This window comes from Microcaecilia unicolor, chromosome 11, assembly GCF_901765095.1.
Source record: "Microcaecilia unicolor chromosome 11, aMicUni1.1, whole genome shotgun sequence".
Taxonomy (NCBI): Eukaryota; Metazoa; Chordata; class Amphibia; order Gymnophiona; family Siphonopidae; genus Microcaecilia; species Microcaecilia unicolor.
In genome coordinates, this window is record NC_044041.1 from 119,163,781 (window position 1) to 119,285,676 (window position 121,896).

General features: G+C 46.0%; 1 protein-coding gene across 3 annotated transcripts; it reads left to right on the top strand.

The window, feature by feature from the left end:
• Window positions 1-7,297: 7,297 nt before the first annotated feature.
• On the top strand, window positions 7,298-120,623 carry LTBP3 (latent transforming growth factor beta binding protein 3). Of its 3 annotated transcripts, none has more exons than XM_030217621.1 (28): window positions 7,298-7,736; window positions 27,554-27,844; window positions 28,557-28,777; window positions 28,944-29,049; window positions 33,553-33,645; window positions 33,756-33,878; window positions 35,716-35,874; window positions 36,538-36,723; window positions 37,905-37,960; window positions 41,493-41,577; window positions 41,868-41,963; window positions 55,297-55,422; window positions 55,509-55,640; window positions 55,856-55,984; window positions 56,475-56,600; window positions 62,063-62,185; window positions 62,377-62,499; window positions 62,610-62,729; window positions 86,749-86,877; window positions 87,633-87,800; window positions 101,230-101,313; window positions 101,557-101,685; window positions 104,178-104,315; window positions 104,402-104,542; window positions 112,283-112,444; window positions 113,442-113,522; window positions 114,381-114,512; window positions 118,898-120,623. In XM_030217621.1, the coding sequence occupies exons 1-28, from the start codon at window positions 7,496-7,498 to the stop codon at window positions 119,047-119,049; spliced, it is 3,852 nt and encodes a 1,283-aa protein (XP_030073481.1). In that variant the 5' UTR covers window positions 7,298-7,495; the 3' UTR covers window positions 119,050-120,623. The 3 variants fall into 3 exon arrangements, with proteins under 3 accessions (XP_030073481.1, XP_030073483.1, XP_030073482.1); XM_030217623.1 differs by having other exon boundaries at window positions 37,905-37,921; XM_030217622.1 differs by having other exon boundaries at window positions 35,719-35,874.
• The last annotated feature ends 1,273 nt before the right edge of the window (window positions 120,624-121,896 follow it).

Here is a 121,896-nt window from a genome sequence, read left to right on the forward strand (position 1 = left end):
AGCTGGGCCTACCCTCAAGGGCTCTTTAATAGCTATCCCAGGTCCACCTGCCCCCCAAGAGCTCTTTTCAGAGCCACCCCCAGAGCCCTCTGGATAGAGTGTGACTCATCAGCCATCCATCAGGGCACTCCAGATCCCTTGGTTCAGAGCCCCACAGCAGTCCAAGGGCTCACCCCAAGTCATGACAGAACTTTCTTCCAGAGTTGACCAGTGTTACCTTCATTCACTGGCAATCTAAGGGCCTTCAATTTTTGCTTTAAGTGTTAACAGAGGAGGGCAGAGTTAAATCTTGGGAGGATCTTCAACACAAATTTAAAGTGCCTGCTTGTGATGTGTGCGGCTATATACAGTTGCGCCAGTACATGGCTAGACCTTCCCTGGCAAGATCTTACCGAAGACGTCCAAGATACTTTATCTACTACTTACGCTATGGCAGCTCAGCAGAAAATACTACTTCCTTTCATCATACCTTTCTCAAGGAGACTGCCGGGTACTATTTCGAGTGACTTGTTCCCGGACTTTGTTTTGGGCATCCGGAGACAATGGCCTCTGTTCTCCATTGGGAACTGCAATACAAATTTGCTTTGCAATTGTACAGGGCCCGCCTGGCTGGTTTTGCTTCTACCGATTGTTGCCCTAAATGCACAGCTGTGGGGGCTTCTTTGGGACATGTGTTCTGGAAGTGTTACTTTGAGGCTTATTTTCAAAGCACTTAGCCTCCCAAAGTTCCATAGAAACCTATGGAACTTAGCCTCCCAAAGTGCTTTGAAAATATGCCTCAGAGTCTCACTCTTTTGGAAGCGGCTCCTTGACCAGATTTCTGTTTGGTGGCTCTGTAGAATACATATGGATTCTTACTTACTTTTTGGCAAATACCATCTGGAGTTTCCTGTGCCTCGCGGTCTCAAAGGTTTCTTACATTGGGTGATACTTCTAGCTAAGAAAGTGATTATTTTGGTTTGGCTTTCTGTCAGATGATTCTGTGTTTAGAACATTTAGAGGAATTAGAAAAGGTACAGAGAAGGGTGATGAAAATGATAAAGGGGATGACTTCCCTATGAGGAAAGGCTAAAGTGGCTAGGGCTCTTCAACTTGGAGAATAGACAGCTAAGGGGAGATATGATAGAGGTATATAAAATAATGAGTGGAATGGAACAGGTAAACATGATTCGCTTGTTTACTCTTTCCAAAAATACTAGGACTAGGGGGCACGTAAAGACGCTACTAAGTAGCAAATTTAAAATGAATTAGAGAAAATTTTTCTTCACTCAATGAGTAATTAAACTCTGGAATTAATTGCCAAAGAATGTGGTAAAAGCAGTTAGCTAAGCAGGGTTTTTAAAAAGGTTTAGATAATTTCCTAAAAGTCCATAAGTCATTATTAAGATGGCCTTGGGAAAATCCACTGCATATTCTAGGCTAAGCAGCATAAAATCTTACTGTTCTGGGATCTTGCTAGGTACTTGTGACCTGGATTGGCCACTGTTGGAAACAGGATACTGGGCTTGATGGACCTTCGGTCTGTCCCAGTATGGCAATGCTTATGTTCTTTTGTAAGACATTGCTCCTGCTGAGGGCCAAATATTTCAGTACACATGGGAACCTTTTTGGTCTACACTTCCTATGCAAGCCCGCAGCAGGATTCTCAATTTCTAAACGACCTATGGACTGTTCATATAGGTGCTGATCTCCAGGGTGAGGGGGGGAGTTATTTTAATATCTGTGATTTTGGGATGGTTTATTTTGTGGCATGGAATCTGAAATATTGTTGTATTAGCTTTATTAACTTCTGCTGTGTTGCAGGCATTCATGGTTTGTAGTTTAATTTGTGCTCCACCTTAATAAAAAAAAAATTTTTTTAATCAATTCTCAAGGTAAAATTGTCTTGACCATGTACAAACTGTTGAACACAACTTTTTTCTCTATAGCTATGGGATCAGCCAAGGTTTGTAAGAAAGATCTGAAGGTACAAGAATAAGCTATTGATTGGAAATATTTCTGGTGTAAGGTCTCTAAACCTACCTACTCCACCAGTCTTATGCAATCTTTATGACCTAGATCCACAAAACCTGACGATCCAGCAATGTGCTTTTTATACTGGTTCTAGCCAGTTTAGCGAGCATGGAGTTCAGTGAGACATGAACAAAAGGGTTCTGAGGGCTCTTTTCCTCTCATGCTAGCAGCTAACGAAAATTGCATGCAAAGTTATTTTAATGAGCTATTTACTATTCAAATGTGCATTCTGAGTGATGCACAGCCGTTTTCCTAGCAATGCACAGAAAAGACCGCCTACCTTTACGAAGAAATTTTTACGGGTGCTCAGGAGCTGCTGGTACTGCTGTTTCCTTCCCATTACCGCTGAAATAGGAGCTGCTGGATGGCTTAGGAGAGCTATGGCATCTCAAGGGCCCCCCCCGGGCCCCCCCGCTCATGAAGTATGCATGGCAGCCCTTCACTCTCTCCTTTGCCTCACTCTCCTTTGCTTCCTTCCCTGCCTGTACTGCTGCAGAGGGTCTGGTGGCGATAAAATAAAAAAGGTTTGAAAACAACAACAACAAAAAAGCTACACGCTGCTTTTATACTTGCAGCTTGTATGCGTGTATGAAAGACATTTGTAGGATGCGCAGAGCAGCTATGCAAAGTGATTGGCTGTTCTGTGCATGCTTGGGTGAGTGACTGGCTTCCCCCCTGCAGAGCTGTTCACTGTTTTTATGAGCAGCTCATTTGCATGCCAATTCTTTTGAGCATCCCTCGCTATTTCCAACTCAGTAATTTTACCAAGGTAAAAATAGCAATCGGTGCTTTACTGGGACTTTGGTGCATCTGTCCATATATTTTATAGCACATAGGGTCATGTGGACCCTATTGAAAAAAAGGAAGAGATGGCTTAACTACTACTAATACTTCCTGGCGTTGTGATAAAGACCAAGGAACTCTTACTCATATGATATGTGAATGTCCACAGATTAGACTGTTTTGGAACAAAATGTGTCTACAATATAGAAAGTTCTAAATATTTATTTATTTGTTACATTTGTATCCCACATTTTCTCACCTATTTGCAGGCTCAATTTGGCTTACATAGTACCGTAAAGGCGATCGCCAAGTCCGGTAGGGAACAAATACAATTTGATGTTAGGGTCGAGTAAGGTAGGTAAGTTTCAGGCACATTAGGGGTCGAAGATTGGGAGGGTTATATAGTGTCAATACGATCTTTGGTTTAGCTGTGTTGCAGAATTGAGGCATTTAAGTTGGGTCGGTAGGGTAAGCCTTTCTGAAAAGGTAGGTTTTTAGTGATCTCCTGAAGTTTAGATGGTCGTAGATTGTTTTCACAGCTTTTGGCAGTGTGTTCCATAGTTGGATGCGTAGGTTGCTTTGTATTTGAGTCCTCTGCAGTTTGGGTAGTGGAGATTCAGGTAAGTATGTGATGATCCAGTTCTGTTTCTGGTTAGAAGATCTATCAGATCAATCATGTATCCTGGGACTTCACCATAGATAATCCTGTGGACCAAGGTGTAGATTTTGATTGAAACGTTGATTGTTCGATCTCCTTACCACTGGCCATTTTAAGATCAGTTTCACCATCCTTGCAATTAACTGATTCACAAAAGTCGCTTCTGGATATCCTACTATTTAGAGTCATACAGTGAATTCTAGGATCTTGGAAGAACCTGAACTTAAATGATACCTTCTGGTGGCATACAATTTGCCAAACACATAAGTTTGAGGTGAAAGTCTCTGAAAGGACGAATTCCTACCAGGAAAGCAAAACCATTTGATCTCTATTGGAACTAGATCTTACCAAATTCTGATTCCTTACCGGATGAGAAATGCTGTTTTGATCTACGATTAGCATAAATACTAACCAGATTTCGCTTATCACTGAAATATTCTTTTTCTTATCTGTTATTACCTTGTTATTGTATTGTGTTTTAAAAATTCAATAAAATATTTGAACTAAAAAATTTTTTCTGTTTATTAAAAAAAGTTGAATGCAGGTCAAAAATGTTTATTAGCACAAACATGTAAAAAGAACCTTAAAATAGTTCAAAAATCTGGACAACAAGCAAAAATCCAAAAATGAACAGACATGATTTTTCCTGTGCAGGACAGATCAGACTAGCAAACTCCTATGTCTTCACTGTAAGTCTGTACTTGCAGCCTGCCAGAGAGATCCTGCTGGTAGTATGCAAGTCAGGTGTCCAACAAAAAGACCCCCTAAACAGCAGTTGCAGCCTTAAGAGAAACACACTTACAGGCAAGTTTTTATTAAAGTGCGCCAAATCAGCAGGGACTAGCTGAGCTAGTCCTGGCTTTACCCCTCCCCCTAGTTTATTACATACATGGGGGGTGGGGTGGGGTGGGGTGGGAGGGGAGGGGAGGGGAGGTTGGTAGTTTCTGCTTTCCTTAGAACAGACTTCCCAAACCTATCCTGGGGACCCCACAGGCAGTGGGATTTCAGGCTATCCCCAAATGAATGTGCCTGCTATCAGATTGCATACACTGAATCTCCTAGGCTTACCTGATGCCACACATGTTCACCGGGAAAAGACTGATGGGCCGATGCTCTCAACCAGACGCAGGTGCTAAAGGCAATTAGTACCAAACTAGCGCCCACATGAGCACAGAATGCTCAGAGGCTCTAGCGCAGGAGACAACGATCGCGCCATAGACGATCGCAAATATCATGCTAATATAGTCAAACAGATGTTAATGAGGTCATTTCCTATTCCCTCCCAATGCTCAGAGAACAGCGCACAAAACAAAGCCGCCTTACTGATGAAAAAATAAAGCCTGCTCGAAGCAGGCATTAGTGTGTTTGAAGAGAAGATTTCTCATGATTCTTTTGTTCAAACCTGCCAGGTTTTAAATAATTTGGAAGCAGAAAGAAGCCCGTGCAAGCCCCTAAGGGCTGGTAGTGAGAGACGAATGTGTGAGAGTCAGAGCAAATCCAAAAGTGAAAGCACACATTGGCCCATTTCCTGCGTTTAAATGTAAGCATTACAAGTTTTTCAAAAATTGAAACGCTTATATGTAAAGACACGGAAATAGACGCCAATGTGTGCTTCACTTTCGGGTTTGCAGGACGTCAGACTCAGAAACAGAACGAAGGAAGAAGAGGACCTCGGCTGGCAGGGGTTGGGGTCCCCCGCCAGCAAAGGTAGCAGACGGCCACGGCGGGTTGGCGGCGGGAGGGGGTGTCGAGAGGGTCGGTGGCGGGGGGGTGTCAAAGTTAGTGGTGGTGGTGGTGGGGGGGGGGTCGGCAATGGCGGGGGGGGGGGGGGGGGGGGGTGGCGGTGCTGGGGGGGGCTAAAATGTGCCCCCTCACCTTGGGCTCTAGACCCCCCTCCCGCCGGTCTGGCTACACCCCTGGTGTGCACACAATACTGCACATCCTATTCAGGGCTGCCGAGGGGGGGGGGCAGGGGGCAAGATTCCCCTGGGCCCAGTGCTGGGGTCTGTCTCTCTCTTGACAGGACCCAGCTGATTCACGTCCTGACAGGAGCAGAGGAGAAACTCTGGCGCTGGGCCCCCCTTAGAGGCTGGGGACGAGCAGACATAGGGCTTTGGGGCCTCTGGTATGGCTGGTGGGGGTTCCCAAGCCCTGCCAGCAGAAGCTTTCCTCCTTCCTCCAGCACTGCCCTGTGGCTGCTTTTCCCCTCACGTCGCGAGGGGAAAAGCAGCCGCAGGGCAGGCAATGCGGCGGAGAATAGCACTGGAGGAACAAGGAAGACTTATGCTTGCAAGGCTTGGAACCCCCCCCCAGCCAAGATATGTGGAGTTGCGATGGGGGGGGGGGGCAGGGAGGTGGGGCAAAATGTACCCCTCCCACTTTGTGCTCTGATCTGCCCCCATTTTTGTAGTCTGGCTACGCAGTGGTCCGGGGGCAGCAGTGGCCCTGATCCTATTTTATACCCATGGGCCATGTGGCACTTAACTCCTGCTTAATGAAGTGTGCTAACCTTTAGTAAAAGGACGCCTAATTAAGCAACCACAATTCTCAAGAAAAAGGGAAAGGGGATAGGACTTGATATACCATCTTTCTGTGGTTACAATCCATGTTGGTTTACATATTATATACAGGTACTTATTTTGTACTGGGAGCAGTGGAGGGTTAAGTGACTTGCCCAGAGGCACAAGGAGGGAGCTGCAGTGGGACTTGAACGCAGATCGCCAGGTTTTTGGGTCGCTACACTAACCACTAAGCTACTTTACTGATGATTTCCCCACCTTTAGACTTGTAATTACTATTTCTTTTGTTAGTTTTTTTTTCCAAAAAGTTTTCTCAATACAACATTTGAAAAAAAAAAAAAAAAGAACACTGTCCCACCGACTGTGGGGGTCTCCAGGACTGGTCGGGGAAATCTTGTCCTTAGAGCCACACGGGCAGGGGGTACAGGTGGGGGTTCAGCCCCTCTCTGATGATCTGACTGCAATCCATCTGGTCTCCCTCCTCCAGGAAGCCCTGCAAAAAAAAAAAAAAACAAAAAAAAACCCTGAAATCAAGACATTTCCCTGGCACGTTGGCCGCGGGCCCAAATTCCAGCCTCCGGTCTGCAAAGCTGCTTAGGAAAACAAATGGGATCTCCCGCCCCTGCCCCAGCTCCTCCTCCGTCTGGCTCATCAGCCTTCCCGGGACGGGCGTGCAGCCACCTCCGGGGTGCCACAGGGCAGAGGCAGTGCTCGGCTGCTCGCTCTCGGGTCTCTGGTCCCGTCCAGCTCTCCCGGAGGACCCGAGAGTTTTTCTCTTTCCCACGGACTAGTTCAGGCTCTTCGGCTTCTTTATCGATTTCTTCTCTTCCTCCCGGTTCCGGTTCTTTTCTCGCCTGCGGGGTTGATTGAGCTCTTTTGGGGTTTCTTAGGCTTCTGGGATGACCGTCGGCGCCGGGACGGGGAAAACAAGACGGGAGAAGAGCGGGGCCGAGAGGACGCCAGAACCCAGAGGGGGCGGTAAGCCAGATGTGTCCAGTGGTTAGTGAGGGGTGGTCAGGGCTGCTTGCGGGACAGTAAACCAGAACTAACCAGGGGTCAGGGAGGGGACAGTAAACCAGAAGTGACCAGTGGTCAGTGAGAGGCAATAAACCAGAGAACACCAGGGGTAAGTAAGGGGGAGGGGCAGTAAGCCAGAGATGACCAGGGGTGAGTGAGGGGCAATAAATCAGAGATACCTAGGGGTGGGGGTGGGGGTACAATAAACCAAGGTGCCCAGGGCGAGTGGAGTGACTAAGTCAGAGGTAGGAGGGCAATCAATAAACCAGCAGAGAACAGTGGGGGGTGGAGTGGGTTGGGTTGGGTTGGGGTGGGGGGGACGAAATATACCAGGCATGCCTAGGGTTGAGTGAAAGACCATAATAGAGGGGTCCAGTTGTTACTGAGGAGGAGAGTGAGGGGCAAGAAGCCAGAAGTGTCCAGAACTGGGGCAATACCCCAGAGGTGCTCAAGGCTGGGGGCCAAGGAGCTGTCCAGGGATCTTGTCAGGCACAAGGATGTGAAGATGTTTTCAGGGGCACTCTGGCTGGTGGCACTGGCCCTTGCCATCCACTTGGTGGCCTCGGCCTCGCCGGAGAGGACTGGGGCCCGGGAGCGCTTCAAGGTTGTCTTTGCGCCCCTGATTTGCAAGCGGACCTGTCTGAAGGGCCAGTGCCGGGACACGTGTAAACAAGGCAGCAACATGACACTCATCGGGGAGAATGGTCACTCTGCAGACACTCTCACAGGCTCCGGCTTCAGAGTGGGTAAGTGTGGAGGAAGGATTGGGGGGGGGGGGGGGAGTTCCTGCTGGTATTATAGAATGGGGGTGGGGGGTTTTCCCTGGCCTCATTATACAGGATGGGGGGGGGGTAGGGGGACAGAAGTAGGTCACTGCTTTTATGAAGGGGAAGCTTGGTCCTTACCCTTGTTATGCAGGAGGGAGCTGGGTCCTTTTTCTTACTATGGGGCCTCTTGTATTCTGTACTATTCCAGACTCTTCTCTGCAAAGCTGCCAACATCCCATTCTAGAAAAAAGGTTTTAAAGCTAGTTCTGGTGCATTATCTGATTTCAGTGGGTAGAACCAGGAAGTAGAATTCTTGGGATGTGAGTTCAAAACTAGGACTGGCCATAGAGTCTCCTTCCTGGAACTAGGTAAATTGGCAGCTCTGCTGGCATTTTTCAGCCCTTGCGTTTTCTGGGTTCCATAAGGGTGTTGATACCTTGTATTCAACCAGCAGAAGATTCATTTAGAGATTTTTATCATATTTCTTTGGCTATTTATATAAGTTTCTGTCCTGGTATCCATACAGGTATAGTGGGTCCTTTCTGAAAGTGCTCACTTCTTAGTGGTACCGGAGGCACTGGGAGAAACATTCTTTCATTATTCGAGGTCCTGTAAGGGTTTAAATTCCTTTTGCTTCAAGTTCATGGAAAAGGGGACTGGGGCTGTTTAAGGAAGGATAATGTTTATTATTTTGAATGGATGCTGATAGTACATAAGTGTTGCCATACTGGGACAGACCAAAGGTCCATCAAGCCCAGCATCCTGTTTCCAACAGTGGCCAATCCAGGTCACAAGTACCTGGCAAGATCCCAAAACAGTACAATACATTTTATGTTGCTTATCCTAGAAATAAGCAGTGTGTTGTAGAGACTGGCATTTGGCAGATGTGATTGTTTTTGTATGGTGTGTGTTTAATTTGTAAACTGCTCAGAGTGTTTTTTTGTTTTTGCTTTGATGAGAATGAATTAAAATTAAGCTGGTAAATCCAAATAAATAAATGCCTTCCTCCCTTCCCCCCAAAGTCTCAGGTACATAGTGGCTGCAACAGAACTAGAGATGACAGTATGTTAGGGTCTGTCAGAGGGGTGTTTACAGATCTGGTGTCATAGGGTGACATAACATATCAGAATCACAGTGAGAAAATCCAGCCAGCTGACAGGTACTAGAGCCAGTAAAAGTTGAAAGGGCACCCGCCCTTCCCTGTCCTACCTCTTGCTCCCTCAGATCCTCCCTTTCTTTCCCCATCTTCCTATATGTGGTTCTTGTCCCTGGTACTAGCAGAAGGGATCTAACAGAAATAGGTATCAGTGGCACAGTATTTACACAGTTCAAATACTCTTTGTCAGACAGACAACAATCAGTTCTGTTCAAAAACAGCACATTTTTACCTGGGGCACTGAATTGTGGGGTGCCACATGGATCAATACTGTCTTCCATTTTATTTAATATCTACATCAAGGCACTGGCTGAGCTGCTTCGGTTGATGGACACAAAATTCTACAGCTATGCTGACGATATGCAACTACTCTTACCCATAGAACCAAATCTGTCCTCAGCTGTGAGTAAACTGACTCTAACTGCAACTCAGAAATGGGCAAACAACTGCCTGAACCCAAGCAAAACAGAGATTCTTTGGGTACCTAACACAATAGGAGTGGCCTAGTAGTTAGGGTGGTGGACTTTGGTCCTGGGGAACTAAGGAACTGAGTTTGATTCCCATTTCAGGCACAGGCAGCTCCTTGTGACTCTGGGCAAGTCACTTAACCCTCCATTGCCCCATGTAAGCCGCATTGAGCCTGCCATGAGTGGGAAAGTGCGGGGTACAAATGTAACAAAAAAAAAAACCTGACTTCAAAATACCTTTTGGGAAGTATGAACTCCCCCTAAAATAACACGTCAGGAATCTTGGGATACTGCTAGACTCATCATTGACTCTGATCCCACAAATTCAAACAACCTTTAAAAACTATCTCTATAAACCTATGGCAGCTATGAAATCTCTCTCCATATATTGAAAAGATGAGTCTCACCCAGTGGCGTAGCCACAGGTGGGCCTGGGTGGGCCAGGGCCCACCCACTTTCGACTCAGGCCCACCCAAAATTGTGACATTCTTGTTGTGGCTAGTGGGGATCCCCAAACCTTGCCAGCTGAAGATTTGTTCTCCTTTGGCAGTCCTCGCTCTTCCAAATGTCAGCTAACAGCACTTGCTTTGAGCTGACGCTGAGACCGGCCCCTCTGCACATGCTCAGTTTTTACACATACAAAAGCACTGAGCATGCACGGCCTGCTGGCAGCAGCATCAGTTTGAGGCAAGTGCTGCTGGCTGCCGTTTAGAAGACTCCGCCCCTTCTGCCTTGCATCACCTTATGCCTGGAACAGACTTCCCGAACCCATATGCCATGCGCCCTCCCTGCCCATTTTCAAGTCCTTACTCAAAGCCCATCTCTTCTCCCTTGCTTTTGGCGCCTAATCACCTTCCCCATTCATGATACCTACACTGACTACATAGTTTTACTACCTTTAGATTGTAAGCTCTCTTGAGTAGGGACTGTCCTTCCCCTTGTTTAAAATTGTACAGCGCTGCGTAACCCTAGCAGCGCTATAGAAATGCTAAGTAGTAGTAGTAGTCCTCAAGAAGGAGGAGGAAATCTTCAGCTGTCAGGGTTTGGGGATCCCCACCAGCTCAAGTATTTAATATTTGGGGTTTGTGGGCAGGGAGGGGTGGAGAGAGGAGCAAACCGGAGGGGGATGGGGTGAATTCTATGTCCACCCAACTTGGGCTCAGGCCCACCCAAAATTGGCCATCTGGCTATGCCCCTGGTCTGACCACAGTGGTCCATGCCATGATAACATCACGACTAGACTACTGTAATGCCCTGTACACTGGTCAACCCAAAAAGAATTTGCATCAGTTCCAACTAATTCAGAATGCTGCAGTATGGCTGATATAGAAAGCTGCAAGTGGTGTGACCACATCACACACTTCCTGCAAAAACTACTCTGGCTACTAGTTAGTACCTTACAAGGCTAAATTTAAAACTCTATGTTTGATTTTCAAGATCCTCAGACAAAATGGGTCAGAGTACTTAAAGAATAAGTTAGCCCTTTACATACCTTTGAGACCTCTAAGGTCTTCTCAAAGAGCATCACTGTCTGTACCCTCATCAAAAGAAATTGTATGATGTTATACCCACTAGTGAGCCTTCTCAGGAGCAGCCCCTATGCTCTGGAATTTTCTCCCAGAGGGGCTACATCTAACTCAAGACTACCTGTACTTCAGGAAGTAGGTGAAAGCCTGGCTCTTCTCCCAAGCCTTTAATACATAGGGCAGAGATTTTCAACCTTTTTCATCTCACGGCACACTTACATGGCGCTAAAATTGGCAAGGCAGACCCCTACACATGGCCACATTTTACCCTCTCCCCCCCCCCCACATCTCCCCATATGGCCCAGCATTTAACCTTTTTCCCCTTCCACTCAAAGGCCAGTATTTTACCTTCTCCCCCTCACAAAGTCCAGCATTTACCTTTTCTTCCCCTCAAAACCACAAAAATAGTCCAGCATCTCTCCATCCTGTCCTCTCTCCAGCTGGGGACCAGGCATCTCCCCTTGTCTCTATTAATCCCCCCCCCCCCCCCCATGTTCCTTTTAAAAGTTTCCTTGTCTATAGCAATTGACGGCATCGAGCAGCAATTTCAAACAGCATGCTTGCGCCAACCCCAGAACCTTCTCTCTGACGCTTCCTACTTTTGTGGAAACCTGAAGTTACGTCAGAGAGAAGGCTCCAGGGTTGACGCGAGCAGGCTGAATGAATCGCTGCTCCCTGCCACCGACTGCTAGAGACAAAAAATCTTAGTCCGTTCTGGCACAAATTAAGCTGGTCTAACTCCCATGCCACACTAATACCACTCTGCATACACACATTGCAACTTAGACCAGTTTCTTATCTCTTGTTTAACTGTACAAAGAACTTGCCTTGAGTTTATCCACCCATTTATTTATCCCAACTGATCTGTACCACCCATCATGTCCCCATTTATATATCTGCAGTTGGCTCCTTGGCTACATAATAAGCTGTATTGTATTAGCATCATATCTGTTATTTGAATGTTCTAATACATGCATATTAGGTGTTTCATTGGTATTATGCTGACATCGTATTATATCTCTGTTATTTGAATGTTCTTCCATGCTGTCTATTATGGTATTGTTTATATTGTACTGGACAGTTATTATGTTTCTGTTATATGGTTGTTCTGCAGTGCTGTTAAATGTGTATATTTTTGATACTCTTTTGTGGTAGTCCTGTTATTAGGTTTCAATTTGCTGTTTACCTCATTTACTGTATTTGTGTCTATGCTTGATCATTTTACTATTGTTATACTGTTAACAAAATTGTAAGTTTTTATGTTTAGCTGTACTGGCTGTACACCGCCTTGGGCGAATCTCTTCATAAAGGTAGTTAATAAATCCTAATAAATAAGGGCGAGAGGGGCATTAGCACTTCATATGTGCCCATCAGCGGAGCTGCCAAGTTACCCATTCTAGGAGGTAGACTTTTGGGCCAGTCTTGGTTTTAAATTTACATCCGAAAGAAGTGTCGTATTTGTAGTCCATGATTCTATCCATTAAAATCAGTGCTGCAGGTCCCTGGAATGGGTAACTTGGCAGCCGTGCATCAGCCTTCCACTTGTACAGGCCCAGATTACTGATGGAACTCCATAATGTCATGGGACCTGCCTTGCAGCTAATACCATAAGAAAACTGTCCGGAGTGGCCCCAGCCTTACGGAGCAAAAGATGCTTGAAGTGGGTGAAAATCTTAACACAAGAGCTGCCACATTACCAGGTTCCCCAAGAGGGAGACTTGGGGTCCAGTTCTGGTTTTGAATTTACATCTCAAAGCAGTGTGGGATTTGTAGTCCTTGATTCTGCCTGATGACATCAGTGCTGCAGGTTCCATAATACATCAGTTAACCAGTTTGAAGTGGGAGATTGTGATCTGGTCCTGGATTTCTGACCACCTCATCCTAGTTTATTTTGGGACTTGCATCAGTGACGGCAGTGGGTAGAATCAAGGATTACAAATTTTATACAGCTTTAGGATGTAAGTTCAAACCCAGGACTGGGCAAAAAAGTAACTTGACAGATCTATTCAAGAGTGGGGGAGGGGAAAGGACTAGTGATTGGGGGATAGGAAGAGGAGAAAGGATGAGAAGGTGGTGAGGAATCCTGGAATCAGGGTGTAAGAGAATATGAGGGAGGGGGGAGAAGAAGAAGAGGATTGGGGATTGTAGGGCTAAGTAGAAAAGGGATGGGGTTACTCTATAGTTTCTTTCCTGAGCCTGTGTATGTGTCAGAGTTGCCAACTAGCCTGGGAAAAAATGAAAAGACAGATCTATAAAAATATTTTCATAATGTCTGTGATGCCATGGGCTCAGTACTTGGAGGTGTGGATCTACATCTTGGTGCTCACAGGTGGTGAATCGGGGTGAATCTCAGCATAGTGAGGCCAACAGTGCATGGAATGAGGACAGTAAAAGGTTTAGCTGTAATGAAAGCAAATGAAAATCTCAGTAAACAGTGTTGTGGCTTCACTGTCTTGGGGGCTCATTCAAGGCTTGGCCAAGGTCCAGCTGTTGTTGGCTGTCACACAGCTGTGAGGGAGGGGGGCGATTTATCTCTGCACCTGAGCAAACCTTGTTGCAAGGTGGGGGTGGGGGATCTTACTAATTTTTGGTTCTTGCTCCTGTCTCTGATTATTTCCAGCAGTGCTTAAGGAATGCACTGGTTACATGGGGCAAAGTTGCTGGTGTGGATCCAAGTCTGGATCCAGAACTGCCCCCTCCCCTGCTCATTGTTTGAAAGAGATCCCCATGGGGCGGTGTTTTTTCACATTGAAAACTTTCAGACTGTTAGCACATTCCCCATGTAACATAGTAACACAGCAGATGCTGGCCCATTCAGTCTGCCTAGCTGTCTTTCTGTGCACTGTTGAGGATCTATTCCAGCTGCTATTTGCAGGGTACCCCTCCTTATCCAGTCTTCTTACTAACTTCTTACTTACTAACCAGCCTTGTGGTTAGTGCAGCAGACTTTGATTCTGGGAAACTGGGTTTGATTTCTATTGCAGCACCTTGTGACCCTCCATTTCCCCAGGTACAAAATAAGTACCTGTATATAGTATGTAAATCATTTTAATTGTAACCACAGAAAGGCGATATATCAAGTCCTATTCCCTTAGCATTCCACCATCTTGTGCAGACACATTTTTAGGTCGCTCTGTGTGGGACACTTTACAAGGAGGGTTGACCGAGTTCTACCAAGACTGGGACACAGATGGAGAAATCTTCCTCTCCAGGGACAGCACCTTTAATCCTTGATTTCTGCTGCTGGCCCACACTCCTGGCTGGGCAGCTGGAATTTCCAAGGTCACGTGGCACCAGGGGTTTTTGAAATATAATTTTCGCATGTGCCCCTCTCCTCCCCACAAGGTTCAAGTATCCTTATTCCACACTACAGACCAGACCTGTGAGGGGATTGTCACTGGGTTTTGAGGCCCAGCCAGATTCACTGTTTGTTTTTGTTTTGTGTCTTAGTGGGGGCGATAATTCTTTTTGTGGCTGTTCAAAGAGCTCTGTGGGTACACAAATGCAAACACACCCCTCATATCCCGGTTTCCCAAACCACTTTATGTTAGGGCTTGGCATCCATGTTGGGTGTATGCCAGTTTACTTGTATGTGTCAGTGCGTGTGCTTTTTTGTGTGCTTGTTTTTGTATGACTGTGTGAGTAAGCATATAGTTATATCAGAGTATAAAGGGAACTTCTGAGGCTTTTTACCCTTCACAAAATAAATCATGTGTGTCCTGCAAGGCGGGTCCAGGCCTGGCTGCAGGTTTCCAGCTATCTTCAAGGGGTAATTATGTTGATGTGTTAGCGCCTGAGTTTTACCAAAAGTGGTGGTTGAAGGGATGCGTCCCCTTCATTACAGGCTGAGGGAGGACACAGAAAGGACAGGAGAGCTCTGCAGACACATTGCCTGTTTTTTTCAGACTCCAGGCAGGGCTGCGCAGGCCAGGCTAGGCTATGGACAGAGGGTGTATTGAAACGACAGATTGCATGAGCAGCCATCAGTCCCTGCCCAGAGGCACTTACACTGGAAATTGACTCGCCTCATGGTCACACAAGCACTGACACAGCCAGGGCCAGTGCAAGGATATCAGATGCCCTAGGATAGTGGTCTCCAACACGCAGTCCCCGCACTCCATTTTTGCAACCCTCATATCCAGAAATCCCCGCCACTATTGCGGGTAGAGAAGAGGCCCCATGAAGTTCCGCTGGGTCACGTATGCCTGCATGGTCACATTGACGCGCATGCGTGCACATGCATGCTTGCAGATGCCAGTTGACTTGCCTCTCTCTGTGTGTGCACACACGACCCAGCGGAGCTTCACAGGGTCTTTTTTCACCGTCATTCTCTACTAGGGGCAAGATGCATCAACAAAACGTAAAACAACCAAAAACGTAAAAGTCATTACCGTTTTAGAAAAAACGAAGGATGCACTAAAAAAAAAAGATGCACATGTTCGGCGCGGTATTCAAACATTGGATGCATGAAAGTATCGTTAATCTGGTGTAATCTCCGCCAGCGGTATAGGAAACGCGTGCGCACAATCGCCAAACCTATGATATCACCTTGCCCGAAGACGCCGCACCGCTCACCCCCGTTTCTCAATCAGCTGATATCAGAGAGTGCAGTTGAAAGCGTGCATCACAAAAATAGCCTTCCATTTTGGCCATTATTTATTTATTTATTTATTGTATTTGTATCCCACATTTTCCCACCTTTTTGCAGGCTCAATGTGGCTTACAATACATCATGAATGGTGAAGATATATTAGAAAATAGACATTTAGTGTTACAGAAGAATCATGGGTTAATGAAAGAACATGATAATAATATAACAAGCAGATATTATAAGCTAAGAGATCTGGAAGTCTCTGAGTCAATCACAGCATGTTTAGCACAGCTAAACGCGCTGTGATTGGCTCAGAGACTTCCAGGTCTCTCAGCTGAGTGAAGCACGGCCAAAAAGGAAATTTTTATTATTTGGCTAAAATGGAAGGCTATTTTTGGCCAAAATGGAAGGCTATTTTTGTGATGCACGCTTTGAACTGCACTCTCCGATATCAGCTGATTGAAAAACGGGGAGGTGAGCGGCACGGCGTCTTCGGGCGGCGTATATGACATACGTTTTTGACAACTTTTCGATCTAGCGCAGCCCCAACGAGAGGTACAACGTCTCGTTAAATTTTCCGGCGATTTCCACCCTTAAGGCAGTCGGAAAAGGTTAGTGCATCTCATTACAATAGGGTTTCTGCACAATTTGCTCATTTGCATTCCGTTCTCGTTAGCTGCTACCGCTGTCCGAAAATGGCCTTTAGTGCATGCCAGGGTTTAAAGCTTGTTTGTTAAAGGCTCGTTAAAGGCTCCTTTAGTTTAGTGCATCTTGCCCTAGGTGCTTTGTATCCAGCTGTGGACTGGAAGGGATCATGGTTGAGATCCTTCTGCTTCTCACATCTAATGGGACAAAAGGAGAGTCTGAAAGGGGTGTGTGGGTGGGAGAGATAGAAAGAGAAAGGAGGCAAAGGGAGGAAGAGCACAGATAAGGAGTTTTCATGTCCTGGTGACCAACTTTCAGATAACATTTTACTCGCAGAATTCACTTTGAAATCAGGTGAGCAAGCATTGCTTTCTCATGCTCGACTATTATATTGGATTTTTCCACCCAAAATGCAAGGTATTATATTAAGAGCCCTCTAGTACATCCTTTTCCTTTTATTTCCAGAGGATTATTAAGGATAAAAATAATCTTTGTGCTCGTGTGTGGTTTAGGGAGGATTTTAACACAGAAACAAGAGTCTCATTTATGTTTTTTTTTATAACTGTTAACAAGCCAAAATAAAGTGATTTAAAAAATATCCTTGTAGAATCAAAATTAGTATTTAAAATGACAATTGTAAGCCTAAAATCTTTTGGTGGCTCCCCAGAGCCTTCTTATGTCCACTTTGGGGCTCATTTTCAAAGCACTTAGACATACAAAGCTCCATAGGTTACTATGGAACTATGTAAGTCTATGTGCTTTGAAAATACACCTCTTTGTGTCCCTTTGCCAGCAGACTGGCAACCAAACAAAAAGGAAGCACGGGTCCTCGCCTTGGCAGATGTTCATTCTGAACTTAGGCCTTCTGGGTCCTTGCTCACTCCTTAACAGGAAGTCTTTGTCATGGGCCGGCTTTCAGTGTGCCTGTGCTGAGGCCCTGTGCTTAGCTGCTGTTCTGCAGGCTGTTTCACCTGCCATAAATTGGGAGGGGAAAATTTTAAATATGCCCCTCTGCTGCCTTCCGACTTTTGCTGCCCCCCCCCCCCCCCCCCCCCCCCGAATCTAGGCAACTATTTTGTTCATGTAATGGAAACTCCAGCCCTGGACATGGCCAAGATTAGAAATGAGGCACAGGGAGAAAAAGGTTGATGGCAGGACTAGAACTCATGTCTCTGCCTTTGGGGGAAGGACTTAAAGCTTCAATATTTTATATGTAAAAGGAAAAAAATGAATTTTGGCTTGAGGTGACCTGTTTAATTAGAGAAACCTCTTTCAATGACTGACTTGTGTGTTAACGGTGGAGGGGAGTGCCTGTGTGTCAGTTGGGGGCATATTTGTGTGTGAGATGAAATGCATAAGGAAGAGAATTTTTATGGGCTGCAGGCACAAACATGCCATAGAGAGGACAGGAAGTGTGTATATGAAGGTCGTCCCCTTAGGCTTGGTGAGTAGGTCTTGGGCTTGCCCTAAGACAGCCCACATTCAGAAGTAGGAGGGTTGGTCTTGTCTCAACTATAGCCACATAAGGCTGATAAATGCATCGTTCCTTCTGTGGAGATATACAAGATGCAATAGCGCTCTACATCCAACAATATGATGTTAAAGGGCCCTGGGCATTACTTCATATTCAAGAAGACTCAAATGCCCAAAGTGTTTTACATTATTTATACCCCGCACCATGTACATTAGTGTCACAAAGACCAGCATTCATTCTCTGCTTTATAAATAAGATGTCTTGTGTCTAAATTTATCTGGGCGGTGGGGGGGGGGGGGGGGGGAGGTGTTAGATTTGGCTCAGAAATGAACTCTCTTTTAAAGCTTTCCTTAATATATACAGCGATTGTGATTTCCCATCTGATTTCATGGGACCTTGGACTTTTTATAACTCTGTTGATTACTTGCCCTCCCTCTGATGACCCATCATGCTGGCCAGACTCCCCACAGTAATTAGCCTAAGAAGGGAGACCTGTGTGCTCCAAAGGGCATGATCCTGTCTGCTGTATAGAGGAGACCCGCTGGCTGCTGCAGTGATGCCAAGTTACCCAGTTCCAGGCTGGAGATATTGAGCAAGTCCTGGAGTTCTAACCACCCCAACCTGGTGCATTATGGAACTTGCAACACTGGTTTCAATGGGCAGGATCAGGCACCACAAATTCCACACTGCTTTGGAATATGTATTTATTTAGATTTTGCTCACACCTTTTTCAGTAGCAGCTCAAGGTGAGTTACATTCAGGTACTCTGGATATTTCTCTGTCCAAGGAGGGCTCACAAACAATCTAGAAGTTTAAAACCAGTAGTGGCCCAAAATCTCCAGCCTGGAACTGGGTAACTTGGCATCTCTGCTGCTGTTTTTCTGGGTGTGGTCGTTTCTGCTCTTTAAACTCTGCTTTATAAAAGAGGCCTGCTGTTTGCTTAGGGCAGTGGTTCCCAAACCCAGTCCTGGAGGCACCCCGGCCAGTCACGTTTTCAGGATATCCACAATGAATATTCATGAGAAAGATTTGCATGCACTACCCCCCACTGCATGCAGATCTCTCTCATGATTATTCACTGTGGATATCCTGAAAACCTGACAGGGTGGAAATGCCTCCAGGACAGGATTTGGGAACCACTGGCTTAGGGTATGATTGTCTCTGCTGTATACAGATCTGCCCTTTGCTCAGGGTGGTATTGTCTCTTCTTTATAAAGGAGACCTGCCTTTTGCTCAGGATGTGATCATTTTTGCTGTATACAGGAGACCTGCCCTTTGCGTAAGGTGGGATCATCTCTGCTGTATCCAGGAAATCAGCCATTTGCTCAGGATGTGATCATCTCTGCTGTATACAGGAGACCTGCCTTTTGCTGAGGGTGTGATTGTGTGCACTAAGTGAGGAAAATAATATGTAATATTTCAATAAGTCTCACTGTAACACACAGACACAGTGTGGGCATGTGCTCATATATGTGTGTGTATAAGGAATAGGTTGGGGTGTAGGAGGGGCAGGGTGGATTCAGAGCTAGGTAAATTCCATGGTGCCTGTAATCTGGCATCTTGGGTTATTCAGTATCCAGAAAAAATGACTGTTGCTATCGCCCCAGCCACTCCCAGAACAAGGTGAGAGAAGATGCTGCACCAGTCTGATGCTGAGTTGGGCTGCTGTAGTCCAGGGCAGCCCCTATTGCTGGGTCATACAGAAGAGGATGGGCTACTGTGGCAGCCCCTTGCTATTGGTCCATAAAAAGAGGAAGCAATAGCCCCTGTTAGCCATGTGTTGCCCCCCACCCACAATGGAAGAAGTCACCGAAGCAGTCTGCAGCCACCAGGTTGCACAGAAGAGGGGCCATGGTCCTGTATGGAAGGAACCCCATTTTGGGGTCACCAGCCCCCTCTGTCATCTCAAGGGAAGGAGTCCCTTTTTGAGGCCACAACCCCCCCCCCCCATCCTGCTGTATTCTCCGAGGGTGCTAGGCCTTTCAGAGGATGACTTGCTGTATTGGCCCCCTGCAGCTGGGTCACACAGAGGAGGGGTCCCCATTGCAGCCTGAGGGAACATCCAGTTATCAGAAGTCATCAAGAAGGGAGAGGGAAATGAAAAACTGAGCAAAAAAAGTAAAAAAAAAAAAAAAAGCCAAGAGAAAACATTCCTCAAAGAAAAAGTGCATTTATAAGGGGTGGACAGAGAAAGAATTCTAACTTGGCTCCTAAAGCTTATGCCTGTTCCTAAGTTATCCAAATCTGTTTGAAGCCAGGGGGAGGGGGATAGAGAAGGGAGGGCATCTGCAGAGTGTATTATTCAGGGTCCGGTAATCATAGGTGTTTTTCTTGGCCAGGAGTGGAGGTCAGGCTTCTAAAGGGAGTGTGCTCATTTTCTTTGCATGATGTCACGCTGACAGGGTCACACAGAATCACAGGGCCATGCCAGGGCCCCCATTCCCAGCCTGTCCTAGAGTCTGACTAGTGAACAAAGGAGAAAAGAGGTGGCACACTCTCACCCTGGGGGAGGGAATCTGATCCCAGGGCTTACAGGCCCCCATATCTCAGTCCTGGGATGATGTCCCATTGCATTGTTTCCAGGCCTCCATTTGATAACCAGGCATTGAGTGCTGTTGGGATGGAATCCCTGTTTGAGGGCTCACAGGCCTTTTTTACCCTGTGGGAAGAAGATCTGTTTTGGAGCTGACAGGCCCTTTTCTTATCCCAGGGGAAAGAATCCTTTTAGGGGCTCACAGGCCCCCTGCTTATGCCAGGGAAGGTAGTCCTTTGGGGCTCAAAGGCCCTCTTCTTACCCCAGGGAAGATAATCCTGTTTGGGGCTCACTGGCCCCCTGTTTACCTCAGGAGAGGTAGTCCTGTTTTGGAGCTCACAGGCCCCCTGCTTACCTCAGGGGGAGGTAGTCTTGTTTTGGAGCTCACAGGCCTCCTCTCTCACCTCAGGAGAAAGATTTCCACTTTGTTTCTTTATTTTTTATTACTTTTTGGGCTCACAAGCCCCCTCCCTCTGCTGTGTCCTCCGACACTGAGACCCAGTGGTGATTTTCTGTCGCTCCACTCAGGGAGCCTTTATTTATTTATTTATTTATTCATTAATTTATTGACATGCTTTAATCATGTATCCAAAAGAACATTCCTTACAATTTACACCAAAAATATCAGCTACACTAAGATATGAGCAATAAATGAATCAGTCCATCAATAACACTGTCCCCATCACAGACTGGAGTGGGAGAGGGGAGATCATGATTTGGTACCAATTTTCCAAAAATGACCATTCCTCTGGCTCCTGGGCTGGGCAGTCCTGTCTCTTCTAGAATTGTATAAGTGCTTAATCACTTTGGGTTCTTTTTCTAAGCCGTTCTAAAAAGTGACCTTCGCTATTTTTAGTGTGTGGGTTTCCCACACGCTGAGGCCACTTTTAGCACGGCAGTAAAATGGCTGCAGTTTAAATTTTCCCCTTAATGGCCACACACTAATTTCCCAGTTAGCACGTGGCCATTAGCATGGGAGCCCTAACCACCACCAATTTACTCGCACACTAAACCCGCACTAATCGGCAGCGCGATTTGCTGATTAGCTTAGGACATGCTTACTCTCCACCCCCAAACATGCCGCCCATACGAAAAAATCTTAAAATCTTTTAGCATGGGATTGACGTGCATCGATTGCAGAACTACCTTGAGATGCCTTAGTGCTGTATTCCTGGCTCTGCCACTGACTCACTCTTGTGTGGCCTTGGGGAAAGTCTTATCTCTGTGCTTCAGTTCTAATCCCGGCTCTGTCTCGCAAACCTTGAAGGTGAGTCACTTTGTCCTTCTGTCTCTTGGTCCTAATTCCCATCTCTGTCACTGACTCACTGTCGCTGACTCATCAGTTCTAATCCCGGCTCTGTCACTGACTCTGTATGACTTTGGGACAAGTCACTTTTAATTCCCTGTGGCTCAGTTCTAAACACTCTTGTGTGCTGCTGGGATGAGTAAATTTGAGGCCGATGTTATAGATAAAGTTAGCAGGACAGTTTTGAGTAACTTTACAAGTCTATTTAGTCCAAATCAGCGCAGTCTGAATATCTGGTATAAGGTGAATCAGTTATGTGGTTAATCTTTGACCTGCTAAGTAAAGAATGACACAAGGACAGGAACCCGCAGTAACCACTGGGATGGGGGCAGAGCTTGTGGGGACGGGATGGGGACAGATCCCACGAGGAGGGGGCGGGAATGGGGACAAACTTGGTCCCCGTTTCACTTTCTAATTTGAAGCCTGTTAACGAACTGGATTGTTATTTATGTTTGAGTGATGCAGACAATGTTATTTTGATTTTTTGGAAAAACAAGCAAACATGCTGGCCACAACTAGCAAAATTTCCATGGGGGATCCTGTACATCCTGCTACCATCACATCTTCTAAGAAGATACTTTCTATTGCCTGAAGGACTGTAGAAGACAGGAGAGCTAGACTGAATCCTGAGATTGTTGATGACTTATTCATCCACAGATTAAAAAATCGTAACAGTGCTTCATAGGGCATATTTTTCCCATCTAGGGCATACAGAATGGGTTGTATTTTGTACCCCTGGACATTTAACAGGGTAAATTAGGATTCCTTGGGATACTAGATATCAGCTATTGTTGGGGTTGGAAGAGGTGGTGGTAGGAGGGTTATTATTGTTTTCTATTTGTAATTTATACAAAATAGTTGCACAGTATATTGTTCCTTTTTATACTTTAATAAAAAGATTTAAATATAAAATCATAATTGTTCAAGGCTTCTGCAGATGAGGACAGAGCCCATGGGGATGGGACGGGGACAGAACCTGCAGGGATGGAGACAGAAGCTGCGGGGCAGGGTCAGACTTTGTCCCCGTGTCATTCTCTACTGCTAAGTAACAACCTTGGCCATCCAGCACTGAACTCCAGAAATACCCCAGCACTGCCTTTATTTGATCTGATAAATTTTGTTCAAGCAACAATGTGTCAAGACAATTTTTTTCTGAGTTTTTTTTTTTGGGGGGGGGGGAGGGGGCATTGGGCTATCAGTGTTTATCTCACTGACTCAGACAAGTCCCCTACTTTGCTGCCTGCTTTAAGTGTGGAGTTGACTATGTTGCTTGGGAGAAGGGAGAGCTGCCAGTCTTACACTGATAAGAGGTATCTTAAAGGGATCTGCCCCTCACCCCACCTCCAGCTCCACAGAACACAACACTCTGGGGCCGATCCAGAAACTAGTTCAGACAGAAGCACACCTTTAGCATGACATTTGCTCACAATTTTCTGGGCACATGATGCAAGAAAGGGTTTTGCACCGAAGTTAAGCCTGTGTTAGAAATCCGTGCACAGCATATTAAAATCGGTGGTAAGGAGGCGATTAGTTGTTCCGCTCCGATGCAGAGAACTGCGCAAAAGGCTGTGAGCGCAATGCAGGGACCTGTGTGCCAGGTCTGAGGAGGTGTATAAAAGTTAGCTCATTCTTCTGCAGTATCGTCTGTGAAAATGTAATGCCTGTTTCATTTTCCTATGAGCCAAAGTTTATTCTATTTTACATTTCCATCATTTAAATCTATTCTATACACAAGAATTTACAAAAGGTCTTTTTTTTTTTTAATCAAGCAGTTAATGTGGGGTGGAGGAGTAGCCTAATGGTTAGTTTCAGTGGGCTTTGATCTTTGATCTTGGCGACCTGAGTTTGAATCCCACTTCAGCACCTTATGACCTTGGGTAAGTCACTTAGGGCCCCATTTACCCAAGCAGTGGCAAAAGGGGGCTGGCACTGGCATGTTTTACCCGTGCACTGAGTCCCCCTTTTACCACAGCTGGTAAAAGGGAAGTCTCGACTTCCTGCAGGAAATGGCCATGCGGCAAGTAAAGCACTTGCCGCGTGGCCATTTTGGGGGGTAATAGCCCTTACCGCCACCCACTGAGGTGGCGGTAAGGGCTCCCATGTTAACCCAGCGGTAACCGGGCAGTGATTACCGCCGGGTACACTCCGGCACTACCAAAATAAATAAATTTGTGTAACACCAGAAATGACGGCGCTCTAGGGGTGGGAAGTACCGCCAGGCTGCTGTGGTAGTCTGGCAGTACTTCCTATATAGCGAGCGGTAAGCCCGTGTTGGGCTTACCGCCGCTTAGTAAAAGGATTCCTTAACTCTCTATTGCTTCAGGTACAAAAATTGGGGGGCCGATGATTAAACTCCCGGGTTCTATTCTGAATAATGCCATGAAAATGCCACCATAAGTCCGCAGAAGAAAACAATATCCTAATTCTCAAAACTAATGAGATGCAAATATAAGTGTGCTCATAGCCTTCAGCATTAGAGAGCTCGGCAGGATTGTGCTTGACGCATGTGCAGAAGAGTTCAGCGATAAGCTCAGCTCCTGGGCCTGTGCACCTGATAAAACCCAAACCTGAAACACACATTGACATCTGTTTTCTGCAGCTTAAATACAAGTGTTTTAATTTATGTTCTGGATGCTTATATTTAGATGCAACAGATGCCAATGAGGCATATTTTCAAAGCACTTAGACTTACAAAGTACCGTAGGTTACTATATAATTTTGTAAGTCTCAGTGCTTTGAAAATGAGCCCCAATGTGTGCTTTGGGTTTTTTGTTTTTTTTTAAAGCTTGGCCGTTTTAAATTTAGACTCAGGACAAGAGCGCCAATGTGTGCTTCACATTTGGGACTTCTCTCAACCAGCGCTCAAGGGCTTGCACGGGCTTCCTTAGTAACATAGTAAGTGATGGCAGATAAAGACCTGAATGGTCCATCCAGTCTGCCCAATAAGATAAACTCATTTTACTTGGTATGTGTTACTTTATATGTATACCCGAGTTTGATTTGTCCTTGCTATTCTCAGAGCACAGACTGTAGAAGTCTGCCCAGCACTGTTCTAGTATTAAAAGTTCTGAAGCTAATGTTGAAGCCCCTTAAAATTTACACTCCAGCACATCCATATCTATTCCGTCACGATCAGGTCATAGACCGTGGAAATTTGCCCAGCACTGGTTTTGCTTCCCAATTACCGGTGTCGTCACCTAATCTCCGCTATGATTCTGCGGAATCCATTCCTTTTAAAGAGGATTGCTTTGTGTTTATCCCACACATGTTTGAATTCCATCACCGTTTTCATCTCCACCACTTCCCGTGGGAAGGCATCTGTGTATCCACCATCCTTCCAAAATCAATCAAAACCGGTAGATTTTGCAGAAAGGATCATGAGAGAAGCAGGAGTATCATGAGGAATCCTCTCTTTCAACAGCCTAATGCCTGCTCAGACCTGGCATTATTTTTTGCAGCACTAAGGCACCTTTGTTTCTGGTGCTCTTTTCTGAGCATTGGAGAGGAATACAAAATGTCCTCATTTAAATGAGCTTAACTACATTTGCATGCTATCTGTGCTAAGGCCTGGCGTAATCATTGTTTTGCTGCGCTAGACCCCCTTTGATCATTCTGTGCTGGTAAATACGGGCGCTGGTACGGCGTTAATGGCCTCTAGCGCCCGTGTTTACTTTTGATCATCAGGGCGTAAGATCTTGAGCCCACTAGGGCAGAGAAAGTACTTGCATATAATGTGTACAGCACTGTGTATGTCTAATGGCACTATAGAAAAGTCAAGCCGGAGAGCTCGTCTCGACAGGCCCAGATTAACCGAGGCCTGGGCCTGTTCGATCCGGGTCTCCATGATGGCTAGTGGGTATGTGTCTGTGGGGGGAAGGAGGAGTCTGGCGGGTCTTGGGTGGCTGCTGTTGGCTCAATCAAAAGAAAGCGACTCGCCTGGGAACCTGCTGGCAAGGGGATTGACTGGGAGGGTAGGCAGAGGCAGGCTATGAGTCCCCCTTAAATGATTGCCTCCTCCAAGATTCAGGACACTCCTGCTCCTCTGAGGTGGCTTTCCTGCCCTCCCACCCGGTCTTGTTGGCTGGGGGGGGGGGGGGGTATGACTATTTGCGATGCAGTTTTATCTTTCAGGTGATGAGATGTTGGTTGTCGCAGTGGCAGAAAACCCGAGCTACAGGAGCGGTGGCTCATGGGGGATGAGCCAGGTCATTGAATGGCGGGTTGGGTGACCCTGATTAAAGGTGTGGAGGCCACACCAGCTGGGGCTCTTGCTGTTAGGGCGGGGCTGGAAGAGGGAGATCGGTGACCACAGGCAGCAGATTGGCTGCTTTGCTGGCATGGCGAGCAGCGATTGGGGGGTTTGGGATTTTGTTACTTTTTGACAGCTGTAGCTCGGGGTGTCTGTTATTTTATATTGAGATATGTTTAAAGTGTTTAATAAAATAAACTGCGGCCTACTGTTATCCTAAGTTGGTTTCTATGTGAGTTCATAGAGTTATGAGGCTGGTCTTAAACAAAGGAGAATATGAGTTATAAAATGGGGGAGGGGTTGTATGTGCCCCGGTGAGCAGGTCCCAGATCCAAATGTTAATGATTACCAGTATATTTGGAACACTTTACCATCTTTTCTAACTCGGGTATCGTCTTATATGATTTTTTTTGTAAACAATTAGAAACATATTTGTTTTAAGAACATCCATCTTTGTCAGGATAAGAGCATCACTGATAAGAAGCAAAGTACTCCTAATAGTACTGTTTTCATTGCCTGATTCTGGGATTCTGCACCTGGTTTGCCTCCAAGAGAGGCACAACATTCTCTGTGGCTTCGGGCTGGTAATTGCTAGCTTGCCAAAGTAATTGTGGCCTGCGGGGGTGGCGCATGACTCAATTATGATTTTCACTGGGCTGTGCTGTGTCTTCAGGGTGAGTGAGCCAGGATCAGGGAGGAGGAAATACATCACTGTAACTGGTGTCAAGGAGAGGGATGAGGTAACTCTTGGGTAATGCTGGTGTCAGGTGTAGGGAGAGAGGCACCCCCAGGCTGTACCAGTTTAACAGGAGGAAGTGCACCATCACTTTCTGCTGATTTCACTGAGATGAAGATGCTTTCAGGGTGTGTTTGTGGCAGGCTCGTGGAGAGGGGCGACCTTGCTCTGGGCTGATATGGGTACAGCGAGAGGGGTGTTGTCGGTCTGGGCTGATTTTGGGGGCAGGGAGAGGGGCACCTTCGCTCTGGGCTGATTTTGGGTGCAGGGAAAGACTGTTGCCCTTGCTTTGCCTCCCTCTGGGCTGCTGTTGGGTGTAGGGAGAAGGGCGCCCTCTCCCTGGGCTGATGGATGCAGGGAAAGGGGTGCCCTCACTTTGGGTTAGTGCAGGGAGAGGGGCACACTCGTTCTGGGCTGATGTTGGGTGCAGGGAGAGGGATATCCTCACTCTGGACTATCATTAGGTGCAGGGAGGGGGGTGCCTTCACTCTGTTCTGATGGCAGGTGCAGAGAGAGCAGTGACTTCACTCTGGGCTGATGCTGGGTGCAGGGAGAGGGGTGGCTATGCTCTGGGCTGATGTCAGGTGCAGGGGGGTGCCCTTGCTCTGCATTGGTGCTGGATGCAGGGAGAGGGGCATCCTTGCTTTAGGCTGATGTTGGGTGCATGGAGAGGGGCACCCTCATTCTGGGCTGATGCTAGGTGTAGGGGGAGGGGCTTTCTGGATTTATGCTGTCATAGGAAATGCTGGTGGGAGGTAACAACTATTTTGCGAAGAAGGGATGTTCTGTTCAGCTGGGAGGTTGGCCAGAAATAAGGCGTGTTTTATTTTTCCATTGTGCAGTTCTCGAGACATCTAAAATGTGGAAAATGTTTCTTTATGAAGTGTTGTAGAGTTGTGAAATGAAATTGGAACAAGATCTGAAAGAGAGAGGAGGGAGGGAAGGGAAAAGCAGATCTGAAGTGGAAGTACCAGGGCCCTACCTGTAGGTTCAACCTTATGTCATCGTATGAATATTTTAAGGAACAAACATGGGTCTTAGGCATGGGATAATCTGGCTCTGGGGTTCAGATGAAGCTTATTGTCTGTCTTCTCTCTCTGCTCACTTTGATAGTTGTCTGCCCCCTGCCATGTATGAACGGTGGACAATGCAACAGCCGCAACCACTGCCAGTGCCCAGCGGAGTTTACTGGTCGCTTCTGCCAGGTTCCCACTGGCCGCCAGGACCCATCAACAGAGGGCATCAATGGGGTTACCACCTCCAGTAAGCATGCCGTGTATGCCGTTGAGGTCATCTCAGATAGCCAGAGTGTGGGAGACCAGTTGGCTGGCAAGCCTCAGCGGACCAGCATCAGCCACTCCACCTTCACCGTCCCACTGGGACCTGGACAGCATTCTTCGGAAGGTAGAGCAGGCGAAGCAAAGAGGCCAGAGGTGGCCTGGGGATTGAGAAGGATGATCATGGGAAGGGGGTGGAGGGTGGGGAAGATTTGGGTGTCCCCATTGTATGCTGGTGTTGGGTGCAGGGAAGGGATACCTTAGGTCTCTGCTGGTTTTCCACGGAGAGACATGCCCTCGGTCTGTGCTGAGGTTAGGTGCAGGGAGAAGGGTGTCCTTGCCACTCCTTGGTCTGTGCTGTGGTGGGTCACTGTCTGATAAATCTCACTCACTGGGACAGTAAATCTCACTGTTTTGGGGACGGGCTACCCTTTGTGTTTCGGCACTCTTGGTGTGTGCTGGTTTCACAGGAAGAGGGGTGCCCTGGGTCTGTGCTGGTTCCCTCAGTCTGTATTGGGGTCAGGTGAAAGGCGAGGGGTGTGCTCAGTCGATGCTGTTTTCCTCAGGAGAGAGTCACCTCTGGTCTGTGCTGGTTTCACAGAGAGAGGTGCTGGTGTAGGTACTGGATTAGAGGCTCCTCCAGTCTGTGCCTTTGTTGGTTTGTTATTTAGAAGACAATGTTTCCGAATGGTTCTTTTGACACTCCTTGAGGTTTTGCTCTGTTAAGTCATGGCATGCTGTCACTTGAGTCTTCTTACTAGTGATTGCTGTATGTGTGTGTATTATACACGTATACATCTCACTGCTTCCCCCTCCTTTTCTGTTCAACCCCCTTTCAGTACAGGTCCAACCTCCGTTGCTGAACGTGAGAGTTCACCACCCGCCTGATGCCTCAGTTCAGGTGCATCGTATTGACAGCCTGAGCTCTGAGAACCAGGGGCCAGGCAGCCAACATCTCATTCAGCACCCAGCCGCCAAGTCCCCCACCTCCCATCCCAGCCGCCCGCACACCCAGAAACCTCTGGGGCGTTGCTTCCAGGAGACCCTACCCAAGCAGTCGGTGAGTAATTTCTTTCTCCCCTCTTTCATATCTCTTGTTTAGGATTACAGGCTGGTCAGTGCCACCCTCCCTCCCCCTTCCCCCCCCTCCCCCCCATCAGCAATGCATGAAGTCGTAGCTCCCCTTGGACCTTTAATTCTAGTTGTTCGTTTTGTTCTATCTACAGTGTGGAAGTAACCCTCTGCCCGGCCTGACGAAACAAGAGGACTGCTGTGGCAGTGTGGGCACCTCTTGGGGGCAGAACAAGTGCTACAGGTGCTCACACCTGCAATGTAAGTAGCTCTTTGCCCACCCTTTCTACCCTTCCGCTCCCTGGGAGTAGGCCATGTCTCAGCTCGGGGCACAGTGCTTTCAGTATGAGGATGGTGTGGGTTTGGTTTTTTTCTCTGTCTCCTCCAAGGGCAGGGCTGAGGGTTGTGGCACCTCTCTGCAGGAGCCGGGAGGAAATTCCCTGTATCACTTTCCCTTTCACCCCCCCCCCCCCCCCACCAGTAGTGAACATGGCCATTTTCAAGCCATAAAAATGTTCAACGTTTTGTTTTGAAAATGACAATTTGCTAGATGTTTTTGTGCTCAGTGCGTCTATCTTTTTGGACCATTAAAAAAAAAATCCAAAGGAAAAACGCACAAAAAGAAGCCATTGGGATGTATGGAGAGGGGGGGGGGAGCAACAGCAGACTGGACTAATATCCCAGCAGGGCAGTGGGGCACCCTAGAGGGTACTACAGTGGACTTCACATAAAAGGTCCCAGGTACACATCTCACCATTACCCCCTTATATTGTATGGGGAGCCCTGTAAAACCCACCAAAAACCTTCTGTACTCGGTTGTACACCACTACAATAGCCCTTATGTCTGCAAGTGTCACCTATATGTGGATACAGTGGGCTTTTGGTGGGTTTTGGAGGACTGACACTTTCCACTACAAGTGTACCAGTAAGAGTGGGATATGGGCTTGGGTCCCCTTCTCTACAGTCTACTGCACCGACCACTAGGCTACTCTAGAGACCTGCTTGCTGCTCTAATAGTACTGGTCATAGTGGCTGGTATATGCTGTTTCTTTCACATCTTTGGAGGTTGGGAGGAAGTCAGTGACCACTGGGGAATAAGAGGGGTCATGCCTTAAACCCTCTGGTGGTCATTTAGGGCACCTTTTTGTGACTTAGTTGTGATTGAAACAGATTGAGACCAAAACATCTGACTTTTAGCCCTGGACAGTTTTGCTTTGTTCCATTGTGGCAGAAAAACATCCAAGTTTTGGGAATGCCCAGATCCCACCCCTAACACGCTCCTTCTGATTTGGACACACTGCATATGAACTGTATAGAAAAATGTCTTAAAAATGGGTTTTGAAAATAGCAATTTGGACATTTTGGCAACCCCCCCCTCCCCCCCCCCCCCCCATCTGCCACTTTGTGCCATTTTTTGGACGTTTTGAAAATGAGCCCCAAAGTATGCAACATATATAAAACAAACTAACACTTAAAACTTATGATGCTAAAAAGCATTAGGAGTGGCCTAATGGTTAATGTAGCAGTTTGCAGACCTGGGGAACTGAGTTTAATTCCCTTCTGCCTGATGGTCAGCAGTGGGCTGAGATCCTGGGGAACCAGATTCAATTCCCTCTGAGGCGCCATGTGACCCTGGGCAAGTCACTTAACCCTCCATTGCCCCAGGTACAACAGTAGTACAATGTACTGCTTAGACTGTGAACCCACTAGGGACAGACCCAGTACCTGTAAAATGAAACTGTAAACTGCTTAGGTCTAAGCGGTATATAAATACTGAAATGAGTGAAGGAAAAAGGCCACTCATAATATCTCTACCCATAAATCCTGGAAGAAGCTTGTAAAAAAAAAAAAAGTCTTCAAGACTTGTTTAAACTGAATTAAATTTGAGCAAAGCCAAAGATGGACCTGCTACTGAAAAAGCGCTTGCTTTAGTCTCGGCATAGTTTAAAGTACTCACTGTGAGTAACTTACAGAATACAGTAAGCTGGACACTAAAGGTCTGCATTTAGGTGCATGCATTTACACCTGCTATCGGTGTACCAAGGGTAGGGCAGTGGGGGCGATCCACCCTGGGTGCACACTGCAAGGAGGTGCAGGGAGCAGCCACGTGGCTGTCGGCTCTGCCGGTTCCCTGCTCCCTATGACGTTACTTCTTGTTCTGGGGCAGGGAACTGGCAGCCGTGCGACTGCTCCCTGCACCCCCAGGAGGTAAGAGTGATGTGCTGGGGGGGTGGAGGTGATGCACTAGGGGGTGTTGTGATTCACAGGGGGGGGATGTGCTGGGGGGGGGCACAGCAGTGATCTGCCCCAGGTGGCAGCAGACCTAGGAACACCACTGCCTTCCATTGACACTACATGCGGGCATGTCTAAATGTAGGCGCATATCTGCCAACTTACTAGTATTTTGTAATGGAATTTTGGCACATTGTTTCCATTTAGGTTTTGCTCACACCTTTTTCAGTAGTAGCTCAAGGTGAGTTACATTCAGGTACACTGGATATTTCTCTGTCCCAGGAGGGCTCACAATCTAATTTTGTACATGAGGCAATGGAGGGTTAAGTGACTTGCCCAAGATCAGGAGCAGCAGTAGAATTTGAACCGGCCACCTCTGGATTGCAAGACTGGTACTCTAACCACTAGGCCACTCCTCCACTATAATTTGTGTTCAGCGTGCTGATTCCAGGTGTTTAACTTGTGGCAGACACTTACAGAATTGCCTCCTGTCTTTCCTTTGCTGATGATGATTTTCTAAGGATTTTGTCTAGAAAACTATGCAGTTACTTGGGAAAATGTCCTGGGCTGAAACTGCCCCGCACTCAGTAGCCACATGTACGTTTAGTGGTGGCAAAAAGAGAGAGAGAGGAGGCAGGGTTAGAAGGTAACTGATGTGCGGGATTTTGAAATCCCCGTATGTACTTCTATACCCGCCCTGAATTTTTAAAGCAAACTCAGTGAGGAGTTTCCCTTTTAAAATCCCACAAGCAGCACTGAGAGTCAGGGAGTCTTTAACCCATATGTTTTGTGAGCACACAGGGCGTGTGTTAAAGCTCTGAAACGCAGGTGCTTATTTTTTTCAGGTCCACCTTCAGGCCAGCTCTTTTCCTCGCTAACCCCTGGATTCAGTAAAGTTGGTCCAAATTCGGGTGCGGATACTGGATTGGCACCCAAACTAATTTAATGATTTAACTATTGGATCTAACGAGCACTTAATTGGCACCAGTTTTGATTTGTGAGCCCATCTGGCTATGTGCTATTCTAAAACAATGAGCGCCTAAATTGGATTGCACGCAACACACAAAAGGAGGTGTGGCCATGGGAGGGGCATGGATGGGTCAGGTGCATTTACAAAAGTTGTGCGCAGTGTTACAGAATCGGGGAGGGGGGGGGGGGGAATCCACACCCAACTAGTACGCCAGGATTTACACCAGGTTTCAGCTGTCGTGTGTCCTCGTGTCCACAGTTGAGTGCGGAATTCAGTGCCCTGCACTATTCTGTAAAAAGTGCTCATCCTAAAGCACCACTAATAGAATTGCATTGAGCGCCAAATTTTATAGAAAAGCTTTATAGGGGTTTACCCTGTAGGCGTTTACCCACTGAAATCCTATTAAAAACTGCCCTATATACATATTGGCTGGCAACACATGGACAAACTGTCAGACCAACAAAGTGTCCTCAATGTTGAGTGAGAGGAAGGGAGGGCAAGACCTGAGTAAACATGCATAAGATGTTCCTTTTTATGGATGGGAGGCAGTGTGATTTTTTTAAAGGGACTTTTTTCCTCAGGCTTGAGAAGCTTTGGAATGTATGATAGTAGGAAGTGTTGTAGGCCTGGGCCAGATGGATCCAAGCAGACCTCAGTTTTTTTTTTTGGGGGGGGGGGCTGAGCTCAAAGTGGGAAGGGGACACTTTGCCCTACTTCCCCAGTGCTATCTGCTCCCGCTGCAACCCCACATACCTGGGCTGGTGGGAGTCCCCAAGCCCCACAAACGGATGCCTTCCGCTGTTCACTTCCATTTCTTCCCCCTGTGGCACGCATGCTTGGTATCAATGAAATTGAGCATGCGCAAAGCCTTGTGCTTTCTCAATTTCACTAAAACCGAGCAAGCACGCGGGGAGAAAGGGGAAGCAGGGCAGGCAGCATGGCGATGAACAGCACTGGAGAACGGCTTCTGCTGTTGGGGCTTGGGAACCCCCGCCAGCCAAAGTAGCAGACCTTGAGGGGGAGCCCCAAATTCAACTTGGGAGGCACAGGCCCCTAAGGCCCCCTGTGGCTATGCCACCGGATCCAAGACAGGTTCCTCCTCCCTGTCCAATGTGCAACGTTCCCAGTACACACAGTCTTCTGTTCCATATGTAACCCACTCCCACAAGGTCCCCTCACGCTGCCCCTTAAACCCACCCCTTCACTCTCTGATTGTTTTCTCCTGTTCAGGGGTATGGGATCAGATTCTTCTCCTTTTGGGAGGTGCTGACTTCTCCCTCTCACAGGAGGGGTTGGGTTTATAGTTGCACAAATTTAGTGGGAAATGGAAGGAGGGTTGTTTTTGATTGTCACAGGTTGGGGGGGGGGTACTCAGGTTTTATCTACTGACCCTGGTGTACCTCGTAATTTCCAGGGGGGCTAGGGAGGCTGCAGGCTAGTGGAGGAGGCAAATGAGCTGTCTCATTCTCTTCAATCTCTTCCCTCTGTCTTTTCTCTCCTGTCCCTTCCTTCTCTGTCACTCTCTGACTACCCCTTCTAAATATTGCTGTTCATCATTTCAGACACAGGTGTGCAGAAGACTGGATCCATTCGAGGGGAACATGGGACTGACTGCCCACAGGGCTATAAGAGGCTCAACAGCACCCACTGCCAGGGTATAGTGCAGCCTTTTGATGACTTTAAGCTATGGGGGTTTAGAAAAGTCTGTAACGGAAGCAGGACATTTCAGAAGGATGTTTGATGCCTTGGTCCTCTTTTCCACCAGATATTAATGAGTGCGTCATGCAAGGTGTCTGTCAGAATGGAGAGTGCTTAAACACACAGGGCAGCTTCCGCTGCACGTGTAAGCCAGGGTACGTCCCCGGACCTGCTCGCACTCATTGTGTCGGTACGTACTGACCCCACTCACCCTGGGCAGGGAATGGAGAGTGCTCTCAGGGACAGGTCACTGTGTATATCTGTGAACACCTGTGGGTCTGCCATACTGTACTTTTCTGTACTTCACATGAGGGGGATGGGAAAGACCATTGAGGAGGGGGTACAAATGTTTTTTAGAATCCATTTCAGCAGGCTGTGAAAATCTAGTTCTGGGTTTCCTACCCTCATGAGGCTGCACTTGATTTCATAACATTATTTACATTTGTCCGCAAATACCCAATTAGGCTTTATACGGATTACATATGAAGAGATCCAGTAGTTTCTGGAGACTAACAAGTGAAAAGCAAAAATCATAAAGTATAATATCACAAAAAAACCAACCCATAAAATTCAGTTAACCTATCAACCAGTTAAAAATCATTTAACACAAGTAGGTTTTCAATGCTTTCCTGAATTGAAGATAACTTTGCAATGACTGGATTTGTAGCTGAAGTTGATTCCAAATAAAAGGAGCTTGATACATAAGAGAAGCGGTATGACCCTGGGGAGGGGTGATATATGGAGTCTTACTTTTGTGTTGTTTTCAGAGATATATGACTTTGGAATGGATAAATGTTGTAAGTTTGCTGATAGCTAATAAAAGTTACTAAAAAAAAAAAGTGGTATGACTATTCTTGCATCCTAAGCCTTTTGGACTAGGAAAATGTAGCTGAGCCCGAATATTCAATGCCAGGCTGTTTACAGTGACCGGCATTGAATATTCTGTTTATTTACCGGCTAAGTCGATATTCAGCGCTGGCTGGTTAAGTTGGAACCTGCCAAAGATGTTCCACCTATTGACATGGCCACATTTGGCTGCCAAACATAGTCGGTGAAATGCTGAATATTGACGCTGACCGGCTATGTTACGCAACATAACCAGTCATCCGGCTAGCCGGTTAACTTTAAACCGGCTAAAAATAAACCGGATATGCAATGCCGGTCACCGGAAATGGCCCCGACATTGAATATCCGGGCTGACTGCTGACCACAGGAGTTAGCCGTTCTCCCTTCTGCGTCTTAATATTGGGCCCTATGAATTTGTCTCAGTTTTCTCAAAAGTAGGAATGATTTCTTTACTAATGAACTAATCTGGGAGTCCAACTTCAAGGAGGCCGACAATATTATTCCTAAAATCGTAATATTGTCTTTGAAAATAAAAATTAGTGTTACTTATACGAATATGAGGATCCAAAATACAAAGCAGGGAAACCCTCTACGCCGACAAATCACAGCAGGCAAAAGTAGAGGCTGACCAAAGACGAATCACCACTGGAGATATAATCCAACAGTCTTTATTGATGTAAATAAAGAAAGGGTCCTTTCTTTATTTACATCAATAAAGACTTATAAGAATACGGTCATTGCAAATGTTGTCATGTTGACCTACAAATAAGAATTTGGATTTTTCGATATTTAACTTTAATCTGTGATTGGAAATCCAGTTCTCTACATAATAAAGATAATCTCTAATTTTAAGTGAAACATCTTCTTCTTCCTGATAGATAGCAATAAAAATTGTGATGTTATCAGCATAACTAAACATTTTAAATCCCAAATCTACTAACAGTGTTCCCAAACAAGACATTAAATAAAAGAGGGGAGAGCGGTGATCCCTGCAGGATTCCCTATCTCAACTGACAAGCATCTGAAGAATGTGATGACCATTCCTGGGGGAAAATGAGGGGGGCGGGTCACAGATCAATTTCTTCATTGACAGCATTAACAAAATAGGCAAACTTAGTAATGCACAGAGGTTTGATGATGTTTTTGCTTTTCTGGGTGGTGGTGGACCGGATTCCCTGCAGCAGAGAAATCAGAAGAGAAAGGTCTGTGTTTCCGACTGGTCAGCACAGATAATCAGTGCCAGCACCCTCTGTCCACCCGGCTGACCAGACAGCTCTGTTGCTGCAGTGTGGGCAAGGCCTGGGGCTCCTACTGTGAGAGATGTCCTTCTGATGGCACAGGTAAGAACACTCTCCTCCCTTCCTCTGGGTCCCACTTCTCTGCTGAAAGAACAGCCAGTGAGGCCTAGCTCTCCAGCTATGATTTTGGTGAAACAGGAAAAGTGCAGAGATCCAACCACTTTGAATGAAGACCTGAGATCTTGTAACGTTATTCTATCTCTGTAATGGTTTCCTCATCCATTTACTAACTCTGTGCTTCCACAAGTGGCTGAACTGTTCCACCCTCCCCTCCAGGTTCCTTGGTAGAGGGTGTGTGATTATATCACCCCCTACTCCTTGTTCTGGCTCCTCAGAATAATAAAATGTACTTTCTTCTGCCATATCCCAGTTTCTTGGGGGAAGAGTGTGTTGTCTTCTTCACTCTTCCTTCCCTATGGTTCCTCAGGGGAAGACTGTGTCATTCCTTTTCTTATGACTCCTCAAGAGAGGAGCTTTTGCCTGTATTCCTCCCCCACCCCAATAACTATGCTCCTTCCTCTCAGCTCTGTGGGGGTGGGGGGCAATGTAATCATGTGTCCTCTCCTTTCTGTGCTTCTCAGGGTCTCAGATCTGAGTCCCTTCTTCTCTAACTCCTCAGGGTTTGATACCTGTCTTTCACCTATCCCTGACTCCATGGGGTTTGAGAACTGCTTCCTGTCTCTCTGACTACTTGCTTCCTTTCAGCGGCATTTAAGGAGATCTGTCCTGCTGGAAAGGGTTACCACATCCTAACCTCTCACCAGACTCTCACTATCCTTGGTGAGAGTGACTTCACGCTGCATATTCATCCTGATGGGAGCGCTGATCTTCAGCAGAACAATGAATTCCCTACTCTTCCCCCTGAGGAGAATGAATCCAGCGAGGCCAAAGGTGAGGTTCTTCTGGCACACATTGCAAGGTACCATTCACCCATAAGCTATGCAACTAGAGAGAAGGTTTGACTTCCCAGCATTGTTTAGAGCTGACATTCTCAAAGGATATGATGTCTACTCTGGCTTACAACATGTAGAGAGTATCTTTGTATTATGTAATGTCACAGACCTCGTCATGGATAGCAGTGTGGTAGTGTTGGAGAAAGGCCGATTGGCTCATCTACTTGTGGCTATAGTGTGTAACCACTTGTAAGGTTTCTCCTTATCCAGGACAGTTATGACCATTTTCTGTCTTTGTACTTCATCATCTTGCTCATTTATTTCACTCCCAGCACCCTATCGTTTGTATGCCTTACCACAAAACTTTATAATCATCTGAATGGCCACACTGTTAGCAAGGCTGTTGTCTAAACATCCATTTTACAGGGGGTATGTCTCCCCCTGCCACTCTGCCCCCCCCCCCCCCCCGTGCCCCCACGGCCAGTTTCTTGGCTTTAGCCTTCATCCGGTTAGCGGTGCTCATAGGCTGTCTGCGGCCTGCTCTAGGACTTCCTCTCTGAATTGTCTCACCCTAAAAGGCAGGACAGTTCAGGGAGGAAGTCCCAGAGAAGGCCGCAGGCAGCCTATGATTGCCGCAGCCAGGGTGAAGACTGAAGCCAAGAAGGTTTTAAGGGGAGGGGAAGGAGGGGGGGCCAGGTATGACGGGTTGCATGTACACCTCCCCTAAATACGCCAGTGCCTTCTAGGCCCCAGTGAAGTCTGGCAGCTCTGTGTGTTCTTGTGTCTGCAGTAAGATTTCTAGGCATTTCTTCGCTTGCAGCCTGTCAGACTGAACCAGCGGTGGAACACTCTTACTCCATTTCTTATTTCATTCTGTCAGCCCTGATGCTTGTCAGGTTGTCTGAGAACAGCACTTCAAACACTTAAACTTGTGCCACTAGGTTGTGCTTGTGCTATTGATTCGCCTTTTTGCAACTTAAGATCCAACTTTCTGTAAATGAGTAGTAGTGATGTCAGTGGGGTAGGAGTGATGTCATCTCTGGTGGACTGAAATGTGTTGCGGTGATGCCATCATTCAAATGGTAATCTCGGGACAGAGAAGTGTTACTTGTCTATGTGCTCTGAGTCTGCTCACACTAACTAATTTCTCTTTTTCTTTTCCTCACCTGCCTATTGAAGCTACTACCCCTCCGATGGTGAGTGCTCCCGCCTGTCTGTCTTGGCGTCCAGACCAGGTATCCTTGGGTACACTAAGAAGCCAAGGGGGTTGAGGGAGGGGGGGCGGAAGTGTCAGAGTGAGAGAGTACAAGAAACAGAGACAAAGAGGATGCAATGAAAGAGACTGCAGTTATGGCAGATGCCAATTGTCAAACAATAAACTCCTACAGAACTAATGGAGCCCTGCTTTCTGGAGTGTACATGCCTGCAAATGTTTAGAATCCTTGCAACTTTCAATATGTTTTAAAAATCTGGTGTGTATAGGATTCTGAATATAATAGAGGCTTTAAAAAAGCTATAAGGTCGTGGTATTAATAGTTGGGGTAGGTTTGAAAATAGTTAATTACCTTCACCTTGTATATTCTCAGCCTGTTTTACACAGTCTGAGTATAAACACCCTCTACAATTAGAAAGACACATTGGGATACAAGAAGATATTTTATTAGCATCTCACCAAAGGCAGCCCAGGCAATTAGGCATTCATATCTGGAACATGGTGGAACAGCGCTTTGCGACACACAGCAGGTGCAGTCTGTCTTCTCTCTTCAGCCTTCTGCCCTGATACCCTTGCAGACTGCCCTTTTTATATCTTTCTTGTACCATTCATTCCAGTGGACCCTAACTTTCTCACCAGAACTCTTTGGCCATTATCAGTTGATAACAATGACTTCACATGTTCCCAAACCTACCTCCAGCCCCCCCCCCCCGCCCCCACCCTTGGATGTTCTCATCCTACTTGCATCTGACCCACTACTATCTTCCACTAGCCACAACATCCATGCCTGTGACTTTCTTGCTAGCGCCAATCCAGCTGTTATTTACACAGCAGATTCCCCCTCCCTCTGCCTGCTCTCAGTTGCTTATTTCAGCATTTGCTGCAGTGAAATGTATCTGTGTCAGAAGTGATCTTTGATTCTTAGAGGCCTAGCTCTTAGCCTGTATTTCACTGAAAGCAAGTGACAGCATATTTCTACAATTCCCACCTCATGATCCCCACCTCCTGAAACTTTTTCCCTTCAGAAAGTAGACTTAAAACACTCAGTGCTTCACTTAAGATTCTGAATTCAGGAGAATATGTAGACGTAAAACTTGGTTCAGCAGAACATTTATCTAAACTTACGCCTGCAAGTCACTCATTAGTTTTAAATTTATAAGATAAGGCTTAGAGACCAGTATGTAAAAGACATAGGTGCCTGACTTTAAGAGTTGGATGCCTAGATCTTTCTAAATGAAAATTCTCCCTTGTTCAGTTCCTAAATGTAGGTGACTAAAAAGTGGGTGGGGTCAGCAGAGGGGGAGTGAAGTTAGGCTGCTAACGCTAAAAATTGGAAGAGTTTCTAACATAAGCCCTTAAACTTAGAAAACTCAGTTTTGGAAGCCTAAAATGATTTTCAGCCTAAATTGTAGGTGCCTAGCTCGTTTTCCTGCTCTATATGGCTCATATTTTAGAAACTTCAATTTGCTCAGCTCCAGTCAATCTTCTAAGGGCAGATTTAAGTGCTTTAAAAAACTTAACATAGTGAATGTTGGCAGATAAAGGTCAGTTAGCTGATCTTTTCTGTCTAGTCTGTTAAAATGCTGGCCTCTCTAGTGTACCAGGGGCAGGGTGATGAGGGCGGTCTGCCCCAGGTGCAGTGCTGAGCAGTCGTGTGGCTGTCGGCTTTGCTTGTCCCCTGCCCTGGAACAAGAAGTTGACATCAGAGCGGGCAGGGGAATGGCAGAGCTGACAGTTGCCGCACTTCTCAGCACACCCCCTTGCTTGGAGGAGAAGGGTGCTCTGCCCAGGGGGAGGGGGAGAGTGTGGTCCGCCCTGGGTGGCAACAAAGGTAAGCATGCCACTGGCTGGCCTTCACCCTCTCCAGTGGTTGGCCATTCCAGGCCTTGTATTATTCTATTTCATGCATACAAGACTTGTCCTCAATCCAGTATCCAGTCCCACACACTCCCCCAAGCTTTTTAATAGTCCGCTGAACTATCAAAGAAGTGAGGTTGTTCTCTGAAACACTTGGCCACCCCATGCGTGGTGACACCAGAAATTTCAGCAGGAATCCAGGCCCAAGTCTCAGCCTGTCTGTCTGACATTGCTGCCTGGATGTCTCACTGCCATCTAAAACTAAACATAACCAAGACTGAGCTGCCTATCTTTCCCCCAAAACCCCTCATTCTCTATCTCTGTGCATAACACTCACATCTTCCCTGTCTCATCAGCTTGTAACTAACCTTGGGGTCATCTTTGACTCCTCTCTCTCTCTTTCTCTGCACATATCAAACAGACTGCTAAAACCTGTTGTTTCTTTCTCTATAACATCACCAGAATTTGTCCCTTCCTTTCTGAGCACACTACCAAAACCCTTAGCCACACACTTATCACCTCTCGCTTAGACTACTGCTTCTCACATTAAGCTATCTCTCTCCCTTTCAATCTGCTCATGACTTATATTCTGCCAGTGTCACTATGCTCATATTAGCCCTCTCCTGAAGACACTTCATTGGCTCCCTATGTGTTTCCGCCAGTGTGGGGCCAAGGGGGCCTGGCCCCCTCAAATTTCCTCTGGGCCCCTGGTTTTGCTGGCAGGAGTTTCACAAAAAGGAGCGTACAGGATGTGAGGGGGAAGAGAGAGCAGGGCAGGCAACGCGGCAGCGCCAAAGACCGGCGCTGGAGAAGGCTTCAGCTGGCGGTGGTTGGGGACCCCTGCCAGCCAAGGTATTTGCTGCAGCAGTGGGTGAGGAGGGAGCGGCAAGGCGGTGGTGGGGAGACGGCAGACCAAAATTGCCCCCCACCATGGGCTCTGGCCCCCTCCCACCGTGAGTTCTGGCTACGCCCCTGGAAACTTTCTGCATACAGTTCAAACTCCTCTTACTGACTTACAAGTGTCTTCACTTTGCAGCTCTTCAGTACCTCTCCACTCTTATCTCTCCCTACACTTCTCCCCCTAAATCTCTCTTATCTGTACCCTTCTCCTCCACTGCAAACGAACGCCAGACTCTGTTCCTTTTATCTTGCTGCACCATACACCTGAAATAGACTTCCTGAGTCAGTATGTCAAGCTCCATCTCTGGCCATCTAGGCTAAAAGCCAACCTTTTTGAGGCTGCTTTTAACTCGTAACTCCTATTCACTTGTTCAGTACCCATGTCTGTTTTATAATTCCTACCTTAGTAATTCTCTTATCCCTTATTTGTCCTGTTTGTCTGTTTTGATTAGATTTATTCTCTGTCAAGCAGGGACTGTCTCTTACATGTTCAGTGTACTGCGCTGCGTACGTCTAGCTATAGAAATGATAAGTAGTAGTAGGGTTATAACCGGGGTTGCATGATGCAAGATACCCCAGTTGTTTTGTGAAAAATGAAGCATAGGAGAAGAAAGGGAGGAGCATATAAAAGAAGTCAGGCATTAGGAAAGCATAGGAGGGGGAGGGGAATGATTTTGTACTGGGGTGGGAGGTCCAGGATGAATGAAGCCGATATACACAAAAGTGTGGTTCATAAACTGATCTGTATATTTTTCTGTCCCACCGATGATGTGCCGCTGCTGCATTTCCTTATCCAGCTGCCAGCGTATGGTACCAACTCGGAGGAACAGAATGTAGACTCCTTGCCTGCTGGTGCCACAACACAAGGGGTGCGCTACCCAGGTGAGGCCCTGCCTTTTCTTCCTGTAGCTCCAATTCACGGTTCCTCAAAAGATTGGAGGGGGGGGGAAGTAGGGCTACCATATTTTAAGAAACAAAAAAGAGGGGACACATAAAAAAATGCTGCCTGCCCGACTCCCTGCTGCAGTTACCTTGAGCCCCCCCCCCCCCCCCAAGTGAGCCAGATTCTATAAGCAGTGAAAATACTGGTAAAAGTCACCAGTGTGGGCTTCTAATGCTTTTTCCCTGTACCTGGCTTGGCGCCAGAAATAATTTCTATCCTGTCATTGCAGAGCTGGTGGCGAGGCCCACGACTGTAGCTGTTAGGAAGGTTCCACCTGAACATCATACCCAGAGCGCTGTGGAGATTGGTCCATACCAGGTGACAGGTAAGTGTGTGCCTTCTACTGCAAAATCCTCCCAGTCTCCTGAAACATCAAAAAACATCACTAGCATCCTACTTTGGTCCTTAACATCTCCTCCCCTTTAAGGAGTACTGCCACATGCTTTTTAACCTCTCCTCCCCTTTGAAGAATACTGCCACATGCTTTTCAGCATCTCCTCCCCTGTAATGAGTACTACCTCATGCTTTTCAGCATTTCCTTTCCTTTAAGGAGTACTATCACACAGGGGCGTAGCTGCTATGGGGCCACGGGGGCCTGGAACCCGTAAATTTGGCCCTGGACCCTCCTGCCGACGCCCCTCTCAACCCCCCTGCCAACCCGCTGTCGCCGTCTGTACCTTTGCTGGCGGGGGACCCAACCCCTGCCAGCCGAAGTCTTCTTCCTGCGTTTGGTTTCTTCTGAGTCTGACGTCCTGCTGCACGTACAACGTGCAGGACGTCAGACTCACAGAAACAGAATGAAGCCCTGCAGATCGCAAGGCTTCATTCTGTTTCTGTGAGTCTGACGTCCTGCACGTTGTACGTGCAGCTGGACGTCAGACTCAGAAGAAACCAAACGCAGGAAGAAGACTTCGGCTGGCGGGGGTTGGGTCCCCCGCCAGCAAAGGTACAGACGGCGACGGATGGCGGGCGGGTCGGGGGGGGGTCAAACTTGTTGGAGGTGGTGCTGGCGGCGACAGGGGGTGTCAGCGATGGCGGTGGGGGTGTCGGCAGCGCCGGGGAGGGGGGGCTAAAATGTGCCCCCTCACCTTGGCTCTGGCCCCCCCTACCGCTGAAGTCCAGATCCCCTTTAAGGAGTACTACCACATGCTTTTCAGCATCTCCTCCCCTTTAAGGAGCATTCCAATCCTCTATTTTGTCCACTTCCATCCTGCTTTAAGAAATATTTTGCTACAAATTTTTCTATGACATTTCTTGGCATCTTGAGGGGGACATTTCTGCCTTCTATAAAACTCCTTCCCTTTAAGAAACCTTTCTGTGCTTCAAGATTTGAACAGTGCCACTTAGAACATTTTTGTGAACAGTTTTCTCCTCTTCCAGAAATAAAGAGCCTGATAGTCAACAGGGCCGCTTTAACCACCTATGGAGCCCTGGACAAAGTTTTGTAGATGCCCCCCTCCCGGCCCAGTGGCACAGCTTCCTTAGCCCCCTGACAAAAAATAATGTGTAGATCCATTGTGTAGACCATGCCACTGATGTATCTGCTTGTTCTCCCCGCATAAAGAGGGAAGCCCATGTCAGAAAGGGACCACACAGCAGAACCATCATCTGTGTGCCTTAAACATCAGCTCCACACCTTAATATCACCTTTTTCTTTTCTTTTCTTTTTTTCTAATGGAAAAGTGGATGTGCGGGGTGGGGGATAAGGAAGCTGCTGAGTCAAGGAAGGGAAAGATGCTGGACCAGAGTGCAGAAATGCCTATAGTAGCCCATCCCAAAGGGTGAAAGTGAAGATCAGTGAGCGAGTTTTTCTTGTCGTGCATTCAGGGGTATAAATTTGGCACAGTGGTGAAGGACTCGAGGCCTGGGGAAGGGCTGCTGGCTATTTTTATTGACAAGCAATCTCTTCATGTTAATCTAAAAATGGATTTCTGTGTCACAGGTGAAATGTTACATACTTTAAATTAAATTATTTCAAACGAGAAACCAGCACTAAACCACACACACTTTTATGGAAACAATTCAACTGTATTTAAAGACCCCTCAAGAGGCAGTGTCTCATAATTTAAACAAGATCACCAGGGGCGTAGCCAGACCTTGGCGGGATGGGGGGACAGAGCCTGAGGTGGGGGGGCACTGTTTAGCTGCCTCCCCCCGCCGCCGACCCCCCTCGCCCGCCGACCCCCCCGCCACTTTGGACCCCCCCCCACCACTGCTGCAACCCCCACCGCCACTTTGGACCGCCACCGCAACCCCCCCCCCCCGCCACCACCATCCCGCCCGCCCTCTGCCCCGCCGCCGCATCAGGTACCTTGTTTGCTGGCGGGGATCCCCAATCCCCACCAGCCAAAGAGTCTTCTTCAGCGCCGGTCGACTCCGGCACCTTTGTTGTGGGATTATCTGTTTCTGACACCTTACGTCCTGCACGGGGCTATATGCACGGTGCAGGACATAAGGCGTCAGAAACAGATGATCCCACAACGAAGGCACTGGAGTCGACCGGCACTGAAGAAAACTCTTCGGCTGACGGGGTTAAACAAGGTACCTGATGCGGCGGTGGGGCTGGCGACGGCGGGTAGGGGCAGGCGGGTGGTGGTGGGGGGGTTAAATGTAGAGGGGGCCAGGGCGTAATCTCTGGGGCTCTGGGGGCCCATGCCCCCATGGCCCCACGTAGCTACGCCCCTGGATCAGACACAATTCTGCTATATTGACAACCCTCTCAACACACATTACATCCTGCAAAATCTTCTAAAACCCCATCTGATATTATAACAAACTAAAACTATATTAAAGTTTTGATGTCCTTTCAGTAAGGCCAACACACAAACAGAGGCGTAGCCAGGTTTTGACTTCAGGGGGAGCAGGCTTTTCTAAAATAGGTGCCAGTCAGTGTCAGCCAGGCAGCAGTGCTGATGTTATTGCTCAGGTACAGTGGCTATGGCCAGCAATAATTAACACAGGCTGCCTCTGGTGCATCCCGCCTATGAGGAAACAGGAAGTTACATCAGGAGGCAGGATTCAGCAGAGGTCCCATGACTGGATAGGGCAGGCAGCCTGTCTTTTTATCTGTAATTAAAAATATTCAGATTTTGACAGTCACCTCAGGAACAGTATATACACGCCTTCCACTGCTAGACTCCTTGTTTAAATCAGATGGGCTTTTGTTTGTGTGGTGACTTTGACCACTAGTCCTGTGCATTTTTAATTTGGGTGACAAGGGCCACCAAAGGCAGCCCTTGCCCAGTGGTGTGCTTGGAAATTTTTAACAACAGGCTGTCTCTCCGGGCATAGCCAGCCTGCAGTTTGGGGGTCAACACATTCCTTTCTCTCCTTCCTCCCCCCGTCTGGGCATGCTAGGCATACCTTTGCTGGCAGGGATGCTGAACCCCACCAGCCAAATAAATGGACTACCCGCCAACCCCCCCCCCCCCCCCCCCCCCGTAACCGGACTGATCAGCAAGTAAATCAGGAGGCTGAGACGCTGACTTCCAAAGCAAGGCAACTTTTATTAGCTAGCTGACATAGTACTAAGTTCAGACTCAGGATACTGCGCCCCGAGGGTCATCTGACACTCATTTTTATACATCATTAGTGCTCATGCACATAACGCATGTCATACATCACACAAGCATCACACCAGCACATGTGCAATACAAGTACATGCGCAGTACAAGTACAGTTTAGTAGTTCTGTAGTTCTCACAGAGAAAGAATACGTCAGTTTCACAGAAAATGTTACTTTGAGAGAAAATGCAACGTATTATATTGTTTCAGCACATCCACATAATACAGCCTCTGTGTATTGATCACGAGACTGCGCTGACAGAGCCAGCTGTCTCCCTTACAAGCCCTAACTGCTGACTACTACAAATTGTTATCTAGCTGCTGGTTAACAAATAGGTTTTACTATTAACAAGTTCAAGCTGTCAGGTTTTCTAGTTTAGACTCATTAGAGGAACTGTCATTCTTTGGTTAAAACACAAAAGTATATTCAAAGTCCAATTCAAAGTCCAGGTATAAAAGATACATCAGTTCAAGTAGTGCACCTCACTCCCTACACCCCCGCTGCTTGTTTCTGGCTCTGAGCAGCATGCCAGGAATTCTCACACATACTTGCTTAAGAAGTCCTGGCATTCTGCTCAGAGCCAGAAACTAGCAGAGGGGAGCAGCGCATTCCATTTATTTGGCTGGCAGGGCTCAGTATCTCTGCCAGCAAAGGTAAAGGAGTTCATAATTGCCAAGAGTGGCCCATCTCAAAGCCGGAGATCAACCACCGCTATTCTGGAGATTGAAGGCCAGTGAGTGAAGTTTTTCTTGTGAGCTCCAGCCATGTCTAAAACCAGTTCTGACAGACGCACATTCAAAAACTGACATATACATAATACATCCAAAACTTAATTATTATTTTCTCATTTCCATCTTTCAAACTTCCAGACAACAGATGTACAGATCAGCAGAACCCAAAGCAGTCCAAAAAAAAAGTCAGAAACATAGTTTGTACCTAAGTATTCAACCACCCTTAGGATTCACCTTTGGGTTTAAAAAGCAAAACCATGTGTATGTAAGGACTGGATAATGAATTAAAGCAGAGTTTAAAGCAAATGCCCTTAATATGTAATACTTGGCAGCAGTAATGAAACAGTGATGGAAATTTCACAAAGCAAGCAGCCTGAGCCAACAGATTTATTTTCCATTGAACATAATTAACTTTGCATGAACTTGGCATCTGTGCTGAACTGGCCAATGTTGGCACATTTAGACTGATTCTGGACAGTTCTGTATGAAGGAAACCCTTCCCTCATTATTCATTACCTTCTCTGTGAAATAGTAGTAATAAAAAAAGGCAAGTGCATTTCTATAATATACCACTGCAATCCACAAAACAAAAGGAGCAAGTTCTCACATGCCATCTTTTTCTTTTGATGTAGGCACAGGAAAAAAAAGGTGTTAAATGCTCCCAGGTCGCAACCTAATTAATGATTTTTTAAAAACTGTGTTTATAAATAGTAAGTCTGATTGTGAAGCACCTGATACTCATAATGTCTGTTTTGGTGGCCCTTTACTAGGTGAAAACATCAGAATACAGTGGGTCCCTATAACCAGCCCCTTCAAATGACAATGATTTAGAACTAATTACTAATCTAACCGATGAAACCAATACTTCCTCTGTGTACATCCATATGCTGCACAAGCCGGCATATTGAAAAATATAAGCAAGATCAAATAAAAATGCCACCAACAATAAAGAATGACCACATGGATAGAGATTATCATTTATAATGGAGATGACAGGTGCATGGAGGAGAAGGAAAGGGAGACTAAGCTCATGGGCTTTAGCCGTCTCAATCTAACCATCTTGTCAGCTCTTCCCTACTCTCTCCCTTAGTTCTGGCTCCCAGCACTGCTGCTTTCTTCATTTTCCGGGCTGCCGGCAGCATAAGTGAGGTAATCGCACTGCCTTCAGTGGCCCTGGAAGCTCTCCCTCTGTTGCAACATGCTGCCTATGCAGGACAGGAAATTGCAGCAGAGGGAAAGCTTCCGGGCCTCCGAAGACAGTGTGCTTACCTCACTGACGCTGCTGGCGACCTGGAAAATTGAAGAAGGCAGTGCTGCAGGGAGCTGAAAGGGAGTAGGAGACAGCTGATCAAGGCGGTTAGATTGAGAACAGGAGACAGCATGACGGCTGAAGCAGGGAGCGAGAGGGCAGCCAGTAGTGCCCAAAACCCAGGCACTTGACTTTCCACAAGGTTTGGGGGGCCTGGGTCCCCAAGGCCCCCCGTAACTGTGCCACTGCCGCATAAGCCACAGGGGAGGAAGAGGACAACGACACCGAGAGGGGACCCAAGTCACCCAAGCCCATATTTTGGGAGATGGTTGTTAAAGTGGCTACTTTAAAAAATTAGCAAACGGCTCGTGTGAGCCGGCTCCAGCAAACCACTACCCTTACCCCAGAACCTATTTTCAAATAGGGCCAGACACTGTGAAATAACACAAAACCCTGAAAAAAGACACTTAAAACCTATACAGAATACTTACCACATTGTAACAGCCCTAACCCACCTATGAAAAAATAGTGCTATATAAATATTACACTGAGTCCTAGAGCACCAAACTTACCAAACCATAACAGCCCCACCCATCTATGAAAAGACAGTGCTGTAAATATTGCACTGGGCCCTAGAACACCAATATACCTGCTACTGGAAACTGGAACAAGCTGGACTGTTACAGATTCTTATACAGACACTACATGCTAGCAGAATCCTTCACCTCAGTTGGAGGACATGGACAGATGCTCATCTGATACAGTATAGGGAACCACAAAAAACCATGCAGACAAAAGCTGAAATGGAAACTACCTCCCTTCACCCCCAGCCCAAGAAAGCCAGACTCTATAAGCAGAAATGTTTTTCTCCTGTACTTTGCAAAATAAAAATAGAAAAAAATATATGTACATGTCACAAAGCAGGCACATCTCAGTCCTTAAAAAGTATTAAATAAAAATAATTTTCTTTTCTACCTTTGTTGTCTGGGCATTTTATTTCTATAATTAGGCTGGTCCCAGTCTCTTTTCCGCTTTCCATGTGTCAGTCTTCTAAATTCTTTTCTGGGTTTGCTTTTCCATTTCTTCTCTCTCTTCTTGTTTCTTTTTTTTACATCTGTCTGGCACTGACCTTTCATTTTATGTTTTTTTCCCGCCTCTTTTCTCTTCTCTGTGTTTATGTCCTACCATTTGATTTTGCTCTCATCATCAATTTCTCACACATTTTTTTTTTGTTACATTTTTGTACCCCGCACTTTCCACTCATGGCAGGCTCATGCGGCTACATGGGGCTATGGAGGGTTAAGTGACTTGCCCAGAGTCACAAGGAGCTGCCTGTGCCTGAGGTGGGAATTGAACTCAGTTCCTCAGTTCCCCAGGACCAAAGTCCACCACCCTAACCACTAGGCCACTCCAGTCCTTAGTCTCATTTTCACTTTTCATTTACCTTCTGGCTTTTCCCATTTCTTTCCCATTTCCCCCCTCCTCATCTCTCACCCACTTTCTTACTCTCCCATTCCATCCTTGCACTCAGTTTCTTAGCCCTCATGTACTCTTCCACTGCTTCTCATCCCCTCATTCAGCCCAGCTCCATCTCCATACCTGTCTCTCCTTCCTTCCCTTGCCTCCAGGCCATTCTGTCTTTTATTTATTGCACTTGTATCCCACATTTTCCCACCTCTTGCAGGCTCAATGTGGCTTACAATACATCATGAATAGTGGAAATACATTAGAAATAGACATTTAGTGTTACAGAAGGATCTTGGGCAACATGATTACCCTAAACCCCATGTCCTATTGCCTCTTCCACCATCTTTTTAACCCCATTTCCACCCTCACACAATCTCTTCAGAGACCCAACCCCTTCCTCCTATACCCTCTGCAGTACCCCCATCCCTTTTCAGTGTCTCTTATCCTCTCCAGGCTTCTGGGTCATTCACATTATGTCTCAAACTTCCCCCAAACTACATCCTCTTTTTTTAACCCTTCTTCTCTTATTCATTTCACTCATTCCCCCAACCATCAACAGGTGGATAGGCTGGATGATATAGACGGTGGATTTTAATAACTGGATGGGTTTGTAAGGTAGTTTTATAAAGTTAAGGGTTATCTTTGTAGGCCTTGTTAAAAAGATGTGTCTTCAGGGATTTGCGAAAGTTGGTTATTTCTTCAATAGTTTTCAGGGCTGTAGGTAATGCATTCCACAACCGTGTGCTCATGTAAGAGAAGGTGGAGGCATGTATCAGCTTGTATTTCAGACCTTTACAGCTGGGGAAGTACAGATTGAGAAATTTGCGGGCTGATCTTATGGCGTTTCTGGAGGCAGGTCCACAAGGTTTAGCATGCAGATCGGGCGTCTGTCTGCGTGGATGATTTGTATACAAGCGTGCAGATCTTGAACGCGATGCGTTCCTTTAGTGGGAGCCAGTGAAGTTTCTCTCTTAGGGGTTTTGCACTGTCATATTTGGTTTTTCCGAATATGAGTCTGGCTGCTGTATTCTGGGCTGTTTGGAGTTTTTTGATAGTCTGTTCTTTGCAGCCTACGTATAGTGCGTTGCAGTAGTCGAGATGACATATTACCATTGACTGTACCAGGGCACGGAAGATGTATCTCGGGAAGAACGGTTTTACTCTTTTGAGTTTCCACATAGAGTGGAACATCTTTTTCGTCGTGTTCTTCACGTGGGCATCTAGTATGAGATTTCGATCAATAGTAACTCCAAGAATTTTCAGATTTTGTGAGACGGGTATAGAACAGTATGGTGTGGTTATGGTAGAGTAGTTGTTTGTGTTGTGTTGTGAAGTGAGTACAAGACATTGTGTTTTTTCTGCGTTTAGCTTTAGCTGGAATGCGTCTGCCCAGGAGTGCATGATTTGGAGGCTCTGGTTGATCTCATTGGTGATTTCTTTTGGATCATGTTTGAACGGGATGTAGATCGTGACATCGTCACATATATGTAGGGGTTAAGGTTTTGATTGGCTAGAAGCTTCGCTAAAGGTATCATTATTAGGTTGAAAAGAGTTGTCGAAAGGGGGGATTCTTGGGGAACTCCACATTCAGGTATCCATGGGGGTGATAGGTCCGCATTCGTTGTTACTTGGTATGATCTTGTGGTCAGGAATCCTTTGAACCGTTTAAGAACTACACCTCCTACTCCGAAGTATTCTAGTATATGTAATAATATTCCATGATTAACCATGTCGAAGGCACTGGACATGTCGAATTGTAGGAGAAGTATGTTATTGCCAGTTGCAATTGTTTGTTTGAATGAGTTCATTGCAGACACTAATACAGTTTCGGTGCTGTGATTTGACCGAAATCCTGATTGAGACTCATGCAGAATTGAGTGTATGTTTAGGTATTCAGTAAATTGTTTCATCACTATTCCTTCCATGAGTTTGGTTACGAGCGGAATGGATGCTACTGGGCGATAGTTGGTTATGTCCATTGTGCTTTTCTTAGCATCTTTTGGCAATGGAGTGAGTAGGATATTTCCTTTATCCTTAGGAAAGAGACCATTTTGAAATCTGTGGTTTATATGGTTCGTGAGTTCTTTTTTGAATTGTTTGGGGGCGGATCTTATTAGGCTGATAGGGCACATGTCTAATTTGCATTGTGACTTGGCGTATTTTCTGAGCCATTGTGAAATTTCTTCTGACAATATCGAGTCAAAGTTGGTCCATGCTCGGTCTACTGGGCATTCCCCTGGTTTTGGGTCTAGGCATTCAAGGATGCTTGTGTATTCAGTGGTGTTGGTAGGTATCATGAGTCGGAGCTTTATAATTTTTTCATTGAAGTAGTTCGCAAGATTGGTTGCGGATGGGATATCTGTATTATTAGAGGTAACCGGTGTAGTATTTAGGAGTTTGTTAACGAGTGTGAATAGTTTGTGTGTATCCTTGTAGTTTGGACCTATTATGGTTTTGTAGTACATTCTTTTAGTTTGTCTGATAGTGTATTTGTATTTTCTTTGTAGCTGTTTCCAGTCTTTGAGTGTGAGTTCATCTTTTTTCTTGCTCTTTGCTCTTTCTAATCTTCTGACCTGTGTTTTTAGTTCTTTCAATTCTTCATTGAACCATGGTGTTGAGTTTTTTCTATGTGAGGTTCTAGTTTGAAGTGGTGCTATGTTATCTAATACTGTTTTGCATCTGTTGTCCCATTCTTGGAGAAATTGGGGCGAGTCTGTAGGTGTTGTCCATTCGTCGGTGTAGAATTGTTGCCAGAATATTAGCGGGTCTATTTTACCTCTCGTAGTATAGTATCTGTCCTCTGTGTCATCATCCCTCCCCTGTCCAGTTTCTCCTGACCTCCACTCTTACCTTTCTGCTGTTCTCCCCCCCACCCCAGCCAGCACTTCCTCTCTCTCCCCTGACCTCATCTCTGTCTCGCCCTCTGACTCGAGCATCTTTCCTACTCTTCCCCCCTCCCATCCCAGCATCTTTTCCTGTCTCCCTATGGGTCCAGCTTCTCTTCCCGTCTCTTCATCCAAGCTCTCTCTTTCATGTTCTCCTTCTCCCTCCCTGTGGTCTGGTGACATCTTTCTCACTACCTGCTATGCAATGTGGCATCTGTTTTACCTTCCCTCCCCATTTCTCTCCCTTTCCAGCATTACCCCCAGTGTCCCCATCTCCCTCCCTTTCAAGCAATACCCTCCTGGTCCCCATCTTCCCCCTATTTGTCCCCATCTCCCTCCCTTTCCAGCATAACCCCCCATGTTCCCATCTTCCCTGTTTTCAAGTAATGTCATTCTGTGTCCCTATCTCCCCCACCCTTTTCCAGTAGTGCCCCTATCTCCCCTTTTTCAGCACTTCCTTTTTCTGTTCCAAAGTCCCTACCTTCTTCCTGTCCACCATTGACCCCCTGCATCCCTGCCCTGAAATTCTGTTATATCTCTTCCCACGTTCATCTTCTCCTCTGTTTTCTGCGCTCCCACTTCATCTCGGGGCCATATATCTCTCTGGCCTGCTCCCGCAGCTCTTCCCATTACTTTCCCTCCTCCAGTCCTGTTTCTTTCTCCCTTCTCTGCACATGCCTGCATGTATGAATCCTGAATCTTTCTGTTTCCACCTGCTCACTCTCTCTCCTGTCCCCAGGGTCCTCTGTACAATTTATCTCTGGCACAAGCAATTAAGTCAGTCAGCCTTCTTCCAGCATTGGGACCTCTCTTCAGGCCCTCTTAGTATCCTTATCTCCCCCACTTTCAGCATTAATCCTGTGTCCCTGTCCTTTCCCCATGTTCAGCATCTGCCCTCTCAAGTGTCCTTATCCCCCCTTTTCAGCATTGCTCCTGTGTGCCTATCTACCCCTATTCTGCATTGTCTCACACACACTTTCAGCATTGCCTCCCTCCCGTGTCCCTATCTACCTCCCCTTTTTCAGCATTGCCCTGTATCGCTATCTGCCCTCCTTTGAGCATTATTCCTTCTGTGTCCCTATTCTTATAGTTTCTGCCTGCCTCTTCTCTTCTCTGTGTCCTTGTTTAACCCCATGTTCAGCTTATCCCCCTCTTCCCTTGTTCATGCACCCTGTACCCAGCATCTTTCCACCCTCCCCCTCCCCTCTGCGGTATGGCATCTTTCCACCCTCCCTCTCCCCTCCCTGCTGTATAGCATCTCTTCACCCTCCCTCCCCCAAGTGGTATGGCATCTTCTCTCTCTCCCCCCTCCATGGTATGACATCTCTCGCTCTTCTCCCATTCCTCGGCAAGTCCTACATCTATCCCACTCCCTTCTTCCCACTCTCCCCTTCCCTGCGGTCTTCCGTACCTTTTTTAGTGTCTTAAGCAACTCAGCCGTGGCAGTGATTAAGACAGGCTCATGCTGCTGGGTGATAGCATCAGGGCCTTCTTACTGTGAGTCCCGCCTACCTTGTTTCAACTTCCTGTTTCAGCATAGGTGGGACTAGCAGAAGGAAGGCAACACCGGCACCTGGCAGCCTGTCTTAATCACTGCCACAGCTGAGTTGCTGAAGATGCTAAAAAAAAAGTATGGTTGGCCGCAGGGAAGGGGGGAGTGGGATAGCTTTAGGATTTCCCGGTGAAAAGAGAGAGAGAGAATAGAGTGAGGGCTTAAATTTACCAATGGGCAATTGTGCGCCTAGGCCCCCTGTGACGAAATGCCTAACCACCCACCTGGGATTACCCCATGGTCACTTAGAGGGTCTATCCCCAGCACAGCTCAGGTCCACCTGCTGCTTGTGCTCTACACTAGCACCCTCCTCCCACTGACTGGGTCATAACTGCCTCTGGGTCAGTTTCCTGCTCTCCAATTATCCCCAGTATTTCTAGGTTACTGGAACTACACTCCCAGTAGTCCCACAGTTCCCAGAAAGCACTCACAGACCCAACACACAAACCACCAGGATTCTTTATCAGTCCAGACAGGCAGAACGAACAAACAATTGTGTTTATTGGGTCATAACTGCCTCTGGGTGAGTCTCCCACTGTCCAGTTATCCCCAGTGATTTCTAGGTTACTGGAACCATACTCCCAGTGGTCCTACAGTTCCCAGAAAGCACTCACAGACCCAACATACAAACCACCAGGATTCTTTATCAGTCCAGGCAGGCAAAACGAACAAACAATTGTGTTTATTCTCAGAACTTGGAACAGTGGACAAAAATGTGCAATTGGCAAACAATAACAGGTAACTGAAGTATGGATTGTACCACTAACTAAACATCTATATACTGTCTAAACAGTACCTGGGAAGATCAGGACATATAATTCACCGTGCCTCAGCAAAGAGATCTGTCTCCTTTTCTTCCTGGCTAAGACTGAAAGCAGAATCAGTACACCTAAAGGAAATGAGGTCATGGGCCAAACAGAGCCCAGTCAACAAGATTTGAAAGTATACTGCTGCTTCCTTTCTGCTTGTGTTTAATAAAAAGAACATTCAGTTCCCTATAACAGCTTTACAGCAAAGAAACACCACCTGCTGGCCAAATAGAAGAAATACACTTCAGGACATAATTAAAATATGAAAATATCTAATACATTTTACAGACTTAAAACACACTGTTTTTTCATACCCCCTATATGCAGGAGCCCAGGGCAGCTGCCCCTTTTGCCCATTGGTAAAAGCGGCCCCGATAGTCAATAAAATATTGAGCTCCTAAACTTAGCCTAAGTTAGGTTCTTAAATTTGTGCCCTATTTTCAGCCAAATTTATGAGCATAAATTTTCAGCTGAAAATTCATCTTTTTAGGTGCTTTAAAGTTATGGGGCCATTATTCAAAGGTGATTTAGCTGACCGCTGACTGGTTAAATCACTTGATCAGGGCTAGCTGCTAATTTTCAGCAGTTTTTAACTGGCTAAGTGTTGCTGAAATATGCTGTTAGTGCCTAACTATGTTGGGGGCATTCTGGGGGCGGAGTCAGCACTTGGCTGCTTAAATGCTGATATTCAGCTCCCCCAAGCCCCATCTCACCTTTAAGAATCTAAATCTGTCCTCCATTTATTTCTCTAATGTCTCTTCCCCTTTTAGGAAACAACGCCATTCTACAGTATAAATATTTAAAAAAAAAAAAAAAGGTTTGATCAAAAACAACGCCTCTTCTTGCATCCCCTCCCTACACCCATACCAAATTCCTAAACCCCAGCTGCAGGTACACGCTTCTCCTTCATATGGAGAGAGTGTCTTGTTTCTCTCTCTGCCTCCTTATGAAGAGGCACTCTGCTCTCCCCCTTGCAGGGGCCTCCTTCTCTCCTCTCTTCTCCTCCTCTTTATGGAGGGAGTGTCTCTTTCCTCTCTCCGCCTCCATATGAAGAGGCACTTTGCTTTTCCCCCTGCAGGGGTCTCCTTGTCTCCTCTCTCCTCCTTCTCCTCTTTATGGAGGAGGTGTCTTTTTCCTGTCTCCTCCTGTGTATGCACTCTGCTCTTCCCTCTGCATGTGTTTCCTCCGCCTCTTTACTGAGGTGCCTTCATCTCCTCCTTTATGGAGGGAATGTCTCCTTTCTTATCTCCTATCCACTTTGCAGATGTTTCCTTCTCTCCTCTCTTCTTCTCCTCCTGTTCCTTATGGAGGGAGTGTCTTTTTTCCTCTCTTCTGTCCAGGTGCAACGACTCCTCCTCATGGAAGAATTCTTTCCTCATCCCTCTGTGCTTGTTTCCCCAGAGACAGATGTGTGCAAACTGAGCCAGAACATCTGCGGGCATGGAGAATGCATTGCAGACCTGAGTGGTTACATGTGTCACTGTTACCCAGGGTACCGTCCGCACCCCCAGCACAGATACTGCGTAGGTGAGTCTCCTGGAGTATTCCCCCTCCCCCCCACCTGTGACCCAGTTACACTGTGCTCTAACCTGCTTCTCTGTACTTTGTTGCAGATGTGGATGAATGTGACAGTGAACCTTGTGGCAGTGGCAAGGGAACCTGCTTGAACACAGATGGCTCCTATACCTGTCGCTGCAACCGTGGCTATAGATTGCAGGTGCACCATGGCATGCTCTCGTGTGTTGGTGAGCTCTGGGCCCTCACTCCTTTTATCTTGTTTTCTCTTTCTCCCCATCTTTGTTTTGGCAAGTTTGAATTCTTGCATCCCTTCTGCCAGCACCTGTAGTCTAATGCCATAGAGCCCCCCCCCCCCCCCCCCCCCCACTGTGGTCACCTTTCCTATCCATCTCCCTGCCAAGATACAGAGAGTCACATGTGGTGCTTCTCTATCACCTTCCAGATATCAACGAGTGCTCAAAAGCCAATATCTGCGGTGACAACCGTGTCTGCACCAACTACCCCGGTTACTACAAATGCGAATGTCACCCAGGGTACCGCGTGAAGCCTGGCCGCCCACCGGCCTGTGAAGGTAATGCATGGGCTCCTGACTGGAAACAATTGTCAGGTCTTGTAGGAAGAGTGAAGTAGCAGAAGAGAGGATTGATGGACTGGACAAAGGAGCAGAGACAGAAGGAAGGGATAGGAGTGGAGCATGAAGGCAGGTGGGGGCAGAGAGGAGAGAAGATTGCAAAAGGGGGAGAGAGGAGAGCAGAGTGGAAGAGGGAAAGTAAGAGGTGAGGAGAATGAGGGGGAGCAAAGAAGAAGAAATTGGAGGGTGAGAGAGAATGGTAAAAGAGCAGAAGAGGCCAAGAGAGGGAAAGGAGAGTATGATGCAGGGGGAGGCGAGGGGGGAGATGGTGAGAGGGGTAAAGATTTCAGGAAGAGGGAGGGAGCAGAAGAGAAGGATGTATGGAAGGGAGAGAGAGATAGGGAATGGAGTGAGGGGACAGTGGGAGTATATTGTGTGATGGGGGGGGGGTCTCTGTCACTTTCTCATTCTTCTTTCTCTTTGCTCTCAGATATTGATGAATGTCAGGACCCCACCACCTGCCCTGAGGGGAAATGCGAAAATAAGCCAGGAAGCTACAAGTGTGTCCCCTGTCCTCTGGGTTACCATGGACAGGCTGGCGAGTGTTACCCCAAAGGTGCCTTTCTTTCCTTAAAATGCCAGAATTTGTTGCTAGACCGAGCCTTTGTAAAAATTCCAATATTCCCCAAATCATAAGCAGCAGAATGGGGTGGGCTATTTAGGGGGTTTGGGGTGAAGGCTGGCTTATGTGTCCCCCATCATAAAGGTGTTTGTGATCCAGTTCCTGGCACACTCTAATCCACATCTGAAAACTCAAAGGAATTGAACTGCTATCTGCTCGTTCTATAAGCTGGTGGCTTTTATGTTGTCCATAATGCACAAAACAACTTCTCTTTCATCTTTTTATCATTTTAATTCGAAACAAAATTATTTAGCATGCTTGCTTTGTTTTTCTGTTATCTCCTGAACCGTTTAATTTGCATCAGCCACATTTTTAGGAAAGCGATATCTCTATAAAAGCTAGAAATCAAGAGAACGTTTTCCAGTCAAAATGACTGGATCTATCCTGGCTCAGTAAAGATATTTTCAAAAGAAAAAAAAAGAAGAAGGCTCAGAGGAATTGTTTTGCAATTCATTTTTTTTCATTTATTTACACTGTCCTTTTGAAAAAGAATTTCTCCTGATGTGTTCACCCCCCTAGTCCTGATTATCACAGAACCATGATTCAGTGACTGAAACCACATTAATTTGGGGATTTGTAATCTGCTTAACCATAAAGCTTAAGGTGGAGGACATTGTAAACTAACAGGTTACATTCTAACCGAACAACTTACATTTAAACAAAATAGCATTATAACTAATAGCTTCATCAAGCCTATAACTATTCATGAACATGTAATTATGTACAGGTGAGGTAGAAAATTGTGATAGATAGGAGTGTGTATGATCGTGTGTGTACACCATGTACAAGGAGTTGGACTTAGTGGTAAATAGAGTTTTAAGGAGTCCTGTGGTATAATTCCTAATATGTTGTTCCATAATATTTATGGAAAAGCCAAGTTTTTAGTTGACGTCGGAAGCTCATGTAGTCAGATGTTAGTCTTGTTTTTTGGCCTTCTCCACTGTGGTGGCTTCTGGGTCAATGATTATTGCACAGGCCATACTCACAACTCTCCAAGTTGTTTTTATAAGTCCTACATTCTTGGTAGAAACATAATGGCTGATATTCAAAGACAAATTACAGTGTGCCAGCAGCTGGCGAACCCACGATTGCCCTATCTACAGATAAACAAATAGTACCAGACCATTTAAATCACTATGGCCCAATACTACCCATGTGAAAGAGAGCCAAGCTAGGGGAGAAGTGAAGGACGGTCAAAAAATTATCCGGATAGTGCCAATATTCAGCGCTATCTAGGTAAGTTAACCATTTAGTTTAGGACGGCTATCTAAACTAAATGGAGAGTGCTGGCATAGTGATAGCACTGCATAGATATTTAGCTATTTATATAGATACTAGCGCTCTGTGTATGTACTAAGATTAATGTCAGTGCCAGCAGAAAGGGGAGTGAGGAACAAACAAACATAGCAGCAATTACAGATCGTAAAGCTAAGCTGAAAACATCCTCATGAACAATAATGTACACTGTCAAAATGGAACTCGACTGACGATAACAATCATACCAACAGTAATATGTAAAAAAAAATACTCAAGTAGATAAACACATAAATGCTTTCTTGACATCCCTAGACATTGCATTTTCTAATAAAGGCTTAATCTCACTGCAGGCTACCAAACAACCAAGCAAACCTCTTCGAACTTGCTTACCACCACAATCACACCCCCATTCCCTACCTCCCTATCCCCGTCCCCACCCCCTATACACTCCTAGTTCAAGGTGCAAAATGAATCTAGACAATTCCAATCATTTTCAGTCTATTCCAATCTTAGCTGCTCCTCCTCCTGAAGGAGCAAAGGCCCTCCCAGAGGCTGATCTAAGGAGGAGCAAGTTGCAAGAAAGAGTACATAAGTACACAAGTAATGCCATACTGGGAAAAGACCAAGGGTCCATCGAGCCCAGCATCCTGTCCACGACAGCGGCCAATCCAGGCCAAGGGCACCTGGCAAGCTTCCCAAATGTACAAACATTCTATACATGTTATTCCTGGAATTGTGAATTTTTTCCAAGTCCATTTAGTAGCGGTTTATGGACTTGTCCTTTAGGAAACCGTCCAACCCCTTTTTAAACTCTGCTAAGCTAACCGCCTTCACTACTTTCTCCGGCAACGAATTCCAGAGTTTAATTATACGTTGGGTGAAGAAACATTTTCTCCGATTTGTTTTAAATTTACTACACTGTAGTTTCATTGCATGCCCCCTAGTCCTAGTATTTTTGGAAAGCGTGAACAGACGCTTCACATCCACCTGTTCCACTCCACTCATTATTTTATATACCTCTATCATGTCTCCCCTCAGCCGTCTCTTCTCCAAGCTGAATAGCCCTAGCCTCCTTAATCTTTCTTCATAGGGAAGTCGTCCCATCCCCGCTATCATTTTAGTCGCCCTTCGCTGCACCTTTTCCAATTCTACTATATCTTTCTTGAGATGCGGCGACCAGAAATGAACACAATACTCAAGGTGCGGTCGCACCATGGAGTGATACAACGGCATTATAACATCCTCACACCTGTTTTCCATACCTTTCCTAATAATACCCAACATTCTATTCGCTTTCCTAGTCGCAGCAGCACACTGAGCAGAAGGTTTCAGCGTATTATCGACGACGACACCCAGATCCCTTTCTTGGTCCGTAACTCCTAACGTGGAACCTTGCATGACTTAGCTATAATTCGGGTTCTTTTTTCCCACATGCATCACCTTGCACTTGCTCACATTAAACGTCATCTGCCATTTTTTTGCCAAGTTTTGCCAAGGGAATCATCATTAGGTTGAAAATGCCGAGATCTCACCACACTCATACCTTTACCCACAGAGGAATGTATACCATATGTTTTCTTGTTATTATATATTGCCCTTTAGTTTCCCTTGTTTCCTTCCAATGTTTCACTGTTCTTTTCCATTGCTATATTCCTTAACGACATTTGATTTGTCTCGTATAACTCTTCACAATGTAATACATAACCGAATTCTAACAAATTGTAATTCCATCATTCATAATGTATTGTAAGCCACACTGAGCCCGCAAAAAGGTGGGAAAATGTGGGATACAAATGCAATAAATAAATAAATAAAATTTAGCCGCCCAGTCTCCCAGTCTCGTAAGGTCCTCTTGTAATTTTTCACAATCCTGTCGCGATTTAACAACTTTGAATAACTTTGTGTCATCAGCAAATTTAATTACCTCGCTAGTTACTCCCATCTCTAAATCATTTATAAATATATTAAAAAGCAGCGGTCCTAGCACAGACCCCTGAGGAACCCCACTAACTACCCTTCTCCATTGCGAATACTGACCATTTAACCCCACTCTCTGTTTCCTATCCTTCAACCAGTTTTTAATCCACAATAGGACATTTCCTCCTATCCCATGACCCTCCAATTTCCTCTGTAGCCTTTCATGAGGTACCTTGTCAAACGCCTTTTGAAAATCCAGATACACAATATCAACCGACTCCCCTTTGTCCACATGTTTGTTCACTCCTTCAAAGAATTGAAGTAAATTGGTCAGGCAAGATTTCCCCACACAAAAGCCGTGCTGACTTGGTCTCAGTAATCCATGTCCTCGGATGTGCTCTGTAACTTTGTTTTTAATAATAGCCTCTACCATTTTCCCCAGCACTGACGTCAGACTCACCGGTCTATAATTTCCCGGATCTCCCCTGGAGCCTTTTTAAAAATTGGCGTTACATTGGCCACCCTCCAATCTTCCGGTACCACGCTCGATTTTAAGGATAAGTTGCATATCACTAGCAGTAGCTCTGCAAGTTCATTTTTCAGTTCTATCAGTACTCTAGGATGAATACCATCCGGTCCAGGAGATTTGCTATGCTTCAGTTTGTTGAACTGCCCCATTACGTCCTCCAGGTTTACCGTGGTCAGTAAGTTTCTCCGACTCGTCCGCTTGAAATACCATTTCCGACACCGGTATCCCACCCAAATCTTCCTCGGTGAATACCGAAGCAAAGAATTCATTCAGTCTCTCCGCTACGTCTTTGTCTTCCTTGATCGCCCCTTTTACCCCTCGGTCATCCAGCGGCCCAACCGATTCTTTTGCCAGCTTCCTGCTTTTAATATACCGAAAAAAAATTTTACTATGTTTTTTTGCCTCTAATGCTATCTTTTTTCGTAATCCCTCTTGGCCTTCTTTATCTGCGCCTTGCATTTGCTTTGACACTCCTTATGCTGCTTCTTGTTATTTTCAGATGGTTCCTTCGTCCATTTTCTGAAGGCATTTCTTTTAGCCCTAATAGCTTCTTTCACCTCACTTTTCAACCAGGCCGACTGTCTTTTGGACTTCCGTCTTTCTTTTCTAATTCGCGGAATATGTATGGCCTGCCTCCAGGATGGTATTTTTGAACAGCGTCCAAGCCTGTTGTACAGTTTTTACTCTCTCAGTTGCCCCCCTAAGTTTTTTTTTTACAGTTCTTCTCATTTTATCATAGTCTCCTTTTTTAAAGTTACAACGCTAACGTATTTGACTTTCTATGTACAGTTACTTCAAGGTCGATATCAAAACTGATCATATTATGATCACTGTTATCAAGCGGCCCCAGTACCATAACGTTCCTCACCAGATCATGGGCTCCACTAAGGACCAAGTCTAGAATTTTTCCTTCTCTCGTCAGCTCCTGCACCAGCTGCTCCATAAAGCTGACTTGATTTCATCAAAGAATTGTACCTCTGTAGCGTGTCCTGATGTTACATTTACCCAGTCTATATTTGGATAATTGAAGTCACCCATTATTATCACATTGCCCATTTTGTTCGCGTCTCTGATTTCTTTTATCATTTCTGCGTGTACCTGCTCATCCTGGCGAGGCGGACGGTAGTACACTCCTATCACCGTTTTTTCCCCTTTTATACATGGAATTTCAACCCACAATGATTCAAAGGTGTGATTTGTGTCCTGCTGAATTTGTGCTCTATCTGAGTCAAGGCTCTCGTTAATATACAATGCTACCCCTCCACCAGTCCGGTCCACCCTATCACTACGATATACTTTGTACCCCGGTATGACAGTGTCCCACTGGTTATCCTCCTTCCACCAGGTCTCAGTAATGCCTATTATATCCAATTTTTCATTTAGTGCAATATATTCCAACTCTCCCATCTTATTTCTTAGACTCCTAGCATATTCATATTGGGTTATTCATATTGGGTTATTCATCAGGAGTGGGTTGGGGTGATGTTTTTGGAATTTCTGGCAGTGACTGGCATGCTTAGGAGGGTCACTAACTTTTTAGGTAGGTGTCATTCTCACAGCTGGGAGAAGGGGATTTAGGGATGCAGTGGTAAAGAAGTAGATGAACTTTTTCACTTTTGGAAGGACTCTGCACTGACTTTTTCCTCTTCTCTCTTGTGGACTCCTTGCTGTGCATCACCATGATGTCTTCCAGATGTGGATGAATGTGCTGACACCACTCTATGTGAGAATGGTTGGTGTGAAAACCTGCCTGGTTCCTTCCGCTGCATCTGTCGAGAAGGCTTCATACCCAGCCCTGAAGCCAGGAGCTGTGTGGGTACGTGTATCAGTTCTACACATGAGCATGCATGTACACACGTAGCATGCATACACAAGCTTTACTGAAAAATACAGACAAACTGAAAGAGAGAACAGATCAAGGGATGGGGGCTTGGCCGGCACATGGACACTGCAGAACCTGTGTGTCTGTGAAAGCTAAGAGGTGATTATTTCCATTTCTCTGATCAGATGTGGATGAATGTGAGGAGCAGGAGCTGTGTGCTCATGGGACCTGTGTTAACCTGGTTGGTTCTTTCCTGTGCAAATGTGATCTGGGCTACCGGCCTTCCCAGGACAACTTCAGCTGTGAAGGTGAGTGGGCAGGGTCTGGGACACAACAGAATAGCCAACACTGCAACCTAGTTCCTGTAGACAGTTCGTCTTCTGCCCTTTTCTGTAATCTGCTCTTTTTCTTCCTCTAGATATTAATGAATGTGACTTCCCCGTGGCCTGTGTCGGAGGGACATGCACTAATTCAGAAGGCTCCTACGTCTGCCAGTGTCCGGAGGGCTTCCAGCTCCTGCTCGGAAGGAAGTGTAAAGGTAACAGGGTGATTACCTTCCTCCCCCACCATGACCCAGAAATATGGGGAAAGTCCTGTGCAGATGGGTGGCTGGGCTTCTCTTCATGAATACCCATTTGAATAACTGACTGTTTTTGTTTTAATATAATTTTTTTCTTTAGCATTTTCCAATATACAAAAACCTGTAAGTGAACATAGCAAGAAACAGTCAAGTGATGGCCATAGTCACATTTTACCTTTCTTAAATTTCCAAATTTAAGCATGATGCCACTAGGAATAAGATCTACTTAGCAGAAATAAACCAAAAGAAATCCTCAACTGGTTAGCATGACCTGAATTACTCAAATGACCCATATCTTGTGCATGAACTTTCAACCCTTTTCCTCCTACTGCTTTCCATATTGGTCCCAAATGTGCCCAGTCTGTTAAAATATTGATCTCCGCCTCCTACCCGGGTGTGGGGGGGGGGGGGGGGGAGATCTCAGGCTTTGCCATTTTCCTCTGTGGTTCTTGCAAGACCAGCACTAAATCCAACACCCAGGTCTCCCCTATGATGTTTCATTACCAAGCCTTCAAATAATCCACATGGCCAGCGCAACCAGCGAAACCACTGTGTAAAGCATCCAGTCCCACCGTGCTTTTGAATTTTCAGTTTTGACCATGGTCACTCCACAAAAGCCTTGCTGCTTTCTTGGAAACCTTAGAGAAGCTTGTGTTAAAGCTTGTAATGGCTGCTCTGTGAAGATCACCCCAAGTCATAGCTCCACTGGGAAATTTGGACAACCCATTTTATAGTTATTTGAAAAACTGTATGTCCTTGGAGCAGTTTACGGGAAGGCTCAAAGTCTTTTTATTGTAAATCACTGCGATACCTACAGCGAGTAGCAGTACATCAAATAAAAAATGGAGATAGAAAAGGGTACTTTTACCTGTGGATTTTACAGCAGTTCTGAAAAGGAAAGTACAAACATGGCCTCCTTTCTGAAAATTGTCTAACGAGAAAGGATGCCCAGCAATGTTCTCTCTAGTTTTTGCTGGCCCATGTGCGCAGGGAAAACATTTTGGGCTAAATTCAGTAAACAGCCTCCAAATTTGGGCTCCCAAAAAAATTAGCGCTAACTGCCTGATTCTATGTAGCGTGCCTGGCGTTCCACGCTGAAATCTAAGCGTATTCCATAACAATGCTTGTAACTTAATTGGCTTAATAAGCTATCAGTGTTCATAACAGCACCTAATAAGCAATAATGAGCACTAATTGGTAATAATTAGAATTTACTTGTACAACTCATAACTGTGCATATTCTGTAAGGTACTGCACCTAAATTCTAATGTGCGCAGTTCAAAAGGTGTGTGGCTGTGGGTGGGAAAATGGGTATTTTGTAGGCGTTCCAAAATTTACACGCATAGTTATAGAATATGGCCCAGTGCGTGTAAATCTACGTGCAGGGATTTACGCCACATTTTCATTGGTGTAAATGGAGGCCCGTAGTGTTAGGCGCTGGGATATCAACTAAGCATATTCTATATAGTGTGCCTAAATCTAGAAGCCGCTTATAGAATATGCTTAGCCTGAAATGTTTACCACGTGGATATTTTAGGCACCTTATACAGAATCTGGCTCTAAATGCTGTTCCCTATGGGGCTGTTTTACAGAGTGGTGGTAAGCCCAATGCGGGCTTACCGCTCGCTGTTCCGGAACTACCGCCGGCCCAACGTGGCCCTGAGCGCACACCATTTCCGGGGGAAATAGAAAACCCCTGGAAATGGCTTGCGTGGCGATAACCCGGTGGTAAGTGGGCATTTCCACGCGCTGCCCAGTTACCGCAGGGTTAGCACGGGAGTCGGCCCTGGTGCGTGGGAAAAATGGCCCCTGCCGCTAACGCAGGGCCCTTTTTCCCGCAGCTTGGTAAAAGGACCTGTTTATGGTGCTTGAGTTGGACGCCATTTATAGAATAGCGCTTAGCATTGGGATCTGTGCCCAATTTTGGGCATGAGGATTTACACCAACTGTGTGGATCTGCCGTATTCTGTAATACTGTGCACAAATTGTAGGAACATCCCTGACCCTTGCCTAAAGATTTACTGCATATCTTTATAGAATACTGACTAGGAAGATGTGGCATAAATGCAAATTGTTGCTAATTAATGCCAATAATTGATTGTTAGCGGACAAATATTGATGCCAATTATTTCGTTATTCAATTAGGGACCCTTTTTCTAAGCAGTGGTAGAGCTAATGCACTGGTAGCGCGTGAAATTGACGCTACTGCTGGGGTAGTGCCAGGGGCGTAGCCAGACTTCGGCAGGACGGGGGTCCAGAGCCCGAGGTGAGGGGGCACATTTTAGCCCCACCCAGCACCGCCGCCCCCCCCCCCCGGCGCTGCCACCAACAACAACTTTGACCCCCCCCCCTGCTGACGACCCTCTCGACCCCCCCTCCCTCCACCAACCCGCCGTCAACCCGCTGTTGCCGTCTGCTACCTTTGCTGGTGGGGGACTCAGAAACAGAACGAAGGAAGAAGAGGACCTCGGCTGGCGGGGGTTGGTGTTCCCCTTCAGCAAAGGTAGGCGACGGTGGGTTGGCGGTGGGAGGGGGGGTTGAGAGGGTCGTTGGCAGGGGGTCCAGGGCCAAATCTACAGGGGCCCAGGCCCCCGTGGCCCCACATAGCTACACCACTGGGTAGTGCGGGTGCCCGGCAGTAATTTTGAAGTTGGTGCATGCTGTTTCCCGCGGTAGAAAATATTTTTCTATTTTCTACCGCGGGGGGAATGGGGGGTGTTCCCGGTGGTAATCGGCAGCATGACCACATTGGCGCACGCTGCATGATTACCACACAAGTAGTACATGAGCTCTTACCACTAAGTCAGTGGGTGGCAATAAGGGTTCAGTTAGTAAATAGCCGCTTTCTACTTTTAATTTTAGCGCATGGCCATTTAGTGCCCCATTAAAAAAAGCTTTTTTTCCCAGCCACATTTAAAAAATGGCCCAGTGCAAGCCAAAAACATGTGCCCACACTGCCGCAGGCCACTTTTTACTGTAGCTTAGTAAAAGGGCCCCTTAAATTGTACACACAAATTGGGCACGCATGTGCAGTTTTGATCCTATATAGAATATGGGGTTTGTATGCAAGCTTTCAGCTTTCGACTCGATGTGCACACACATCATATTCACAATAAAGAAAGCCAGCAAAACTTTTGTGCGCTCAGTTGCTAGGTGTGTGCACTCCCTTTCTGACCTGTGTGCATGCCCACACGTGCACAGCTTACAACACTGATGCCTGGTGATTTGCTTTCACTTTTTCTGCAGTTATTTATTTTTCTTGTAAAAATAACATGCATAGTTTTGAAAGTACATGTGACACCTTCAGTGAGAGTTGGGTGTGGGCCGGTGAAATAATACAGCTGGACAAAAGGGTGGAACCAAAAATAAGTATTTATTCAAGGGAAACCTCAGGTCTGTTCCTTTTACAGGGCCCGAGATATAGGGTAGGGAAACTTCTGCAGTTCAATGTATTCAGTCTTAGTGGCCTCTGGTGGTAGGCCAAGCACAGTCTGTGACTGCTGGGGTTGCTACGCCCCAAGCATAGCCGATAAGTCCTTGGTTCTCCCCCAAGGCTCAGATCTGGCTCGAGCCAGGCCTAAACGCAAAACTTCTGAAGTTCAATCTGGTAAATCAAATGGCTTACCTCAGCCAGGTCATAATTAAGGAACAGTACTTTCCACGTCATATTCTGGGGATTCAGATCTTCTCTCCCTGGGCCTCCTTATCCTCAGCCAGGCTCTGTATTCTATACTCCCAGGTGTGGCCCCCCCATCCCTCCCGGGGCGGGTCTCAGCACACAAGGTAAGGGAGCTATGTACCTGGGAGCAATTTATGAAGTCCACTGCAGTGCCCCCTAGGGTGCCCCATTGCTGTCCTGGCATGTGAGGGGGACCAGTGTAATACAATTGCTGGCTCCTTCCACATCCAAATGGCTTGCATTTGGACGTTTTAGACTTGGATGTGTTTGGTTTCGAAAATCGCCAAAAATCAAGGACGTCCAAATCCAAGGATGTCCATCTTTTTTTGAAAATGACCCCCGCCTCCGAATTTGGACGTCCAAATTCAGACTTAGACATTTGTTTCGAAAATGCCCCTCAATGTCTGTCCTAACTTGCAGTCACTTCACTGCTTGCTGATTTTTCAATAAATTAACAGTTTGGTTTTGGCTTTTACGTTTTGGTCTAGTTCTGTGCCAAGCTTGTTTTTTTTTTAATGGTTACTGTACTATCCTCCAACTCACTCCCTTCTTTCGCAGCATGATAGGTTTTTTGTGTTACCCTCACAAAAAAGACTCGACACCAGTAAAAATCCAAATGAGTGTTTTCTTTCCTTATCTTCCAACATGGTTGAATAAATTGTCACCAATGCTGTGGATTTTGGGTTGACCTTGGAAAATTTAGGGGCCCTTTTACAAAGTGGCAGTAGACCCAACACGGGCTTACCACTTGCTAAAAGGGAAGTACCGCCGGGCTGTCGCAGGAGCTGGCGGTAATTGGGCAATGCCATGTGCTGTCTGGTTACTTCTGGGGTTTTGTGGGAGCCCTTACCACCACCTCAATGGGTGGCGGTAAGTGCTTCCACCCGAAATGGGTGCGCGGCAAGTGCTTCACTTGCCACACGTTCATTTCTTTTTAAAACAACCCTGCCTTTTACCCACTGCGGTAAAAGGAGACCTCAGTGTGCGTCAGAAACATTTGCCAATGCCAGTGCAGGCCCCCTTTTGCCACAGCTTCGTAAAAGGACACCTTAGGAAAAATTTGAAGATGTATCTGTTTCCTAATTGTTGAATGATGGCATGCAGGTCTTAATGTAAAACTGGCTGCTGTTATGGGGGGGGGGGGGGGGGATTCTTCTTTTGGATAGGATAGGAGTCCGATATTCTAACTTTGAGAGGCATTCTCCTAAATTGGCCTCTTGGAAAATGTACTAGGACTGAGTGCCTAAATTGGATGGCAACAGGGATGAATTTAGGGTGGTGGAAAAAAGCTGGAAACTTAGCATTGATTTTCAGCACTAAGGGCTAGATTCTATATATAGGACGCCTGAAAATTCCACGCGGAAGAAAAACAGCCTAAGTGTACAATATTCTCTAAAGTACGCCTAAATTTTATACAATAGGGTTAAGTTTCTATGCAGTATATAGAATACGCCGAGCGCCTCTCCACGTAACCAAATTTAGTCGTGGCCATTTATGCCATGTTTTACTTGTCGTAAATCCCAACACCTAAATTAGGTGCAGAGTGAGTGTATTATGTAACAACGCGCATAGATTTTTGAAATGTGTGAAAAAGCGCTCGGCATATTCTATATACCGTGTGGAAATTTAAGTCTGTTCTATAAAATGTAGGCATATTTTATTGAATTCGCCTATACGTTTTTTTCGCACGGAATTTTCAGGCGCCATATATAGAATCTAACCCAAAACGTGCGCCAGCAATCAATTGCCAGTAGCAGAAAACAGAAGAACACTGAGAGAAGAGCAACTAAAAAGGCACCAACATGCCTACAAAAACGGTGGTAAATTAATACGGCACAACATAAAAACAATACAAACTAGGTCAGCTCTTAACTTTAGATATTTCATTGCAGCACTACGGATTTAGACTCCATTTATGTTTTATTGCTGTGGGTTTTTAGGGCAGGGGGCAGGGAGCAGGTGTGCCTGCTAGTAGTCAGGCAGCACACAGCGTTGCCCAATTACTGTCAGGTTAGCAGATGAGCCCTTATCGCCTTCTAAATAGGAGACGGTAAGTGCACAATCATTAACAACATCCATATTTTAAAAAAAGCCTTTTTAAGGCCATGGTAGTAAGTGGCTTCAGCATGGCAATTCCACATGCCCACAGTACTGCAGGCCACTTCCTACTGCAGCTTAGTAAAAAGCCCCCTAAGTTAGGCGGCTATTCTGTAGAGTGTGGATGGTCTTTATAGAATACCCCTCAACTGATAATTTTTTTTCACGCCAACTTTTTGGCACGGTTTTGTGAATGTGGTCCAATATGTCGAAAAGAATAGATCTGTTTCTTGCAGTTTCCCCAGAGGGACAGGCAGTAATCTTTCTTCATCTACTTTGTTAATAATTATTTATGGTCATCTTCTCTAGGAATTTGTCCAAATCCCTTTTAGACCTAGCTATGTTAGATGCTTTGACCACATCCTCTGGCATCAAATTCCACAGTTTGATTGTTCATTGAGTGGAAAACTACTTTCTCCAATTTGCTTTCAGTCTGCTGCGTGTTAGTTCATGAAGCGTACACTAGCCCTCGGACAGTTTGAAGCCAAAAATAACTGTTCCCTATTTACCTGTTCCACCCTGCTCATGGTTTTCTAAAACTCTGTCCCCTCAGTCAACTCTTCTGTATTCAGCTTTTCTTCATAACTGAGTCTTTCCATCTGTTTTATCATTTCTGTACGAGTAGAAGTAAATTGATTTTTTTGTACTCATTCCAAAAGTACAAAGACTAGGGGACACTCAAAGAAGTTACATGGAAATACTTTAAAAACAAATGGGAGTAAATATTTTTTCACTCAACGAATAGTTAAGCTCTGGAACTCTTTGCCAGAGGAGGTGGTAACAGCGGTTAGCGTATCTGGGTTTAAAAAAGGTTTGGACAAGTTCCTGGAGGAAAAGTCCATAGTCTGCTATTGAGACAGACATGGGAAACAACTGTTTGCCCTGGGATTTGAAGTATGGAGTGTTGCCATGATTTGGGTTTCTACCAGGTACTTGTGACCTGGATTGGCCACTCTTTGGAAAACAGGATACTGGGCTAGATGGACCATTGGTCTGATCCAGTATGGCTACTCTTATGTTCTTATGGTCTTTTCTGGTACCTAAGGTGATAGATAGCAGATTTCTGAATCTTTATGGCCCAAGCTGGGGAAGAGGCCTTTTCCCAGTGTGTCACAAGCATATATCTTGCAGCCAGTATAAGGGTTTTAAGTAGAAACATTTTTTATTAAACTATATGAATAAACATACATTCAGTGAGTTCATTGTCCATACTGTTCAGCAACTTTTCCAAATAAAAATATCTCTCACAACTACCCTACCTTTCCTTAGTTACATTATTAACTTTCACAATTCTAAACATAGCCAGTCCAGGACCAATATAAAATCATGTAAAATTAAACCGTAAATCTCCCTCCTCCCCCTCAATCCCACCCATCCCAGCCCCTCCCAACATAGAAAAGGAGAACTATAAATCTACCATTACCATCAGCCTGTTTTTTCATGGCTTCCGGTGATGATAATAGAAGAGCAGAAGGTACCAATAGAGGTAAGGGGAACTAAATCAAAAAGTGGGGAATTACTAGATCCCTGATCCCATCAGATTATAAAGAGTTCAAAACCAGACTTCTCCCCTTCGGTGTCATATGTTGAAGAAAACTATTCCAGATCATCAAAAATTGTTTTTTTCATCTGGGAAAGCCACATGCCTCACAGGCCAGTGTAGGGTTTGAGCATGAAGAACAGTATTTTATGTACTTAGGTAAGCTCTTATCGCACGGCCATTTCAATGGGTGGCGGTAAGGGCTCCCCACTGAAATGGCCGTGTGATAAGTGGTTCACTTACCACACGGCCATTTCTTTTCCCCCAAAATGGCCAGCCTTTTACCTGCTGCAGTAAAAGGGGGCCTCAACGTGCGTCAAAAACACGTGCTGATGCTAGTGCAGGCCCCCTTCTACCGTAGTTTAGTAAAAGGACGCCTTAACCCTCCATTGCCCCAGGTACAAAAACGTAAGATTGTGAGCCCCCTAGGGACAGAGAAAGTACCTACATAGAATGTGTACTGCACTGCATATGTCTAACAGTGCTATAGAAATGATTAGTAGTACTAGGATTGGCACTTAGGTGCATATTTTCTAAAATATGGGGGCAATTGTTAAACTGGACCCCCTAGGTTCTATTACAGCAGGGGCTCTCAACCCAGTCCTGGAGGCATCCCAGCCAATCTGGTTTTCAGGATACTCGCATAAGATGAACTGCTTAAAGGTAAGACTGGTATTTATGCGGCCCAATTTAAGTGGCTGTCTTATGCGGTCAAGGGCTGAGTATTATAGAAATAGAGAAAAAATGTAGAAAAAGACCACATGGCCTATCCATGCCATCTACTCACCCTACTTCTGAGTCTATCCCCTTTCACCTTAATCCAATGCCCTCTTATTCCAGAGCTTCCTTTCAATTGAGAGAGACTTGCCTCCTATGCATTTATGCCAAATCAGTATTTATGTTTCAACAATTTTATTGATGACAATTCAGATTAAACACATTCAAAAATATACACATTTATGAAGATTCATATACATAACTGTACCCAGTAAAGACCAAACGAAATAATCTGTCATCAAGCTTTTTACAAGTTTTAATACCCACCCTTCCCCTATATGTATTGTACGTGCAAAACATGGCAGACTCGTACTCCCAAATGCAATTCAAAACTATAAATCCCTCACCCATTCTTACCTACCCATCTCTCCCCCCCAAAACCCGGGGATAACAATACTCTTATAGGGAATTTAGTATAAAGCTACGAGCCCTTGGGGATAAAGAGTTGTCAGAAAAGCCCTTCTTCGGGGGGGAGGATCCAACCATTCTGCGTGCCATTAGCAAGAGATCATGTAATTTATTTTGCCAGTGCAAAACCTCTGGCGGAGAATCACTCTTTCACGCACTCAGAATGAGCCGTTTGCCCAAAATATAAGCCTTGCACACCAATAATTGAGCCCCTCTACTTGCTACAGCAAATAATTTGTACTTATCCAGGATTATTCCGAGAGGGGAAAATAAGATTCTCACCCCCCCCCCCCCCAACAGTGCCTCAAAAAAGCCGATCAACCCAGTCCAGCAATCCTGAATCATCAGACATTCCCAGAGAGAGTGAAAAAAGGATCCTGCCTGCCTTCCACATTTTGAATGCAGGGGGTCTGCCACCCCTCCCATCCTAAAAATTTGAACCTTACTCAAATGTGATCAGTGCAAAATACGATATTGGCATTCACGGATATCTGCATTTATCAACAGTGTAGGTATACCGGCTGATAACTGATCAAAATCTAGAACAAGATCTGGCCTCCCCAAATCTTGAGCCCAACGGCTTCTGATACTATCTTTATTCTTACGAAGAGCTAACCCTGTGAGCGCCTTATATAACCCTGAGACCAAAAGATGATCCCCCGGGACCAGACGAAAGAAATCTCTCACATGCTTGCTATGTCTAGCTCCCAAAATCTCGTCTCCTATCGTACGTACATAATGAGCTAACTGGTTGTGCGCATAAATGTTACTAAAGTCAATGCCCACACCCAATGCGCCACATCAGTATTTAAATGTCTCTATCATATCTCCCCTTTCCTGTCTTTCTTCCAAAGTATACATATTGAAATCTTTAAGTCTGCCCCCATATGTTTTATGATAAAGATCACTGAAAATTTTAGTAGCCGCCCTCTGGACCGACTCCATCCTGTTTATATCTTTTGGAAGGTGCGGTCTCCAGAATTGTACACAGTATTCTAAACGAGGTCTCACCAGAGTCTTATACAGTGGCATCATCACCCCCTTTTTCCTACTGGCCATTCCTCTCCCTATGCACCCAAATATCCTTCTAGCTTTAGCTGTTGCCTTTTCTACCTGTTTGGCCAACTCAAGATTATCCGATATGATCACATCCAAGTCCCGCTTCTCTTTTGTGCACAAAAGTTTTTCACCCCCTAAACTGTACTGTTTCCTTGGGTTTTTGTAGCCCGATGCATGACCCTCTAAATCCTTCCATATGTTATCCACACCATCAGGGATGTCTACCCTATTGTAGATTTTGATATTATCCGCAAAGACACAAACCTTACTAGACGGCCCTTGAGCAATATTGCTTACAAAAATGTTAAAAATAACCATCCCAAGAACCTAACCTTGTGACACTACTGGTAATATGCTTTTCCTTACCATTACCCTCTGTCACCTTCCTCTCAACCAGTTCCTGACCCAGTCACTTTAGGGCCCATACTGAGGGCACTCTGTTTATTTATTAGTTGTTTCTGCGGAACCGTGTCAAAGGCTTTGCTAAAATCTAAACATAGCACTTCTCTTCCTTGATCCAACTCTTTGGTCACCCAGTCAAAGCAACTAATCAGATTTGTCTGACAAGACCTACCTCTAGTGAAACCATATTGCCTCAGGACCTGTAATCCACTGGATTACAAAAATTTTGCTATTCTCTGTTTCCATTAATTTACTCTCCACAGAAGTCCAATTTACCAGCCTGTACTTCCCAACCTCTTCCGTTTTTGGGGAGAGGGACCACATCTGCTTTTCTCCAGTCCTCTGGTACCACTCCCGACTCTGGAGAAGTGTTGAAAAGGTCAGCTAGCAGAGACGCTAGGACTTCCCTAACTTCCTTCAGTACCCTTGGATGAATGCCATCCAGCCCCGTCGCTTTGTCCACCTTTAGTTTAGCCAGCCTTCATGATCTCATTCCTCTGAAAATCGTTCAGGGACTACCACTCATCTATTCCTATCTGTGTTTGTCTTCTGAGGGTTAGACCTTACACAAGGGGTACCTAGCAGTTGGCATAAATGATAGGGACCCTTTTACTAAGCTGTAGTAAAAGGGGGCCTGCACTAGTGTCAGTGCATGTCTTTTATGTGCGCTAAGGCCCCCTAATACCACAGCTGGTAAAATGCTGTCCATTTTGGGGGAAAAGATATGGCCATGTGGTAAGTGAACCACGTACCGCATGGCCATTTTGGTGGGGAGCACTTACCGCCACCCAAGGTGGTAAGGGCTCCCGTGCTAACCTGGCGCTGCCCGATTACTGCCGGTTAAGTTCAAGCATTATATTTTTGTAGAGCTGGAAATGGCCTGCATTAGGGGTGGGAACTACTGCCAGGCTCCTGCGGTTGTTCTGATTGGCGTACGGTAAGCCCACAAGTTAGCTGGTTTTGGCGCAGGCACTAATTGGTTATGTGCCACTGAATATTGGCAGTTAGCCACAGACAAGTGAATCAAGTGGCCAGGAGTCTCTCCTGCCCACTTGAATTGTTTTGAATATCGTCCAGATTGTGTTTTAAAAAAATACAAATATTGTTTTCTGCATAACTCTGTCAAAACTTGATTAATTTCAATAACATTTGGGATATATCACCCTAAATAAATGTGCAATAAGCCTACGCTCACGCCAGCCACCTCAGTTATCATGGTTTTCAGTCAGGAGGATTTGATCCTCATTAAAAATGTTTATCTGAAGAAAGGTTATGGTTCTTATAGACTGGTGCAAAAGTGTTCAGGAAAGAGGCGGAAGAGGGTAAGCGTATATGTTTTGAAGAAATTGTGAGAAATGGGCTCAACTGTCACCAGTCAGGAAGTGGCAGGGCCCGATCAATTTGCACTGAAGAAAACATTGCAATGGTTGAAGAGCCAGGTAGTGAAGTGGCGTTGTTTAGGTGAGGTGGCCGTCGTGAGTGTAGGCTTATTGCAAATTTATTCAGGCTGATATATCCCAAATTTAAATGGGTATGCTTACTTTCCCTGGGGGAATTTGACAAATACACAGAGGTGTATATCTTGCCTTCATAAACAGGCACAACCAAGGTGCCTGTGTGCCTTTTCTGCCTAGGTACCCTGCTGACCCTCCACATGCTCAGCTTTTTCCGGAGTGTCCCCTTGAATATTTTTATTCAGCAAAAATTAGTCACGTTGTTAGTGGAGATCTCCAGGACTGTACTGCTTAGAGAACCTAGATATATGGAAGAAAGTGTGACGACCTTACTTTTTGAGTGCCAGGGCACTGGAGATAAAAGGCACCAAACACCTGAGCCTGTGATGTCACTGGCCCTATAGGTTAAGCTGGCCCAGAGCTTACCTGGCAGCATTGGGTGTGCAGAGAAAAAATAAGAGCCAGCAAGCCCCTTCCTCTTTCTGTCTCAGACCACCTTCCCCCATCTACCTTTAAAGGCAGTTTTCTCCTCCCAAATACAGACAGCATTTCACCTAATGCTACCTGCACCAGCCCTGGTGTCTTCCTTCTGCTGCGCCCTGGCCCCTCCTTTGACATAACGTCCTGCTTCCACAGTGGCATGGCAGAGGGAAGATGCAGGTAGCGTTAGGTGAAATGCTGTCGGTATTCAGGAGGGAAAAGTGGCTTTAAAGGTAGGCCGTGGAGGAGGAGGATGACCTGAGTCGGCGCGCCAAGCCAAAAGTTGGCTCAGGGCGCCATGGTCCTTTGAGCTGGCCCTGAAATGTCACTATGGAATAAGAGACTTCTTGACTGGCTACAATGCAGTGAGAGCGCTCATGTCTTTTGAATAAGATTTTGGGATCTTACCCAATCATTTTTGGCTTTTTTTATGAAGCAGCACTACCGATTAGTGTGCGCTGAATGCAAGGAAGCCCATGGGAATTGAATGGGCTTCTTTGCGTTCAGCGCACGCCAATCTGTAGGGCTGCTTTGTAAAAGGAGCCCTTTGTAAATATTCAGCTATCCCAAACTCTGATGGCATTTATGAGGTGGTAGACAGGACCCCCACCCTGACACTGTTAGAAGACATGGTCGTGTACAGAAGAAGCAACAGTGCAACTGCCTGTACAGGATTGGCAAGCAAATGTGGATAAAGCATGGGGTTATTTTCTCTGATGATAGCTTGAACACAGTAATTGCCTCTCCCAGACAGATATCTGTAAATAATAATTTGAGACAAGTACAGAATTTAGTTCAAGACCAAGTGGTTGTTTAGATTGGGTTGGCTGGATTCACCCTGGATGTGGGATTATGTCAGGCACCTTTCGGGTTTGGCAATGTGAAGTTATCCACAGATTCTGGGTTTGAGGTAGCAGCAGTATTGGAAACAGTTTATTAAAATGAAAAGTCACTTGGATGCCAAGGTACTTTGGCTTGCAGGCTTTAATATAAGTGGCTCGGGTTTATCTTGGGTGAACCGTGGAGTGTTGTGGGTTTTGGCTCTGCAGAGGGTTACCTTGCAATGGAAAGAAACAAGGGCTTCGTTGAAAAAGAGCTGGGAGTAGAGTACCTGAACGCAGTGCCTGTGAATGTGTAAACAAGTAGCTGAATATCTGGAAGGATTGGAGGACGCCTTGGATCTTGGGCAAGTCACGTAACCCTCCATTGCCTCAAGTACAAACAGAGGGGTCGATATTCAAAACGATTCAAAACGATTTCCTGTCCTGTTAAATTGCCTGTTTGAGGCTAACTGCTAACTTTCAGCGGTGCATAACCAGTTCTGCTGCTGAAAATAGCTGTGTAGTGCTGAATTCTAAATTGGCTATTTTGGGGGCATTCTGGGGGCGGAGTTGGCCGATTTAAGTGCTGATATTCAGAATTGAACAGACCAGATTAACTGCGAAAACAGGACTGCATAAAAGTCAGGCCTATCTTTATGCGGTAACCCATACCTGGTTAAGTGCCGAATATCGCACAACCATAAACTGGCTCTGCAAACCTGGAAATTCAATTCCGGTGCCTAGACATTACCTGGCATTGAATTTCCAGGTTTACAGCCAGCAGCGGTCAGCAAAATGCTGATTGGTGCCGGCTGAATATCAGGCCCTTAGATTATAAGCCCCATCCCATGAAGACAGGGAAATATCTGCTGAACCTGAATGTAACTTGCCTTGAGCTATAACTGAAAAGAGTGTGAGCTAAATCTAAAATCTCTCCCCTTCCCTTTCATTTCGAGCTAGACAAGTGAATTTCCCTCTTAACTCTCAACCATTACCTATGCTAGAATAAAATTGGCTCCTTTTGGTTTGGGTTAAGATTGTTTGTTTTGTACAACATCTAAAATCAAGAAAGAAATGTGTTAATCTCCCAAAGTCTCCTTAAAACTGTAAGGAAGAGCAGAAACAGATACACATCTCGTTGCTACCTGTAAAGTTCTTATGGGACAAAGTTTATATATGGAAAGGTACAGTAAGGTGGCACGTTTTGTTCATTAGAAACTTTGTTAACTTTATAAATCACTGAAGCAGAATAACATTGGGATTACGATCTTAAGAGAATTGTCTTGGAGAGGGCCTCGATGGCAACGCCAGTTGTTGAAATGTAAGAACAAAGCCGGGCAGACTTCTATGGTCTATGTCCTGTACATGGGAAGACGGATCAGGATAGGTTGGAACTTGTAGTAGATTTTGACAGCAACTCCAGTAGTTGGGATGTAAGGACAGTGCCATGCAGGCTTCTATGGTCTGTGTCCAGAAAATGGCAAAGAAAGATTAGGTTAAAGTATATATATTTTATGCCACATTCATTGTTGGTTTAATCACGAACTGATAAAGAGTGTGATTGTTGGGCACACTGGATAGACCGTTCAGGTCTTTATCTGCCATCATCCACTATGTTACTATCCAGCTTATTTTCGAAAGAGAAAGACGCTCAAATTTCGACCCAAATCGGGAGATGGGCGTCTTTCTCCCGTGGGCGAACAAATCGGTATAATCGAAAGCCGATTTTGGTCGTCTTCAACTGCACTCTGTCGCAGGAACGAACAAAGTTGATGGGGGCGTGTCGGAGGCATGGTGAAGGCGGGACTAGGGCGTGGTATCGGCCGAGGAGAGATGGGCGTCTTTAGCTGATAATTGAAACAAGAAGGGCGTTTTTGACGAGAATTTGGTCCGCTTTATTTGGACCCTTTTTTTTCAGGTCCAAGTCCCAAAAAAGTGCCCCAACTGACCAGATGACCACCGGAGGGAATCGGGGATCACCTCCCCTGACTCCCCCAGTGGTCACTAACCCCTCCCACCAAAAAAAAACCCACTTTACAAACTTTTTTCCCAGCCTGTATGCCAGCCTCAAATGCCGTATCCACCTCCATGACAGTAGAATGTGTTCTATCCTGTGACAGCCTTTCCCTGATTCTGCTGTGGCTCTCGGGTGAGTGTGACACCTTTTCTGTTATGCACTGCAGAGTCACATCAGCAATGCATTGTGGTGGGTGTAGGGTATTGGGCTCCGTGATTCCACTAGCTTGTGTTACATGCTCATGATGTTGGTAGTTGGTAGGCTCTACTCCCATGGTGCTTTTCTCCCTGCTTACTAGGTCAAAGTGTGCCCTGTTTTGTTTCCGTAGTCCATGAGGTAGTGGCCATTTTTGTAAGCCAGTTTTGGATCCCTTTCATGTGTTAGCCACGTTACAGCACTTAGTTCTTACCTTGAATGTTGCTGAAAGAGGGCGTTGTACAGCATTCTGCCAGCTCTGACCTACTGCTAATCTCAGTACCAGGGAGACTTTTTGCCAGTGGGGCACAACCTCTGATCTGCAGTTAACTGTGAGTAAACGTGCTTATTCAAATAAAGGACGTTTTCAGCGAGATTAGTCTTCAGGTGTGAACTGCCGTGCCAAGGTTATACAGCAGCAACAAGTCCTGTCCCTGGAGCACTTTTAGTGGGTACTGCAGTGCACTTCAGGCAGGCGGACCCAGGCCCATTCCCCCTACCTGTAACACTTGTGCTGGTAAGTGGGAGGCCTCCAAAACCCACTGTACCCACATGTAGGTGCCCCCTTCACCCCTAAGAGCTATGGTAGTGTTGTACATTTGTGGGTTTTGGGAGAGGGGGGTTGGGGGCTCAGCACCCGTGGTAAGGGACCTATGAATGTGGGAGCGTTGTCTAAAGTCCACCGCACTGACCTCTAGGGTGTCCAATTGGTGTACTGGCATGTCAGGGGGGCGAGTGTACTACGAATCCTGGCCCCTCCCATGACCAAATGGCTTGGATTGGGACGTTTTTGAGCTGGGCGTTTTTAGTTTCCATTATCGCTAAAAAAACAAACGCCCAGCTCGGAAACGACTAAATCCATGGCATTTTGGTCCGTACAAACCGTATTTTCGAAACGGAAGATGGACGCCCATTTTTTTCGAAAATACAGTCTGTCCCACTCCTTCACCTACCCGTCCTCGGACATAGACGCCCATGGAGATGGGCGTTCGCGTTCGATTATGCCCCTCCACGTTATATTACCTTGGACATAAAAGTTTGATGCATAATAAAAACTGGACATTGTGGTAAAGGAGAAAAACAATGAGAACAGCATTGATCGTAGGGGGTATTAGTGCCGAATGATTACTCTTTACATTGAGTGGTGAAAGGAGATTTTCAATTAGCAAATAATGAAGTCAGAGACCAAGAAAATGTGGCAGAAAGAGACAGAAATGTTTTCCATTGTTTTGGATGCCACAGACCTGATTAAAAGGAATTTTCTTGAGAGAGTCCTACTTTATTGCAAACGTTCTTTGGTAGCGGGTAGTTCCACCACAAGTGGTTAAAAGACCCATTTGTGCAACAGCTCAGGGAAGCACTGGGAGCCTTTTTCATTATCATTTCTGGGGCAATAATCATTATTTCCTAACATTTTTTTAGCTGTCGATCCTGGGAAGGGGTCGGACCATTCCACTGTATGTGTGGATCTGGAGACATCTTTTTTTATAAGCAGTCATGGGGATGGAGATTCCCAGCTTATTTTGCTGAAAATCAGAATTTTATCAAATATTTAGTGGCTAGATGGGAATCTTTTGTGACTCACAATCAACTGCATGTAGACCACCCTTCTCTGTTTTTGGAATAGGCACAAGACTATATTGCGGGGTGATATAGTATCCACCTGTGCCAGGAATAAGAGTCTTGAGGCGGGCATTAAACACCTAGACTCAATTGAAAAAAGCTAAGCACGCCTATCTAAAAAAAGTCCTCCCAGATTACCAAAGAAGCATTGTTGTCTACTTAAACAGCACTAAATTTCTTAATACATGAACGTACGTCTAGGATGTTGCTATTTCGAAATTATAAATTTCATAGATATGGTAACAAGTCTGGAAAACTTTTGGCCCAGGTGGTAAAGGTTTGGGGGGGAGGGGCTCCCGAGCTAATACTGCTCTTAAAAATTCCCAAGGGATAGTCACAAATAAGTGTGAGGAAATAGTGCTGATCTTGTTAGACCATTTTCAACATTTGTATTCTGAAGAGGGCTCCATGTAAGATTCAGATATTATTAATTACCTGGCACAGTCTGGCATCCCGCCCTTGTCCTCTGAGGCATTTGCAGGCTAAGGAGCTCCAGCAAGCAATTAAATTTTTGAAGGGTCCTTTTACTAAGGTGCACTGAAAAATGACCTGCGGTAGTGTAGACGTGTGTTTTGTGCATATGCAGAATCATTTTTCAGCGCACTTGCAAAAAATGCCTTTTTAAAATTTTGGCCGAAAATGGACGTGCAGCAAAATGAAAATTGCCGCGCGTCCATTTTGGGACTGAGACCTTACTGCCAGCCATTGACCTAGTGGTAAAGTCTCACACGGTAACTGGGCGGTAATGACCTATGTGCTTCAAATTCCACGCCAGAAAATAAAAAATATTTTTTGGATGCTCATAGCGGACACGTGCCAAAAATGAAATTACTGCAAGGGCAATGCGGTACCTGGCCAGTAACTTGGAATTGACATGCATTGGGCGCACATAGGCGCTTACATGGCTTAGTAAAAGGGCCCCTGAAGTTTTTTTTCTGCCCGGGGACCAGATGGATATTCTAGGGAGTTCTACAAACTATTGCAAGTGCAGGTTATAGGCCCTTTACTGGCATACTATTCAGGGGTGATAAATCAGGGCTTCTTCCCTCAACATGCCAACACAGCATTAATTATGCTTTTGCCTAAACCTAACCAGCTACAGGAATTAGCGGATTCCTACTGGCCTGTTTCCATTATCTGTCATGAGTGTTAGCTGGTAGTTTGGCAGACTATTTGCCAATAATAGTGAGAGAGCCCTCTCTTTATTAACCCAATCTTATAAATATGTAAAAATACCAATATCATACATTCAAATTATGACAGGTTGCTGGGCTCGATGGACCCTTGGTCTGTCCCAGCATGGCGATGCTTATGTACTTAAAAACACCAGATCAGTACTGCCGGAACAACCGGATAAAGTTGAATGCGTGATATTTAAACAAAAATCCTTCACTGCATGCAAATCTCTTTTATGAATATTCATTGTGGATATCCTGAAAACCTGACTGACTGTGGTGCCTCCAGGACCAGGTTTGAGGACCATTGTATTATACTTTGATATGAATTCAAAAATGTCTCTTCCAGTTGTGCCACGGTGCCATCCTGATGCCCATGATCTGTAGGCAGATGCCGTTATTATTGAAGGTGAGATAGTTGTGGGTTTGGATGATTTGATTAATTGTGCTATAGTTTCCAGTGTGTATGGTGGTCCTGAGCGGATGACTTTAGAAATTTGTCACAATCAGTTATGCCAGCTACCTGTGGAATGCTGCTGGATAGTGATTCTATATCCATTGTGACCAGAAATGCTTGACATTCTTTCACTTGTTCAGAAAGTCTGTAGTGTCTTGTTTGAAGCTGTTTGTCTTGTGTACTGGGGGTGTAAGACTGTGCTCTAGAAGTTCAGATATTTCTTTTCTGGGTGTGCCAGTACTGGATATGACTGGTCTGCCAGGGGTTTCAGGTTTGTGGATTTAGGTACCACGTAGAAAACGCCAACAGAAAGATGAGTTGCTATTGGGTTTTTCAGTTGAGACTGTATGTATGTGCTGTGGAAATGTGCTGCTAAGATTTTTCAATTTAGTGTATTCCTGTGTCAGTACCTCAGTATGTATTTAATGAGAGCTCTGTGTCCTCTATTTACTTATGAGTCTCCTTTGTCTGCATGCTTTATTTATTTATAAAACTTAATAGACCTTCTTCTTGGTCAGAGGCTAATATAAAACTAAGAAATATAAACTAAGAAATTAACCGGGTTGCAGTGACGTTCCTAGGGTGGCTGACACCCGGGGCGGATCACCGATGCGCCCCCCCCGCCCCCCGGCGAAAGGACACCCCCCTCCCCCCTGGCGAAAGGACACCCCCCCCGGTGCATTTTTACCTGCTGGGGGAGGGGTGCCGCGTGCCTGTCGGCTTCGCTCGTTCCATGCTCCCTCTGCCCCGGAACAGGAAGTAACCTGTTCCGGGGCAGAGGGAGCACGGAACGTATGGAGCCGACAGGCGCGCGGCACCCCCCAGCGGCGTGCACCCGGGGCGGACTGCACCCACTGACCCCCCTTGGTATGCCACTGCCAGGTTGTGCCACTGAATATCAGCACTGGCCATCTCGGCACTGTCTGGGTAATGCTGGAGCAGTCTGGGAGTCAGTGGCCTAGCCACAGGTGGGCCCACCCAGTTTTGCTTCAGGCCCACCCAGTGATGGCTCACATCATTAGTGTAGCTGGCAGGGATCCCTGAGCCCCACCAGCAGAAGAGTTCTCTCCAGAATTCCTGTCCCCAGGCAGTCTCATCCCCGGAGCAGTCAGCAGCATGTTTACAGCTGCCAGTGCCTGCACTCCCCCCTCCCAAGCCAGTTGGCACCCCTACGTATGCTGGTTAAACTGAGCACATGCTGGGGTGGGGGGAGGGCAGTGCTGGTATCCGCTACTGGAAATGCCGCAAGGAAGAGACTACTTGGAGAGGATAATAGAGAGGATTTTTCAGCTAGCAGGGCCCAGGGATCCCCACCAGCCAAGGTATTCATTTTTACAGTGCGGGGATGAGGGAAGTAGCAGACAGAGAGGAAATGCATGGGTCGTGCCCACACAGTTCACCCCCGGGCCCACCCAAAAATTGAGGTCTGGCTACTCTACTACAGGGTGGAGTTGGTGCTTATCCGGCCACCAGCAATTTTCAGTGCTGGTGTCTGGGTAAGGTAGGACTGTTTAGGAAGTAGCTCTATCTTTGCCTGGTTAACTGTCTGGTCACTGCAGTATCAGCCGGTACCTGGATAACTTTCGAGTAGCAGCCTGATCAATGTTCTTCCCTCCGACACCCCCTCAACAGCATTCCCCCTTCCTCCCTTAGAGCAGACCCCTCCCAGATCCCCCCGAGCAGCCCCTCCTGGGGAAGGTCCCCCATCAGCCACCCACATGTAGGTCCCTCAGGTCCACCTTATGGTGGTCTGAGAGGGGGGGGGCATATGCCAGGCAGGAACAAACCCCAATTGCTTCTGCCTATGCCAGCTCCAGCCATGGCTGACATTTTTCATCTGGATCCAGTATGGGCAGGAGCGATTGGGGTTCACATTTGCCCAGCCTACCAGCCTAAACCACCAAGGATCTTAAGGGGGACCTGCAGATGGGTGGGTGAGGGGGTCTTCACGAAGAGGGGCTACTCTTATGGGCTTCTGTGAAGGGGTCTGCTTGACTCTAATCTGATATTCAGCCCATTACCTGGTTAGCCAGAGCCCAGATATTGAGCTCACCTCGGGCTCTGGCCCCCTCCTACTGCGAGGTCTGGCTATGCCCCTGTTCCATCTCAGCCTCTAGATCCAGAACATTATTTCTCATCCTACGAGCATATACACAGCTTTCCTGATGCTGTTAATTGTTTCCCATTTCTCTAGAGGAATTTAATGTTTTATTTGTCTGAAGACTTTTAATTACCAGGAGGCTTTTTTCAGCCATCCCCAATGATCCTAGTTTAGAGCCCACTTCAGTAGGGGGCCCTTTTACTAAGCGGCAGTAAACCCAACATGGGCTTACTGCTCACAATTTTAGAACTACGGCTGGCCCAACGCAAGTGCCGGTGGTAGTTCCACCCCTAGCTCGTGGCATTTCTGACACTCGTGGAAATAGTTGAAAAACATTTCTTCAGGGGGTTACCCTGCGGTAATCGGGCAGTGCCACGCTGCCTGGTTACCGCTGGGTTAGTGCAGAAGCCTTTACCCTTACCATAATAGGTGGCGGTAGGTACTCCCCCCGAATGGCCACACTGTAAGTTCAATCTTAACAACTTTTCTCGGCCTTTTTACCCGCTGTGGTAAAAGGGCCTCAGCGTGCGGCAAAAAAGGCCCTCGCCGCTAGTGCAGGGCCCTTTTTACCTCAGCTTAGTAAAAGGATCCCTAGGTTAGCCAGTTTGCTGTGAAAGACACTACGTCCCTTCTTTGATAGACACCATAGGCCCGATATTCGAAGCGATTTAAGCGGGGCAAGAGAGGCTCCTGTCCACTTAAACTGCCTCTCGCCGCCTAACTGCCGATATTCATTGGCACTAAAGTGGAGAGTGCCACTGAATATCGCCTCTCACCGGCCCCCCCAAAATGGGCCAGTCAGGCGGCACTCGGGAGGAGCTGAGGTGTTGGGCATTATTTTAGACTCGAAATTGAGCTTCAATGAGCAAATTACTGCATTGAGTAAGAAATTTTGATTGAGGCAGTTTCATGCTATTAGATCATCACTACAACCACAAAATTTCAGAATCTTGGTACAGGCAATTATTTTGCCGCAATTAGATTATTGTAATGCGTTACATCAAAATATTTTGTCTAAATTACAATATCGGCTACAGCTGTTACAGAATACGGGTGCTAGATTGATTTTCTGTAAAGGGAAGTTTGAGAGTGTTACGCCATTTATGAGGAATCTACATTGGTTATCAGTTAAGAAACGCATTAGGTTCAAAATAGCCTCTTTGGTTTCTAAGTCATTTTCTAGGTAAAATTCGGAGGGTCTTATAGACCTGCTCTCGATTCCCTCATTTGGACGTCTTTCTTGTTTTTCCCATACTTTACAAATTGGGATCCCTTTTTTTATGAATATTCATTTTAAATCTGTTTATGAATGTTCTTTTTCACTTCAAGGTGCATGAGTTTGGAATGGGTTACCTTGGGAGATAAAAGGATTACGTACTTATTACTGTTTTAGGAAAGGTTTGAAGACATTTTTATTTGATTTGGATTTGAATGACGCATTTTTCTCTTGGTGAGGTTTTTTTGCTAATTGTTGCAGATTTTTTTATAATAATGTTATTGCATACTATTTATATATTCCTCTACTGATGAGATTTTTGATCTGTTAACTACAGTGTACTCTTTGGGGATGCAAGAGGTATACATAACATTTTATAGTATAGTATACAGGTTTATGCGGGCACTGGCAATATTCAGCTGAGGCCCACATAGGCTAAGCAGGTGAATTTAGGACAGTTCAAAAGCTGTTCTAAATTCACGCACCTGTCATATGCAAGCCCCAGCTGAATATCGGGCCGGGACCTGCATTAAAAAAAAGGTCTCTTATCCCTCTGATCTCCCCTCTCACCCCCCAATGAGGTCTGTAAGCCCTGATGTGCTGTAGAACCCCCTCCCAACCTCCGCCCCCACAGGTAAGCATCCACCCACTTCCCATTCAGGATAGGAACCCCCCCCCCAGGACTAACTTGACCTCCCTGGTGATTCAGCAGGGCACTGGGGGCAGAAGCAAACCCCCCTTGCTCCTGCCGCTAGCTGGTACTTCCTCAAATGGCTGCTGGGCTGGCTACCATGAGAGATTGCAGCAACCATTTTGAGGAAGCTACCACTAGGGGCATGAGCAAAGGGGGTTCGCGCCTGCCCCCAGTGCCCTGCTAGATCACCAGGGAGGTCAAGTAGGCCATGGGGGGTCCTATCCTGACTGGGAGGTGGGGAGAGGTTTGGGTTGGGAGTGGGGCTCTATAGCACATCTGGGGGGGTGGTCGGGGGGGGGGGGGAGATTAGAGGGCTAAGAGACCTTTTTTTTAATGTGGGTCCTGGCCTGATATTCAGTTGGAGCCTGCATAATTGCCTTATGCAGCCAGTCCACAAAATGTTAGCCCCCAATATTCAGTGCCGGTGCCCGGACATGGTCCAGCACTGAATATCGGGGGTAATCTAGTCAACGATGATCAGGGTTTAAAACAATGCGACTGCTGTCGGCTGACTATCAGGGGGAGGGGCATCTCTACTCAGTAGCCCTTGGAAAATCATCCCATGGTCCAGAAAGCTGAAACACTCTCAATGACACCATCTGCACTGTCTTGCATTCATCTCTAGGATGCAAGCTTCTCTGCTTTGGCCTTTACCCGTGATAGATAATCAACGAGAACACCACCTGGGCACCTCTCTGCTTCTTCCTCTCTTCCAGAGCTATGAAGTAACTTTTGATATGTTTGTTGGGATACCTAGCGGTTTCATTCATGCTCACATAGATGAGCAGCATTGGATAATTCGTCAGTAGGCTAAGCTCGATGAGTCTCGACAAACTCAAATCTTGGCACTAGGCAGACAGGACACTTCATGTTTGGTCGGCTTCTGTACCCCTCAGCCACTGCTCTTTGCTTCCTAGTGGTCATTGATCTGGCAACTTTGAGGTTTGTGAGCTTCATTTGCTCCTGTTCCTGGGAAGTAAATTGATATTACTTCCTTTAAGCCTGATCAAGTCCCCTTCAACCATCAATCCTAGTGAATGCAGGAATTGATTTATGGAGCAGATGAATGCTGGTGCAGTAAGATATTTCCCACTGATATTTCTTGATGTGAGTAAGATCATGCTCATAGGTAATTGTTTTTTCCAGCTGGTAGTTTCCCCTCTGTTGCTGTGGGTCTGCAGCTAAATCAGAACCAGGGCTAGATTTAGTACCATGAGCCTTCATTCACAAACTACCTGGGATTTTCCCTTTTTTTATATCCGCTCCCAATCTTCTTTCATCTTGTCTTCAGCTGTAAGCCATGCACCAATGCGTGCATACTTGCTTTTAATACTTAGCTGGCTTGTGAGGAGGCATTCCTGGGGCTGTGTTTAGGTTGAGAAGGAAAACAGTATGATTGACAGACTCCCAAGTACATGCATTAGTGTACCTTTCTTGGTTGCGCCAAACATACATAGCTGATGTGAAGTATATGAGTGCTTTCAGCACATGCACATTACGTTAATTTGGGGTGAGCTGTTATCCTCCGTGACCTGAACTCTCTCTGCCTCTTCAGTGAGTCCAGCTGCGATTCCTCCAGCTCTGCTTCATCATCTTTTTAGGTAAACCAGTCTAATTTATACTGCAGTCTAAGCAGGTTGCTCTTCTCCCCTTACTTTGAGAAGGTCAGATTTTTAAAGGTGCTGCTGCAGACCTTCCAAAACACATCCTCTCACTTGTGTGACCAGTTTTTATCATCTGACTGATTGATGCTCTCCCTCCCTCTCTCTATGTGAACTCCAGATATCGATGAGTGCACTATGAACCCCAATCGTTGTGGGCCCCATGGGGTGTGTGAAAACATTGATGGTTCCTTCATCTGTGTCTGCGATGAAGGTTTTGCTCCATCTAAGGATCATCACAGCTGTGAAGGTAAGAAGCATGCTACGGAGGGAAGGATGGGATGGCAGTATTGTTGAGATGTCTGGCACAATGGCTATGCTGAGGGGGCAGGGGAAGTTGTGTTCATGGGTACATCTGGCATGGTGGCTGTTGGAATATGAAGCATGCAATACCAGAGAGATTGTTCCTATGTATGTCTGATATAACTGTGATTGTGAGGAAGGTGATTGGAGCGGTGGATTGGTAGCATTCCTAGTTACACCTGGCACTGTGGCTGTGAGGGTGCACTGTGTTGCAGGCATCTTTCTTGGGTTAGTCTAGAATAGAAATTGTGAGGGTGTGCAGTATGCTGTGTTTTGGGTGAATAGTGTACCTGGACAGGGCTGGTGTTAGACATCCAAGGGCCCAGGGCAGAAACCGGGGAGGGGTCCCAAAATCTGGCCTTCAGCCTATGCCTCCTTTAGCTCTAGGCAGGTTTGGGGCCCCCTATGGTATGGGGCCCAGGGCAATTGCCCTGTTGGCCACCCCACCTAACGCCAGCCCTGTACCTGGATGGTCTAGCACTGTATCTGTGGGGGTGCAGATCATGCTGCATTGTAGGCATTTTCCTTGGGTTAGTCTAGCACAGAAGTTGTAAGGGTGTGGAGTATGATGTATGGTGAATGGAGAAGGGGGGAGTGTACCTGGATGCATCTGATACAGAAGCTGTGGAGGGCAAGGAGTGTCTTGCAGAGTGAAGTGATCCTGGATAGGTCTGGAGATCTCCTTCTGTTCTGCTTTCTCAGAAGCTGAGCTTCCAAGTGAGAAGAAGGAGTGTTACCTGAACTTTGATGACACCGTGTTCTGCGACAGTGTACTGGCCACAAACATCACGCGGCAGGAGTGCTGCTGCTCTTTGGGAGCCGGCTGGGGTGACCACTGCGAGATCTACCCCTGCCCTGTCACAAACTCAGGTAAACTCTTTTTTTCCCTGGAGGTTGCTGCTTGCATACCTTGGTTTAATACCTATCAGACAACAACAAAAATGAAACCTGGCTGGTGGAAGGTAGCAGTTTTGGCCACTGCTCCCTCTATTCCTCTGAGCTGTGTGCTTGTGCGCATGCACATAATTCTTTAACCTGAGCACACATGGCAAAACTCTGAGTGCACATAAACTTCCGCTTTCCAAATTCTAGTCAACCAAAATTTTACACCATAGACAATCACTGTCAGTCAATCAAACCCAAGTTTGAAATGGGAATATTTATTGTGGCATTGTTGGCTTTCTGATGTCACAGCAGATATGTTCATGTTTTCACTCGTATGCCGAACATCTTTGCATTAGCATCATCGGCATTTTGGAAAATGTGTCACATGAGACTAGAGTATAATGCGTGTCTGCTCTCCGTACTTTTGGCTAATCTATTTATTTGTATTTAGTTTATTATAAAGTGGTTGAATTCAAAATTGCAATGACTTAACTTAGCCAACACCCACAGAAGGTGATCTCTCCTTAGGAGAACCGAAAGTCCTCTCACAAATGGTGTTTTCCTAAACAAGGGTTGTTTTTATTGATTTGAATAAAGACCTTGTTTAGGAAAACACCATTTGTGAGAGGACTTCTGTTTTGGATCCACTGTTCGTATAAATGTCTTAACTTAAGCATAAGAGAACGGCGAATTTGTTTAAGTCAGAATGGTTGGATGAAACAATTCATGTCGGTGTAGCTGTTTCAAATCGTGGTTTGTGATATATTTTAAAGTACTATGAGGACTATGGAGTTATTTGTGTGTATTGCCGAGATGGCAAAGTTCCCAGAGAGGATGTAGAGAAGCTAGATTTCTTGAAGTGTCAGCTCTCAAGTAAGTCGCATCTTGATAGTGTAACATGCTTGAGAAAGAAAAACCTTTCACTTTGTGGAGTATTGCTTGGTTTGTAACTTGAATTGCCAACTGAGGAGAAAAGGAGAGCGTGTCTTGAAGAACTTCAGCATTCAAGTTTTTCATTTATTCATTTTATACCATCACTTATTGCAAGGCAGATCAGAACGGTTTACAAAGGAAATGCTGCACTAAAATAATCATAAAACGAATTATTTAAGAACTCCATTAAAAGATAGGAAAGGACAGACAATTCTTTCATACTAAAGAAAATAACAAAAACAGGAACAATCAACTTGTGTATCAGTCATGCATAGACACAAAACAAAAAACAAAGTTCAGAAAAAGTAAAAGGTTATCGCTAACCGCGTATTGTTGGCTATTAAAATGAACACTTCAATCAGTTCAAGATATAAGTAAACACAGAACAAAATTGAGCACCCAATGGCTGGAAAAGCAAAAATTATGCTTATGAGCTCTTGGAAACCATTAACAGTGTTGTACAAAAGGATATCATAGATGAAATCAGATCATTGATGTTCATACTTCAGCTGTTGATGAAAGTACAGACAGTTACCAAATATCTTATATTGTACTTCAAGTTCAGACCCATGAACTTGTTGGAATATTAAACGTTGTTCAGTGTAATTTTAAAGCTGCAATAATTCTATATTGCAAATCAGAATGGTTTACAAAGCAAATACTTCACTAAAATAACCATAAAATTAATTATTTAAGAACTCCATTAAAAGATAGGAAAGGACAGACAAATCAAGGATGCTATATTGCAAAGACTATGTGCTAATGCTATACTCTTTGCAATCGCATTTCTATAAAATCTCCAGATTCTCAGTTTCCTGGGGTTTTTTTTCTTGTGTTCCCCCAAAATATTTATCATATTTTGTTATTCTTATTTTTGAGCTCAGACAGGGCTGGTCTTAGCAATTGCGGGGCCTTGTGCAGACCAGTTTAATGGGCCCCCTGCCTGTGCCCACCCACTTACGCCCACCCGTGCCTGCCAACATAAGCCATAATTTTTATCAGTTTAAAAGGAGGTTTAGAGCTCTTGGAACCCACCTTGATATGCATCCACCACATTTCAGTAGAGAGCAGCAGACAGTGGCAGCAATTTTCATGTCCCATCAACCTCCTCGCTATTGCTGCTGCTGCATCCCGCCCTTATGGAAGCAGGAAGTGACATCAAATGGGGGTGGGATGCAGCAGCGAGGAGGCTCTGGGCTCGGCAGCTGACAGGATATGAAAATTGCTGCCTGATGCTCTGTACTGAAATGTGGTATGGAACAGGGAGGTGTTCCAAGACAGGAGGACAGACGTACCAGAGATGCGGGGCCCCTAGGAGCATGAGGCCCTATGCAACCACCACTGTCGCCCCTGCCTAAGGCTGGCCCTGAGCCCAGACAACAAAGTCCTCCATGATATGGTCTATACTGATTGTTTTTGTTTTCCTTATAGTTGATTGTTGTACTGTATTGGGATTTTGGTTACATGTGTGCTTTTCCTGTCAATCTTGAAAGATTTCATAAAATAAAATGTAACACCCCCTTCCAGTATGACCTAATGAAATGGTAATGCTTAGATCTGTTGGTGCTTCTGTGATGTTAGGTAGACTTAATGGTGTGTTGCATTTCTCTTGAAGTTTGGGGATTTATACAGTGCTTCAGTTGTTCTACTTTTGTGAGCTAACCCAGATGGATACCTTCACTGAAAAACACAAATTTCAGAGACCACCCGGGTGGAGAAGATAAGTAGTAGTCTTTTCTGTGCACTTGTAGTCTTTCTGTATTTTTTCAGTATTGGTTCAACATTAACCATATGGAATATTGCTCTAGTGTATTTTCTAATATAGAACTCCTCTGTTTTTTGGCTGCAATAGTTTTTTCTGCTGATAGGAGTCGTTTTCTATTGTGGCTTGTTTTAGAGGCTTGGAGAAACCCGTGATATAAATCGTTTAAGGGAAGGCCATCTTTGTAGGCATCCCTGGCAGTGGAGGTTTCCATTCTTTAATTAGTTATTTACAGGCAATTTCCTTGGTTAATGTTCAGAGCAAATTTAAGGATTTTGGTTTCATAGTGCATTTTTGCTCTTCGGCATTTATGAGTTCTGCATTTATGTTTCAACGATTTTGTATTGATGACAAAGCAATACAGAAACATTATACAGCCATCTGGCAGTATCGAAAATATAATCCACAAAATAACACCTTGAGTGCGCCTATAGGTTACATGATGCCATCAAATTTGAACTGATTAAACTTTTCCCCCACCCCTCCCCCACCCTCCATTCCAAATTTGGTAGTTAGTTATGCCATATGACCTCCCACCAACTCAGTATCATTAGCAACTTCATAACAACCTTGAACATAAACCAACATCTGCTCTCTATATTCACCTCAAACCCCAACCCTGTAGCCAAACGACCACAGAAAAAAAGAAAGAAGCTAACTCCCAGGGCAAGGTGCGTGCACCACAATATCAGCCTATCAAAGCAAAAAGACTTTGGGGCACTCCAGCAGTTCACCCGACTAGCTAACAACAGAATTGTCCTGTCAAGGGGTGTTCAAAATCAAACTCCTAGCCCTATGCGGAAGAGATTTGAGTTCTGCATTTAATCCATCAACACTGCGGTGCATATTAAGAAACTTTGTGGATATGCGATATGTGGAAAGAAGTCGGGTTGATTAGAAATATTGAAACTTTAATGAAAACTGTATAAACAGTCTTCTATCACTCTTCTGTAAAGGTATGCTAATATGAAGAGATTGTAAATGCCTCGGAATGTGAATCTCTAGCTTTCAGACCTCTCAATCAGGGGCGTAGCCAGACAACAGATTTTGGGTGGGCCTAGGCAAGAATTGGGTGGGCACCAAGTGTTTCCCCCCCCCCACAAAAAAAAAAAATTCTCAGCTGGTGGGAAAACGCTTCGGTGTTGTGGAGAGTATCATTTTTGTTACCAACAGGAGGAAATCTTCAGCTGGCGGAGCTTGGGATTCCCACCAGTTACCACTAAACATGTGCTACTGGCACCCAAGCCCACCTGTGGCTACGCCACTGCTCTCAATGAAGTCTGTTGATTGCTTGAAGTGAAAAAATTCCTTGACAACCCTTTGCAACTATGAATCACTCCTAAATTCATCTGAAGAAGAGAAAGACAGTGATCGTATTTCTAAATATTGCTACAAGAAGCTAAAGTTGCTAGAATACTGAATATGATTTCAAGCTCTAAATAATGTTTTATCAGAGCTGGCTGCACTAAGTACTCCGTTTGAAAAACATGGCTTAACTCCCCGTGAAGCATTTAATTTTGCATGTGGTAAATTGGACAAGATCTGAGGACAGTACCTGAGTGATCCAATTTTATGGGGTGCCAATATTAAGGCATAGAAACATAAGAATAGCCATTCTGAGTCAGACCAATGGTCCATCTAGCTCAGTATCCTGCTTCCCGCAGTGGCCAATCCAGGTCACAAGTACCTTGCGGAAACCCAGTTAGTAGCAACATTCCATGCTACCAATCCTGGGGTAAGCAGTGGCTTCCCCCATGCCCATCTCATGAACAGACTGTGGACATTTCCTCCAGGAATGTGTCCAAACCTTTTTTTTTTAAACCCAGATACACTAACCGCTGTTACCACAGAAGATGTAGTAACAGTGGTTAGCCTATCTGGGTTTAAAAAAGGTTTGGACAAGTTCCTGGAGGAAAGGTCCATAGTCTGCTATTGAGACAGACTTGGGGAAGCCACTGTTTGCCCTGGGATTGGTAGCATGGAATGTTGTCACTATTTGGATTTCTGCCGGGTACTTCTGACCTGACTTGGCCACTGTTGGAAACAGGATAGTGGGCTAGATGGACCACTGGTCTGACCTAATATGGCTGTTCTTATGTTTTATGTTATGATTCAGCTGTCAATCACCAGGCTCACAGAAAAAATTAGCATTTAAAAGCAGTAGAGCCGAGCTGCTTATGTATACAGACATTGTATTTCATTTTGGTGCTCAGGAGGTGGTTATTCTGCATCCAAGGTACTTCCAGCTCTCCCCCTGCATGGATGGTTGGATTCAGGCCACCCGATATTTAAAAACATTTAACCGGCCAGAGACGGCACCTGGGCAGTTAAATGGTACTTAGCTGGCTATCCGGCAGTGTTCAGTGGGAGATAGCTGCCTGTTTCCCGCTGAATATCGCCGATTAGCGCTTAGCGAATAGCCGGTTATATTGTGCATACTACCAGCTATCCGCTGATTTTCAGCACATCGCCTGCTAAATTCAGTAGCCAGATCTGGCCGTGTCAATAGCTGAAATATCTTTGGCCAGTTCAAACTTAACTGAATATCGAAAGGGACAGTTAAGTTCGAACTGACCAAAAATAAACTGAATATTCAATGCTGGCCACCGGAAACAGCCTGCATTGAATATCCAGGCTCAGCGCCAGTGCTTTTTTTGTGCCGGTACGCAACGGTACGGCGTACCGGCACCTTTTTTTTTGCTCCCCCCCGCCCCGTGACGGACGCAGTGCCAACCCCCATTTCCGGCCGCTGCTGCTTCTCCTGTTGAGCAGCAGCGGCCGCTACACAAAGAAAAAGATTTTTTTAAAAAACTTCAAACCTGGCTGAAACGCGGCACCCCGGCACTGTAGACAGCCATTAGGCATTGGCTGTTGCCCCGCAGCCGCTCCTCCTCTTGCCTCTACGTCACTGCGCTCCTCCGGGGTCTTCCTCCAGGGGCAGTGACGTAGAAGGCAAGAGGAGGAGCGGCTGCGGGGCAACAGCCATGCCTAATGGCTGTCTACAGTTGCCGGGGTGCCGCGTTTCAGCCAGGTTTCAATTTTTTTAACTTTTTCTTTGTGTAGCGGCCGCTGCTGCTCAACAGGAGAAGCAGCAGCGGCCGGAAATAGGGGCTGGTGCCGCGTGCGTCGCGACTATTCGCGCCGTTCGCGGGAAACTTGGCAGGGAGAGGGAAACCAACAGAGGGAAGGATTGGGGAGAGAGAGAAAGAGGGAAACCAACAGAGGGAAGGATTGGGGAGAGAGAAAAAGAGGGAAACCAACAGAGGGAAGGATTGTGGAGAGAGAGAAAGAGGGAAACCAACAGAGGGAAGGATTGGGGAGAGAGAAAACGAGGGAAACCAACAGAGGGAAGGATTGGGGAGAGAGAGGGAAAACAACAGGGAAGGATTGGGGAGAGAGAGGGGAAAACAACAGAGGGAAGGATTGGGGAGAGAGAAAACGAGGGAATCCAACAGAGGGAAGGATTGGGGAGAGAGAGAAAGAGGGAAACCAACAGAGGGAAGGATTGGGGAGAGAGAGAAAGAGGGAAGGATTGGGGGGAGAGAGAAAGAGGGAAACCAACAGAGGGAAGGATTGGGGAGAGAGAAAAAGAGGGAAACCAACAGAGGGAAGGATTGGGGAGAGAGAGGGAAAACAACAGGGAAGGATTGGGGGGAGAGAGGGGAAAACAGATGGAAGGATTGGGGAGAGAGGGGAAAAACAGATGGAAGGATTGGGGAGAGAGGGGAAAAACAGATGGAAGGATTGGGGAGAGAGGGAAAAAACACAGATGGAAGGATTGGGAAAGAGAGAGGGAGGATTGGGGAGAGAGGAGAAACAGATGGAAGGATGGGGAGAGAGAGGGAAAACAGATGGAAGGATGGGGAAAGAGAGAGGGGAAAAACAGATGGAAGGATTGGGGAGAGAGGGGAAAACAGATGGAAGGATGGGGAGAGAGAGGGAAAAACACAGATGGAAGGATTGGGGAGAGAGGGAAAAAACAGATGGAAGGATGGGGAGAGAGGGGGAAAAACAGATGGAAGGATGGGGAGAGAGAGAGGGAAAACGGAAAGATGGGGAGAGAAAGAGGGAAGACGCTGGATGGAAGAATGCAGAAAGAAATAGGGGAGAGAAAGCAGAGCTGCTGGATGGAAAAGGGGAATAGAGAAAGACTGGAGAATAAAAGGAAGGGCATGGGGAGAACAAGGGTGAGGAAAAGATGAAAAGCCACAGGTAGATGAAGGAAATTAAAGAATGGATAGTAAGAATGAATTAAATCTGGACAGAGAGAGCCTGAAAAATATTGAAGAAAGCAAAGAAAAAGTAGACAAAAATGACAAATGGCACAGAAGAGTTAAGCGAAAACAAAGGAAAGCAGAATCACAGACTGGGACCAATATGGAAAGAAAAACAGTCACCAGACAACAAAGGTAGAAAAAAAATAATTTTATTTTCATTTTAGTGTTTGTAATATGTCCAATTTGAGAATTTACATTGGCTGTCTTATTTTGCACTGGGTATACGATATTTTTTTTCTCCTATAGTACTGTAATATTTTCAATGATGTCTGTTTATATGCGCCATGGCTGGTGTAGGGGGTGTGGTTAATGTGGGTGTGGCTATCATAGGGGTGGAGCCATATGTGGTGACCCCGCCCATAATGAGTACCGGCACCTTTTTTTCTACAAAAAAAGCACTGCTCAGCGCTAACTGTGGGAGGCAGCCCGGCTACCTCCTGTTGTCTGAATATTGGTCCCAAGGTGTTTAGTTAACTTTGCAGCCCTGATACTAAGCTGGGATATGCACTAATGCATGCTTACCACAGAAAAAAATGGCGTCCTCTGGTAATTTTTTCATGTTTGCACACTGCCCACATGCTAAAAAATAAAATTTATTTTTTGGCACAAGTTGCATGTCTGGAGGCCGGAGAGTGGGTGCATGTGTGTAAATTGATTAGCACATTGGCATTGCTGCACAGGGCTGCAGAAGAGGGGCAGGGGGGCAAGATTCCCCAGGCCTGGCCTCCAAGGGGGGGCTGGCACTGGCAAGGTTTTGAGAGAGCAGAAGCTTCTTCCTGCCCGCCTGCTTCTAGGTCTGTCTCTTGCCTGCTCCTGTGTTCCAGAACCCTGGTAATTGCGCTAACGTGATAAGCCGGGTCCCGGCACATAGGAGCAGGAGACAACAGACCAAGGGAGGAGCAGACACAGGAAGGTAAGAGGGCGGGTCGGCAGCAACCCTAGTGTGGGGGTGGTCCGAGTGTGTGTGGGGGGGCACAGTGCAGCGGTGGCCCACGTGGTGGGGTGATCCTGCCCAGGGCCTGGCTGTGTCTCTCGGCGGCTCTGTTGCCACACACTAACCAATTAGCGCAGGTTTAACGTGTGAGTCCCTACCGCCATAAAATAGGTGGTTGTTGGGGCTCAGGCACTAGTGGGAAGATTAGTATATAGCCATTAATGGAAAAATCTGAAAATGGACCATTTTACCCCTGTGGTAAAAATGGCCTTAGAGCACAGGAAAGACCCATGTTAGTGTGCACTAAGGCCACTTTTTACTGGAACTTAGTAAATAGGACTCTTTATGCTTTAGTGTCATTATATAGATTTGTATTGTTTTGTTTGAATCAGGTGGACTTTGCCTTTGGAATAAACTTCTAAGTAACAAACAGTATATTAGATCAGTAAAATTGCAGAATTTGTTTTCTTTGCATTTGGGTAATGACTATTAGCTAATGAACAAATACTATTATAAAACTGATATGCTTTAAAAATACATACAGGTGTGAATTGTATAAATGTCGCCTAAACAATTGGCACAGAACAATAACGCTTAAATGGTATTCTATAAGCCACGCCAAAAGTTCAGAGCGGTTTATAAAATAACGCATAAGCAGAGAGGTTGCATGTAAATTTAGGCACAGCCATTTACACTTATGAAAATGTGGTGCAAGTGCCCGCATCTAAATTTATCCATGGAGCACTCATATTCTATAATCACACGTGTAACTCAAAACCACACCCCAGTCTGCCCTGAAATGCCTATGACCCATTTCCATGCCCCATTTTTTGAGCTGTGTGTAAATTTTAGGCATGTAAATTCCAAGTAAATCTAATTAGTGCCCATAATTGCTTGTTAAAAAGCCAGTTATTGGCACTAATTGATTTAATATTCTGTCAAATTGCGCATTCAAATCCTGAATTCACCTAAATTTGTGTATGCAATTTATGGTGACTTTTATAGAATCAGGGGGACAGACTGAGAATTATATCATTTTATAAAGAATGTAGGACAATGAAACATTTTAAAAGTCTGTCATTTGTATGTAGATTCGTGTCATATCATTTTACATCTTTGCTGAAATGTTTCACATTGAACACCTGCACATAGTGCAGCCATAGCCAAAACTCTTGCACAGAAATAGATTATTGCATGCACAGCCTTCCAAAAATGAGAGGAAACATTGTTTTTGGCTGGCTGCACATTTATTTCCAGGGCTGTACTTGAGGACTTACCTCCATCCTCTTCAAAATGACAGGCTGAGAAGCTTCCACACAGCCCAGGCTCACATGACCCATGAGTAAGGATGTGCACAAGGAACCATTTTTCTTTCTTTTTTAGTTTGTTTGGTCTTTTCCCCTGTTTTTTGGCCTTTTGGGGGATTTGTTTCACACATTTGTGTTAATAAAAATAACATAGAGGGGCATAATCGAACTGGGCGCCCATCTTTAAGGGCGTTCCGGCGAAGGGGCGTGGCATCCCGTATTATCGAAACAAGATGGGCGTCCATCTTTCGTTTCGATAATACGGTCGGGGACGGCCAAATCTCAACATTTAGGTCAACCGAAATGTTGAGATCACCGACCTTAGAGATGGCTGACTTCAGTTTTCGCGGATAATGGAAACCAAAGACAGCCATCTCAAAAACGGCCAAATCCAAGCCATTTGGTCGTGGGAGGAGCCAGCATTTGTAGTGCACTGGTCCCCTCTCACATGCCAGGACACCAACCGGGCACCCTAGGGGGCACTGCAGTGGACTTCACAAATTGATCCCAGGTGCTGAGCCCCCCGAAACCCACTACCCACAACTGTACAACACTACCATAGCCCTTAAAGGGTAACGGGGGGCACCTAGATGTGGGTACAGTGGGTTTCGGGTGGGTTTTGGAAGGCTCCCATTTACCACCACAGGTGTAACAGGTAGGGAGGGGGATGGGCCTGGGTCCGCCTGCCTGAAGTGCACTGCACCCACTAAAAACTGCTCCAGGGACCTGCATACTGCTTTGATGGAGCTGGGTATGACATTTGAGGCTGGCATAGAGGCTGGCAAAAAAATGTTTTTTAATTAGTTCTTTTGGGTGGGAGGGGGTTGGTGACCACTGGGGGAGTAAGGGGAGGTCATCCCCGATTCCCTCCGGTGGTCATCTGGTCAGTTCTGGCACATTTTCGAGGCTTGGTCGTGAACAAAAAGGGACCAAGTAAAGTCGTCCAAATGCTCGTCAGGGACGCCCTTCTTTTTTCCATTATCGGCCAAGGACGCCCATCTCTAAACCACGCCCACGCCCCGCCTTTGGTACACTACCGACACGCCCCCTTGAACTTTGGCTGTCCCTGCGATGGAAAGCAGTTGAGGATGGCCAAAATCAGCTTTCAATTATGCCAATTTGGGCGCCCTTAGGAGAAGGACGCCCATCTCCCGATTTGTGTCGGAAGATGGGCGCCCTTCTCCTTCGAAATTAAGCTGGATAGTAACATAATAGATGACGGCAGAGAAAGACCTGCTCGGTCCATCCAGTCTGTCCAACAAGATGAACTCAGGTATACACTTTTTGTGTATACCTGACCTTGATTTGTATCTGCCATTTTCAGGGCACAGACCATAGAAGTCTATCCAGCACTAGCCCCGCCTCCCAACCACTAGCCCCGCCCCCACCACCAGCTCTGCCACCCAATCTCTGCTAAGCTTTATGTTTATCCCACGCATTTTTTAATTCCGTTACCGTTTTCATCTCCACCACCTCCCGCGGGAGTGCATTCCAAGTATCCACCACTCTCTCCGTGAAAAAATACTTTCTGACATTTTTCTTGAGTCTGCCCCCCTTCAATCTCATTTCATGTCCTCTAGTTCTACTGCCTTCCCATCTACAGAAAAGGTTCGTTTGCGGATTAATACCTTTCAAATATTTGAACGTCCTATCATGGGATAGGAGGAAAAGTCCTATTGTGGATTAAAAACTGGTTGAAGGATAGGAAACAGAGAGTGGGGTTAAATGGGCAGTATTCACAATGGAGAAGGGTAGTTAGTGGAGTTCCTCAGGGGTCTGTGCTAGGACCGCTGCTTTTAATATATTTATAAATGATTTAGAGATGGGAGTAACTAGCGAGGTAATTAAATTTGCTGATGACACAAAGTTATTCAAAGTCATTAACTCGCAACAGGATTGTGAAAAATTACAGAAGGATCTTACGAGACTGGGAGACTGGGCAGCTAGATGGCAGATGATGTTTAATGTGAGCAAGTGCAAGGTGATGCATGTGGTAAAAAAGAAACTGAATTATAGCTACGTCATGCAAGGTTCCAAGTTAGGAGTTACGGACCAAGAAAGGGATCTGGGTGTCGTCGTCGTCGATAATACACTGAAACCTTCTGCTCAGTGTGCTGCTGCAGCTCGGAAAGCGAATAGAATGTTGGGTATTATTAGGAAAGGTATGGAAAACAGGTGTGAGGATGTTATAATGCCGTTATATCGCTCCATGGTGCGACCGCACCTTGAGTATTGTGTTCAGTTCTGGTCGCTGCATCTCAAGAAAGATATAGTGGAACTGGAAAAGGTGCAGCGAAGGGCGACTAAAATGATAGGGGGGGTGGGACGAGTTCCCTATGAAGAAAGACTAAGGAGGCTAGGGCTTTTCAGCTTGGAGAAGAGACGGCTGAGGGGAGACATGATAGAGGTATATAAAATAATGAGTGGAGTGGAACAGGTGGATGTGAAGCGTCTGTTCACGCTTTCCAAAAATACTAGGACTAGGGGGCATGCGATGAAACTACAGTGTAGTAAATTTAAAACAAATCAGAGAAAATTTTTCTTCACCCAACGTATAATTAAACTCTGGAATTCATTGCCGGAGAACGTGGTGAAGGCGGTTAGCTTAGCAGAGTTTAAAAAGGGGTTGGACGGTTTCCTAAAGGACAAGTCCATAAACTGCTACTAAATGGACTTGGGAAACATCCACAATTCCAGGAATAACATGTATAGAATGTTTGTACATTTGGGAAGCTTGCCAGGTGCCCTTGGCCTGGATTGGCCGCTGTCGTGGATAGGATGCTGGGCTCGATAGACCCTTGGTCTTTTCCCAGTGTGGCATTACTGATGTACTTATATCACCCCTGTTTCTCCTTTCCTCCAGGGTATACATGTTCAGGTCAGCAAGTCTCTCCTCATACATCTTGTAACGCAAATCCCATACCATTCTCGTAGCTTTTCTTTGCACCACTTCAATTCTTTTTACATCCTTGTGCACAAATCGATTTTTGTATGCTAATTCATAGGTTAAGTTGCATTTAATTGATTTCATGCACGTTAAACCCGATTCTATAAAAGTCACCAAAAATTGCATGTACAAATGTAGGTGTGGCCCAGATTTGTGCACGCAATTTAATAGAATAACAAGCCAATTAGTGCCAATAATTGGCTTTTTAATAAGCAATTATTGGCACTAACTAGATTTAATTGTGACTAATGCACATAAATTTAGTAGCGACCCAAAAAAGGGGATGTGGAAATGGGAGGGTCATGGGCGGTTTGGGGCAGATCAAGGTGTGGTTTTGAGTTATACTCATAATTACAGAATAGTGGTGTTCCGTGTGTAAATTTAGGCCCGGGCATTTGCACCATGTTTTTGTTGGTGCAAATGGCGGCACCTAAATGTATGTGCAGCTTCTCCGCTTAAGCGTTATTCTGTAAACCACACCAAACTTTAGGCACAGCTTATAGAGTACCGCTCAAGCGGTTCTTTTTCGGCACCATATATGCAGGGGCGTAGCCAGACTTCGGCAGGAGGGGGGGGACCAGAACCCGAGGTCAGGGGCACATTTTAGCCCCCCCCCCCGCCGCCACCACCACCTTTGACCCCCCCAGCGCCAACCCTTTCAACCCCCATCTTCCCCCCGCTGCCAACCCGCCACAGCCGTCGGGTACCTTTGCTGGCAAGGGTCCTCAACCTCTCAGGCACGGCCACGTTGCTGATCTGCAAGGGCAGGCTTCTGTTTCTGTGAATCTGACGTGCAGGATGTCAGACTCACAGAAACAGAAGCCTTCCCTTGCAGATCAGCAACACGGCCGTGCCGGAGAAGAGGACTTCGGCTGGCGGGGGTTGGGGACCCCCACCAGCAAAGGTACCCGACGGCGGCAGGGGAGGGTTGGCGGGGGGGGGGGTCGAAGGGGTTGGCGGCGGGGGAGGGGCCAGGGCCAAATCTATGGGGGCCCATGCCCCCGTGGCCCCTCATAGCTGTACCCCTGCATATATGTAATTCAGCCCTAAATGTTTTAAGACATACTAATGAACTGAATTGCACGCTTACAAATGCTTATTGCCCCTCCCCCCATTACATACATTTTTAATGTTGTAGACTGTACCTCACTTTCATGTATCAAGGGGAAGGCGGGTAATCAAATTCTGGATTTCTATTTGTACAGTTTTTTAAATGACTAATGTTGCTCTCTGCTCCGTTTTCCATTTCCTCAGCTGAGTTCCACTCACTCTGTCCTGACGGCAGGGGCTTTATTCTGGATGACACAGTTTTGAACTATGGCATTCCCGCTCACAGAGGTAAGTAACACCACCCTGGAAGATTGTGGCCAAGGGGAGGAAGAGAATGGGGATGCAGGGGATTCATACTTGCTGATTAACATTCACTTATCTCAGAAATGTAAGCCTTGCACAGAGAGGCCTGAGCCTGTTTTTCACCTAAGTGGATGGTTTCACAGTGTGCAGAAACCTTCTTGCACTGCAGCCATCTCTTCTACCCACCCTCCCCACCCTCCATCTTTGCTAATCCCATTTTCCTTCCAGACATTGACGAGTGTGAACTTTTTGGGGACGAGATCTGTAAGGAGGGGAAGTGTGTCAACACGCAGCCGGGCTTTGAGTGTTACTGCAAACGGGGATTTTATTACGATGGAAACTTGCTGGAGTGTGTTGGTAAGCAAAGAAGAATTGATATGCCATGGTGGGGGGAGGAGGGAGAGAGAAGGGCAAATCATAAGGAGGTGGGAGGGTTGTTGGCCCCACTAACAAGTTCACTTCAATGCTGGTATGTTAATCACAACTTCTTGATGTTATAGGGCAATTTTAATAAATTGGGGGCTCTTTGTCGAAAGTTTAGTGTCGCTAACAGAATTAGCGTGTGCTAAATGCTGCTTGTCCTATTTTATACCTATGGGCCACGTGGCACTTAGCACACACCAATATCTATTAGCACGTGCTAAGCTCTAGTAAAAGGGTCCTTTGGTAAATCATGGTAGATAGGGATCACTTGGCCCATTCCATCTGCCTAGTTGTCTTCCTCTCTGTTTTTTTTTTTACCTCTTTGAGTCAATTATTTGCAAGTTGAAAAGGACTGAGGATTTTGCATCTACATTTCTAACAAGGGACAATTAAGCCTGCAGTGGAGGGCACGGAGACGGAGTGGGATGGGGGGCAGTGAGGAGTTTTACATTCAGGGCCGGTCTTAGCAACTGCCAGGGCCCTGTGCAGACTAGTTTGGAGGGGCCTCCCGCCCCCACCTAGCCCTGCTTCCACCTAGCCCCACCCCTTGTTGACAAGATGTGTTTAAAAAATTTTTTATTTCAAATAAACACAAATCAAGGAAAACTTGTATAGAAAAACTAATTCAAATAAACACAATGCTGTCATAGGAAACGTTTGGGTTTAAAAAGCAAAACCATGTGCATGTAAGGACTGGATAAATGAATTAAAACAAATGCCCTTAATATGTAATACTTGGTAGCAATAATGAAACAGTGATTGAATATTCACATAGCAAGCAGCCTGAGCCAACAGATTTATTTTTCACTGAACATAATTAACTTTGTATGAACTTGGCTGCTAATAGTGTGCTGAACTGGACAACATTGGCACAGTTCTGCATGAAGGAAACCCTTCCCTCATTATTCAATACCTTCTCTGTGAAATAGTAGTAATAAAAAAAAAAGGCAAGTGCATTTTTATAATATATCACTGCATTCCACAAAGCAAAAGGAGCAAGTTCCCACATACCATCGTTTTTTCTTTTGATGTAGGCACAGGAAAAAAAAAGATTTTAAATGCTCCCAGGTTTCAACCTAATTCATGTTTAATGGACAAAAGATTTTTTTTTGTACTTATTTGACAGCTTTTTAATTTATTTGAAAGTTTCCCATATGTAGATATAAATACAATGAAATAAAAACTGAATATCACTAAAAATAAATAAATAAATAAATAAATAAATAAATAAATGCCATAAATAAGTAAATAAATACACAGATAGAAGCTCTGAATGTTAAGCATCTGATTCTCATAACATGATGTCTGTTTAGTGGTCTTTTACCAGGAGAAAAAAAATCTCTACACGAATATAACAGTACTAGGGTGTCCCTTTAACCAGCCCCTCCAAATGACACACTGATTACGATTTATAACAAATTACTACTCTATCTATAAAAAGTTATTATGTTATTATACTTCCTCTGTGTACAATTGTATGCACAAGCAGGCATGTTTGAAAATCTAAGTGAGATTAAATAAAAATTCCACCAACAATAAAGAAAGACAATGTGGATGAAGCAGCTCATAGGTTTGGTTGCTTGCTTGTTTTGAGTGCACAGGGATCCGGCTGCGTGAGGAAGGGGAAACAGATGTTACTTTGTTTTTTTTATTGTTATTTTTACAGTACCCTCCTTTCCCTCCCTCCCACATATTCCAGACCTCCTCCCTGCTCCTCGGTCCCCCAGTCTTTCCTGCCAGTTGCCGCTGACCCTCTTTCTGCCGCATCTTCTTTCAAATGGCTGTTGAGACTTCCAATGGCAGCCTCGCAAGACTTCAGCAGAAGTCTTGCGAGGCCACTGCTGTAAGTCTCGGCAGCAATTTTTAAAAAGCGATGCAGCAGCGGGCAGGAAAGACTGGGGATCTTTTCTGCCCCGAAGAATCCACTAGACCACCAGGGTGGCTTGAGGTATGTGCCGGGAGGGCACCCTGCGGCTCAGGGGAGGAGAGGCAAAGCTTAGATCGCCATGCATTCCCCCCGCTCCTGTGCAGCTCTCTAAACAGGAGAGGAGACAGCAATAGCAGGGCGCAGGAGGGAGATGCCAAGGCTGCCGTGGGGCCCCTTCGAGCGCGAGGCTTTGTTCGACCACTCCTGTCGCCCCTGCCTAAGACCAGCCCTGTTCACATGGAGAGAGAGAAATGCTTCAGAGACTGGGGGCAGTAGAGGTACAGAGATGAGATCACTGAATGTTATTTATTTATTCATTCATTCAGACTTTCTATACCACCTTTGCTAACTTTCAGTTCAAAGCGATGTACAGTAATCAAAAAATCAAAGAAACATAATCATAGAGAGGAAAGAGAACTACAATATTGGACAGGAAAGTGTAATTCATTCAAGCACACAACAGTTGAGAGAGACTGAAGTCTGTTTTTCCATTTCCAAGATGTGGATGAATGTCTAGATGAATCCAATTGTGTGAACGGCGAGTGTGTCAACACCCAGGGGTCTTACCAGTGTAACTGCCCGCCACCCACCACATATTCCTCTATGCACAAAAAATGTGTGTCGCCCAGCGAAATTGGTGAGTATGTTCCACTATGTTACACACGGAATAGAGCTTCCCCAGTCCTATGTGCTCTTTGAAACTGACTTATCCTCTCACCCCAGATGTGGATGAATGTCAGGATCCATCAGCCTGCAGGAATGGGCGCTGTATCAACACAGCAGGCTCCTTCTACTGTGAGTGCAGTCCATCGTGGAGCCTGGATGCCAGTGGGAGGGAATGCGTACTAGCAGAAACGCAGGGAGGTAAGGAAGTGGAGTGTTGATGGTCTTTTTCTCCAGAGATGGGGCAATAATTGCCAAAATGTGTGGATGAACTGGAAAAAGAATGGAGAAATTAGAGTTTACCTGCTAACTTTCTTTCCTTTAGTCCCACCAGTCCAGAAAGTGCAAGTGTTATATCCATCAGCTAGCAGTGGAGATTGAAACCCACTGAAGAGTACTCTGCCCTATAAGGGTACAGTGCAGCTCCAGTGCTTCAGTAGTTCAGTAACAAAGCAGTAGAACCTTTTAAACTGTGTAAAACATCCAACCTCCATTCCACAAGTGCTTCTAGAAGAAAACTGAAACAATAGAAACTTAATTCTAAACAGAAGGCAAGCCTTCCACCTCTAGGAGCGAAGACACTAAGGAAATGCAGTGGCGTAGCTAGGGTGGTTGACACCCGGGGGCCGGTCATTTTTTAACACCCCCCCTCCAAAATCCAGTGCTAGGCATGCAGAGAATACAAAACACTCAGGACCTATAGAGCAATTCTACCATACCATAAGCAGTCATTTCTACGAATCACACAAGGAAAAGGAAAGCATCTTAAACACTACAGTGAGCACTAGAACATCAATTCACCTATTGTAAAATGAAACCAGACAGAATAGTACAGATCGTCAATCCTGCACAGTCAATGCCAACTGAAAGCCATGTCTTTTTCACAAACACAGACACCCTAATCCACTATTGAATAAGTAATCATAAACTTTCTATTTAGACAAAAATTGAACTGAACCCCCAAGATGCCAGACTCTGCATACAATGCAACACCACAGAAACCGAAAATGTCCCCTAGTACTGTGCAAAATATAAAGACAGCAGATGTAAATTTGAAAAAACTAACAAATACCAATCACCACTTTACAAATTAACAAATAGAAATAAAACAAATATAGAAAATAAAATAATACCATTTTATTGGACATACATTTAGCTTTCAGAGGCCAAAACATCCTTCCTCAGCTCAATACAGTATAGTATTTATTTATTTATTTATTGCATTTGTATCCCACATTTTCCCATCTCTTTGCAGGCTCAATGTGGCTTACAGTACATTATGAATGGTGGAAATATATTAGAAAATAGTACTGTTACAGTATCCTATCCTGACCTGAGGAAGGGGGTTTTGTTCTACGAAAGTTAGCCAAAATGTATTAAAATTAGTCCAATAAAAAGATTACCTTGTTTACATGTTCTATTATAAACATTTGTTAACACAGCTACAATACTACTTTATCCTAAAGCAAAAAAATAAAACTATATATTTTATTTACAGTTTGTTGTCTCTGGTTTCTGCTTTCCTCATCTTCTTTTCACTGTCTTCCTTCCATCCAGCATCTCTCTTCGGTCTCTCTCTGCCATCCAGTGTCTGCCCTCTCCATCCAATGTCTGCCCTCTCTCCCTGCCCCTTCCATCCACATCTGCCCTCTATCTCTGCCCCTTCCATCCACCATCTGCCCCTGTATGCACTTTCTCTCTCCCCCTTCCATTCACTGTCTGCCCTTTCTATCCCTTCCATCCACTGTCTGCCCTTTCTCTCTGCCCCTTCAGTCCACCATTTGCCCTCCCTCTCCCATCCATCCAGGGTCTGCCCTCCCTCTCGCTCCCTCTTCCATCCAGGATCTGCCCCTCTCTCTGCCCCTTTTTTTCAGCCCCCAGTTCCAGCCCCACTATCCCACCAGTCCCCAGTTTCAGCCCCAGCCCTTTTCTCCCACCAGTCCCGAGCTTCAGCCCCCAGCCACTTCTCCCTGTCTCCTTTTCAGCCCCCAGTTTCAACCCCAGCCCTTTTCTCTCACCAGTCCCAAATTTCAGCCCCAGCCACTTCTCCCTGTCTCCTTTTCAGCCCCCAGCCCCCCAGTTCCAGCCCCTGCCCCTTTTCAGCCTCCAGTCCCAGTACTAGCTCCCTTATCCCACCTACCCTCCTTTTTAGCCCCCAGTTCCAGCCCCCTTAATCCACATGCCTTGTATTAGGGCCCCCCTTTTCAGCCCCAGAGCCATTCTCCCACCTGACCCACGCATGCCCCATTTTCTCACCAGCCCCAGGCATGGCCCCCATTTTCCCATATGGCCCCTTCTCAGACCCCAGTTCCAGCCCCCTTCTCCCATCTGAGAGCCCCCTCCCCTCCTGCTGCCATTCGATAACCCCCTTGCCTCCCCACCCCAGTCCCTTCTGTCATCCGAGAACCCCCTCGCCTCCCCACCCGTCCCCTCCTCCCATCCAAGAACCCCCTCCCATCCCCTCCTCCCAACCGAGAACCCCCTCCCTACCCCAACCCAGACCCCTTCTCCCATCCGAGAACCCCCTCCCCACCCCACCCCAGTCCCCTTCTCCCATCTGAGAACCCCAGTCCCCACCCCACCCCAGTCCCCTTCTCCCATCCGAGAACCCCCTCCCCACCCCAGTCCCCTTCAACCATCCGAGAACTCCCCTCCCCTCCCCACCTCAGTCCCCTTCTCCCATCTGAGAACCCCCACCCCACCCCCTTCCCCCATCTGAGAACCCCCACCCCACACCCTTCTCCCATCTGAGCCCCCCCCCCGACCTGACCCTACTACCAGCTCCGTTCTCCTGCCACCACCCTGCCTTTAAAAAAAATTTGTGAAGCGCTGGAGTCGCAGGCAGCACCTTGCTTGTGCCCTGCTTGTAAAAATCTCCTCCTCGTTGTCGGGCCTTCCCACATTGAGTCTTACCCTCCTCTGAGGTAACTTCCTATTTCCGGCGCTTCACAAACTTTTTTTTAAAGGCAGGGTGGGAGCAGCGGGAGCGAGCACCCCCCCCCCCCCACCCGCTGACACCCAGGGCGGACCGCCCCCACCGCCCCGCCCTTGCTACGCCACTGAGGAAATGTACTTTGTCTCTGAATAAGGGTGGGAGCTTGGACTGATCTTGTGGTACTGATGGAAAGAAAATTACCAAGAAAGAACTAATTTCTCCTTCCTTAGCATCCTTACCAAATCAGTGCAGGATGTAACAAAGCAGTGTTCATGATGGGGGGAGGGGGGAATAGGACTGCTATTCTGATCACTGAAGCTCCAAATGAAACTTTTTTTTTCCTGGCTGTGATGTCCAGTGATAGTGTTTTAAATTGGTATGTAGGGAGGATCATGTTGCTGCCTTACATATGTCCATTGGAGATACTGCTCTGAGCTTAGCCCAAGAAGCAGCTATTCCCCTTGTGAAATGCATTCTTAGAGACAAGGGAAGCTGTTTGCCTGCCAGAACATACATCAAAGAAATCATGTCCTTTAGCCAATGAGTGATGGTTGCTGTAGAAGCAGCCTCCCCTTTTTGACGTGGCCAAAAAGGACAAACTTGTCTGTTCTCCCACATTCATTAGTTTCTTTCAATATCTCATCAAAACTCTGTGGATATCTAAGCATTTAAGACAGGAATGAGAATTAAGCCCTCTTAGGACACACCGCCCTCAGCAGAGGACGGAGATGAGATACACTTTTCAGGAATTGTATCACATCCGGATGAGAGCCCAAAGAAGAATTCTCCAACCACTCTCTAAAACAAGCCAGTGCAGCTACTTGAACTTTTTTTTATTTATTTATTTAAATTTTCCAATATATCACCACATAAAGTGAATATGCAATCGGCATTATTTAACATTAGGAAACAAAAATGATAAGTATATATCTTTACAGCCCATTTGTCCACAAGTTAAAGAAATTTGATTCCAAGATTAAGGAAATTAAAAAAGAAAAAAAATACAAAAATTAATAATCAATAGATGCTTCCTCTGGTTCAGACCCCAGCCTGCTAAATTAGGGAAGGTTTACTATATTCACATCAACTCTTGCATCAATAAACTCTTTCAACTGTTTTGGATCTACAAACTGAAAATGTTTACCCTCAAGCACCACATTACAAAAACAAGGAAATCGCAAAACAAAATTTGCTCCCAATGCCACCACCCTGGGGCGAAGTTCCAAAAAGGTCCTTCGTCTCATCTGTGTAGGCCGTGAGAGATCTGGAAAGATACGGACCTTTGAGCCCAAAAACAGATTTTCTAAGTGTCTCAACGAAAGCCGTAGTACGGCATTCCTATCAGGCTCCAACGCGAAAGTGGCAAGCAGAGTTAATCTCTGAGTAACTATTTCTAATGAGCTTTCTAGGAATGAGGTAAGATTCATTCCCTCCCCTATTACGGGGGGGGGGGGGGGGGGGGTTCCCACCACCACTCCAGTACTCCCGATGTAATAAGCCCGTGTAATGGGAGGGAGTGAGTCCTTGTCCATTCCCAGGATGTCCACCAAATATTTTTTAACCATCTCCAAAGGAGAAATTAACAGTGATTTGGGAAAATTAAGAAACCTAAGGTTAAGCCTTTTAGTCTGATTTTCAAGGTATTCAAGTCGTTTATGTAGGAAATTATTGTCTTTAACCCAAGCTGTTTCTATAGATCCCATTTCTTGAATTTTGATATCCACACGTTCCAATTTCTGGGTTTGCTGTGCAGTCACTTGTGCTTGAAGCAGGGCAGCCTCAGAAAGAACTTCAATATCAGAAGAATTCTGCTTTAAAGTAGTTTGCATAGAGTTTTGGATATTGTAAACCATATCCCACAGTGACTCCAGCGTCACAATTGCTGGTCTAATCACTCCACTAGCCACAGGAGGAGATTGAGGTAGACTATCAGCCCGAGCTAACTTGGAAACAATACCTTGAGGCAATACCTTTGAAGCCTGTTGTAGTAATGTTTCCCGAAATTGAGAATCTATCTCAGTTGCTGCAGTCACACCCTCAGACAGGACCAGCTGAGCCACTTCGGCGTCTGTCTCTGTTTGAACAGCCAGCAACTCTCTTCCAGGCTGGGGAGGTGCAATTCGCTCCACAGGGCTGAAGGAAGCCCCGTTTCCACTCTCAATCGACTCCAAAGGGCCGAGAGCTGCAGTGGGGGTCGAAGTTCCCTGAGGACCCGGTTGCTGCCTGGGAAATTGCAGGGTTGTTTGTTTCATCGTCGAGGAGGTCACAGGAACCGAGGGAAATTCCTTTACCTTCCCCCTCCGCTTCCCCATGGTTAACGAGGCTACAGAGGCACCGAGAGAAACTCACAAACACAGCAGCCTCCAGGAGCAAACACAGGTGCGTCTATTCACAGCGCCATCTTGGAAAACCAGCTACTTGAACTTTTAAGGAACCAAGAGCCAGACCTTTTGAGAGACCATCCTAAAGGAAGGCAAGAATATGAGGAACTGACCAATAATTCTTAGCCTGCAAAAGGGTCGCAATGACCCTTACTTCTTAGCGTTGACCTCTCAAGAGCCAGGCCATAAAACCATAGAAGGATGGATACAGAGGTTCCCTGAGCAGAGGAAGATGAAGGGCTTGATTTACCAGGAGTCTGACCAAATCTGCATACCACGGGCTTCTGGGCCAGTCTGAAGCTAGTAGCACTAGGAGTCCAGGATGAATTTCCACTCTTCAAAGTACTCAGCCTGTCATTGGCCATGGAGAAAAAACATAGCAGATTCAAGCTCAGCTACTTCCTTCTGTCCTGAACCCCTTGTGCAGCTGAAGAAGTTAGTCACTTTGGAATTTTTCCTGAATGTCATTAGATCCAGAACTGGTGAACCCCAGTGCTTCAATATCATATTGAAGGTTCTCTGAGCAAATTCCCACTCTCCCAGGTCCAGAGAGGTGACATTCAACCCAGTGGAAGAGGTGACAGGCTTCCAGGGCCAACTGTCCACTCCTCGTTCCTCCCTGTTTGTTGACATAAGCTACCACCGAGGCATTGTTGTAGAAGATGCGGACTGGATGCCCCTTAAGAGTCCTGGCAAAGGCCAAGAATCCCCTGCAAATCCTCTTAACTCCAGACAGTTGATCAACCAGGATACCACATTTTATTTAGCATCCCCTGCACAGCTGACCCTAGCATTGGACTCCCATTCGGACAGTCTGGCATCCATGATGAGCACCATTCAGTCAGAGATTGATAAGGGAATTCCCTTGTATAGGTTGATGGACTGAAGCCACCAACTCATGCTGAGCCTTGATTGTGAGGTCCATGGCAGGCGATAACCGTAGTCTTGAGTCATCAGCAACCACCAACTAAGAAAACTGAAGCAGTTGCACATGCTCTCTCGCCCAAGGATCCATATCCAAAGTCGTTGCCATCAAACCCAGCACATTCATATACTCCCATGCTGTAGGGCTTCATTGCTGTAACAGAAGCCTTATTTAGGAGTGAGCTACTCCCAAATACTCTCAGACTGCAGTTTGATTTTGCTGAAGCTGAGTATCTAGCCTAGCGACTGTGACAGTTGGAGCACTCTGCACATCTTCTGCACACTGTCCTGATGGGAGGAGGCTCTTACTAACCAAATACCCAGATAAAGGTGGACTTTGATTCCCTCACACCATAGAAAGGCTGCTGCCACCACCATTACCTTTGAAAATGTCCTGGGGGCAGTGGCCAGTCCAAATGGCATTCTGATGTCCCAGGATCACAAATCTTAGAAGTCTATGATGTGGAGGCCAAATCTGAACGTGAAAGTAGGCTTCTTTGAGGTCAAGAGCCTAGGTAAACTGATGCTATTGCTGACTGAAGAGTTTCTATTCTGATATGGGAGACTCACAGAAAATGGTTGACAGTTTTGAGGTCTAAGATAGAGAAAAATGAGCATTCTTTCTTGGGAACTATGAACTAAATGGAGTATCTTCCTTTTTTTCATTGTTGTTTGGGAACTGGTGCTACTGCTCCTAGTTGCAGAAGGCACTACAGAGTGGGGAAGTACGGTCTGCTGCTTGGCTGGATCTCTGCAGAAGGACTTCAAGAAGAAATGTTATAGGGAGGGTAAATTCTAATTTGTAACCACATTTGATGATGTCCAGAACCCACTGGTCAGACATTATTCTGATGCATTCCAGGTAAAACCTGGACAGCAGTCTTATGATTATTTCCAGTGAAGAATGGACCTGGACCTCATCATTGACTGGAATGCCTGGCATTGGCTGTCCACGCTGACGAGATCCTCCTCTCTTGACTCCTTGAGAGGAAGATTGCTTTGACTGGTAATTATTTCGTGGGAAATAGCTTAACTAACCTGAACTATAGCATCTGGCTTCCCTGAAGCATGATCGACTAGATGATGAATGCGTGGAAGAATTGACTTTGTCTTCAGGAAGCCTTTAGGGGAAAGCTTCACCCAGATCTTTAACTAATTTCTCCAGGTCTTCCCCAAACAGTAATTTCCGCTGACCAATTCCTTAACCATAACAGGCATCTGGCTGCCACTGATAGAGCCGTACAGCATGCCAGGGTTCTGATTAGGCCATACAGGGCATCTGTGAGAGATGCCATTCCAGCCTTAAGCTTTACCCCTGGGTCTAGAGATGCCTGTTCTGGATCCTCTCCCTGCTGGACCTATTGAAAACAAGCTCTAGCTGTATAAGAGGAAGATTTCACATGATATAGTGTCTCCAGATGTGCATACCACAATAGGAATGAACCTCACTCATAACCTAGGTCCTAGGTTCTGCTAGCCTCTCAGATTGATTGCTAATGCTCATCCTAATACTCACATTATGCAAACGAGAGCCTCCTTCTGGAGTTCATGGAGTGTAGTATGTAAAGGCAATACATCTAAGTGTGCTAGGAAGGACCAACTTTCAACATCATGCCAGTTCTTTGATCATGATTTGCTGCTGGTTGGAGGTCAACTACTGCCCTTTCACCTATCTCTCTGATCTTGTATTTTCCCCCACAGACCGGGCAGTAGAGAAGCGAGATATCTGCTGGAGACAGCGAGGCGAGGACCAGATTTGTTCCATGGCACTGAATGCTTTTCATCTCAGCTATGAGGAATGCTGCTGTAATCATGGCAAGGGCTGGGGGTACCAGTGTCAGCCCTGCCCTCCTCGGGGCTCAGGTACAACCAGAGTATGGAAACCCTTAGAGCATACATGGGTCAAAGATCATACAGCAAGGGCTCCAGGAACCTTCTCAACATACACATAAAACAAGAGCCCAAGCATGTGCAGACAGCAAGGGCTCCAAGAAACTCTTAACTGAACATGAGTAGCAAGGCCTTGGGAACTCCACAAAAACAAACAAACTGGGGACCCAATGATCAGGGTTGAATGTGGGTGCTAGAGGCCACTAGGGGTCTGGTGCGAGCATGCCAGGGAATATCGCAGAGCTCATTAAATTATATTTAAATGATCCTCTACATTATTCTGCCCTTATATGGTAGGGAAGCCCTGCCCATCACATCCCAGGATGCACTGGGTAGGCAGGTGCCACCATTTTGAAGGCGGCACAGGAAGGAGGGAGTGGTACTTCCTTCTCCATCATTTGAAGGTATGGGGAGGGGTTGGGGCACTAGATCACTGTGGGGGGTCAGGTCGGGGTAAGGGGAGCACTAGACCCGCCAGAGGAGGGCTAGAGGTTCAGCCCTGTCGGGTGATAGGGGCTCTTCTGTTGGGGTGGGGGGTCCTGAGGTCCACCGGACCTCCAGCCCCTTGGAATGTTCGTCCAGGCATTTTTTTTGACAGCTTGGACCTGTCACTTCTGCGGGAGGATTGTACCTTGGGCACAAGCCCAGGCACAGTCCTCCCGCAGAAGTACCCCTATGATCAGAGCTAATAGCGTGCATGAATTTGCATGCTAGTAGCTTTGATCATAGGGGTGTTATTGCCCCATGCTGTTCTGGCACTAATTTTAGAGTGCTGTTTGGAACAGTGTGGTGTTTTTGATCATGTGGCCATGAGTGTCCAATTACTCCGTGAGCACACATCAGGATACACCATATGTGATTATGTGATGCATTTGTATACTTGTGTATGAGGCATGTTTTTGTAACTTACATTGATGTCTGGCATGTTTGTGATAAGGTTAACAGGCTCTTCTTATCTCTTTGTTTGCAGAGCAGCTGTGTCAACACTCTCAGAGTGATGGGAACTCCTTCTGGGAAACCAGTCCCTTATTCTTGGGGAAGAAACCCAGAGGTGAGTTACAGTGGATGGCTCTTTGCTTATGCTTTCCAAACTCATGTCTCCTTCTGCCTGTGACCCAGCTCAGCCCCTCCCTCACTGTAACCCAGTTCAGCTCTTCCCCTTTTGTGACCCAGTTCAGTTTTCCACCTTGCTCCCCCCTCTTGTGACCCAGCTATGCTCTGCTTCCTACTCCCCCTACCTGTGACCCAGCTCAGCTGTCTTCCCTCACTGTGACCCAGCTCAACTGTCTGCCTGCTCTCCCCCAACACACTCCTCTGCTCAGCTCTGTCCCCCATTCCCCCTTACCTGTGACCCAATTCAACTGTCCTCTCTGCAGAGTCCGCACCCCAACCCACTACCTAGCTTGGATCTCCCTCATACCTGTGACACCACTCAACCCTCCTCTCTACTCCGTACCCTAACCCACTGCCCAGCTTGGATCTCCCCATGCTCCCCTCCTGTGACCCAGGTCGATTTTTAACTCCTGCTCCCACTCCCAAACCACTACCTGGCTCAATTCTCCCCTCCTACCTGTGACCCAGCTTGATTCTCCCCCCAGCTCAGCTTTCCCCATTGCATGACTTGTCTCTCCTCAGTCTTCCACCTGATCCCTAGCTATCCTCTTTGCTCTCCATACCTTATTCCTAGCACCCCCTCCTTGTTCTTCTCATGCCTCCTCTCCAGTTCCTCGTCCCCTCTACTCTTTAAGAATCCTTCTTTCATGTATCTGGCTATTGCCCCTTCTCTTCCTTCTCCCCTTCCTTTGTATATATACTCTACATCTCTTTTTTGTCTCTGTCTCTCCCTCCATTGTTGCTTCAGTCACATTAACTCCTGTTTTCTTTCCCCTACCTGCTTTTGGTGCTGAAGAGGAGGATAGCTCAGAGGAAGACTCTGATGAGTGTCGTTGTGTCAACGGTCGCTGTGTCTGGGGTTACTATGGTTTCTCCTGTGAGTGCAACACTGGCTTCCAGCTGGACAGCACCAGGACACGCTGCGTGGGTAAGAAGGGCAAAGGAGCAAATGCAGAACACTCCAAAGAGAGAAATGGAGGAGACAGGCAGCATCTGCTGAGGGGTGGGAGGGTGGAGAGGGGCAGATGGGAAACACTGCTCTAAGGTACTGCCTAAATCTAGTCCTGGAGTACCCCTTGAAAACAACAAAGCAGATGATCTGCAAACTCCAAGATGGAAAGACAACAAAGCAGATCAGTAGAAGAAAACCATAAATTTATTGAGCAAAAAACCAAATATTCAAATCAGCCCGACACAGGACGTGTTTTGCCCAGCAGGGCTGCATCAGGGGCTACACAGTTTTCTTTTATTGTCAGGGTTAATGAGATATGTATACTGATGTAAAAAATGTACAGAGGTCTTCTAAAATGTAATTAAAAAACAGCCAAATAATCAAAAAAGTGATGACGTGCAATCCGTCAGATATACTAGCAACTCTGTAGGCTTTCTTCTACTGATCTGCTTTGTTGTCTTTCCATCCTGGAGTACCCCTTGCCAGTCAGGTTTTTAGGATATCTACAATGAATATGCGTGAACTTGATTTGCATACACTGCCTCCATTATGTGCAAATCTCTTTCATGCTTATTCATTGTGGATATCCTGAAAACCTGACTGGCAAAGGGTACTCCAGGACCAGACTTTTGAAACACTGCCTTAGAGGGGGGAAGAGAGGTGGACAGGCAGACAGTATCTTGGAGAGGGAAACGAGGGGCAGATGGATAGAACCTTGAACAGAAGGAAATAGAGGGAGACATGTGGCACTTCAGGTAGGTAAGAAAGAGAGAGGGCATCTGGCAGTGAACCAGAGCAAGATGGTTTATCTGAGTTTGACTATAGGAGGAGGAGCCTCAGGGAACTAAGCACCAGGGGGATAGTTTTATAACTGCAGGGGCCCACATGCTTTTCATTGTGCAGGTCCGGGTGACACTTACACCTCCAATTTGGAGACACACAAATTTACAGGATGAATTTACATGCATATACATACAGAATTACAACTTCAGAACATATTTTTCAGTCAGTGGACAATTAAGCTGCCGTCTTTGTTGCCAGAAGCTATGGTTTGAGAATAAAAGAGCAGTTCAGTTTAAAAGTGGTTCTCCTAGAACAAGCAGGATGCGTCAGCCACATATAGGTGACATCATCTGATGGCTCCCATTGGACAGAAACACTCTCCAATAGCTCAGAGAGGTTTTTTTTTTTTTTTTTAATCCCTCTGAGTATGAACAGTAGATGCTCCTGTTGGGAGAGTCTGGGCAACCCCCCCCCCCTTCCTGCCTCAGTCAATCCCTAGCTAAGGACGTTTCCTCCAAGGGGATGTGGGTGGGTTGTGTGGCTGACTTATCCGGCTGTCCACGGAAAACTCTCATTACAGGTAAGTAACTTTGCTTTCTCCTAGGACAAGTAAGATGCGTCAGTCCCACATAAGTGACTGCCGAGCCAAGGGGCATAAGGAGGGTTAGGTGCCCCAGTGGGTTTTTGATTCTTACCACAGTAGGTCACTGTTCCAGAAGGCTGACTGAGGGGCTAAGTAGGGGGGGGGGGGGTTCCCTCAAAAAGTTTTTCTCTGAAGGAGGGGGTATGTATACCGCAGTGTAGAGAACATTCCCTTGGAGGAAAGGTAACAGAGTTGCTGCATAGTTAAGCGCTAGTGTTTGGCCGCCTCATCTAGAAGGCTTGTACATTTGTGTGGAGTTTTATTTGTCTGCTAAGCGGTGTGTTTTGAGTGCTAGAATGGTTATCTCCAGTAAAACGGCACAGTCTGTAAACTGGGGAAGAGTGTGTAGAGATGTCACAGATGCACATGCTGAGAGGGATTTAAAAAATATATATCTCAGAGCTACTGGAGAACATTTCTATCCAATGGGAGCTGTCGGATGATGCCACCTATATGTGGTTGATTTATCTGCTGTCCATGGAGAACTTCCGTTACATGTAAGTAACTTCGCTTTTGAATGAATTCCTGGAAGACAGGTCCATTAACAAATTTTAGCCAAGCTGGGATAATCACTTCCTTTCTCTAGAATGAGCAGCAGGGATGGATCTCCCTATTAGAATCTGCTGGACATTTCCTGACCCAGTTTGGCATTTTCTATGCCGGCGTGCATGGGGAAAGGAATGGCTAGCAGGAGAAAGGAGCGAATAGTACCTCTGTGTACAGTACTGCAGACTACACCTTCAAAAAGATATAAACAGGATGAAATCAGTCCAGAGGGTGGCTATAAAAATTATCAGTAGTCTTCATCATAAAGCATACGGGGACAGACTTAAAGATCTCAATATATATATTTTAGAAGAAAGGCAGGAGAGGGAAGATGATAGAGATTTAAATATCTCTGTAATATAAATGCCCAGGAGGTCTCTTTCGATAGGAAGATCTGGAATGAGGGGCCATAGGATGAAGGTAAAAGGGGATAGACTTAGGAGTAACCTAAGGAAATACTTCTTTATGGAAAGGGTAGTGAACGCATGGAGTGACTTCTCGATGGATAAGGTGGAGACCAGAGCTGTATCTGAATTCAAGAAAGCATGAGACAAGTACAGAGGATCATTGAAGGAGAGGAAGGGTTTGTAGAGAGTAGTAATTGGTGTGAATGGCCAGACTAGATGGGCTGTATTAACTTTATTTTTATCATTCAATGTTTCAGTATTTATGTTCTGGTCATATTCATTTATTAATGGACTGGAGAAGTAGGCTCTGCCATTCTGATGTGGTTCTCCTTGCAGGCATGATCTTGCAGTTTATACAGCAGCACTGAGGCCCTCATGATCCAAAGCCCTGCGCTGTTCCGAACAGCGCTCTAAAAATAGCGCTGGAACAGCGCAGGGCTTTTCTGCATATGATCAAAGATAATGCATGCAAATCTAAGCAGCGCAATTATCTTTGATTATCATGTAGAAGTGCGGGCGAATTGTGCCGAGCATGCGCTCAGCACAATCCTCCCGCACTTGTTTGACAGGTCTGGGCTGTCAAAAGCCCAAACCTGTCAAACAGCCTGCCTCGAGGCCCGAACAACAGAGCTGGAGGTCCGGTGGGTCTCCAGCCCTCCCAAACCCCCAGAAATTGTGAAGTGGCCGCCTCCGGCCAAGCGCTCTCCCAGCGACAGGGGGGTGGGGACTGGAGGTCCGGTGGACCTCCAGCCCACCCCAACTCCTCCCCCCCCCCCCGCGTTCTCCTTTCAATCCCTGGTGGTCCATGGTGACAACCCCCCTCCTGGCCCCCCTACCTTTCATTGGAGGAGGGATGCAGCCTGCCTCCCTCCTCTTTCAGTCGACGCTGCAAAATGGCGGCGCCCAGCCCCGCCCATTGCATCCTGGGATGCGCTGGGCGGGGCTACAGACCATGTAAGGGAGCAATTCCCGTACATGGTCTGTAGCCCTGCCCAGCGCATCCCAGGATGCAATGGGCAAGGCTGGGCGCCGTCATTTTGCGGCGTCGACTGGAAGAGGAGGGAGGCAGGCTGCGTCCCTTCTCCAACGAAAGGTAGGGGGGCCAGGAGGGGGGTTGTCACCACAAAAGGTAGGGGGGCCGGGAGGGGGGTTGAAAGGAGAATGCTGGGGGGGGGGAGAGTTGGGGTGGGCTGGAGGTCCAGCCCCCACCCCCACCCGTCGCTGGGTGGGAGAGCGTTTGGCCGGAGGTGGCCACTTCACAATTTCTGGGGGATTGGGGGGGCTGGCGACCCACTGGACCTCCAGCCCCCCCCCCCCCCCCCCGGGTGGGAGAGCGTTTGGCCAGAGGTGACCACTTCACAATTTCTGGGGGTTTGGGGGGGGGGGCTGGAGACACACACCCTCCCTGAACATGGGGGGGGGATCATCGGGGGGACCGGAGGTCCACTAGACCTCCAGCCCCCTGTTCGCGTTTGCTTTGGGGGGGGGAACGGGGGCCTGCCAGCATGCGACTGCATGCTGGACAGGGCTCACCATTCTTCCCCAATGATCCGCAAAGTCTAACGCCAGCTTGGAGCTGGCGTTGATTTTGCCGCAGCCAGCGACCCAATCTTTGGCGCTGGACGCTGATCATTGGGGATGAATGTACTAAGCGCTGATTAGCATGCATTTGCAAGCTAATTGCGCTAAGAGCCCTGTTTAGCATGCATTTGCATGCTACTTGCGCTAAGAGCCCTCAAGTGCGTTGTTTCAGGCGCTCGAGGGCTCTGATCATGAGTCGGCAGCAAACTCCGGCGTTAGTATGGCGTTAACAGCCTCTAGCGCCGGAGTTTGCTTTTGATCATGAGGGCATGACTGCACTCCCATGCATGTATTTCAGTAAAACCATGACTGGATTGACTTGTTCTTGGTGACATGGGGGTTGTGGGAAAAGAAACGTACATCCAGGTCCTGATTTATTTTTCTGCTGTGTCCCTCCCCAGATATTGATGAGTGCCGGGAGCTGAACCAGCGTGGCTTCCTCTGCAAGAATGCCCGATGTGTGAATACCAGTGGCTCCTACCGCTGCATCTGCAAGCCTGGCTTCATCCGCTCCCGCCACTCTGGCCTCTGCATTCCACAGCGGAAGAGATGACCACCCCTCCTCCTCTCCCAGACGCTGGAATCCGTCCCTGAGAGATCCCCAACCCTCTCCCCCTCCCAGGCAATATCTACCTTGGCAAACATTGACTGGCATCAGCCCCAGAACCAAGAGAGTGTGTGTTCAAAGGAAACCAGTGTGAGAGGCAGGAAATGCTCCCAGAGGGTGTGTTCACACTGCTAAGTCACTCTCTTTACTCTGCACTCAGAAAGACTTTTCCTCCTGCAGACCATTAGAACTGAAAGCAACTTTTCTTTTTATCTTTGATTTGAGCATTTTATTCTTTTACACTTTTTCTTCTTTCCCATACCCATCATCTTCTGCAACTGACAGAAATATGCATTTGAAACCAGCCCACCTTACATTAAATTAATGTGTTTATTTCTGTTTTGTGGTTATGGGGGGAGAGGGATGCTCATTTCTATCTTATACTATTGCATTTATACTAAACAATACAGTATTTTTTATTTATAGAACATCTTCCATATTATTTTTGTTCTATAGAAAAGGAATGGATAAAAATTTTGAGACACAGAGGAGTAGAGATATGTAGTCTTTTGAAAGGCATAGGATCTTCTGTGTCGTTTCATATCGTTTTCAAAACAGAAGGATTCAAGAACCCTAACATTTGGGATTTTTCGTTGCCAACAGTACATGCTATTCTTGCATATCTCACGCGTTATAAGACAAGTGTGCATGATATGCAAAACAGCAATATTTGAAATGTAACAGATTTTGGGCCAGATTCTGTATATGGCACTGAAAAAATAAGAGACGGAAAAAATGTGCTTGGTGCAGTTTATAGAATATGTGTAGCGCCTGTCCCTGTGACTAAAATTTAGACACTACCATTTACGTCAGCCTAAACCTGGTGTAAATGCCCACACTTAACTTAGGCGGGGATTGGGCATATTCTATATGCCCCTCCCATGACCACACCCCATTTTGAGATCCACATATTAAAAGTTACACGCACTTTACAGAATACACTCAGAAAGCTGTACACACAAATTCTAATTACTGCCAATAATTGCTTGTTAATCATTTACGTTGCGCGCGGTTTGGCCGTACTGCCAAATTTTTGCACGCTAGTCTCCATATATAGAATCCGGGCCTTTGGGGGTAAATTTATCAACGTTTTCTGCACATAAAAGGGCTTTTGTAAAATTACCCCAGGGGTTGCACATGCAGTGACAAGATGTGCACTTTTATGCAACCTACATGTAGGCATGTTCTGGGTGACGTATGCGTAGAGTTGCAATTTACGTGTGTTTTATAAAATATGCATGTACACATGTATTTAGGGTACTACATTTACACCCACCTTCGAGCAGGTGTCAGTGACCACAGCTTCAATCGAGCCGTGATTTCTGCTGGTTTACCCCTGGTATTTGAAAAATACACGTGTCTATGAAATTGGCGTAAAACAGGGGCCTACTAGGCCTTCACGTATAGGCGACCTGTTATAAAATGACCCTCTTTAAAACAAACCCAAAAAAGGAGGTGTTAACAATTAGTACAGAACACAGTGACTAGACTGTTGATGAATAAAAGATCTACCAATTACATATTTCCAGTCTTGGCTGAACTTCATTGGTTACCAGTTGAATACATGATTCAATATAATCTACCTTGCCTAGTTTTTTGTGTCCTATATCTTTGCAGAACTTGCTGTGTAGATATGATCCTGTAAGGAGGCTGCATCCCTCGTAACAAGCTCTGCTTACCAGGGTTGTGGAGTCCGGTACACCCAGCTTTTGACTTCAACTCCAACTCTGGCGCCTTTATTTTTGTACTGTTCGACTCCAACGTCTACTGATATTAGACTTTAAATTTCTTGTTCTGGATCTAACGTACTGGTAATTTATTATTTACCAGTACTTTAGATCCAGAACAAAGGTATGTGTACATATATATATATAAGTATAAAATGATAAAAAGACATTATAATATAATGGTAAATTTATTTTGAAGCTGGAGTCAGAACATTTTTACTGTCTCTGGCTCCAACTCCACCCCAAATTGCTTCCTACTCTGACTCCACAGCCCTGCTGCTTGCGGTACCCAGCAAGCTAAGAGATTGCAATCCAGTTGCTTAACATACTTTTGTGGTAGTGGGCTCCAAGCTACAGAACTCATTGCTGTTGTAATTGCACTGGCAAAATTATTAACCAGCTTTTAAAAAGAAACTGAAAACACGGGGCCTGATATTCAAAACAATTTAACCAGGCAGCAAAGGCTCCTGCCTGGTTAAATTACGAGCATGCTGGGAAGGGACAGTCAGAAGAATCTGAGGGAGCACCAGGGCAGTCTTGGAAGTTATACAAGCACCAGCAATGCTAATTGGCAAGTAGGACCGCTTAAATAGCAGTCCTAACTGCCTGGTTTAGCACTGAGTATCGGCTGTTCCCACAGAACTTATGGATACAACAGCTGACCTGGATTATCAATGCTGGGGCCTGGCTATGTCCCAGCACTGAATATTCAGGCCTAATCTAAATGATGGCAGTGAGCATTTTAAAAAACAGTCATTGCTGCCTGCTGAGTATGTGGCTTTTTGGAAAGGCTTTTTTTTTTTTTTAAAGAGTGAATGGGTACTGGGAGTGCTGTCTTCCAAACATTTAAATAACTTAAGAGCATAAGCGTTGCCATACTAGGACAGACCACAAGTCCATCAAGCCCAGTATCCTGTTACCAACAATGGTCAATCTAGGTCCAAGAACCTGGCAGGTTGTCCTCATAAAACTGTTGCCAAGTCCTATCTCAGATAAACTATGGGGCTCATTTTCAAAGAGAAAAACATCAAAAAGTGGCATAAATCTGCATTTGGACATTTTTCTC

Bases quoted from the DNA above. Each gene is read 5' to 3' on its own strand.
- LTBP3 (XM_030217621.1), top strand. From the start codon at position 7,496: ATGTTTTCAGGGGCACTCTGGCTGGTGGCACTGGCCCTTGCCATCCAC. The intron at 33,646-33,755 runs GTATAGTGCAGC...CTTTTCCACCAG, and splicing joins CAACAGCACCCACTGCCAGG to ATATTAATGAGTGCGTCATG. The intron at 113,523-114,380 runs GTGAGTTACAGT...TTGGTGCTGAAG, and splicing joins CTTGGGGAAGAAACCCAGAG to AGGAGGATAGCTCAGAGGAA.